The 144,179-nt window shown below is 35.9% G+C and overlaps 1 protein-coding gene and 1 non-coding gene across 3 annotated transcripts; one reads left to right on the top strand and one right to left on the bottom strand.

Moving 5' to 3' along the window:
* Positions 1–64,452: 64,452 nt before the first annotated feature.
* LOC107077698 (uncharacterized) lies at positions 64,453–75,987 on the bottom strand. Its single transcript, XR_011181603.1, has 4 exons — positions 75,787–75,987; positions 68,771–72,557; positions 66,800–66,883; positions 64,453–65,105 (listed from the first exon to the last, which is right to left on the bottom strand). It is a non-coding gene; the product is annotated as an uncharacterized protein (transcript).
* A 3,025-nt stretch (positions 75,988–79,012) lies between these two features.
* On the top strand, positions 79,013–138,495 carry vsnl1a (visinin-like 1a). 2 transcript variants are annotated; one of them, XM_015349354.2, is made up of 4 exons: positions 79,013–79,430; positions 97,936–98,102; positions 132,759–132,974; positions 136,445–138,495. In XM_015349354.2, exons 2-4 carry the CDS (start codon positions 97,941–97,943, stop codon positions 136,640–136,642), a joined length of 576 nt encoding a protein of 191 aa, XP_015204840.1. In that variant the 5' UTR covers positions 79,013–79,430; positions 97,936–97,940; the 3' UTR covers positions 136,643–138,495. The 2 variants fall into 2 exon arrangements, with proteins under 2 accessions (XP_015204840.1, XP_006626011.1); XM_006625948.3 differs by having other exon boundaries at positions 79,018–79,417.
* Positions 138,496–144,179: the final 5,684 nt, after the last annotated feature.

The raw sequence follows: 144,179 nt of genomic DNA, 5'->3' as shown, positions 1-144,179 counted from the left end.
GTGGGTTGTATTCTGTTGGTGGATGACAAAATGTATTTCTCTTGGCCTCTTAGGCATTAAATGTTTGTGAACCATTCAGAATTATCTGTATTCCTCCAGAAATGTCTCTTAAAATGTGGTCTGATCATTATCTCTGTCATAATAATAGATAAACAGATTAAACAAATAAACAATTAATAAGCAATTAATGCAGGAATATCAATGATTCCAAAGGGTTCTTGCAGTCTATCACAGGACAGAAGACAAAGATGACGAGTTGGCTTCTTTTGGTATTAAACCTTCTAGAATGATTCTGAAATGGCCAAACTAGACTTGCAGCACCTCAAGTTGGTCATCTGTAGGAACTACAATATACCACACAACATTGTTTTTTGTTGCCATCATAACAAAGGCACAGATGGATTGGGGCAGATCATCCATATTTGCGATTATATATAACATACAAGTACATTTAAAAGTGCTGGATGAGCAAGGTAGTTTACATGATTGGTCACTATAGTGATAGTTCTCAATGCAGCCTACACTAATTCTGAAATGAGGGATAATTGGTCTCCTCTGTCTCCTTTGTCTGCATGTTTAATTTTTTTAAAAGTTTTTCTAAACTAATTGCTTTATTAAAAGAGTGGCAGGGCGGCATTATCGTGATCATGGTATAACAAGAACAGCATATAATTTTACTTTCTTTTTAGAGGAATAAGAGTAAAAAGTAAAACGTCATATACCTAGAATCACATGAATTCAAAAATGTAATTTGCACAAATATAATCTTAATTGAAAAGCTATTAACTTAAAACACATCCTCATATCATAGGTCCTATGTTTTACTTACAACAGCTAAGAACAAAAAACGTTTTTCCTGAAGATATGTGAATTGAAATGTATTTAATCAGATAAAAATGATAAAACATATTTTAAATCAATGCTTATGTAACAGCAGAGGAAAATAAAGTACTCAAAAGAGAATGAAATTCATAGTCTGAGAAACTGTTGTCAGAAACTGGTGGGTGGAAATTATTAACATTCTAACATTCTAGCGTTAGATAATTTGTTTTTATAATTTTATGTTATACAGTACCCTAGTGTTAAAAAATACATTTCCTATTACCAAAGGTTTAATGAAAGGTAATTAGGAAACACCTTAACAAGAACATGATGCCATTATGATGATTCAGATAAGAGAACAATGTCCTAAAATAAGATTCGGCCCTTTCAATGTTTTTCTGATTTCATTTTTAAGTTAGTGACATAAAATACAAAAGAAACTCGTGTCAGTAATAAAAAAACATGTTTGTTTTTTTGGGAGTATTTTCTGAAACACATGCAGCAAGATAATCTTATAAATAAAGATACTACTACTCTTCAAAAGCATAAAGAGGGATTTGTTTACTTTTCACAGTTACATATCATCAAAAGGTAGGGTCCTGCATTTGCATTTTTGCATTGACTAACAAATCACAAAAACTATTTTCCTAAGCATTTGCCTTAGAGAAATGACAACAGTGATGATGTAAACAAAAACACAGAAATACTCTTCAATTTATTACTGATCATTTGATATCCCATACAAAAGTTATTATGATCCAGTACTTAGCTAATGAAATGGAAGTTCAAAGTCAGTGCTAGACTGAAAATGCACTCAAGCCAGACAAATGTGATCTTTAGCCATCACAATACAAATTACAATTATTAATCTGGCTGTCATTAAAATCATTTGAGATTAAATTAAGGAATATATTTGTTTAGATTAGAAAGGTAAAATGGGCAGAATTTAATGGAAGTAAAATGAATTGGCAGAGCACGTCTACAGAAGGTGCCACAATTTCATAATTAAAACTTTTATTCAAAGCACAAATTCTTTAGTCTCGCAAAAGAGTAAAGCTCTTTGAGAAGAACAGAGAAGAAACTGACATCAACAGACAGAATGCCAAAATATTTTTTCTTAGTGCCAGAAAATGATTGGATCAGAAGACATGCACATACAGTAAACAATACCTTAAACAACAGCAAAAATGGAAACAAAACTGGGTTTGACATGAAGCACATAAAGTGATGTATACAAAATAGAGTTAATAGAGAGAAGCTCCTTCCCAGTTAAAAGACAAATCAAGCAAAAACAAAATTTGCTACACCTTCACACAAAGCATCAAAGCAGAAAGACCTAATTGCTCTGAAACAAAAAAAACTAAAGTATCATTTCATTTTAACATATCTCTATAGAACGTTTTATATGTTACTGAAAATTGTTTTTTAAATTATTTTATAAATATCTTCATTCTAAAACTTGATTAAAATATATTTTACTTTCTTCTAATTATGATTGCTTCATGCTTTCATTTTTTAAAAAATCTTTCATTTTGCAATAGAGGGTCATTACAAATGGAAAATTATACAGTAACCGTTTTTATATTCAGCTTAATAGGTACATACAGTATATGCAGTATATATATATAGTATATTCTTAAGAATTAATATCTCATAATTCGAAATGAAAAGAAGATACATTTTATAGCATAATTTACAACACAGAGTCATACAGAAACATGTATCTTCTTCAAATACTGTATGTCTTTCAAAATGAACCAAGCAAATGGAAACTACTTTTTTATCTCCATTTACATTTAAAATTCCAATTCGACAAACTTTGTGCAATTCAATACCTTAAATGTGTTTCTGAAGTTTATGGAAATATTTTTTTGAAGAATTCTACAGACTGTGAGGTTTTTTTTCAACCTGTTGTGTTTTAGTATGGCCAAAGTCCAGTTGGAGTTACTGTATGTATGATGAGCATTTACAAAACAAAACCCAGAAAGCTTCCTTTTAGTAGACCTTTATTGAACCCCTACTGTTTCTTTTCTCTTGCTGACATAATTCCATGGTCTACAGATATGTATATCAATATAAATACCCTATGAAGACACCCCCTGTTTCCTACCGCCAGAACCCTTTTTTTGCCTTAACACTGTTTAGAGCCATTTTCTTCCCATAGCTTCAGATAATTCTGTCACAGGCTGAGGGAATGAGGGCTTGAGGCAGCATATATATATTTTAGCAGAGTCACAACCATGCCCTTTATTGTTTTATAGAAAAATAAACTTTTTCCAGTCAAACAAAATCTTCCACATTTCTAGTCTCTCAGGCTGTTTTCAGAACACTGTTCTTGTTTTATCTCGTTTGTCAGAGGTTCAGTCAGTCACTCTTCCTCTGCCTCTCTTCTTCTCCCTAGAGCACTGGTGCGTGGCGTCTCGGGACTCTCCTGGCTACCTCACACACCTGACAAGAGGGAGCACACATTAAATAGAGAGGAGCCAAGCTGTCAGGAATTATGATCTAGGGACAGACAGCTGGCTCCTGTCAGGTGGTAAATAAGGCTGGCTGCCTGTCACAGATTCACAGATCCAATTCATATCTTCCAAGGATCCAGATGCCAGATGTGAACATTACTAGTTTAATGTCAGATTTAGGCAACATAGTGCTTCAACACATTTTTAGGATCAAAAAACTGTGCTGATTTTATAAAAAATGTAGTCCAGTTCACTGTAATAAATGGTCAGATTGTAGAGGCTTACTGATGAGTATTTGAGGCTGGTCACTTTGAGTGTTTTAACACTTTTCTATAAATCTTCTATCAAGAGTGTCTGAATGTACAATTTTACCTTTTGATTTGGTAAGATCACAACTGTATAATGTACAAAGGTAGGGAAATACGAAAAAAGTAACAAAATCTTTGAGGTTGGTCAGATCAGATCAACCTAAAAGAAACTCTACAAGCAAAGGATTAAATGATTAAATGAAGGTTAACAGCATTGTGGTATGCCTTGAACATTCCCACTGTGAATTTGCATAACTCTCATCTGGGAGATGCTTTTGTGCCCCAAGATATAACGGTAATATATGTAGAAAATAATTTTTCCCTACTGCAATTTCACTTTTGAATAACATAAACTTAATAATTGTACCTTTTATTTACTGAAATGTTGTTTGTCCTGACTTCTTTGTGTGTCATTGTTTTTATGCTGTATTGCTGTGTTGGACTCTGCATAAAACAAATTTTCCCCGGTGATAATAATAATTATTTGAATTGAATTAAACTATATTGTGATCAGCCGTCTTTTGTTTCAAAATATTAGATTTGTTCTCTGAAGAAACAATGCAGCTAGCTAACTTGTAGGATCAAGCATGTTTAAATACATCTGAACACCCTTAACAGTATTAAATTATGACTGAAATTTAACATTTTGTTAAATACTGTAGTATTTCGACAATAATACATTGAAACAGTGAGCTTCAATGTCAACCCTTTAATCCCCTTCATGAGACCTGGGGAATAAGTAAAGAGTAAGAAACAGTCAGCACTGATAAGGTTAAGAATGGAAGGACACCTTGTGAAGGCCTGTGAAAATTGCTCTATCCTGTAGACCCAGGAAGTGAATCTCTAGCAACAAAAGTCCTCAACAGCAGGACAGGTGCAAGAAAGATTACCTGAAATAATCAGGCTGTTCTTGCAGACTTTGTCTCCACTTGAGAGAGGTGCAAACTGGAGCGCAATGGTTTGTGCACAATAAAATATGTTATGCATAGGCACGTTCCAACTTCAGCACACTCTCTAAATGTTTTCATGACCAGCTAGGTATAGGTAGAAGTATCCAGACATCAAATTGTGATATCTTTGTGCTCATAGTCTTGTTCAATTAGGCAACTGTAACAAAAGGCACAGCAAGCACTTGGCCTGAAGGAAACATGCATTTCAGTATCTGAATTAGTATTTCTTGGGTCCTTTTTGCTCACTCTTTTTAGGGATGGGGGCTAGAAGTGTAAATACCTGACTGAAAAGTCCAGAGAGCTTATCTTTCTGTGGTCTAAAAGTAAGAATTTTGGGGTCTGGAAAATAACAGAATCCCAAATAATGATCGAATACTGCACTGCATTTGAGGAATGAGAACACCAGAAATATTGACATCACCCCCAGAGTGAAACCTGACAAGCTGGAGAAAATGTTGCTAGATATTTTTTCTGGAAGGTAAAATCCAAAGAATGGCACAAATATGGAGCTGGATTTACCATAAAGAATTAAATCATCAACCACCTTCATTAGTTCTCTCTCAAATTTGCTGGAAACCAATACATTTACATGATTGTGCTTCCTCCTATTCTAGGAAAAGTCCTAATGTCTGAAATAGAGAAGATACCATTCTTTATAATGGAACCATTGGCAAGAAAGGAGTTGGATAATTCAACAATGAAGGCAATCTTTCCTTACCAAACATACAGAGCATCACCAACATGCTATTTTAACAGAATAACCATCAAAAAGAATCCAGACAGTCTAAACACTGGCACCTGAATGATTTGCCATTAATGCCATATGCCATTTTTGTTCCATGCCAAAAATCATTGTTTGTTAAATTATGTTGGTCAAAGTGGCTCTTTGACATCACCCACAGAAGAAGCAATGTCCACGGAAGATTAAAGTTGAAGAACTGAGGGACCCAAACAAATGAAGTGTTGCCCAAAATACATTTGGGGAAAGCCCTCAGGTTTGAATGAAGAACAGAAGAAAAACATTCATACCTATTTTGAAGACCTCTAGACAAACTTGGATCTTTTAAGTAATATCTGTATGGTTTGATAAAAATAACTTGTTGATTAATTTGCTGCTTGATCAGAAATATAAGGTACAACAACCCAAACTCTATCCAAGCAAGGATAGCCCAAAATCAAATCAAAGTAGGAAGATCAAATGTGAACTTGTAAGTTGAGTAACAGCCGGAGAACAGATAAAATAAAATAAAAAACTGCAGTTTACAAAAATTCGCAAAACTTAATGAGGTCGTGGAAGCTATCACACAATAAACAAAGCAACAGAAAGTGCTGGAATTCCCACTGTCATTTTTACGAAGTGGACAGGAATTAACAGGAATTTAAGACAGTATGCCAAATGATTTCAATGAAGCCAGGTGAAAATTTTTAGGAAAAGAGAAAGGTCCAGCTGTAGGAATTACTGTACATACACTTCTTCCTACCCTGCATCTGTCTGTTTATTGTAAAAAAATAAGAATGATTGAATAATTGAACTGAAATACTTCAATGTGGAAAGGACTCTGAGGATACTAGAAACATTAATCTACGGTGTCACACTGGTATCATAGTGGGAGTTATTTTGCCAGTAATCCTATGAGTCAGTGCAATAAATCACATATTTATTAGAAGACAGAGATGTTCCTTTGTACTACCTGTGAAAATCATCCCACAGACAATACACATCTTAACTATTTTCTTCTTCACCAATAAAAATCTAGGAGATGTGTGTTTTCATTAAACTTTATCAAATGGTTATCAATATCAATGGCTGTGCAATTATCAAATTTATATAACATAACAAAGAGCTTTAAATTGATTTCCCTCAACTCAAGGGGAAAACAGATCTACAAAATGGCGTTCCAATATGATCACTTTAGGAACATAGTTTGGGTAATTGACTACATAGTCTAATTGTACAGTGTGCATTTTTATTTTTGTTTTGAATTTATTACAGGATTCTTTTTGCCCAGTATTTTTACTTTTGTTATACAGCAGATGTTTATGGGTCCTATGGATAGAATTTGAAATGTTGGCACATAATAGAAGAACAAAAACTAGAACTAGGTTCTCTAGACTTATTAATGCAATGTGTATATATCATTTCATGAAGCAATTTAGCTTAATGAAGGTCTACAAGGGATTTGCATTTTGTGTAATCGTTTAAAAACTGAACATCTTGTACTCTACCCTCACACCTGAAGAAGGCTCCACGGCCGAAACGTTGTGTTCTCTTTCTTCTTTTTTTCAGTATGGAATTAACCTATTACTTGTTCCCTTGCAGCCTACGCAAGCTGATGCAGCTACCCACCTGAACTACTATCTTGTACTGTATATGTGCAGTAAATCAAGTCAGATTAAACAAGAGCTGCAATATTTGTGCTTCAAATGAGAACGAAGCTGAAGAAAGGAAATTTATTGTGATTATAATCTTATATGCCATATCAAATTTATGTAAACCTCAAGTCATTTGTTAAATAAGTCACTTTTTAAAATTAGTTTTAATCTTAAAATTATGTCATGTCATTTACCAAGTCGCTTTATACCATACGGTGTCGCGGGAAGCCAGAGCCTACCTGGCAAGCAACGAGTCCAAGTCAGGGTACACCCTGGACAGAGCACCAGTCCTTCACAGGCCAAGTGATAGCCAATCATACATGGGGACAATTTGGAGGCCCCAGTAAAGGCCGAGGGGGAACTTTGGCCTAGACACTGGGAAAACTCCTTACTCTTATTGAGAAATGCCTCATTCAAAAGACAGTGCCCACTACACTAAAGTATCCCTGTCACTATACTGTTGCATTAGGACCTACACAGACACAGGGTGATCGCCCCCTGCTGGCCCCCCTAACACCTCTTTCAGCAGCAGTTTTCCCAGGAGGTCTCCTATCCAGGTACTGACCAGGCTCAATCCTGATTAGCTTCAGTGGGTAGCCAGTTGAGAGCTGCAGGGTGATATGGCTGCTGGCATCTTAAAATTATTTTCATCTTATATCAGACATGGGTTTCACAGTGGTGAAGCTATAAATACTGCAGTCTCACAGCTCTTCGGTTCTGGGTTTGATTCCAGATCGGAGCACATTGTTTGGAGTTTGCTAGGTATCACTGTGTTAATATAGAAAGATATGCTAACAGGATTTAATTGTCCCTTTCTCTGTAACCCTATGATTTACATCCCTTCCAAAACAAGAGCAGTCATGTTACTGTAAGCCTCACCAGGAGCATCTGATCATGGACGGATTAGGCATCTTAGGTTTGTATTCTTCTTTTTCATAATAAAACAAATATGTATTTTTAATCCATAAAAGACCAATGTATGATATCAAAGCAGTCCATGCATGACTCTGTAGATTATATAATACTGTATTTCAGATTCCGTATTATAAACAAAAAGGTAACAGGTAAACAAATAGACAGGCAATTAAACTCTTTTATTCTTTTCACTTTGGCCTTTCCAGTGAAGAATTTTCATTCATGTTTTATAAACCATGGGTTAGACTGCAGAATCAGACTGAAAACAAACGTTAACTGCTCTTGCAATCAAGAGCGCTTAAGTGATTCTCATGATTTGTTTTGCTGCAATGCAGTATTTATTCCCTCTGTTCCTTCATCCGGTGAGCGTGGGTGTGTGTATGAGAGAGAGAGTAGATGTGTGTGTTTCCCTATAGAGGAGGTGGTAATATGACTGCAGCAGATATCCACTATGTGCCCTCTTTTAACCCTATATGTGCAACTGGATAGAATTCTTAATCATCCTTTACTATATACAGTAAATATTCTTGTACACATAAAAATATTATACGCTGATATAATTCTCCAAATTCTTTCACTGTCTGTGCAGCTTCTCAACTTAAACAGTTTTCAGTCATAACTTTATTATTAATAATAACTTTATTATTATATTAAAAATATGAATGCACAATATTGTGGGCTGTTCTTTTGAAAACCCGATTGAAGTCTCTGAGTCTTTATTTCCAGGAATTTTGTGCACCTAAACTGATTTATGTTTGCAATAGTAACAGGGGCGAATACTTAAGCAACCAATATATTTGACCTTTTTCTCTCTGCAATTTGTGCTGACTTTTAACTTCTTTGCTGACATATAACTAATGTAATTTTAATGTAATTTAACTTATCACTTATCATTCAAAATGGGACATCATTGGAGGTGGTGAATGATTTTCAACACACCAGGAAACATCTCATCTGGCCTGCTGTGACTAAGGTTATATAATACTGGAAAGGGATGAATAATTTTCTAAGGCACGGTACACCTTCTATATAGTCCCCAGATTTCTACACCAGGTTATGCAAGACTTGACATTTCCAAATACGTAAAAACTTTCTGTGGGTCCCAAGGCAAAATCTTCTAGATAAAGAGAGATTATGTAGCAAGTAGTCTGGCAAGTTCCTTCCATAGATTAAAAACATGGAGTAAACATACAGTAATATGGTCTCCACCAGGGCTTGGTTTTACACTTTGGTCCCACTTTATTCTCTCTTTTTACCTCATGAACTGTTATCTGCTTCTACACACTCTCTCTTACTCTCAATCTCCCTCTTTCATACCTGTTAACCCTTAAAGAACAATAAACTTTGGTGAGGCTGCAATTCTATTGTCCTGTTCCTCCTTCCTCACTTGCAAACATGGCTAGGGCAAATAAGAGAGAATTGCCACATGAATAGTAAGTTTCTATTTGTGTTCACAGAATGCCCAAGAAAGGGTCTTTTCCCACTTATACAAGTTCTGGGTTACGTAAAGACTTGCAGAAGCAAACCCTGAGTTGCTGTATGCCTAGCTGGGAATTTTTTTTCTTTCCAACTATCTTCAGTAGTTCAGCCAAAAATAGTTCTGCATTTTAAATAATTATGTAATCACAGGTATCTGTAGTTTATCTTTTTCTGTGAGCAAAAAAAACAAATTCTTAATTAAAATTCTACTGAACAAGTTAAAAGGGGTCAGGTGGAGAAGTACACAATTCTTCAGTATACAATGTTTTTGCATTGGGCATTGGAACACAAATCTTTCACATCTTTGGAATGAATTTTGAAAGTCAACTAAATTTTATTTTGTTGCAATTGTTAGAAAATCAAATTACAGTATAGTCACAATAAAAATGGATTTATTCCGAAAATACAAATGCGTAACAATAATTAAGAAATAAGGTGACAGTTCATAAACAGTAAACTGACGATTTAATTGCATTAGAGAACATGAACAAAGGATGCTTCTATTGTAGGTATGAATTTAATATTCTGTTCTGCTGTAACAAAATGAAAACATAAACCATACACAGATGCAAGTTTATATTGTATATCTCCCACTAATGATCCAGATGAGTATTTTAAAGGAATAAAGAACCACCTTTGCATATCAGGCATTAGAAAGGAATGAAACTCTGCATAGTCACTCAATGGAAAATAGCATTCTCTCCAGGCTTGATTATTCCAAATAATCTGGTCTGTTATGCTCTGCCTACACTGTCTCTCTGGAACACATACAGGGTACAGGGAGGAAGACGATGCCTGAGGCTTTTATTACATTTTCCCTTGTCTGTAAGTCCTGTCCTGTTTTCAGTGATGCAAATCTTCTCTCCCAAATCCTTTTCATCCTACAAGCCCCTCTGGATGAAGCTTATATATACTGTACCATTCTTAACCAGAGCTCAGGGACTGAATTGAGGAGTGGGAGAATCCTGGAGATTAAGAGGGGCACACGGCCCTAACTAGTGATGTCAAATTACTGAACTGACTATATGCATTTGGCCAGGTATAACAGTGCAGTGTTGTAACGCTGCTCTGTAGAGGTGAAAAGGATCCGATGCAGATGCAGGAGTCGCAGGGAGGTAAGTAAGTGTACTGAGCAAATCAAGGAGCTGAGTCGTAGTCCGAAGGCGAAGGTAGGTCGAGATCCGGTAAAGGCACTGGTGGCGAACAATCCAAAATGTGAGACAGAATCGTGGTCGAAAAGAGGGCTGCAGGGTCAAATCCAAAACAGGCAAAGATAGCAAACAATCCAAGGGGCGAGACGAGATCCGAAGTCCGAAGGCAAAAGGTGTAGGCAGAATTCCAGGAAGGCAAAAGGGGGTAAGAACGCTAGGCAGAGCAACAAGTAGCGAACTCAATACCGAGCAATGGGAATCGGGTAAGAATGGTATAAATAACCCGGCGTGCCGCACGGTAGAGAATTACAGGTGTGTTAACTCGTGTGGCGGCACTTGTTAATAGTAATCCGCTGCTGGTGCTGATTAGCTCGCTTACGTGTTGATCTCTGCTTGTTCCATTGCTTCCCTCTGTCTCATGTCCAGTTAAACTTGTTGTACAATTGCACAATTCCATGTTTCTTCTGAACTATGTGATAACTAACGGGGAGTTTGGTAATTAAATAATGGTCTTTGTCAACTGCTCTACTATTATTGCCCAGAAGGCTTGGAGATATTGATTGAAAAAACAGGGAAGGAGACAATAAAAAATGGAACACACAAAATCTGACAAAAAATGCCCATTATAGTCCCCAAGTTACTGACCTACCCCCACAATTTGTCACATGATAACACTAACATATATTTGAGATGCACTTAAAGATTACAGAGTACAACAGAATTTTTTTGAAAACAAAATGCCTTTCAGTTGTTCTAAAATGTCATGTTTTTTCCACAAACATTTCATTTTTACATTTCTCCAACAGTAACAGATCTTTACCACATTTATAATAAACCCTTTCACACACAGGCTAGACCCTACAATATGTTCTTACTATTTGCAGTGTATTCACAAGTTAAATTGTTTTACTTTTCTCTCATTCAACTCTTAGGATTCCTTCCAACAGTTAAACATTGTGAGATGATGGCCAGTACTAAATCTCTGAATTGATGTTACTTTGACATGTTATGAATTAAAGGCCTTTGTGTCAATACAGCCAGTATTTTCTTAATGCTAAGTGAGGCCATTAGTCAATAGCCAGCCTAAACACATTATGCTTGAAGAACAGAACAAATTTACCCCAAGAGTAAATCAAAATCTAAAAAACAAAAGTATCCCAAAAGGTTCAACAAATCAATTAGGAAAAACAACAGATTCCTGTAAAAAAAGTACTATAAAATTAATTACAAGAAAATGCAAAAAAAATATCTTAGAAAGCTGGAAATGAATGCAGTGGAAGCCAAAATAAATGAAAAAAATGTTTAACATTACAAAAGAAAAAGAACATTTAAGGATACAGTAAAATGTATCTGGGACAATAATAGAAAATGTCTTGACAATGAAAGTAAAGGAGCTGATGATGTACAATACTTCTCTGTTCAATAAGGAACAAGTCAAAATTATGTGAAAAAGACAATCTGTATTACATAGTACTGGCATAGAAGTTTTAGATACTAGTACCGCTCAAGATTAATAAATCCCCAAGACCTGATGGTATCATATCATCCCCCACTACTAATCTAATCAATTAACTAATTATATGCCACGTGAGAGTATTTACAAGATCAGATCAGTTTGGAGGCCATGTAACAGGTCAGCTGTATTTACTGCCCCTTGTTTAGCTGGCCTGCTGCAATGGTATATATAGATTTTCAGAAAACTTTTCATAAAGTTCATTGTAAAAGATGGATTCTCAAATTGCATGCAGCAGGCTTTCAATTCAAATGTGGTTGGATTGAAAATTAGTTATGGGATATAAAACAAGGCACACGTAATAGCTTAATTTTCAAACTTGGGTGATGTAACAAGTGGAGTTCTACATGGATCTGTACTGGGACCAATACCCATCCTAATTTATACCATTGAATTAGATTCTGCTATAGCTAAAAAAACAAATTCAGGACTGGGCAGTCACCAGGCATTAGTAACATGGCTGACTTTTAAACAATGACAGTAAGTGTAGACACGTTTAGGGTGGGATATACAGTATAGACAAAATAATTAATTAAAAATCAAGAGATGTTATGCACATAACGGTGGAGCATGCCTGACCCTCGGCTGAGTGGCCATCTGGAGCACCTGAGTGATCTGGGATTGTTACCCCATTCTCACTGTTCAGGTCCACCCTGCACACCTCCTGATTGAGGAATCACTCTATCGGCATGTTTGCAATCATTCGCTGGGGGTAGGTGTATTGCACCTGCTCGCTCCCCCCTTCCCTTGCTTGGGGTTCAGGGAGCTGCCCCAGCACTGGGATAGCTAGTTCACGGTCTTTGAACTCGCTATCACCCATCAGGCCCCTGTCAATGTGGGCGGGGATTCTTACACTCCCCTTTGCCTTGTTCTGCACTAACAGGCGAGTGGCTTGACCATCCAGCTCCAGTCTGGGTGAACCACTGCTGGTCAGACTCAGACTGACAAACTGAGCTGGTGGCTGGAAGAAAACCTGCTCGGCTTTCATTCTCTGTCCCTTCATGGAGTCTGGGTGTGTTGGAAACCCTGCCGTCGAGGCAGGAACAATCAGGTTAATCTCACTCACTACCTGGTAGTTGTGAGAAATAATGTTATCTGACTGCAGGTTCCCTGGGTCACAGCAGAGGGAATCGGCATCTGGGATCAGGTGTGTCCACAGCGCAGTTGTCCCAGTGTCCAGCTGGGCCTCCTGTCTAACCTGTGAATGTTGCACCAGGGGAACCTGGTGGTGGCCCTGTGACAGCTGCTCAAGCTGATCCTCACTAGTAGAGGACCTCTCAGGGCTAAGGGTTAGGGCTACATCACCAACCTGCTCTCCTGCCATCTGGATCCCTTCCACCACTGCAGGGTGGTGGTCTTGACCCCTCTTGGGTGTCAGGGTGCACAGGGAAAGCTCCTTTTCATCACCAGGTGGGGAGATCTCCTCTTTAGGGATGTAAAAGGGGTGTGCTTTACCTGGTGGATCAGGCGGCTGCTTGGAGCACCGCTCCTGTGGCAGGGAGGCTGTTGGGATCTTGGCCGGGACACGACTTCCCTGTATATCCGGGGAACAAGAGAATATTTTTATTTCTTGTCCAGAGGGAACAGAAGGAATCTCCTCTATGGCCTTCTGTGTTCGGTGGGCACTGTGTGAGCACAGTATGCCTCTTGGCCCCCCTTTTCTTCTGAACAGAAGGCTTAGGGGCCTTGACCTGATCCCACAATTTACCTTGCTGGTGATCCACCAAAGGTTCCACTCTGAGTCGCATTCCCTTTTCTTTTCCTACCCGTTTGAGCTTGCCGCATGACATCAAACACCTTTCAACCTCAGTGTCAATCAGTGTCTCACGAGGCTTGCTGCTAATGTTAACCTCGGGTGGATCCTTTGGTTACTCGCTGGCAACCTCCGTTCTCGACTCTTAGAACAAAGGAAAGTCCTGTACTCGGACACACTGGCTGTTACGGGGTGGGCCGGGCTGAGTCTGAGGATGTTCAGGAGGTGCTCTCAGTCTGAATGTCCAGCTTGTGCGCTGCGAGAATGTCCTGCTCCTGGGAACTGCTCTACAGGCGCTCTGTGTTGCCTGTTTTACCTGGAGGAAATGCAGGTCGTTCATTGGTTGAAAGTTTCATGGGCATCAGAGACCCCCGTGGGGTTAACCTGCCCTACCAGTTCCTGATTGGCTGATGATGAGTAACCATGCCCTCTGACCTTAGGGTTGTAAACCAACTTTCCCTTGGAATCCCAGACTTTAAAGGGCCAGAGATTCCATTTGTTAGGGCGGTTGATGTGTCTTAGGTTTGGGAGTTGCTCTTTATCAGGACACTCTATCAGCTAGAAAAACACCTTAATTGTGAACCAAATGGAATGGTCTCTCTGTATCAAGCACCACTGAGATGAAGGAGAAAGGGACTGGCAAGGGAGCAGAAAACTTAATTCCTGTGCTTTAATAAGCCTCACCGCTACAACTGTATAATATACTAGTAAGACCTCATTTAGAAGGGTGTGTACATTTTTGGTCACCACTGGAATCAGTTAAGAGAAAAGAAACTTAATGTATTTCTGAGCTCTGTCTTGCACTGATAGACTACTGTAGGATAATTTAACATTTAACATATTTAGCTTTGAATAGAGAATATTAGAAGAGAACACAATTCAAACAATCAAGATCCTCAATGGCATTGACAAAGTCAAATTTATGGAGCTGGTTTCTGCAGTAAAACATAAATCAGAGGTGTCAAGCAGAAACTATGTGGAAGCGTACAGTATTTACTCTAGGACTGAAAACTGGAGGCATTTCTTTACACAGAAGGCTGTAGGAGTATGGATTTAACAACCAGACCATGCTATACCATGAAACTAATACACTGGCTTCCTTCAGAAAAACAACAGGTTGGGCCACTGACTGAAATTAACAGGGTGACACATTGGGCACTTGTACACTGTACATTTATTCTAAACCCTGAAAATGATTAAGAACCACACTAAAATTGCATTGGTTTTCCAAATTCATTCACATTTTTTTACTCATAGTCCTCCACAAAATACTGAACTACATTTTTGACCATTTTAATTTAGCTGTCTGCAAAAAGCTTTTGCAGCTATTCTTCTAAACCCTGCATCAGCTCTCTGAGGCATATCAAGAATCTTCACAGGTTCAGGTCAGCAGCACATCGCTTTCTTTTTCCAGTGCTAAGCTGCTCTCACTTGTCTCCACTCTTAGATTTCTTCATGCACTGCGTGTGTGCTGCGGCATTTTGGCAAGTGAGGCGGAAGAGAATTGTCACTCCGTACTGTACCCAAAGAAGGCTTCTGGTATCAGAGCTGGAGAAATGAAGGGGGATGGGTGGCAGCACATTTATGGTCTCTATTTGTAGAAACAAAAAGAGTACAGCAAGACAGGAAAAAGTGTTTTTGGTGTTCGTCTAATTACAAGATAGCATATGTTTAAAGATAAGGCTTCCAGTTTTTTTTTTGTATAATTCTGATATTGTTCACATTTTTTATTTTATTTTTTTCATTATATAAACAATAGCTCCTTTTTATTGTGTCTTATTTTGTGAAATTACAAAATGATGCATGTATGTTTTTCAGACTTCATATTTTATTCACAACCTGAATGCTCAAACTGAAGGCCTCTAAAGCTAAGATAAGTCACAGTTAATGTCAGCAAAAACTTGAAATACTGTATGTCGATTGCAAATGTACTGTATTCAGACCTCTGAACTCAGTAATTGGCAGAATTAGTTTTGGTAGCAAATACAGCCACCATTTCTTTTTGGGTAAACATGTAACACATGTGGCAAGAATATATTTGCTTTTTTAGAGAATGAAATAAAAGACCAATGTACATAAATTTCCTTGCGTAGGAAAAAAACAAAGATAGCCTTTGCTTTGAAACCAAAACTAAAATCCCTCTATACAGTACACATCACTCAATACAAAAAAGAGATTTCAGCATTTACAGTTAGTAAACAGTAATAAAAATTCAGCATGTAGTCATTGACCTGAATAGCTGGATTAGGTCATAGTGTTTAATGTCAGTGAAGACGGGATTCTGACTTTTTACTTGTGCTTGTTTAGGGTTTGGTTAGAATTTTATACTGTACTCTATATTCCATCTCTGGGAGTCCTTGAAATAATACTGACCGACACAAGCATGGCAATTCTGTTTTATTTCTGGTTTAAATGACTCCACTGTGCATGGCTAGTGACCATGCAAATGCATTGCTTTTAAGTATGAGCCCTCTAATTTTCTTATCATTCCCTGCCAGGAATGTAAAAAAGAGATTCTAAGCAAAATCTTACATCATTTAAAACCAAATGAATCAGCTTCCCCAGACTCAATGGGTCAATAATACCCATTATCCCACAAGTTAAAAAACAACATGCTCTGCAATGCATGGAACTTAGGCCTTGCAATATATTCTGTTCTATTTAATGACTAACAACTCCCACAGGAGAAGTGCTTAAACTTACGTACAGTAGGTACTGCAAGCAGCCCATTCATATTTTTCTTTAATCTGTAAAGTTTTGATATTTTATTGAATGCCATTACTCCCAATTGGTTAAAGAAGGGCTCTGCACCTCTGGTTTATTTATAGCAATCCCGCTTTTCACAGTAAAAAGAAACAGAGTTCTGAATAGGATTTCTGCTATCACTTGACGCCTGATCATTCCAGGGGAATTACAGATACCAATTAAACAGAACTATTTTATTCATGGGTAATTTATTATACAGAAAAGGGAATACTTTATTTTTATACTGGCTAGGGAAAAAATCTTTAGTTTTACTTATTACAATTTGTTTTGTTTTTCCAACAGTGTAGTTCAGCTGCCAGATTTGTTTTTGTTAACCTTCCATTCCGTTCATTTTAGTTTGGCACAATAGCTGATCTGCTGTATATTGTCTGGGGTGGGGGCTGGCTGTAAGATTGTTATAGTACATTCCACAGATCTAATGAGTAATTGAAATTCCCCTCTGTATACACTTCAACACACGATGCTAATTTAAACACTCATCTTTCATCTTCCACTCTAAGCTGCCAATCTGTATGTGGAGGCATTGCTGTCAATAACATTAAAGTGATTACAAAACAAAAAGCTCCTTCCAATATATTTGAGACAGACACCAGAAACTATATATTGATATAAAAAATATATGTATGTTCAGTGAGGTAAAAAAGTAAGTAGATTTTATGGATTAATATTTTAGACATATTTGACCTTTAACTAGTCCTCATCAAGTCCTGAAAGGAGGTTAAACCATTGATATGAAAGGTATTGAATGTTGTCTGATTTTTTAAAATAAATATTAACAAAGTATACTTTTTGTGTGTTATTTTTCAAATGAGGTTAGTTTTATCTGTTATTAGGACTTGGCAAGTACTAAGTGAAGGTCAAATATGTTAAACAACAAAATCTTAAGGGGGTGTTTTGACCACACAGTCTGTGCTCCATTGAAATCACAATTACATTTACAAATAATTCATATTTAGAATTTTTAAAACTCCTGAATATTTAAAACTTTTTTTGGGGGGAATCATTTTTCTTACTCTAGCTTATCTAAATGTGTTAGTAAATAAGACATAAAATGTAACGGAAGCAGTTTGTTAGCTCATTACAGCAGCATTGCATATTTACTGATGTCTTTCACAACAATTTAAATTCTAACTTGAAGCAAGACTTCAGAAAAAAAAACATTTCTAAATGATTGTAAGATTTTGAGATTATAAATAATGGCAAGACTGTCAAGACTGGCAAGTGGCTCCTTTAAGTTTTAGTGGAAATACAGTAAGTGCTGTAGATACAGTAGGTCTTCTTCAGAATGTTGAATTCTGAAATTGAAACTGAACTCTAAAATCACCTCTAAGTTAGAAATCTGTCTCCAATACTTTGTCCAACACACAAATACTTTCCTTATGCTAAGTTATATTAGAATAAATCATATTACTCCATATTCATCATCTTAATATTCAAATATAAAACCCCAGAAATTATCTTCTTTCATCCCATCCTGATGGGGTTTTACGACACTGTTCCCAGTTACAATTCAATTTATTGTAGTGATTGCTTTTTTTTATCAAACAAAGTAGTGCAACAAAACAGATGAACAATAACTAAATTCCTACAAAGTATATGATTAAATATATATGCTCATATAATTCTGGAATAATTTCTTCTTTCCCTTCAATACCTTTTCATTTTCTTTAGTAATAAAGAACAGCAGAGTGACATGAGAGTATTTTTTTTCAAATCATCATCGTTACAAGCAAAAAGAATATGTATACAGTACCACATAGTAACCATGCTAAGTGTTTAATTAAATCATCAGGAAAATAAAATAGCATTTTTTAATTGAAAAGAAAAATAAATAACTCTCTTAAAGCAAAGGAAGTATGAAGTTCATTTACAACAAATAACAAGATTCCTGTCTTTTTCTTTAGTTGTATTCACCCCATGGTCAGGGACTAGAACATTTCCATTATAATATTGTAAAATAGGTTTGTGCTACATTAACCCATCATGTGCATTTGGCTTCAACTGTACTTTATTCAGAGCTTTCATACAATGGTTAAATCAGGTGTGCAGGAGACCAATATATACCAATAGTTTACAGTTTTATGTGCTGCATTTATGTTTCACACAATGTAAACAATATTGCATCAATGGGAATTCATTTTCTAATCTTCTATACATGGTTTGATTGATTGACAAATCATGGTTCCTGGAATTTATAGATGTCCCTCTTCCTGAACTTAAATTAAACCTTTCAGTTTGCTTCAAAAGTGATAATAAGCTTATCCACTTTCTAATTCTTTATGCATCTATAAAACACAAGTTATGAAGAAAAAAACAAACTGAGAGAAGCTGGTCCTTTCCTTGGAGAGGAAACACATTTCACCAAGCAATCAAATAAATTTCAAGCAAGCTAATACACTTTGCAGGAAGCTTCCCAGTTGTTTTGTCCATACAGGTATAAATAACATTGGATTAAACAGCACACTTTCCCTTCTGAACAAAATATAACGAACTGGCAAGAATCCAAACAACATGACTAATTCAGTCATTTTCTGTGGAATCCTACCATGCAGAGGTGAATAACATATGGATGAGGACATGGTGTGCAGAACACAAGGCTTCAACTTTCGTGGCCTCTGGAAACTTTACCACAGCAACAGCCAGCTATAAGGCTATGATAGATTACATCTAAATAAGATGGACACCAGGCGTCTTGGTGCAACAATGTAGAAATCCCAAAATATTGAAACTAGAGTGGAAGAGTGGAGAAACCAAAGAACATACAAAAGAAAGTCATTGAGGGAGCAAAGACCAAGAGACATCCAAAGGGAAAAACAAAATAATTGAAAAGGTAATTAGGATTCTAGCTTTAAAAAACAAGATATGATAGAAGATGCCACATTAGCGGGTAAATATGCTATAATTGGAATCACAGAAACCTGGCAAACCTAAAACGATGGAGAGGAATGTAAAACTAGCAGATACACAATGTTCCAGAGAAACATCAATGATAGAACATGGGGACGTGTATTCAGATTCAGGAACTTAAGCTAGATGACTCAAGGGTCTCTGGATCTATTAATCAAACTATTAACTATCAATCAACATACAGTACTGTATTCCAAAGGTATACCACTAGGGGTTTGCCTACTAATAGAGATGTTGATTCAACACTATACAATGACATTAAAAATGTATGTGCAAAAGAAGACATGTGGGGTTTTTATGACAGACTTCAACATTTCCAGCATAGAAAGATCTATGCAATTATCAGCAGCAGAAACTGATATGGCAGACATGGTTAATGATGGCTTTCTGACCTGTTTGTTAAAGCACTAAGAAAAATAAGAAAAGTCTTGTATAAATCTTACTGAGGATAGAATTAGACAAACAAAGGTTAGGGATCCATTAGGGATGTAATCATAATATTTTGTGCTTTGAAGTATATTTTGAAACTGTACAGGGAAAGACCAAAGCAAAACCTTACAATTTCCAGAGAATGAAACATAGTTAAGAGAATTATAATTGGAAAAGGTAGATATAGAATATGTGGAGAATGGATGTGAATGGTTTAAACACATTCTGCATGAAGCAAAGAACAAATGTATCCTAGCAGTGAATTAATCAAACGCCAATTAACTGCATTCAAAGATGTTCAATACAGCAAAAATACAGTAAAAGATAAAAGAAAACATTTTGTAAAATTATTTTAAAATAACATGATTTAGGTAATGAAAAAATAGTATGAATAATTAAAAGATATTCTAAAGACCAAGGAAAAAATGTAAAGGAAAATTTAAATGGAGGTTAAAACAAATAATAAAAAAGTCCTACAGAAGATACTACAACAACAAATTACAAAAATTCAACTTACAAATAAATGGATGATATTCTTGTTTTCTGGGTCTCAGACTATTGCAAGAACATCTGTAAAAAATAAACCAACTGATTGTTAGAAAAATTGAGATTAATTAACTTTTTCAATTGAATTCAGGTCGCATCATTTCAATTAAAGGCTGCTGATACTTTTGAGGTCTAATGATCCTCTTAAACTAAAGTACACCTCTTAAAAGTAGGAGTAGGACATGTAACTATACTTCGCAACACAAGGAAAGCTACAATCAAAATCCTAGAAACATCAGAAAGTGGCAGTTAAATAAGAAGAAAAGTACAAAAAACAGTACAGTAATAAACAATATGATTTAATTTTTAACATTTGCCAATCTTATTTTATATAGTAAACCTTACCAAAATAATTGTCAAAATATTGTTTCAAAATCTTGACATGTGATTTGTTTGATCATCACAGTCTAGAAAAAAACAGATTGATACCTAAACAAATGTGCAACTCAACATGCAATGAATAGTAAAGACATATTATCTTAATTAATGCAGTTTAAATGGGTAGTTATTTAAATAAAATGTTTCAAATAGTTTTAGATTTACCACCTAAACATGATTTCTTATTGTAATCAATGTTATTGTTCTCTGTTGGAATCCCATTTTTATTTTATATCGATGAACTCCAGTAAAAATCAATAATGATTTTTGGGCATGTAATGTATGTGACTTTAAACTGCTTGATTAGGGACAACAACAATGGTCCATATTTATTCACAAGAAAGTCAGTGATCTCCAGGAATTGTAAAGTTTTACTTCTCTAGAGCTTTGATTTTGAATTATAATAATTGGACAGTGATGTGAGTACAATAAAATCAGAAGACATGGATTGTCTGTATTCAAGTGTTTATGGATTTAAAGTACAGGTAGTGGAGAAAAAACAGAAACACCAATCAAAAGCTGCTTAATAGGTCATTGGGCCTCTATTAGGGTGGGTTATTCAAGTATGGCATGTATGAACCATGGCCTAGAGTCTCACAGCATCTGAAATTCTGCAGAACGGATGCAGCACCATTCCACAAGAAAGTTAATCAACTCAATGATTAATCAACTCAGAAACCAGTGTCTCAGGCATCAATAAAGAATATCCCATAAATCCTCGATTGGGTTCAGATCTAACACCCTTCTTCCCTTATTCCCTTACTGTTTGCACACCACCTCTCTTTAAATCCATTCCAACATAGTTCCCCCCAAAAATAAAAGCAAAGCATCTAGATCTTAGGTGGTGCTACTCTACCATGAATGCAAGGTCACAGTGAAATACAATATTATTGATACTTTTTTTTGCTACATTTCCATACACATCCATACAATTTATACTACCCAATCAATCCAATGTCATGATCTTGATAAAAAAATCAATCCCTCTGCGTTTCTTCCAAAATTATTTGGGAGGGGAGATGCCAAATTCCTCTATACCGAAAGCCAAATCAATTCAAACCTTCCCCATACAGTATGCTTTTCTAGGTAAAATCTGTAAGTGCACAATCAAAGGAAATAACCACAGAGTGTCAGGAAAGATGCAAACATTCAGTAAATGTTTGACCTGGAAATAGCATCATTTAAATGTTATCAGGAGTTATTCTACTTTTGCATTTTAATATTTTAATTAAAATGTGTCTAGATACATGTCTGGATACATAAATGCATTTTTACCATTTATTTGTGAAATCTTTAAAAACATACAGTTGGAAGCACAGTACTTTGCATGTACAGGATATGAAAAAAATGGAAGGCATTAGCAAAGAGTGATGTGTAGACCTTTTATATGACAAATGTGAATGTTTAAATTGAGAGTTTGTACCGTCAGACTGATTGTTTGCATAGTACATTAGAGTGACAAATGTCCAGTAAATCTTCTTGCATTGCAAAAAATAGTTTATTTGAAGGCTATATTTGAAAGAAGATTTTGCACTACCAAAAACTGCTGGTCACTCTTTTGTCTGCTTGTGGTACATTACAGTATTTGAACCACCCAACAACATATTGGTGGCATTTTTTTTTAATTTCTTACTGTGTTACACCTGAATTGCCTTTAAACAGCACATAATAATTTCACATTGCAACAACAGTTACTGTGGAAAATATCTACATTCAACCATTAGAATGAAGAAAAGTATTCATTAAAGAACATCTTGTAGAAAAAAAAACAATAAAGCAAGAAGCTATAATATGTGAAAATCATTGCTTCCTTCTGCCCTTCTTGCTATAGAGTCTGCATAATATCAGTGCAATTTTCCATCTGTTTTGTGCATATATTGTAGATTGTTTTTGATCACACTCATTAATATACAAAGTACCAAGCACTCACTTTAAGATGCTGTAGAGATGGAGTGCTTTCATGCTTGAAAGATGCACCTGAATGGAATAGTAATCACTGTACTAGCAGACACTTCTGTCATGTCCCTATAGCACATTCAAATATTGATGCTAGCTTCATAGCCAAGCTTGTCTTTTTTGCATCTTTATACTGAAATGCTGATTAATTCATAGGAAGAGCTGTGCATTGACGTAGCACAAAAAAGTGAGATTTTTTAAATGAATGAATCTCTTTTACCTCACTCTATCAATTCATCAGCTCCTGCTAGAATGTTTTGATGACTATTACCAAATTACATAATGTTACATAATGTTGATCTTGAATATCTTTCAGTATGTAATTCCCCGGAGATGAATGCCCTTTAAACTTTTAAGAAATATAGAAATGCTTTGAAGTTGGTCCTTGATGTTATATTCTATTTTAAAAATGCATCCATTTGTATTTACCTTTATTTTTCACAGAATTTACATTTTAAATAAAATTACTATATATTTTAAATAATATAGTGGCAGAGCTAGACGGGTGCCTACATAATGGCATAAAATGTAAAATGATGGGATATTTCTTTGGAAGTATAGCTTGATAATACATTTAGTTAATACAGTAGATTAAATTTTAAATGTGGAGCAAGGTTTTGAACTTTCTAAGTAGAAAATTCTAAGCTGAGCTCAAAGCTGTTGTGTGATCCTGGTGTTGAGCATTGAGTAAATTGAAGAAATAATACATTATGGTATAAATGTATATAATGTATCTTTGGATAAAAGCATCACCCAAATGTATTAATGCTCATTGGTCCAAAACTAGGGGCAGCACAGTGGTGCAGTAGTTAGTATTGCTGCCTTGCAGTGCTGGTGCTAGGGCTGCTATTTCTTCCCACTTTCTAAAGACATACAGTACTGGTAGGTTGATTGGCTTCTTAGAAAATTGTCCCTGGTGTGAGTGTGAGTCCCTCACATGAAGGCAAAGAACAAGGTCAACGGGAAGCCTCAGTGACCCCCCTATTTTTAAAACGTTTCCAAAAGAAAATGTGAAAGATCCCTACTCGGCCATATTATCTGTACACACAAAAGGGGATTTTACTTTAATTAATGTGTGCATGTTTGTGTCTGTATGTGCTATGTGATGGCCTGGTATATCTCGGCTTGCCCCCATTACTTGCCAGGATAGGCTCCAGCTCCCCTGCAACCCTGTATTAGACAAAGAGGTTAGAAAATGGATTAATGGTCAAAAACTCTTGCTTATCTATTTCTTGAATAAGACAAGTACAAAACTTAGAAACTTGTAAGGTGTTCTTATTATCATTAATTTGTTTTTTGTTTCATAAATCACATTTTTTTGTGTACAGAAGTGATTCTTAATTAAAGGCATTCAAGATCTAGCTGCAGTTCAGAAAATGGTTTAATTAATATTAATTACTTTTATTTTTATTTACATTCTTCCTTCCATCCATCCTGTGATGAACTGGCACTCTTCTCAGAAGATTTTACATAAAATACTTTAAAACTGCGATATTACCTTGCAGTGTGGTTTGGTGTCACACTTATTCAAGCTGTAGCCTGGATGTTTTTTCAGATCTCACATGCGCCTGGCTGTGGTTTCCTTTAAGTTAGCTGTCTGAACCATGTCACGATGGAAAGAGAATACATTTGAAAATCTCATAACATACCCAGAGTGTTCAACATGTCTGGTGTCATGCTTGTATGTTATTCGCTACACCCTCCTGTACATTGTGCTTTACAGGTGTAGTTATGTACAACACCTGATTTTTTTTTACAGTGGGATCACATTCCACCAAATGGAACACAGTTATTTATTTTTCATGAGGGAATAGGGGATTGAGAACTCTGTATCACAGTCAGGGGGAAAGAAAGGATTGCCTGGGCTGGGTGCAGTTCATGTCCTACCGTTGCCCGACACATCCACCACATTGGCACAGGGACTCAGCCTTCCAGCAGCCCCATACATATGAGGTCGGGTCGCCGTTTAATTAGACCAACTGCCTACCAACCAGGTAGTCAAACCTCCTGTCAATCATATAATTAAGCAGGCTATTTAATGCTGCACCCTCCACCCTCCAAGTTGCCAATAAGAGCAACACTTATGTGTTAAGTTGTTTCACAACTCAGAAGTCCAGGAATGTGGGTTCCAAAGTCAGGGTCAAGAGGTGAGTGAAAGTCCAAAGCCAGAAGACAATTTTAGTATCAAGCATCAGAAACACAACCCAAAAGCCGAGGTCAGAAAACAGGCCAAAATCCAGAAGTTAGGCAAGGAGTCCGGGAAGGATTCAGCAAAGGCTAGATCAAGAGCTCAGAGAGTTGACAACAATACTGAGCACAGTTTCAACAAAGAGCAAGGTTTAAATAGGTTTGGGGAGGGGAGGCGTGGTGATGTAGGGACAGTGGGCAAGCAGGGATTGGCTACTGCCATCTGCTTGATCTATGCCTCTGCTGCACAGATAAAGTAGGCACTAGAGGTTGGGGTGCCCTCTGGTGGTGGGATGCTGGGACTGTAACACTGTCATTCTGTATTAAGTGTTCTGATTGAATCCTAAATAAAATGTTTATTTTTAATTAATGTTTAATTTGGAAGTGTGTTCAGCATTTTTATGATTTTCTGTTTTCTGTTATATGCAGTATTTAATTTTAGTTTTTACCATATACTGTATAGGGTTTTCCCTTTTGCAACAACAAATTATGGGTTCAAAACATTAGGGCTGAAAAGACTCAGGATTAAAAAAGATTATGGTGTGTGTAAATCAATATTGAATTAATTTAATTTAATTTAAATATTAAATGAACAGCAACATTTTTTAAAGAAATTGTTTGATACCATTGTGACCAAAATACTTATTTTTGGTAATTGTGTTAAAACTAAGCTAAAACATTTAATTCAGTAATATGGAATGTAATAACAACAAATTCAGATACATCAGGATTATTGTCAAATAATCCACAACTGTTGAAATAATGAATGAAATATTTAGTGATAGAATTAAATATTTACCATTTTATCTGATGTAACAATATTTTCAGAATTAATTGAAACTAGTAAATGACAATTTAAGGATTTATGTTTCATAAATCTATATGACTTTAAAAAATATCTTAGGATTGGTCAAAAGGACAGAGAATTAATGGTTTTAAAAGCTCATAAGTACACTCATACCAAAAAAATATCAGGCACTTCAAATCAAAAGAAAATGTATTTTCTGTAGTGGTAATACATGGTGGGTCTGATGAACATGAGACTTTCATGACCTTCCATGACCAGAGCAATCTCTATATCTTAATCCTCTTAAAAATAGTGGAACCAGTGGAATGTGCAGTTCAATTCCATACACCATAACCTTCATCAAAAAATCAACCAAAGCTTGCAACAGTACAATAAAAGGATATGATTGGGCTGCACATACTTCAAAAAACTTGTAGTTGCCCTTGGCTTCACATTTATGGCCAAAGATAAATTTTCAACAAAAATAATTCAATCAGATCTCCATTGAGATAGTATAAATAAATTGAAAATTTGGAAATATTACTTGCTGTATGTAAGTGTTGCATGGTGGTCCAGTGGATAGCATTCCTGCCTTGTAATTTGTGCAGTTTGTATGTTTGTATGTGTTCGCATGGGTTTCCTCCCACAGCCTAAACACATACTGGTGGGTTAATTGGCTTTTGAGAAAATTGTCTCTGGCCGAAGTGAGTGGGTGCTAGTTTTTGTCTCTGTGTGCAATGCAATGTATGGGCATCCCATCCAGGGTGTGTACCTTACTTTGCGCCCATTGCTTGGTAAGGCTCCTGCAACCCAGAATTGGATGAAGTGGTTTCCCAAAGAAGACTTCTTGAGAAAAGGGACCTGAGACAGCCATATTTTTTATTCATATATTATTGTAAACCATTTAAAGTATCCATGGTTCTGAAATCCAACTCATTAATTTCCCTTCTAACGCTCTGCTGTCTTTTGGCTGAGTATCAATTAATCTTTAACAGTCTAATTTAAGTAGGTAATTTGTAAAGATAAAAAATGTTTCATTATTTAAATAGAATGAATATTAAAAGCGTTCATCATTCAAAACCAAGCATTGGTTGGCCAGATTTATTAGTGTTAGTCTTTCCCATAATTATTTTTTCCTTAAATGAAAAAAGGAAAGGCTGTGATTTAGATCACTGACAAGGCTTAAATCCATTGAATTATTGCTGTGGTTGAAAGTAATGACATATTTTCCCAATAAAGCAAAAATAAACAGCTTAAATGCAAATTAAATATTCTGATGTCTATGAACAAGTTAATATTTCCTCCTATAAATGATACCCCAAGACATTAAAGATTAATCTTTCACAAAAACACATGTACAGCACTGGCTCATATATTTTTCACTCACGCCGAAAATTGCCCAGACAGACAGAAAAACGTTTAGAAAAAATTAATCTCACTACTGAAGTTATGCTATTCTCCCGTAGCTGACTGAATATGAATTCAATATAATGAATATTGATTATAATTGAAGTGTTACTAGAGTTATTCCATGATGGAATTCAAAGTTGAACACATGGTGTGAAACTATCCCAAGTGTTTCACAAAGATTAACAACTGTAAAATTCAATATACAAACTATTTTTGTTATATATGGGTACACTTTTAAAGTTGTATTAGTGTTTAGAAGGCTGGCTATAGTTACTGCTTTTTTAGTAAATTACAGTTTGTACTGTATCTTATACCACCTTTCCCAAGAAAAAAGGTAATGTTCAGTTAAAGCTACTGTACTATCAAATAAGAGAGTTAAATCATGATGGGAATGCTACATGGCAAAACCTGCTTGACAAAATGTTCTGTGGAGACAAACAGAAATACTTGTCATAAAGTCTACAAAAATAGTAAAAGAAATGTAAATGTTGACCTTCACAAGAATATGCTTCTGCTGTTTTTAAACAGTAAATTACATTTATTTCATATTACAGAACAAACATCAGAATCCGATGAAATGCATACTATGTATCTGAGCTGCTGTACTATAAACAATTTTGCTCAGCCAACCATTCTTCAAAATACCTGTCTCTCATTACTCATATGCACATCTGGTCTCTCATCATTTATAAAAAACAATTCAATCACTCTAAAAAAAAACATTCAAAAACAATTTCCAAAGGAACAATGTTTTTCAAACATTAAAACTTCTGTAACTTGAGTGCAATGCAGCTAAGTGTCATATAAGCACAGTTGAGGATCTCTCAAAAAATGAGAGAATAATTCATTTTTTCACACTGACCTAAAGCAGTCTGTAACGAACAGTTCTTTCCGGACCCTATGCGGACGACACAATCCGAAGAAGTGGGGAAACACTAGGAAAACGTCATGCAGGAATACGGGGCTGAAAACAGGGGGGCGTGTCCAAAGTGCGCTGGTGCATGGGGGAGGTGTGGCCGAGGCGAACAATCCAAAAGAGTAATCCATAGAGGGTATCCAAAAACACAAGAGAAAGTCCATAGCCAGGAGATCCATCCAAACAGGGAATTAAAACCATGAACCGGGTCAGAACCGGCGGACAGGGAACGGGACCAGGCGCTTCCAGGTCCCGGACTCGCACGGTGCGGAAACCAAATGCAGAGCCAGGATGAGCGTCAGCGCCTGGCTTTTAAGGTGGGCTGGGAAAAGGGATCAGGTGCACAGAATTAAGTCTAAAGTGAAAGGGCTGGAGCACCCTTAAGGAGGGGGGGGCTATAATTGTGACACAGTCCATAGTTTTAATTAATTCATTCACATCTGGCATGCAGTGTTAATCTATAGTCCATACATTTAGAAAATTCATGCTGTATTAATCTAGTAGATATTTTAGTCCCTTAATTCTTGACATATTATTTTGTAAAACAAATATACCATTAGATAATTACAGGACCATTTCAGTATGGCAGTACACATGCTAAAATATATATATATATTTGATAAATGAATGATCTGTTGCTGATGTTGCAGTTAAAGGATGCTACTGTACTTCCTCTACACTGCTGCCTATCCTCATCTGAAATATAGAAATATAAATTAGAAAATAATAGGCATTCAACTATGCAAAATAATACTCAAAATGTATAAGTAATTCAGAAAACATTTTAACCAATTATTCAGTCCACATGCTTGCAGAAAAGTAAGCTTTTTTAATTTGTAAGCAAGAAGGCAGATTTCTGGAGTATCTTACTAGTAGAAGCTTTAAGTAAATTGTTGATGTTTACAATACACATATACTAAGTATCAAACAAATCTTGATATTCCCTCTTGTAACTGTAACTTTTACAAATTCCCAAAGTAATTATCAGAAAAATGGAAAATATAATATGGAAAAAGGTGCACTGGCACATTATTGAGCAGACGTTACATAGGCAAATTAATTATGCTGGCTAACACTGGTCATCAATGGAGCTGATTACATTGTAATGTATTGTGATAATCACAGGCAAGTAGCATATGTGGCCATGGATGGAAGTAATACAAGTTGTTTATCTGTGATTAAGAACATGGACAAGCATGTATTTATTTAGTGGTCTCTGAGCCCATAAAATACCACACATCATCTCCGCCCCATCTCAGTTCAATGGAACTCAGGTCTGGTGAGTGGAACATCCTTTGGCATAACTATCACAATCTCATCATGAAAGAATGCCTTTATTTCACAATGACATGTTGTTCTGTCAAGCTGCTGTCACATTAGGGTAGACCTTCAGGAAGGGCAGTGAAGTAAATGAGATCCTAGCACCATTTAGTCAATCCCAACTCGAGAAGGTTTGTGAACTAATTTACCATACATTTCCACATGCAAAGACCAGTATGTCATCCTTTGGCTGAGACCTCACTGAAAATCTACAGTAATGCTTCATTCAATGGTTTATTAATAAGCATTACTGCTACACTTTATTAGGAATAACATTCTGTTGCTAATAAAGGAAGATCAATGATGAGGAGCTCATAAGACACACCCATTTTTAACTGATGATTCTTGGAGTTTTCAGCAGTTAAAGTAGCTGAAATCACAATCTAAAGCAACTGAAATCATATGTATAATGTATTGGTAATACATGGTTTCCATGATTAGTTGGTATCAGAAAGTGTTAGAAATTAGTATGTCTGCTAAAGTATAATATTCAAGTCTGTGTTAGACTACTGTTAGGATTTCAGAAGCATTAAGGAGTCAGAGGTTCTGTGACTTCCCCTTATCCCAGTAACTCATATTACCATGAAACTATACACAACAGTTACATGAAACCATAACAATACTCTGCAAATAATTTGTTGATTTACACGATGTACAGTATTGCTATTAAAGTAGATACTGTACATATGGACATTTCATAAGTTTTTGTGCAAGAAAATAGGAATCTGTTACAAACTTTCTACAAAAGTCAGAAATTAACAACAGAATCGTACCCATCCATATGTGATGAGAACGTTCCTTACTCCAGTGTGTGAAGCAAAGACAAGCCCTTTTTGGAAGCACAAAGTAAAGCAGTAGAATTCCTTTCCTGATAATCCATCAATCCATTTTCTAACTGCTTTATCTAATACAGGGTCACAAGGGTGCCAGAGCCTAGCCCAGTGCTGCGTTTTATGTGGGAGCCAGCACAGACACATCTGGTTCTGTAGGAATGGTCAGCTCTTTCCTGTTGTTTTTTCATGATCACCTTTTTTATTTACACTCTATTGTGATGATCAGGAGATAGGCAGGTCTTATTGGGAAAATATCCAAGCCTACTGTCAAAAGCACATTCTCAGTTCCTTAGTCCCTGTTACCTTTAAGGGCATTTCCATTAGAATGAAACACCTTCATCTCCCCCCTACTTAGCAACCACAATGTCTTCTGCACTGCTCACCCAAACAATCAGTACACTATGACCTGTCATCACTGTGAGTGGATGCTACCTTCACACTCTGACATAACTGCAATTCTCAGGGGTTAGGCAGGTCTCACAGAGAATTGAACCACCTGCTTCAAAGGCAGTACATAACCTCATCACCAAAAGGTTTGGACTTGTTGACAAAGAGTTACTTTACTTTAAAGCCAGTGACCAAGGTTTGATTCTCTATCAGATCTGCTTAACCCTAAGTTTTATAATATAACCAGGTTTTCAGTTTTGATGGAACCTGCTTCAGACTTAACAGGTTTTGAATGCTGATGATAGTCAGATAGGTAAGATTAAATTTCAGCAGATGTTATGGAAATTGAATTTCTATGGAAATTCTATTTAATCATTATGTTTAAAGATAACAGTTGATAGTGATAGATCTGTGTTGTGTATTACAAAAGTTGCAATTTAGATTTGTGAATGTGTAGAAAGGAACAAATTATGTAAATGAAGATGATCACCAGACATTAAATTAATTATATTTGAAGATGGCACCATTCAAAGGCAATGTCTTGAGTGTAGCTCTCTTGTTTGTGTTGTTTATTTATGTGTTATGTCTCTTTTTATATGCAAACAATGCGTGTGTGACCATGACATATGATCGACAAACACTCTTGGACTTGGGATTCAGAGCTTCAGATCTAGCTTCAGTGGAATTGAATGTACACGGCTTTGTTTCTCAAGCACAGAGCCAACAGGGACACAAACAGAAAAGGAAGCAGGGTAAGAGAAGCGGCATGTTAGTGCCTAATGGCCCCCACTCCCCAGAATCCTGCTTGCAAGTGTGCCATCGCTGGACAGTAAGATCAATGAACATCTGTGGCTGAAATCCAACATTCCAGATGTCGCTGTAAAACCCACTGGATTCATGCTGTATATAGGGGACCGCACAGCTGATTCTACCGGCAAGGACAAAGGAGATGGAGTGTGTTTAATGATTAACAATCTTTGGTGAAATTATCTACAGATCTTGGTCATCTAATCTGGAATACCTTACTATTAAATATCGCCCTTTCTACCAACCGAGGGAATTTACAGCTGTTATTATGTACATTCACCCACATGTTAATGTTGAATCGGCAAACAGCGAGCTGTACAGCGTCATCAATGAATACGAAAACACGCACCTGGAAGCTGTTTCTATTGTGGCATGGGATTTTAACCACTGTAACCTTAAAAAAGTACTACAAAAGAACTTTCAGCAAGTCTCTGTTCCCACTAGAGGGAATAACACACTGGATTACTGCTATACCACCATTAAAGGAGCATACCGCTCCATTTTATGACCACATTTCGGAAAGTCTGACCATGTCTCCGTGCTCCTTCTTCCTAAAGCTTAAGAAGCTAAAGAATGTGCCACCGGCAGTAAAGACCGTGCAGTGTTGGTCAGACGCTGCTGAACAAGAACTCCCAGATTGTTGAAATGACTGATTGGTGTATATTCAAAGATTTGTCCACTGATATAAATGAGTATACAGAGGTGGTCACATATCAACTACTGTGTGGATAGATGTGTTCCTACCAAGACGATCCGGATATATCCAAATCAGAAGCCTTGGATGAACAAATCAGGTGACAGAAAACTATATAAACAAATCAAGGTACAGGGATAAAAGGACAAATTACAAAAACAGCTTTGGGGTGACTCAAGGCACATGTGGCAAGCTCTTTTTCACGAACTACAAAGGCAACGGCAGCAGTATTTCCTCCACTGAAGCATCTCTACCAGATGAGCAAAACACCTTCTACTCCCATTCTGAGGCTCAGAACACTGAGCCCGCTATCAAGCTTCCCTGTGATCCAGGGTACTTTGTGTTACAGCTCTCTAAACATGAGGTGCGTAGAGCCTTTAAGAGAGTGAAAACCCACAAAGCTGCTGGCCCAGATGGTGTCTCGCCTCGTGTCCTTAAAACCTGTAGAGACCAGCTTTCTCCAGTGCATACAGACATTTTTAACCTCTCTCTGTCCCTGTCAATTTTACCAGAGTGTTTTAAGAAAACCACAATTGTTCCACTGCCCAGGAAGACCAAGGTAACTTACTTGAATGATTACCGCCCAATGGCACTCACTTCAGTGGTAATGAAGTGTCTGGAAAGACTAGTACTGTCCTACATAAATTGCTTTATCCCGGACTCCCTTGACCTACTTCAGTTTGCTTACCGTCCAAATAATGTCAGCTGAATATTTCTAGCACTTCACACAGCCCTAGAACATTTAGACAGACAGGGTACTGGATGCTGTTTATTGATTACAGTTCAGCCTTCAACACACTGGAGTCCCACAAGGCTGCTGTCTCAGTCCTAGGCTGTACTCCTTGTTCACCTACAGCTGTACTGCCACCTACAGCACCAACCACATCATTAAGTTTGCAGATGACACCACTATTATCATGGATGTCGGAAAAGGCGGCTCCTGACGCACAAAAGAAGAGCTGCACTGGGGGGAGGAAAAAACTAATTTAACTGAAAGGAAGCCTCCGGGAGTCCACAGCTGAGAGCTACCCCCTCCTCCGGGGTAAAAAACCTTTATTGAGTAGAGGAAAGGGGGGGCCAGACTGGGCTCCAGAGGGGCGAGACAAAAAAACAGACCAAACACGTAAAAAATCACGCACAACAAAAAAATAAACCCTGATGAACTGATGAAACAGGGAAACAAAACGGAGAACAGAGGGTGTGGGAGCCCGGGACAGCGACAGCAGTGGGCGTGGGAGCACGGGACAAAGTAAGCAGTGGGTGTGGGAGCCCAGGACAGACAAAATATGCAAAAAAAGGAGAACAAACAACATGTAAAAAATGACTCACAACAGATAGGGAGAGGAGGGGCATGGAAGCCCGGAACCAGGAGTAAATAAAAAAAAAATTCCCAAAACCAGGAAACAAAACTTTTTGCAAAAAGACGCTCAGCAAAGACGCCTAGTGTAGGCTCAGCATTCTATCACGGATGTCGGAAAGGACATGCCGTTGAATGATTAGGTGAGCAGCAGAGACCCTATGCTTAGCGGTAAAAGGGGCAATACGGAGGTTAGCCCAGGCTCAGGGGGTTGGATGATGTCCGTATAGAAACCTATGCCTTCAGGCCATGGACATGGGGCGACCTGGTAATAGGCGGGTCTCATGACATCTGTACCCTGAATGCTGAGTAAGAAGAAGAGCAGACACAGGAAGTAAATAGGCTACACAACAAGACACACCGGAAAGACATGAATAATCACAGGGAACTAGGAACAGGACAGAAGATGAGAGCCCTCTAGGTGTACAGAGCATGACAACCATTATTGGGCTGATCAACAACAACGAAGAGTCCACATACAGGAGTGAAGTGGACCATCTTACAAGTAGGTGCCTTGACAACAATCTTGCCCTGAATGTCAACAAGACAAAGGAACTCAGAGGGAAACCCGATCAGCATCAATGGCACAGCAGTTGAAACTGTCAGCTGCTTCAGGTTCCTTGTCCTGCAGATTTCCACCAACCTGGCTTAGACTCACAACACTGAAGTCAGTCTGAATAAGGCCAAGCAGCACTTGCACTTTCTGTGGTGTTTAAAGAAATGCAGTTTGGGGAAGCAGTTCCTCATGAACTTTTACTGCAGCACCATGGAAAATGTCCTCACTAGTGGAATCAATGTATGGTACAGTAGTTCTACCATGCATGACAGAGATATGCTACTAAGGGTTGTGGCAACAGCACAGAGGATTATAGGCTGTGATTTACCATCAATCGGTGAGATCCACACCATCCGCTGTCACAATAAAGCCCATCATTCAGGATCCCAACCATCCCAGCCACAAACCGTTCTCCCCCCTACCCTCTGGCAAGCAGAACAACACTGTTAAAGCAAGAACCTCTAGACTCAAGAACAGCTTCTATCCCACTGCAGTATACATCCTCAACAACGGCTACCTGCAGGGCTTCAGACTCAACACACCAGCACTCTTTACATAGTCTACTCTTTTTTTCTCTCTGTCTCACTACTACATATTTATTTTCCATAATATATTTATTGTTCCTGTTGTCTACATTGTGAGTGGTTGTCTGTTGTACTGTGTATATCCCAAGAAATCAGCGCAATTAAGAATTCCAATTTATGTGTACAAATGACAATAAACTACTTTACTATTTGATTGAAAAATGTAATGGATTAGTTACTACATCAATTTCATTTCATATTGCCTTTTCATATATAGTATAGTTTACCTCTTGTTCCTATAATCCAAATTAAACTCTATTAATAACAGTTATTATAATAGTAAAAACACTAGTATTACGACCCCAAGTGTCTAGGGGTAAAGGGTTGTAACATTTAGGATGGATTTGGATGCAGGTGGATTTCTGGTGAGGGACATAGGAAGCGTGACAACAAGTTTGGTGCAAAAGTGATTTATTTTAAAAGTGAATGTCACGCACGTCCAAAGGGACTAACCGTGGGGAGCAGGAGAACAGAAAAAGACCCAAATGCGTAGCGGCGAGACGGGAAAAGGCCCGGGCTCATTAGTGCAAAGAGTTCAGGAATGCCGTATAGAAACCTATGCCCTCAGGGAGCGGACGTGGGGCGCCCTGGTGCTAGGCGGGTCTCAGGACATCTGAACATCAATGCTGAGCCAGGACAGAGTGCAAGACCCGGAAATATATAGCCCAAGGAAGAGAGGGACAGGAAGGACAGCAGACCGGAAACTAGGGACAGGACAGAGAAGGAGCGCCCTCTGGCTGCAGAGGGCGTGACAAATAAGTGACTGGTACATAAACAGGACACAATAACACACAGAGGGAGAAGGAATTTGAGCGGTGCCAAAGGAAAGAAAATAAACAAAATTGAGCTGGCTAATAAAGTGAGAGAAAACTGACCTATCTACAAAAAACAAAGCCTGAAACACTCAGTCTTCGGTGTCTAACACCGTAGCTTAACCTTCCTGGCTACCCAAAACCATACAAGACAAAAGGCACTCACCCGTCTTAAACTAGTGTTACTAATACAAAGACCAACAACATGCGCAGAATGTACCCGACAACCTAAACTAACCCTTTACACAAAAGTTCACACAAATACACAAATGATGCTACAAATACTAATAAGGGACAACAAGAATAGACACAAGGAATAGGGTGCAAAAGAGCAAAGAGGTTGATATAACACATTTGGCTAAGGTAATGGCGAAATAAAGGATAAACACAAACAAACGAAAGTACAAAAAGGAGACAAACACAAACCAACAAAGCCGAAGCTATACAAAAACACACGCGAAGTGAAAGCTGACTCAACAGACCTAAAGTTGAGCAAAAGGCACCTTCATTCTGAAAACCTCCAAGTTAAATTCTGAAGAAGTTGAGTTCTGATTTGTCAAGAGTTGATTGAAGATGATGTCACAACGGCAAAGATGGTGTAGTGATTAACTAATGGGGGGGTAGCTGAATACAGGAAGTGAGAAAAAAACAAAACATACAGATACACACAGGGACGAAACAACTAGTTTAGTTTTTAAGTAAATTATTGGTGCTAATGACTTTTATGTATTATAACCCCTGATTGTGTTTAGGATATATAGGACTTTTGTACAGTAGTGTTCATAAGATTTAAAGAAAATATATTTTTCCACTGCCTAATTTCATGATTTAAAAGATACCAAGCTAATTCAGTTTGATAAAACAGCAGTTGAAAAGCATTCTTTATCTCCTGTAGGAGAAAGGCCATAAATCTTGTTGCCTTCTATTAACTGGTATAATGGAATTCTTTGAGGAGGAAAAAGAACAGAAAATTATTGCAGTAAGAGAGCTAAGGTTACATTCAAGGACACTGAAAGTAACACTTAACAGAAAAAGATGGCAAATCTAATTCTTATGGGCTCTTAAAAAATTAGTTGGCTACATCGTATTATTAAATCCTGTTTTTTTAAGCAAGGTTAGAACATGTTATTAATTTTAATTTTTTGGCAGACATTTCTGTCTGAAGTGATTTTACACAGCTTGGCATTTTACTGAAGAAATCTGAGTAAAAAAAAGATATAAGAGTACCCCACCCAACATTTCCATTTCAGTCAGCCCTAACTACTACATCATACTGCTGCTGATGCTGATAATTGCCAGGCACTAGCCCAATGTAGTGAATAGGAATTATTTTAAAATATTATTTTCATTAAGGAAACATTATATGCATATAGATATAAATATATATACTATAACATTTAAAATGACTTTATCCTTGTGTGCAACTATGATTAAATGATTGAATAAGACTGAATAAAGCTCAGGTAGACTTGTCAGCAACAGAGCCATATCTTCATTAGTGATGACAGGTACTGTATGAATCATAAAACAAACATCAAACATACATTAACAATGTAGATTATTAAATACTTAAAAACAGACCAACAATAAAGTATAATACAAGCATTCATCAAATCCTTCATAATCTACACAAATTTTATGTGTCACGTCACCCCCCATCCACATTGGTAAATTCCCATTGCCTTCTCCACAGGCACATAAGAGGCCTACTAAGTGTGTGGGTCTTTTTCCTCCTTAGGGCCTTGTAGGAAGAAGTCAGGAGCTAGGCCTGAAAATAGATTCCTTATTCATATACAGTACCTGCTAAAACAACTGCAAAGCAAAATAAAGTGGGGTGTATTGCTGCCTTTCCTCTATACCTGCCTTATGTTACTCATCTAAATGTATTATTCTTACCCTTCCTGTCTCTCCAACTTGTGTGTGCAACCACTGACTGAGAAAACATTGGTAAGTAACTGCAAAAGACCCAAAAAGCAACCATAATGTTTTTTCCATCTAAAGGTTGCTTATAAGAAAGAAGCAACAGGTAAATTAGTGACAATTCACTTTGTCACAAACTATACAGAGTTTCATTCCTGTTCCTTCATGTGATAGAAAGTGCCACACCATGTTGCTAATTGGAGCTGGTTTAAAAAACAACGCTGCTGGATTTCTCATTAGGGACATACCTGTATGTTGGTAACCAGGTTCAGTGGTGTTTCTTTGTGCTGTTCTTTAAGCAAGTAACTCAGGTGAATAGATTGTATTATGTGTAGTGGGTAGAATGATAGACTAAAATAAATGGTATATTTTATGGTAATTGCCTGGTCTCTGGATGCACTGCTGATTCTGGGAGATGAAAAGAACCTGTGGCAAAATAACAAGGGGCCTAGCACCCATTATAATTACTAGATTGTGTAGTCATGCACAAAACAAGATTGTTTTTATTTTTAGGGGTTACCTATTTGTGACACAAGTACAGCATTTCATTTTCTGGGAATTTTTGTCTCACATTAAGGCTCCATTCAATCTTGTTAACCATACAATTTTTATTAGTTATGTATGTCTCAGTGTTTTCTGTCCTTGTACTACCTACAGTATTTAATGAATGGCATGGATTGTAAACTCAAATAGAAAATACTGAAAATCTGTATAGACTCACGTATCTAAGCTGATTATTTTATTATCTCAAGGACCTGTGTATTCACTATTTAAAATATAAATAACATAATGTGTGTATCAAATGAAGTACTGACAGAAAACTGAATGTTGCATATTTGTGTATCAGTATAGAAATGTGTAAAACAGATGTAAAAGGCTTTAACCTCTGAATGTATATGAAATAGTGTATCTAATGTCATACATTTTTCAAAGCAATAAAAAGGACTGTTGCTTTGTGGTGCTTTGGAAACTGTACTGAAGCATACAACTTTTTCCATCTATTAGAGTGAATGTATTTCATTTGATTTATTGTGTTATAAAAAAACAATAGACAAAAACATTTGTCATTGAGAATTTTGTAAATAGCCAAATAAATGTTACGTAGGACTGCCATTTTGCATATATTCAAAACTGTCACAACACTGCAAGTATACTTTACAGTAATACAAGTACAGTATTTCTGGGAGGAGCTGGATTTGGTTCACTTATTATTTTAAAACACACCACAAATGAGTGATAATGTAAATTAGTCAAGAGCATAGCCTTAAGAACAAGTACTGCAAATCGAGGACCTGTATTGTTTATATAGGGATACTAACTGGACTTAATGTTCCTGTTGTCTGTACTCTTGTCGTCTTGTTTTTATCCCATTCATTTTTATTTGATTAGTTTAACTTAACCATCAAAGTTGGGGGACAGAAAAAGGCTGATTCTGCCTGTCCCAATTTATTTCCCTAATTAGGAATCTGATTCTCCTGAGTTAGCTAAAAGGCTGCTTTGCTGGAACAGCTTGTAAATACTGGGGTTGTGGAGATCTTGCATAAAGGAGCCATGATGAGTGACTATTTACAAATTTCTCCAGTACGTTGACAACTGCTTTTCAAGGAAAAAAGGCAAACTGATCCTATCTGCTCCACTTCTCGTTCTGTGCTGCATTTTTACTCGCCTTTTAGCCTAGCAATAGCCAGTAGACCCATGCATTTACAGGAGTGAAAACATCACTGAGAGACAGTCTAACCTGTTTTTCCTCACAGTATTCAAAATCTCTGTAGTTTTCTGTTTGTTTTGTATGCCCATTTTCTGTTTGTTATTTTATCCAAAGTGACTCTTGACCCGTTTGTATTTAATCTTATACTATTTAAATATTTATTTAGTTACCAGATATATTCTTGATTTTTCATGCATTCAAAAATCTTTAGCTTTTGGAAGAAGGGGATTCCTTTTTCTATTTTTGAGGTGTGGTGTGGAAAGCATCTCAAGGCATGACAATTTAACTCACTCCAATTTACAGATTCTACAAGGAAGGACTGGAATCCTTCTGCTCCCTGATTTATTTTGAGGTGACCTTCCTGTTTTTGTTCTTGTTGTTTGAACTGAGGTTTAGGGAGCTGGTGGCATGGTGCCCATGGTAAGGTAATTTGTTTATTACACAACCAAATTTTCTATGAAAAAGAAATTAATAATAAATTAGAAAAAGGATCGCATTTTGCATTACTCAAAAGAATGCAAGCAAAATGATTGTCTATAATATTTCATTTACAATCACTTAATTATAATTTTCACTTTCAGAAATATGAGCTTTTTAATCTCTAAAACAGGTCTTAAGTCTGGGGATAATTAATACCACAGCTTGCAAGCCCTCTGGCATTGTTCCAAGGAAGCATGTATCCAAGTGATTAACACTTTGCCGGGTGGTCTGAGCCTTTTGGTGATGTGCTAGAATGCCAGCCTTTAGCACTTAAGCATATTGCCTTAAGCATCCAGGTGCTGTGTTAGGGAAGACATTATCAATACAGAATGAACAATTTCTACTTTAGGGCAGGTGACCAATTGCAGCTAAAACACTGTATAAGTAAATATTAAGTTAAACTTAATTTACAACATTGAAGAAGTGGGCTCATGCCATCTAAACAGTTTTTTATGCAGTTCTCGTATTCTTGTCACTTTTTTCTATCCTTGTTTTGTACAAATCAGAAATGCATGAATAAAATAATGCTTTAATCGTCAAAATACATTTAAAACAGAAGACAAGATTACAGTGACAAGAAAACACAAATTACTGAAATACAAACAAATGATACAAGACTATCATTGTTTACTCCCTTTACTTTTTAAACTCTGCCTCATCACTTTTTAGGCACTACATAGTATTCTGACAACCTTGCCCCTTTTGTTTCTCACAAAATATTTAATCTTGGACCTGGAGAGTTCATTGGCTTGTCTATTTTAATTTTAATGGCTCCCCACAATTACATCTCATCATTCAACCACCTTCTGCACTTCTGACATATAACATCAGAAGTGTTGACTAAGAATAAACTATTTACTGAAAAGCATCCCTGAATGACTTAAAGGGGTTTGCTGCTAGGGGCCCATACTCTGACTGACCCTGGCAATTTTAGGAATAATCCTCCTATTTATATATACAGTATATAGTTCCCTAGAATGCACATTAGCCAGGTCTTGCCAAATCATCACATACAGCCCATCATAAACATTCAGAAGGTAATTAGTAACCCCATGCTCCATTACCTCCTTACACATATCTAAGGGGGATGGGAGGTATACAATATCTATTCCAAGGAACACGTAAAAGTTAATTCCACACTCCAAAGTAGAAAGAAAAATACATGAGACTTCAATTATTGAGCCTTCCTTAGGTTTATATTCAAGTATACAATATTTCTTCTCCTATTCTGAAACATCATGCTCTAAAATCACTGAAACCGTTTCCATACTTTTCCATTAACAATAGTTGTGCAGGAGTTGCCATAAAAGTGTCTTAAATAGAAAAACGTCTTGAGTCCAGAATTTGCCGGATTGGGGACTATGCTCATGAGTCTCCAAAAAGTTTGATGCTCCTGAGCAAGAATTCACATGGAATAGAGCTGTAACTGAGTAGCTGTCTCTGTGATCTGTTCTTTTTGGTTTATATCACTGAAGGGTAACTTAAGGACCAATTTAGAATGAAAATAAACTCAGGCATTCACAACGTTTTACATTAAGTAGGTAGATAACTCAGGGGAAGTAGTCTTGAGGTGAGATCAGTCTCTCCGACAAGTAAGGTCAGCACTGAAATGAGTACTATATCCTCCATGCTTGCCCATTGACTTAAGGTTTGGTAAAAACTTGAAATAGTGATAGTATTCACTAATAGTTAGAAAACATTATTTGTATAACATGCTTTTTATAGGTTTGAAGCATATTTAGTTTTCTAAAAAATATGTTCAACTGCCACTAGTGAGTTTATTCTTCAAGGAGCCAGTTTTCGATTTGAGAAAGGAGAGAGGAGTTCTCAGGTGGACAGAGTAGCTTGCTGTTTTGACAAAAGAAGAAACTAGATATGCAAAGTGGGTTATGAACTAGATAAGGTTGGGAATCTTATTTCACCAGGGATGGTTCCAGCCACATCCAAGCCCTGGGGTTCTCCATATGTTACTGTATACTCCACTTCATAGTATAGACAATATAAAGATTCAGCTATGGGGTGGTTAACATGTAGGCCCTCCACTGCCAGGCTATATAGTGCTGAGACAAAGTTTGTGAACTCTTTGGAGTTAATTGGATTCCTGCAACAATTGCTCCTAAGATGTGATCTTCATCTAAGTCATACTAGATAAACCCCATCTGATTAAACAAATAACACACAAACAATTGTACTTTGGTGTGTCTATATTGATCACATTGTTTAAACATTCACTGTCTATGTAAACCTTTACATTTAAGTAACTGGTGGAACCTCCTTTCGCAGAAATGACCTCAACCAAACGTTTCCTGTACCCGCTGATCAGTCTTGCAAATCAGTTTGGGGTATTTTGGCCTATTTCTCTTTACAGAACTGTTCATTGATGTTTTTGAAATGTTTTGCATGAACAGCTGGCTGCAGTCATGTCACAGCATTTCAACTGGGTTATGGTTAGGACTCTGACGGCTATTCCAAAATGTGAAATTTCCTCTGTTTAAGCCATCCTGTGTTTAGGATCATTGAGAGGTTGCATGACCCAACTTCTGTTAAGCTTCAGATAATGTCAGGCTATCTGTCCATGCTCTTGTAGAATTTGCTGAAACAATTTGTTCCCTCAATGATTGCAAGCCTTCCAGGCCCTGGAGCACCAATGTAGCTCCAAACCATGATGCTCCCTCCACAGTTCAGAGTCGGGATGAGATTTTTATGTTGGTATACAGTGTTTTTTTTTTCTCCAGACATAACATTTCAAATTTTAAGCAAAAAAGGTCCACTTTAGTCTCTTCTGTCCACAGACTATTGCTCCAGTAGCATTGTGAAAGATCCAGGTGGTCTTTTGCAAAATTGAGAAAGATTGCAATGTGCTTTTTGGAGAGCAGTGATGTCCTCTATGGTATCTTCCAAAGCACACTTGTTCAGTGTTTTTCTTATTGTGGACTCATGAACACAGACATAAGCCAGTGCAAGAAGCACTTACAGATCCTTAGCTGTTACTTTGGGATTTCTTGTCACCTCCTTGAGCATTGTATGACTCGCTCTTGCAGTGATTGTTGTTGGACAACATCTCCTAGGGAGTGCCACAATGATACTAAAGGCCTAAGTCTTTAGAAATGTTTTTGTACATAGACAAGAAGAACTACAATTGTTATTTTTTAATCGGATTGTTTTCTGTTATGACTTAGATGAGGATCAGGTCTCTTTAGGGGCTATAAATGCAAGAATACAGACGATTCCAAAGCATTCACAAACTTTTTCTCACAGCTGTAGGTTAAGAAGGATTTGCCACAGGAGGACGTGCCCTGCAGCAAAGACTCTTGTGTCTTGTTGGATATCTGTACGTTTGAAGTGAGTGGAAGAGTGGAGATTTTGGTATCTGCAAATAGCAGATGACTTTGACAGGGTACATTTTCAGAGGAAAGTTTACACTAAAAATGTTTTTGTTCCAATACTAGTAGTTAAGCAACTGCAAATATTTTAAAAAAACTGACAATTTCAAAAGTATTTTTAAAAAAAACAAAGAAAGTACAATCAGACATAAGTCTGATTTGAGTACAATACTGGCCTATTCTAGGTTTCCTTAATTATTTCATTTAATTCAGCTTCTATATGCAGTCTACAGATCTGCAGTCTTTCTATCTAAAATGGTAATGCAGATTCCTTTATAAATGTGTGGTAGTTAAGCTCTCGAGCAGCTCAGCGAGGGTGCTTGCCTCAAGTGCCTGCTGAGTATACATATGGTGTTACATGTTTTTGTTAAAAATATCATTACAGCAGCTCTTCTTAAAAAGCCCAAAACTATTGGATGATTAAAAAATAAAACCTATGTACTGAAATTTAACCGCAAATGACAGTTTTCAGTAACTGTGCAGATTTACGTACATGACCTGGTGTTCCAACCCTGCCATTAAAGTTAGTTTTAACAATTCTTGCATGAATATCATGAAAAAATAAGTCCGTGGAACTGCTCAGAAATCCTCTTTTAGCAGAATAATAATTCAAGGTAATCTGTTTATTTAAAAAAGAGAGAGATTTTGTTTACTGAGAACAAGACATGAGAGGCAGGTTGGAATATATTTAGAGGGTACAATGTTTTAAATTCCTAGGTAAAGCAGCCTCAAATAATCGAATTGAGTTCCATTTCCAAGACAAAATAATGTAACTCCTTTTAAAACTAGTCATATGAATTTATTAAGTTGGAAGTATATTGAAGAAAATCAATAGAGTATAGCAGTTATTACTTAGAGAAATTTGTGTGCATTTGTTGTAACCTTGGTGAAGACTAGTCTTCTCTTGGGAAATGTAATATTTCAGCATCTGGTTTTCAATATTCCATTGTATTTGTTTTTGTTCTACCTCTCAATTTTACATAATTTTACATCAAATTAAGGAGAACTTAGTTGACATTTTCCACCTTTAAGTCCCGATTCTAAAAGGTATATTGTATTTTAGGTTTTGATTTGGTGTTTCCAATGCACACACAGTATTCAACTATGTTTTTGGATAACAAGGATAACTTGACCGATAAGGGGAAAGGGGTAATCTCTTCCTCACTTTATTGCTCTGTGACATTTCCTTTCTGTTCTTTAGTTGCTATTACATTGTGTAAATTGTAAAACAAAATTAAAACATGTAAAAAACATTTTAAAACCCTGTTGTAAATTTCCAGAGAAATTTCTGTAGAAAATACATTTATAATACAAAAAGAAGGATGATCTTGGATATCAATTGTTTCATACTATAGCTGAATAGAGGGTGCCCTTGAATCTGTTTAGATATTTTTTCCATAAATCTTGAACAGATTCAGCATATTTTTAGGTTACTAGCTTTCTAATCCCCATTTTGAATGTTTCAAAAACAGTTACACATGAATACAGGAGGAGCTGAACAAGGGCATCTTTTTCATTATGACTGTATTATTTGTTGTTTAATATAAGCTCTGTCCATCATCCTTTTGTAACTAAGACACCGGATACATGTTACATAATATTTGGAACACAGTCATTGTGGTAAATGAATTACATGGTAGAGCATCTGTGTGAACAGTAGGGAACATTTTCCAGAGCTTCAAAAACACACAGATACCTTCTGGCTCCATATGAGCCTTTGATGTCTTTTTGCTCCATCTACAATATTATTATCACTTTCATGTTGCAGATGCACTAAATCATTTTTGAACAAATCTGAAACCTTATTTTAAGAAATTAATTAAAGCATGAAAGTGAGCACCTACTGCATAGAATATATAGTATACAGTATTGGTAAAATACAGCAATAACCTAGATGCAACATAAGTGTACACAGATTAAGTTTGGACATTTTTTAACCTCTTCTATTTATAATTTAGTATTATTCTCCATCTATTCTGATGGGATCATCTTTACTGTTATTATCACTTTAGCAGCATACAGGACAGCAGTTTCAATATGCTGTAATATACTTTTGTTCAGCTGTCTTTACAAATGAGAAGAAGAAAGGAGACTGCTTTCAAGAGAATTAATGTACTGTACCAGGAAAAAAATCAAACTAAAAATGGCTATCTTTACAAATGTCTTTAATTTCTGCATTGTAATTGACTGCAGTGAGATTATTAGAGACTACTATACTAATAGTGTACTACTAAATTAGTGGATTATGTAATTATTAGGAGTAAACTGCTTATATATTGAAGTTATGATAGCTGCACAAAAGAATTCCAAACCTTGCACAGTTTTAACATCCTTTTATGTTAAAGCCTGCAGTAATGACACTTTGAAGTATTGATTAACATTTGTAATCTACACAAGCTGCTACACTCATTCAAAGTTAAAAAAAACAATAAAAAAGTAAACCAATATTCCATATTAATTAACAATTAATAAAATCCTTATGATCCTACAGTAGGTACAACAAAATAGCCAAGTTGCTCACTTTCAATAACATATAGGAATCTTTAAACACTCAATTTTAATTGACTAATTGTATATGATTCATTTCTGTTTCAAATGCTAACAGACAATTATAAAAACTATGCAATTTGTTTCTTTCAATAGCTATCACATTTGCACCTTAATTATATAGATCTCATGAAGCGTAAACATATTAAATATCCTTTACTAGAAAACAAATGAAATAGAGTATTAAAAAATGAAAAGCCTTTAAAAAGATTACAGTCATCTAAAATTTGTATCCCTATTTCTGTTAACAATGTTCAGTGGTACATATTATTCTGTGCAGATGATAAACTGTTTTGTGATAATATTAAAATTATATACTGGACTTTTTTACATTTTATTGTGTAACATTATGGCATCACAACATTTAGTTATTGTTTTTTTTTTGCCTTTGATCAACACAAAGCACTTTATGATGTGAAAAAGCAAAAACAAAATTCTAGTTTTGATAGCCGCTTGTCAGTACACAATATCTCCTGATTTTGCTTTTATCTGTGTCACCTAACACTTTAAGAATCTAAAATTAACTAGTCAATTTCTGCTTTACTGTCATGTAATTTGGATAACTTGCCTTCAATTGTGTCAGTGGTCAAAAAGTTCAGATGGCTTGGTTTTGGGAATTAATGTGTCTCCTTGCTTAGTTCTTTTTAGTTCTATGTGTCTTTATTATCCTTTTCTAAGGGTTTGATTGCAAATTAGAGCTTAGAATCAATATAGAAAGAGAAGCAACCACATATTAAATTCTCCATTCTGAAGTATAAAAGATCTTCGGGGGAACTTGCTCTAAAAAACTTTGTTTTATTACTACTCCTTTGCTTTGTAAGTATTGTCTGGTTTAATCTTGACTATCCTGTACTGTACTGTATCTTGTGATTGATCCACAGGGAAAATTAATAAGTAGTTGATAGTATTTTTGTTGTCCTTCACATGCAGTATATTGTTCCAGTTTTGTACCCAGCTGTATTTACAGGTACAAATATAAGTTGTTTTGGATACAAGTGTTAGTCATATAATTAATAATGTCACAAGTATAACAGAATTATGTTGTTGAACATTTTAGCTGCAAGGCTATGAAAAGGCTAAGAATTAAGTGTTCAGATAGATCATTTTCTCTGACCTTGAACTGAAAATAAAATTGCTCAAAATCCTTTTAGTGAGCTTCTTGGAAATGTTGCTGATATGCCTGATAAGCAAGATGTCTTGGTTCTCAAACGCCAAACCAGACCACCATACAGTATACATCTAGTGTATTCCCCACCACTGACACTACTGACATTCCTGACACTACTGGTGTTAAATTGCTGAAATCAATGCCTCTCAGCCTACAGCTCCTAAAAGGAAGCATATTTTGACTCAGACCCCCCACTGAGGTGGTCAGGAGATGGACAGGGTAGGAGAGATCCATTGATGACGAACATGCTTTGTGGGCATACCCACTACACTTGATGACCATAAGCAATGGCCACCCATGGTATGACTTAAAAATCAGCTGTGATGTGCCACTTGACAGTCAGCTAATTGTGCAACCAAAATCTCTGCTGTCTGAGCAGTAATTGCAAACAAGCTGAAAGTAATTGTGTGTCTGAGAGTGTTCTATTAATCAGAATTCTCCCAAAGACTTCCTCAGCAACACGTTTTGTGATTAGGTGCCAATTCAAGAGGCAGCAGTCATATCCCAGTACCATATCAGCCTGCAATTCACAACTGGCAACCCACTGAAGCTAAGCAGGTGTGAGGCTGGTCAGTACCTAGATGGGAGACCTAAGGAAAAACTAAGGTTGTTGCTAGAAGACCTCACCCTGCTGTCTGTCTGAGTCATAATGCCCCAGTATACTGAGGGGGACACTATACTGTAAAAAGGAGCTGTACTTCTGATGAGACGTAATACCGAGGTCCTGACTCAGTTGTCATAAAAAATCCAGAGGTGTTTCTTGAAAAGAGGAGGGTTGCTACCCTGGTGTCCTGGCCAAATTTCCCATTGGCCTTTACCAATCATGACCTCCTAATAATCCCCATCTATGAATTGACTTCATCACTGTGTTCTCCTCCCCTCTAAAAGCTGGTGTGTAGTGAGAGTACTGGCCAACTATGGCTGCTGTCACATCATCCAGGTGGGTTCTGCACATTGGTGGTGGTGTAGGGGAGTCCGCATTACCTGTAATGTGCTTTGAGTGGAACATCCAGAAAAGCACTATATAAGTGTTAGGAATTGTTTGTTTATTATTACTAATAATAATTTCGTTGATCACGAAAATAATACAGTAGGTACTTGCCAATAAATATTCAGTGTAGCAGTTACAAAATACAGGCAAACAAACATCCTACGTTTCTCCCCACCTTACATTCACCTATGGCGAGGGTGCCTTGTCCTGCGATTGTGTGCATGTTACAGTGGAGAACCCGATCTCCTCATAATGGGGAGACCCTTCTTTCTTCCTGCATTAGCAAGACATTGTCGGAACAGCGGCAGCAGAGGAAGACTGCACAGGCTCTGACACAGATTCAGTTGTTCCTCTTCTGTGATTTATTTTAAACCAACTGCCCTTAACCAAGAATTCCCAATTCCAATTAAGCTTTATTTTTTAAGTATATTTTTAAAAATTAGATCAGAAAAATTCAATCTGTGTTTGTGTTTTGAATGTTTATGAATGTTGATGTTTGTTATGAGACTTGAACTTTGAATTATGAGGTTGACTTCACTAACTCTAGTATTATATTCAATATGTTTGAACCCTGTATTATTAGCACCTCTGTGAAAGTCAGTCAAATTAAGTCAAGGTTGAGCAAAATCAGCTGTTGGTCCTTACAATTCTGATACCTGACAGATGGGTTTCTCCTTATTTAAATTTGTGTTCCCTTGTAGTGGGTTTGTGTGCGATAGCCATGGAGGAGTAGATTACAGCAAACCAGGGAGCTGTGGGGAGCCCCTGTGAAAACAAACAGAACTGAAGCAGAAGGTCCAGTCCACCAAACCTGAGATCTGCGGGACTAAGAGCAGAAGAACAACTTTTTGAAGTTGTTTCAAGGGCTGCTACAAGACATCCAGGGAAGCTGCTGAGCAGCTTGTTCTTAAAGTCATTTTGTTCTGTGTTCACGTTGTGAACAAATGGTATTATTTTTCATACTGTACAGCATAAAAGGCACTACGACACTGTTACTATGCCTACAGGCAGCTCTCAACCCACCCAACACTGTAGCAAGCTCTTATAACCCATGAGTGTTTGATCAATCATTTGTGTGTATTATGGCAGATCAATTCATACTGCATATAGCAGCTACCCACCTGAACTCATACTGTATATACTGTACTCCTGTATAGGTTTTTTGGCACATTTCATTATTGAATTAATCAAATAGTCTATAGAACACTTTGAATCTGTGTGTACGTTGCTGTTTGTTCTGATTAATGTATTTCTAGTCGCCATAAGTTACTTTCTGAATTTACTGTCCTAGTTTCTAACTGTTTAAACTGAATCACTTAATTTAAAACAATTTGTATGGACAAGAGTCTAATATAAACTATTATGAAAGTGATGGGAAAAATTAAAATGTGGAAGAATTCAGCAACTGATGATCTCACGAAGAGCAGTACATTTGAAACTTGGCCTGGCCTGGGGATCCACCTCTGGAACTGGCTCTCTTGTCTTTCTAATTATGTAAGTAATGATGGCAGCAACAGAATGAATTCTGAAGTTTACAGAAATATTTGGTCTGCCTATGTAGAGGAAAGTGCTTCCATATTTATTGGGTGAAGCTTCACCATGCAGCATGGCAATAATCCAAAACATGTCATCAATGTCAATGTCATCATTATACGTGCAGATGAATGATTATGCACAGAGTTTGGTAAACTCAATGGGGTATGCAGATATTGCCTCGGTGCTACCTCCAAAGATTAAAGTGAATGTGTCCTAATAATTATGGTTACCTGACATCACTGGGTTGAGCACAAAATATTTATTTTTTTGTTTTGTTTTTGATGTTGAAGTAAAACAAAATGCATATCTGACCAAATAATTGACTGTACAACATAGTCCCTATACTGTTGGAAGGTGTTATATATGTACTGTATATCACGTATATATAATATGTGTAATAGGGCTCATTTGAGTCTGTTACATGTGATATCTCATTTTTATCTTTGCTACAAAATCAAAGAGCTAAGAAAGTCATTGCAATACATTTTAGGACTCCGAAGAGGTACTTCCCTACAAAATGGGTTGTGTGCTTGTGGAATGAACTGCTTGGTATGTGTACTGAGTAACTGGGTTTTTTTAAAGTTAGATGGGGTTCCTGGATCATTAATCTACTATCGTTTAGATTAGAAGGACCATCTATCGTTTAGATAGGTTGAACAGGCTCCACTCACCTATAACAATTTCTAATGTTCTAATGTTCTGGAATCTTAATAGAGTATTGACTTCTGTGTATTTCAGACTCAGCTGTGTATGGTACTGTCCTGACTTCAGTTTTAATATAGTTTCCTGATTATTAGAAACACTGGATCCATTTTCTCTCTTAATTTCTCTCTTTATATCGCCAACAGCTTAAGGCTATGGAGAAGTGGTAAATTGGTCCAGGGAAACCTTAATTGGATCTGTTGAACAATTCTCCCAGGTAAAGAATTATGGAACCTTTTGTGTTTTGTGCCTCACAGCACTGGGGCCCTAGATTCAATTGGGGGTGTTATCTGTATGGAGTTTGCTTGTTCTCCCTATGTTTGTGGGTTTTCTCCAGGTGCTCTGTTCTCCTCTCACAGTTCAAAGATACAGTATGTTGTTAGGTTAAATAGCTAGGGAAAACTGGCCCTGGTGTAAGTATTCACATGTTTATGCCTGTGTGTATCCTGTCATGGGCTGGCATCCTGTCCAGGGTGTATCTTGCCTTGTGCCCATTGCCTGCCAGGTTAGGCTCTGACTGTCTCATGACCGTTTACTGGATAAAGTGGCTATAAGATGGCTGGTTGGATGTTGGAATGTGAACCCCTCATATACTGTATAGGAAGCATGTATGGCAACTCTGGGGTAAGCCTTGTGTAATTCTCAAAGCCAAACTTTGTGTTATGTTTGTAAAACATACTACTAGCTACAACAAAGTAATTCGTTTTTGTTTTGTGTTGTTACAACATCAATAACATTTCAGAAATGCTAGTAATTTCTGATCTTTGTATCAATATGTAATACCTCTAAGGGTTTATTTTTATTCTTAGGACACTGGAGAGAAAGAGAGCAATCCTAAATATAAAAGGAGACAAAAAATATTTGTTGCTTTATTAGTTTCATTTACATTTATTTCATTCATTTATTGAAACTGAAGCATTCAGAGTTGTCTAGTTACATTTATAGAGAAAAAAGAAAATATTAAAATACACAATTATAAACAAATCAAACACAAAACACAAAGAATGACAGGAATGTGCTACAGAGATGACACATAGACTTCAAATGTACTCACTTCTTTTTTTGGTATTGTTATAACAGAAAGAATAAGGTTCTGGATCCCAAGATGAAGTTAAACAGATGACTTTATTGCACGCAAGGAACAATAAAGCTGAAGTATTGTTTCCCCCAAGAAACAACAAAACCGAAGTATTGTTCAATGTGCCAGTACAAACTTTTAGTTTATATAGTATTTTCTTTCTGCTTCTGACATCACTCGGTCTGATGGTAAAGAGGGGGGTCATGGTATTTGGCCAGTTAAGAGACCCTGGCCAAATGGTCAGTTTAAGATTACATCCCCAGGGGGTTCCTAGCTTGCATCTGGAATCCTTATCAGTTAACCCCCTTTCCTGCCATAAATTCCAGCTTGTTGTTTAGAAGTTTAAACCTCATACAGAAAAAAACAGTTTTCACATCTTTTTCAGTATTTAACTTAAACAGCACATTTATATACAACACTACACTGCTCTAATTTTTCAGTTATTTAGAATTCTAATTTTCCTCCTTTCCTGGACAATATTAACACTGGGTGGCCATAAGTACAACAAGGAAAATTCAGTGCTTGCCTTAAACAATTTAAGGAAATTTAAATAATTAACACCAATTAACTATAATTAACATCACCTGTGCATGAAAAAATCTTAACGAGATCCAACACCTTTCATAATTAATTAAATCCAAAACAAAGATACAATATTTAAGTGAAATCCACATTTCAATCTGTTAATAAAATTAAAATATGATAAAATATCCCATTACTAATGTTGTCAGTATAACAAATTCACTGTCTCAGTGTAGATTGGATATTTAAGGTGCACTGAAAGGACAAAGCACTTGACAACTGCAATTATCATACAGCATGACACCACCTGGTCTCTTAATGACTTAATTTAATCAATTATTATCCAAATTACAACTGTTTCCATGTCTTTATTCGTTGAGGAGTTTAAGTTCCCTATTAAACCTGCTGGGCTGTGGTTCTCCATGATTAGTGCACTAGTGTGCAGTTTGTTTGCGTGAAGAGAAGAAATTAATGCACCACTCTAGAAATGACTGATTTGAAATGGTATAAGTACAACCTCTTCCCTTAATTTAATTCTTAAAATGTTAAAGATGGGTTATTAGCTCAATATTCAACAGTATTTTTCAATGTCAGATGCAATGGCTCTGACCTTAAAATCTTGCAGCAATAACAGTGACTTTTATGTAGCTCAATACAGCACAGTTTTTTTCACTTTCTGATTTGCAGTTATCTACAAGTACTAGATTATTTTTCCATTAAATTGTCTGCTATGGATATGTGTAAGTGAACTAGTTGAAGAGATAATAATACATTCTGTATAAAAATACGTTCAGACACTGGTGCATGTTAATGCATCTCAGATGGACTGTTGTCCCACCCAGGGTGTATCCTGCCTCATGTCTGTTGCTTGTTGGGTGAGGCTCCGGCTCCCCCACCACCATCTATTGGGTAAGGCAGTTAGAAAATATGTTAAGGTGTTTTTCCAAACAGGAAATATCTGTTTATCACAGTTTCAACAAAACTGCAGTTTTTTTATTCCATTAGTTGACTTTTTTTTTTGCAAACAACATGCCAGAGGTCTTAAAGTGTATTTTATAGAGAATTTATTGCTTTGATGATTTTAAGTGCCCTGCAGCAAAATGATCAATGAGATGCAGTACATCAAATCTTTCTCCTTTATGGAAAATCTTTGAACTTTTGGTTTTTTATTATGGATGTCAAGGTGGCTCAATCTATGGTATTGATCATTTGAACATATGACATTTAAAAAGACTGATTACAGAAATAGTGAGAGGGTAAATAGACACCAAGAGATTTTTCCTTGCATATTTGCTTGTCCATGTCTCATAGGCCCCTTTTACAAAGTTAGTCATTACTGTAGTTTCTTAGACTGAATCATTAAAGTTCTAGTGTATAATCAGAGCATGAATCATTTCTAAATGCTTTAGGTATTATTACTACCTAGCATTAATAATTACCCTGCTCGCATATTTATGGTAGTCAGACAGGTAGAACTGAGAGAAGATATAAAAAATCGACTTCTTAAAAAACTTATTTTCCGTTTCTCTGAAATTTTGAAATATCATTGCACACACATTAGACACACTCTTTGTTTACGGCATACATATTCTGATCTCCAAAGTCTTTCCATAGTCATACATATTCAAAGAGATGTTTGTTTAGCAAAAATCAATTGGAAAAAATTGTTAGCATAAATCAATTGGAAAATGTCGATAGTATTAAATCACGACCAATATAGATCTAATTATTTTGTTAATACTTCCCCAAACTTTAAAATTGTCTGACCCCTGCGAAGCAGAATTGAGCCAAACATCACTAATCTTGAGTAAAAAAGGTACATTAGCCTTTTAGTAATACTGAAAATAATCTTTTGTGCCCACAAAGTAATTCATAGTTTTACTTTGAATTGACCTTTGATTGGACACATTTGTGCGAAAAAGGATATGTAATAATAATTACAGTAATGTTTGTATTGACGATCACTTGTTTTTAACAACATGGTTTAACAACAAAGTGTTTTCAAAATATTAATTATTTAAAAATTGAAAAATGAGATACTGCACAATTCAATGGTAAACAGAGTATTAAACGTATGTTTAGGAACTTAGACAATGTTCTGTTTAAAAATAAATTGTAAAAGGGTAAATGTGCAATTTCCCAAGACAGTGATTTGAAGACCCAGTTGTGAACTCGTTTTTTGGATATGTAAACAAGGCAATTCATTAACAGTGCAAGGCTACTATTAGTTTTAATTACAAACTTTAAAACATTGGAATGAGAGCCAACTTGAAGGGGAAGTGGAGTGCACTCACAGTACACTACTGCACATTGCATCAAATAGCTATGAACGGAATTATACAAGCAGATGCTGGTTAAACCTTTCAGAATTCTCCAAGGCAGTACAGAATACATAATCAACCCTTGAGGTCTCTTAAAATTCGATATGTCAGTTTGTCACCGTGTGCATCAATATGGGTATGATTATATAGTTGTAACTAGAGGCAAAATATTCTGGGGCATCTGAAAGACTGAATTGCAATATGTTGTCGACTCCAATGTATGTTCTGTGATTGTTTTCATAAATTTAATTCTCATATTTTTATGTAAAGCACTTTCAATGTATTCTTATGTGAGTTTTAATATTGCCTTCTACACAATGTCTGAGCATCATTTTTAGCTCAACTGTTATGCTTACTGTCAAGTCAATATCTGCTGCATTTCTCTCTTCTCCCTCTTTTGCAGTTTTTATGACGGTTATTCTTTACCTTTTTTCAGTGTTCATTTTTTTAAAGTCATTGAACCTCATAAACAGCCTTTGTTCCAGAATGTACACTTCTCTATACCGCTAGGGGCAAGTTTGATATAAAACATTTTGTTCCTGTCATAGAGGTCCGTTTATGACAGACAGAGTGGCAGTCACCTATTGGCATAAATGGGTATCCCAGGCTTAAGTCTGATCCATGGCTCTGAATCCTAAGTAGGCAGTGGTAGTACTAAGCCTCAGGCAGAAAATGTTGGCATTCTCAAATAATTTGGATTTGTTTTTCTCCATCTATTGTCTGTATATTCACCTGGCCTGTTTTATGGAAGTCATTAAAACCTGGGTGCTTGTTACACAACATTTAGAATGCTGACAATACACGAGACAAATATAAAATATCAATGATTTTTGTCTCATTTAAAATGACACACCAATGTAAATGTCTAGGTACACCCTATGTATTTATTACAGATGTGCATACTTTGTTAAAAAATGTATATGCAAGCTTAGAGATGTACTACATTTAAACAGTTTACATTACTTTACATTAAACTACATTATCATGGAAACAGAGGATAAAGGTAGGAGAAGAACTGTGAGAGACGCACACAATGATACCAGTCTTTGTCAAAGGGGGTATTTCTAGTGTTGTAACAGTAATGTCAAAGTAAAAAACTTAACATTAAGACACACTTGTGCTGAGTTATCAAATTACAAAATGCCTTTTCCACATCTTTCATTGCCTATATTCCAGCACATCCCTAGCAGTGGTTTAGTGTACAATAAATGTTCCTGCAGCTGAACTATAACTGCATCACTTCACTTCACAGTACTCACTGTGGTTACTTTATTTAAAATGTGTATAATCCAAATAAACATCCCTTTCTATTAAGAATTTACAAAATAGCACTTTTACATGAACATCAACAGCATTATGAACACTAGCTCAGCTCTGTTAACCTTTTGGAATTGGTCTTGAATAAGCACCAATTGAAGAATATAGACAATATAGTGAAAACATATTGTAACTAACAAAAGTAATTTTAAATCAGGAACAATAAAGAAAATCATACAGCCCACCTGTAACAAACTTGAAAAATATCGGTGAAGAAAACAACACAAGAGGTTTGTGAAACATATTTAAGCAATGTATATTAAACTCAAGTGTAAACATTTTTTGTAATATAATATTTTAAACCTAAAGAACTACAATAACTGAAAATATATATGGGAGATAAGTCACATGTTTTTGAGAACAAACCAATTTCTATAAGGTAACAAAAGGCTTATGAAGAAATCCGTTGACGATGTAGGGTGGTGGATGTAGTTGAGAAGATGCGAGAGGCGAGGTTACGGTGGTATGGAAATATGAGGAGGGACGTTGAGAAAGTAACAAAGAGGGTAATGGAATTTGAGGTGGAAGGTAACAGGGGAAGAGGCAGGCCTAGAAAGAGATATATTGTGTGAGAAAAGATATGGAGGTATGTGAAGTGAGTGAGGAAGATGTGCTCGACAGAGACAAGTGGAGAAGAGCAACCAAAGCAGCTGACCCCAGGACAGTCTGGGACTAAGGCTGTGAAAAAGAAGAAGAACAACAACAAAAGGCTTATCTACAATGTCATTTTTAAAGATATTGTTTGAAGTCAAGCTAAAACGTGTATTTCTATAATTTATATAAATGCTTGCATCCTATCCATTCATCCAGTTAGTAGTATTTTACTTCTTTCAACCAAAGCAATTAGATAGATTTTTCTTGAAAAGGTGACCTTGCCTATTATCTTTTAGGACATGCAAGTCACTGACTTTGCATGTTACCATACCAACAGTTCCCTAGAGATCAATATTTTAAATGGAAATGAATTATTTCCTCTGATTGTATGAGTGCACCCCTCCTCCCTCAGTGTCTGTAACATGCCCATTCTTTTAGAGGATTTCTTGGTATTTTATAGTGACAAATACAATTTCTTTATCAGCCTAGCACAGAACCGTCTTCAAAACCTCAAAGCCTGCTCTTTCTCCATTTTGATCTTTTTGTTGAATGACAAGCTTTAGCGTGCTTTTCATGAAGTGGAACATCCCGTCACATTGCGTAAAGCATGAAAAACCAATTGACCATTTGATGACTACCAGGGTGTGCTAACCGCTTTTCATTTAAACTTATTGGAACCTCATAAGCAAAGAATATGGAACTTCATAAGAAAAGAATGTCTTTAATGAGAAATATTTTGGCTAATGAGAGAATTCTGGTGTTTGTGTCTCTTGCTTGTTTTGCTATACAGATGCTCTTGCTGCATGAAGTAACTTTAACTTTTTTTATTTCAATGTGAAAGATACGCATAAGACAACACCTGGATTCCAATTGGAAAAGATTGATATTATATGTAGGTTTTGGAAAAATAATTTCATTAGAAAGTGAGAGAACTGCCTGATGGTATTAAGAAGGAAACCCATATTTGGAATGTCCAAATTGTACTCTCTCTGTATGTACCAAATTAAGATGGTCTGGGAACTTAGGAAAACCCAGAATCTTATCTGATTGAATAGATGACACATCGTATTTGATATTGAGCACACATAAAAATCAACACTTGCTATACTGACTTCTGATTTACTGCTATAGCTTGTAAGTTTCCAAAGTCTTTGAGAAATTAAGTTTAATGAAGGCTACCATTGAGGATGGAGGATTGGTTTTGTATTTAATTGCTGAATTAAGAGTTAAACACTTCATTTGGAAATGGGTTAATTTCCAATTCCTAAGCTATTTATGTATATGTAAATAATACTGTAGCAATGTGAGGGTTTTTAATTTACAATAACAAGTAGAGACTTGAACGGTAAATTGCAAAAGTGCCTTGAGGACTGTTAGTAATTAATCAGACAAATTAAAATAGTCTCACAGATTCTAAATATAAAATCTATTGATAAAACATGAAAAGATGCATAACAAATTCTGTTGTACAAAAACGTGATCATTCACTTAAGGATTACAAAGATAAGAGTTAATAACATTAGAGTTAAATATATAGACTAGAACATAAATGGTCTACTTGTAGGTTTTATCACTCTCATATACTGTACAGTACTGTAGTTAGATCCTTGCTAGCAGCTTGCAGTACTCCTTACATGAGAATATGTCAGGAAACCTCCCATGGTTGTTTTTGTATTTGTTTTAGAAAATAATCTATTAAAAAGGAACAAGTAATAGGTTTATTCCATGCTGAAAAAAAGAAGAAAGAGAACAAACTCATTCAAAACTTTTTCCAAACTCATACATCAGAAAGACCACCGAAACTAAAATTATTCTGCAGCTAGGATCACACATTCTCCCTTCCCTTAACGACAGACTACTGTTCTTTTAAATTTTCTCCATTCATTTGAAGTTTCATTTCACAGCTCTCTGCACCTATTCTGACTTCACACCTCTTGATTGGCCTCTCTTTCTGTCCCCTGCTCCCACCTCTCACTCCTCCTCCCTCCCAACCTTTGTTCTCCCGCTACTTTACCTTTGCCTACTGCCCTGTCTCTCTCACACCTGAAGACGGCTCCACGGCCGAAACGTTGTGTTCTCTTTCTTCTTTTTTTCAGCACGGAATAAACCTATTACTGTTCCCTTGCAGCCTATGCATGCTGACGGAGCTACCCACCTGAACTATTAAAAAGGAATCCTGTGTGAGTTCCTCCTGCTCGCTCTGGTGAGCATCAACGGTGAAGTTGCCAATACAGTAGGGACTTGCTAGGCATCAATACAGCCAGGTCGCACACGGACTGCTATGTAGATACCACCATGTTGCTCGGTGTGTTTGATAGGAGTTGTGGTCCTTAAGCCAACACTAAGTCTGTGAGCAATTGTAACCAATTTATTTACTGCATACCCGGCTCCACTTAAGACATGGTTACACCTTCATCTGCAGCATTTCAACATACATACATACATTATTATTTTTTTTAAACAAATATTACATTTTCATGAGCATTCAGCTACATGTACAACAAAGTAATGTATATAATTTAATGTCAGCCCACATATTAGGGTTATTGGTACAAATAATATGGTATTCAAATAATGGTCTTCAAATATTCAGAATCAAGTCCACCTTCAGTTTCTGCTTGGTAGAACAACAGCTTAATCCTTAGTACCATAATAATAACAGGATTACCTGATCTTCAGCTTTGTTCTGCAGGTTTGGTTGTTGCAATTGACTTTGCAGCAGGGGAGGATCCCAAGGCAGTGCTGTACCACTTAGTACTCAACCTAATACAGAGCTCCATACTATATCAGCAAGTTTGTTGCAACTGGACCTATTAATTTATTTAATTGGATGAAATAAAAATTGGTTTGTGAGTTTTCTCCTGTTTCAGAGAACATCTTGGGTAGAATACTGTTTATGTACTGACTCAATCTCTCTCAGCATATGTTTCTTACAGTTGGTTAGAGTCATGTATAGATTATTTTGCCAGACTCAATGAAAAGCTGAGCACAAGAGAAATTAGCAAATTTTATGGCTGTGCAATAAATTTTAAAATCACAGTTAGAAATTTGGCATAACATCATCAGGTTTAGTGTTCTTCCCCATCCAGCAAGTCCCTCATCTTTGGATGATTGACATGTGACCTGCAGCAAGTATTTCAGTCCAGATAGGTCCCTCTTGACAATTCGGAGGTCCCAATGTTGTGCATTTGAATAATGGACATGTCAAAATGGATCCAGTTTTTGGTGCAGTGGTTTCTTTTATAAGTCAGGACATTCTGCTATCAGATGGCCTCTTTTCAGGTACATTCCTAAAAGCTGGAATCAGTGGAGCTAAGCTTTCAAAGTTGTTAGTGCAAGACCACAGAAAGATTAAAAAAAATATTTTGTAACAAAATAAGCCTTGCTGCCACACAGATTAATAAATGAGTTATATGAAAGCTGCAGCTGCAAGGAAAGATGTGATATGAACACAAATTAGAAAAAGAAGGGATGTTATTTGAGAAAACTGTTCCATAGACTTTGCACCGTATATGTAATTTTGATTGATTAACTTTTCCAAATTACCAGCATTTAAATTGCATTTTGCCAGACATAATTTGCAACAAAAACACAATTATTTTGTTTCTGCTTAAGACTCATATCTTCCTAGTGGCTTTAAATGTTGAATTAAGGTCTGTTGAATGTTTTAACTTCAACTTTGGTGTGCAATGACAGGACTCTTGTTGAAAATGTATTACACCTAAAGCACCATTGCCAAATATGCATATTCAATTACAAGTGCAATGTTAATAAACAAATTTTGATTTATAAATTACATTGAAAAATATTCAAAAAACAATCATTCCAATCATTTCCCTGTTAAGAATTCAAATCTAAGGTTTCCAGCAAATGAGTTCATAATTTTTAAATTCCTTAAACCTTAAAAATGCATGCATTATGGCATTATGCTTTATGTTGTAGAGATCTTATTATGTGTATGTCTTTAGCTAAGCGTTTGCTGAAGATTCAACCTTCAGTAGCACATTTTCTAAATATTTTGTTTAAAATTGTCTTTGTCTTTTTATTTATTGGTAACTTACCCCTGGTATGACATTTTAATTCATCTCCAGTTGTCATACTTTTGTTTTATAAATTAAGCATTATGCTAGCAGTACTTTAATTGTACTACTCTCCATATGGAAATTAGCCCACTTGAAAGCAGAATTAGGGGCTGATTACAAACAAAGGAAGATAGAGAATGGTTCTCTATGTTAAGCAAATATGCTAAATACACCACATTACAATTTCAATACAAAATATTGTTCTATAGCTTTTCATACAACTTTCCTAGTTTAGGACTTCATGATCACATAGTAAAGTAAATTACATTTTACTTTACTTTAAACTCTTCTTTATAAACACATTCAAACTTACAATATATTTGATAGTATGATTATTCATCATTATTACAATTAAACTTATTTCCCAATAAATTGTTCTTCTGTATTAAAGATAATACAGATTAAAATATTTAATAAAATAATTAATAAAATAATGCAAATAGATATTTTATATACATGTATATTTTAAAAATATTATTTTAAAGATATGTATAAAATAATATATATATAATATTTTATAAATATATATTTATATGTAAAATATTTTATATACATAATACTGTATAATGCATATAGTACTACATTAAAAATAAAGATGCTAATAGTAATATATTGATATATTCATATGCTTAAATGTTGAGCTGTTCTGAAGCCTTTACTATTTCATCATTATGATCAGTCTGTTTTCTGATTGTTTTAATAGCATTTCTGTACAGCACTGTACATTCTGTACATTCCTATGCACAGCACAGAAACCCAGGATTGTAAGGGAAAAGCCCAGGGGAACCCAATACGTTTCATGATGAGGATAAGATACTTGCTTCAAAAAGACTTGGGAACAGCCAGAATACAATCCTGTCACAAGGATACAGGACTCATCTTGCACTAAGACAGAAGATTTTATCATAGGAACCACTCAGGAATATGCATATTTCCTTGTCTGCATTAAAAAGTGGCATAAAGGCTGTTTTTTTATTGTTTAAACCCTTCTTGCATGTGTATTTTATTCTTACAAATAATAAACTTTACATACTTAATCAAGAGAATTGTACTTTACTACTGAATATTTTCTGTATGTGTTTTCAAAACACTAGCTACAAATGAGCTCAATCACCCTTTCCTTTTGTTACTGCTCTTAAAAGAGGAAGTCAAAGAAAAGGTAACATCTTCTAGACAACAGCTATACCTGTGTAAGAAGACTTAGTCAATTGTCATGTAGTTCTTCTTTGTTGAAAATGTTCATTAGTGATGAACAGATGCTAGGTGAGTGTGCTCTCTTTTTACCCCAGGCAGGCACAGGATCTTCTGGCTTTTCATTCTTGATCCTAAATGACTTAATTGAAAAAAAATATTAACTTAATGCATCTAAATCACTGCTGATTCCAAGACTCAAATTGAACAAGAATTTAAGGACACCTGCCAATTTTAAACTTACAAATACAGTTTGTCTCTCAATCCTTCCTTACAGTATCTATTTTTATCCTGTGTTTGCCAAATAAAGAGCTGCCATGAAAATCTGGAAATGTGTTTTTCAGTTCTGTGGAAACGGTGTGAGGTTTGAAGATTTAGTTTCATCTAGGCCAAAGTCTAAAATAACTGAGGAATTTAAGTTAGCTGTAAACAGTTCTGAGATACCATTGGCACCCATGGTCTAGATACTTGAAAGTTTTTCATAAAACTCCCTTTTGTCTTCCTATCTTCCTTCCTATCAACTTGTAAAGTACACAAATGTGCAACTAGTCAAAATATACTATTAGTACAGTATGTGTTATGTCTGAGCTGGGACAGGTAAAGCAGATAGATATATCACACCCGAAGAAGGCTCCACAGCCGAAACATTGTTTTCCTTTCTTCTCTTTTCAGCATAGAATAAACCTTTAACTCCTTTGCAACCTACGAATGCTGATTCAGCTACCTACTTGAACTACATATATACATTTAATTTAACGGTAAACTGAATACATTTGACCATCATGAGTCACAGAGGACAATAAGCTCATCATTATTTTTGGCTTCTTATTCAAGTCATGACCCTTTCCACATCTTGTATTACATGCTGTTTAAAGAATAGCTCTGAAAGTGAACCTCCTGGATTATACTGCATCAGATCTAATCAATAACTGCTTAATTTCTTTAAAGCTGAAGGTGGAAGGAATATCAAGCTGGTAAATCCAATCTAGATTAAATCCAATCTAAATCTCTATTTTCCAGAACTTAATGGTCTGCAGGAGTCGAGTCAAGTCTTAATTGAAATAACATTACAATTAATATGATGTGTGTCACACAAAATTCGACCACATAATGCAATACTGAAGACTAACATTAAAAATAATGCTCAGTATGAAGCCAAAGAAGAAACAACAATCGTGACACTTGCTTCTTCAGTTACAGTTGCTTCTTGTTGCTTCTATTCACTTAATGTTTAATTAGTGTGTTTGTACATCTTTCACACAGGTCTCGCCTATTCCTACCTCCAACTAAAAGATTCAATATATGTAGTCAAAAAGTCCAGACTGGACCTTCAACTCAATTTTTATTTTCCAAGGTCCAACTTAAACTGGCAGCTAAAATAACCTCTGGTAGGATACACATAATAACACATTTTATTAAGTTTGCATTAACATGGAAGTGCAGTTAAAATCTCAAAGGAGGCATTTTGTTTGCATAAACATTCATACGTATCTGGAATACGCTGCCCAGTTACTGTATGTTGTCAAAGCCAATATCTAGCTTCTTTCAAGAAAAATGTAGATAAGACCTTATTTTCGATTAGTTACTGTACCTGCAACCACATGAGCTACAGTAGATGACATGAATGTATTCTCTTGTTTGTAACTTTCTACAGTATATTCTCATAACTAATGGTGTAAATATTAAAAATGAGAAATTAAAGATAGTATTGAAATACTCTAAAGTATATATTTAAAAAGAAAGTGTTGACTCCTTACTGTTAAACATATGCCCTTACTTTAATCAAGCAAGAACAATCATGTTCTTCGATTTCTTTCACATAAATTTTCCTTCACAAAGCATGTCCCTAGATCCCCATCTACATCTTGGCCAAAATCTTTCTAATTAGGCTAAAACTGAAACGCTGCATACATTCTGGTTTCCACACTATGAAAACAATGTAGAGGCCTAGAGAAATGTGACTCATTCCAAGGCTTAAGGGCATGAGTTACAAAGACATTTAAAGCAACATTTTCAGTCTCATTACATGCAGCCTAAAAACGGTTTTGGGTAAATTGTTTTACAATTTAAAGAGAATACATATTCTCTTTCTACTAGTCTAAATAAATTTACCATGTGGGACATGGGGACTTAACTAGCTAACCACTTCATCCAATTCAGGTTTGCAGGGCAGCCAGAGCATTTCCTAGCAAGCAGTGGGTGCAAGGCAGGTGATTAATAGTAATAATAATAATGCTTGCTTACACTTCTATAGGACTTTTCTGGACACTCCACTCAAGGCGAGGAGACAGAGTGATAAAGCCAATTTATAGATGGGGATTATTAAGAGGCTATGATTGGTACTGTAAAGGCCAATGGGAAATTTGTAACACACTTACTCTTTTCAAGAAACATCCTGGGATGTTTAATAACCCACTATCATCTCTTCCAGCAAGAACCTTAGCTTTTCCCAGGACGTCTTCCATCCAGGTACTGACCAGGCTCACACCTGCTTGGCTTCAGTGGGCTGCTAGCTGTTAGTTGTAGGGTGACATGGCAGCTGGCTGTATGGGGATGGACAGGATGCCAGTTCATCGCAGGGAAGATACTGATCAATTAATTAACCAGTATGTCTTTGGACTGTGGGAGGAAACATAAGCACTTGGCACAAACGTATGTGAACACAGAGAGAACATACAAACTCCACGCAGATTGTATCCCAGAATTTAACCTAGGGCCCCAGCAATGTAAGGCCGCAATGATAACCCCACCACCACCATGCTGCCTATAGAAATAGAATTAAACAACACAAATGTATATAAAAATATTATGTAAATATATTCCTCCAGTTTCTTTCAATATAAATCTGCATAATCTGTAGGATATACTGTATATATATATATGGAAATTACGATATTTGTAGCTACAATTAAAAATAATTTACAGTGAAGTTGTGCTTTTGAGTTTAACTTGGAATTAAAATAAAAAATATATTTTGTATTTAATAGTAGTGCTTTCAAAGCCAAAGGCAAACGAAAACTGGTGATCTTAAGCCATAAATGTTTAATTTCAATTTGTCAAACCATGTTTCTCACTCTTAATCTAATTTGAATTTCACACCAAAGTCAAATAGATACCCTGTTTCGGCACTATTATTTTAAAAGCCTTAAATAAGACATCAGTTACAACAGTTGAGCATACTTTAAATTATTTTATTGTAAAGATTTAACAATCCTACAAGTAGTGAACAAAAATTGTAACCAGTGCAATACGTTTATTCAAAGCTTGTAAAATAATACTGAAAACTTCAATTTTGAAACACAGGCAAATACAAATAAACAATGAAACAATTATGTAAAATGTATTAACTATTTCACACCAAAAGAGATTAGTAAAGAAAAAAATAAGTATATATTAAATATCACTTATAGTTTAAAAACTATCCTTTAATAACTCATTTGAAAATAAACTACTAAAAACAAGTTCCTAAGTATGTTTTCTTTAAGCTATTATAAAACATTAATTTCAGATTTACTTTAAAATATATATAAAACATATTTGTTTTGAATTGTTGTATATTAAGCAATATAATTTGTTAAATTCTACATACACTAACAACACACACATTTAATTTATTAAATCAGAAATACTAAAATGATTAGCACCAAACAATTGAAAGTATACCACAGCTACTGAGTTTAATGTAATTACAGCAAAGTTTGAGTTTCTATTTATCTACTTTTTATTACTTCCTCCGATTCAGGGTAGTGGGGATTTTATGCAAAGCAAATTTACTTCTCCTTATCATTGTTGTTAAAAAATATTGCCATTAAAATAACTTTCATTTGAAAACTGTTAACCAGAAACATTGTCATGCTTAGCAGATGTCTCTAATAAACATCACTCAGCTGGGTACCAGAAGGCTTTTATATACTTGTTTTCCATACCTAAAACAAACATAATACTTTTAATATTTTATAAGTAACTTATAAAATAGCAGTTACTATAGTAGTTTCCAGAAAAGATAAGATTTTGAATTATTCACTTTAGTTATTTTTATTTAACTATATCCACTTTATAAAATGTATTTCACAGCATTCTTCCTTGTTGTCTCATCTTAAATATGGATGAAGTGGTTTCGTTTTAGCTCTTTTAGACAGACCAATTCTAATTGGACGAGAGCATGTCTTCAGAGGTTCTAGTCTCACAGTCTTAGGTTCCTGTTGCAGTCCTAAAAACAGACAAAAATAAAGTTTCGTTAAGAAAGCTTGGCTATATTATTGGTTGAATTACATTATACAAATAAGTTGAAAAAGAAGTTCTTGTCGAATACAGGTGTAAATGACTAAAATATACAGTAGCTCAGATTAAAGATAAAAAGTGATTTGTTTTAAGAATTTAAGTCTTGCATGTCTACTATTTACATATAAATATTTCTTAAACAGATTATGTGGAACCAGACACACTAAAACAACTTTGGTAAGAGTACACTTGAAATTTCAGCAATCTTATTACAACTTATTAATACTGAACTGTTTTATATTATAACCTACACCATTATTATTATTATTATTATTATTATTATTATGACTATTATTTTTATTATAAAAATGTTTAGGCAAATAAATCAGATGTTTTTGTAATTCAGGGATGACAAATATGACATAAACTTAGGTTCAAGCTTATTTCAATAAAATATGCAAGTTAACAGTTCTGCAAAGACAATTTCAGCAATTTTACACTCACAAATCTAAAAATTTTAAATTTTAAATTCCTTTCAAGAAAAGACTGTGGAAATGGGGATATTATAAAATAAATTATGCCAGCTTCTTCTACTTTCATGAAAATAGGAAATTAAGCAGCACCACTGAAGAGACAGCCATGACAAAATACATGGTGCTCATGATTTCTGTAGGGAATAAAATCCAAAAGCCCTTTCAGAAAAATCTGCAAATCTGTCTTCTGATTAAGTGGTTGGCTTGACTGAAATTTTACTTACAACTGCAAACATACAGTATGTTTGAGTATATAGTTTGTTTTACTTCAAAATAATTATCCTGAAGTGGCTACAAGCATACTGTACTTCACAAAGCATACACTGTACATCCACAGCTGCAAACACCTGATTGAGCATAAAGCTAAAGTGAGTGTTACAGGCATCATTTCTTAAATGCAAGGTTTTCATTTTTTTCTAAAGAAATTATGGAATACTGCAGTGAAGATGGTTGTTCCTCTGTTCTGGCAGGCTAGAAATCTTTCCTTATCATGTTTCTGTGCCAGTATGTTTATTAATGTTTCAAGTGCCAAAGAAAGTCACAACAGATTGCTAAATAGTTCAAAGGAGTCTTCATTCAGCCAAATCTTCTTTATACAGCAACAGAGACTCTGCTGCTCTAGAACACCCCAACTACCAATTACCACTCTGATTCACTTTAAACCCCAAAATCTAAATTATCCCTACGTAAGAATGTGGTGCTTAGCTTTCTATCCCTTCTGAAGCAAGGCCACTTTATGTGTGCTGGATGCTGTGATTGTGTGATTCTGTCCCATCATTTCTCCTTTCTACCTGAAGCATGTTCAGATTTCTAACTTGACTTCACCTGAGTCACAGCAGCATGTGCTGCCTGTCCCAGGACCTTTCCATCATCCAGACATTTTTTTTCTAAAATCTGAGAAAAAAAGTCTAGGGATAAGTTGTTTTTTCTTTACAAAAATAATTCTGCTTCTTCAGAAAAATAATTCCATCCTGAAAAAAGAGCTCTCATAGTCTCCAAACATGCCAGGCCTCACTCTTACTTAGGTGGCTTTTGAGGCATATGCACATGAAACTCACTTATAGGACAAAACAGGTAATGAAAGCACTGAAATGTATAAAACAAACGTGTCTGTTATTTGCAACTGTTAAACCTACTCACAATTACTTACCCCTTTTATCTTCATGCAGGCAGGAAGGAAACATAAAAGCTGAAGACCACAATTTATAGTTTTTGTCTTTTGTTTCTCCTTGTTCTACAAAATATGAATACAAAATCACTGAAAAATGAACAAGCAAATCTTACTACAGTCATGAGACAAAATCTTGGTAATCACAATTCCTTACTATTAATCTCATAAAATAAACAATGATGTAGACAGAGCTAGTTACAAATAAAGGAGGATCACTGCAATATCATGAATGCTTTCTCTCTGTGTGTTCACACAATTAGAAAGTGTCTTCTAACTTACATAGAATTAAGTTTTTTTTAAATCTTCAAGTGAGTGCAGATCTCAAGATCGCACTGTATTCAGTTTATTAAGATGAAGTCTCCTGAAATCACTCTTCAGGTATGGTGAAGATGTATATTTTAATGAGCTGAAAATTGTCATACAGAATGTCACATATAAAAAACTTTCCCTTTTGAATCATCATTTTGCTTGATTTCTCACAATGCAATAATATAAAGCCTTTAATAAAACAGAAACAAAATATGTAGATTAATCTAAGTAACTCTTAAACAAGTTTTTTAATAGCAATCTTTGCAAATTAATTAAATTGAATATCTGAAAATAATTAGGAAATCATGGGCTTGCAGTGTTTCACATATATTCTTAAATAATATGCCATTAACCTATTGCATATACTGATGTTGGACAGATTGTCTGACTACAGTCCATTTCAGATTGATCTATTTCCTTAAAATGCAATTTATTGATCATGTAATTTTAAAGTTTTTAATTTAATTTAGTTTATACCCCAATAGTGTTTGTTTTGTCTAAAACAAAATAATGTACTTGCAGAGTACTGCCAATTTAATACATTAGTGTTAAATAGATTAATTCAGAAGTGCTGAGGAAAGCTGAGAGATTACATTAATTTAGGCAAAAGAGGTTAAAAAGGATTACAGCAACATACTGTAATTTATTAAATTTCCATTAAGAAAACAATAGAATTTCAAAGGCAGTGAAATGTATTTTTTGCTACCACACATTTAATATTTCTCTCATAAACTACAATAGGGTCTCAACATTCTCAAGGGTTCGGTGCAGAGAACAGTCACGAATATCCAATCCTGCATATAACCAAATCTGCCCCATGATGTAGTGCAGTATATATAATGTAAAGTTAAACAGCAAAAGTAAATTACTATTGTATTGGCCTAAGGTCAAGTAAAATGACATTGATCAACTAAACAGACAACATTACGGATACTTGGAAGTGGTTTCTTGGAATGGTGAAGAGAGGGCCTTTTATTAGCTGGATTCCTTTCACTATCCCAGTCTGTTGCATGCCTAATTTGAAAACTGTGCTTAATAACCTTTGGCTTGGTTTCATCGTGCTCTGTTCTTCTTTTATCCAAGACCCCATCGGCCAGACTTAATAGCAAATAAGGGAATTCAGGAATGTAATATTTGCAGATCTCAAGATTGCACTGTATTCAGTTTATTAAGATGTAGTCTCCTGTAGACTAATATTTTTTTTATTAATACAATATACATTTAATCATCAAAAGTCTTTTAAGCTATAATAAAATGAGAACATACAAACTCCATCCCAAATAGATAGCACCCAAGGTCTTTGTCAAAATCACCAGGATCTGGTATTCGAAAGACTATAAAAATCTTATGACAGCAAATATATTAAAAATGTACTCATAACATGGACAGTCCACTTTTTATCTTTCAATCAATCATTCACCCTTAAAAAACATTGCAGCCATTTTCTTGCCCTACCTGCTGCCCCATTTCTGCATTCACACTTACACTTTTTTGTGATTTCATTGCTACACTTCAGCATTGGCACCTCCCATGCAGAGGTGAAGTGTAGCAGCTCCATACTGGAACTGATGAGATTCTCCAACCAGACTATGCACAATTGTATATGGCTCATACATACTCAATACATACTGTAGTACTAACCTCTGTGTTTCAAGACTGAATAGAGAGACTCCTCTCTCTCAGCATATAGGGAGCTGCATGGCAAAGGGACTTCCTGTTCACAGCTCATTCTTGTACTTGTAGCTTGAGAATTTCCACCACCGGTTTTAATTGTCATGAAGTCTTGATTCTGATTTGTGTTTTCATCGTGGCTCATCTGACTATAATGGTCAGCATACTGATTCTTTCTTCCAAGCTCTTCACTTTTAAAAGGGTATTTTTCACACATACATGGGCTAGACATTTCCTCATTGCCAGATGTGCCTATTTTGAAAAATAATTTCAGTTCCTCTATAACTAAATCAAATTGTTTTTTCATTTCAAATACTGTCTGGTCATGTGAGACCGGAAGAAATAATCCTTGTGCTTGGACTACTACAGAATTGATCTTACTTTCTGGTGAAGAGCAAATATGAGAACATTCTGTATTCAAATCACAAATGTCCAATGGGTTTTGAATTTTTTCATCTTCCTTGGGTGCATGTATGTTGCATTTAACATTTGGTGTGTTTGCATTTTGCATAATTTGACTAGATTGAATATCTTCATTGCAGCACTTCTGTTCACTTTGTGTTAATAAAATACAGGGCTGTTCTTTGTATTCTTTTTCTAAATACAGCTCACTGTTGTAACTCAAAATCAGATTAGACTCATTTAATATTTGCCCTGGTTTTATTTCTTCTAAAAACCCAGCTCTGTCAGAATTTAGTTGTGGATTTAAGATTAAATGTTTTGCAGTCCAGTGACTTGGAAAATCTTTGATGAATGCAAGTTTTTCTAATTCTTCAGTACCAAGAGGCAGGGCCACTTTTTCAAAGGTATCATAGGCAAAAGGCACACAAAAAGAAGAACAATCTCCAGGGCTTTGAGATGTACGTATAGCTGTGTCCCAGTTGTTTTCTTCTGAGATGCTCTTTTTAATGCTTGAACATGGAGAAAGGGGTACAAGAGCATCATTAGATGTTTCAATATCTGAAACTATTTGAGCTTCTTCATCCTCTTCAGGTTGCATTGTTAACATGCAGTTAAATTCAGCTTCTATTGTATCTTCTGCACTGTTATAATGAGCACTCATAGGTATATTGTCTTTTACTTTATTTTGGAACACAACTTCTGAAGTAAAACGGTCCTTTTGCATCTTGTCCTCACTCAGTCTGTCACTCACAATTCCTGTGTCTTCTGAACCATTCAAGGTTTTCACTGCATCCAAATTTAAATTGCAGCCATACAAGATATTCAGATCACTGGATTTCTGTTCCATTACTTCCAAACAAACATTGAAATTAATAGAGTCTGTGACATCCATTACCTGAAACCACTCTGGTGAGGCTTTTGATGAAAGGTCTGAGGTACAAGTAGTGTTCTGAGGCTGGTCAAGGATACGAGACAAACTTGTAAGGGATGCTCCCTTTCCATCCTCAATAAAGTGAATTCTCGCCTGATACTGGCACATTGTCAGCATGGAACAAGATTGATCATACTCCCAACTCAAAGGGGTTGCTGTGTTTAATTTCACTACAGCTCTCTCTAATGGAAACTGCTCCATTTTCCTTGTCTCTGACAACAGCTGAGTTGTTGAGTTCAGCTTTGTATGTGGCTTGCTCATTAATTCAACAAACTTGTTCATAAAAAGACATGCAGGGTATTTCTGCAATGCCTCTTCATTCTGAACATCAAAAGGCTCTTCTATGACGGTATGTTTCTTTTGAAAATAACATTCCTGATCATTGAGAATCTCAGTTTTTCTAAAGCAAACAGCTGCTTCTGATTTCTTTAAACCAAGTATGCTACAGGTTTGGTCTTTGCTTTTAGGGACTATACAAAATGAACTTACAAATTCAGTTGTTTGTCTGTTTATTTGATTCTTTACTTGTAGTGCACTTGGATCAAAAATAGTTGTACCACTATGTATCTCTTCTTCATGAGTTTCAATGCAATTTGTACCTGATAAATTAAATGACTGGCCTTCAGAAGAGTTCAGCTCTTTGCAGTTACTCAGAAAAGAATGCGTAACATCTATCTGAAGCGCTTCGGTGTCATTTCCAGAGAGATTCTTATTATTTCTGGTGTCATTTCCTTCACTTATGTAAAGTGCATTAGATAACTCTCCCACTGTGACAGCTTTATGCTGACTCGTTCTTACAGCTTTGTGTAAACTAGTGGAACTTGTTGTTCTTTCTGTGTCAATGTCTAAAAATCCTGCATGGCCTTCACAATTTGCTTCCTTTCGAGGATTATTAGACTGACCTTCTCCCATTACTAAATCACAACCTGAAGAAATGCTTCTGACTTTTTCCATTCTCTCCATTTCACAGAATACACGAGTTTCAATTACTTTTGCCACATCAATTATATCAGCAGGCTCCAGCAAATTGCTTCCTAAACCTCCTGTTATGTTTACACTGTATTCATCTGATGTTTCAGCTTTAGGAATTGCACCTGTCAATAATGTTCCACTAACAGTAGAATGTTTTATTTCCACATTGCCCCATGCTTCATTACTTGCTAAATTCTTGCTTAAAGTGACATCATTACTTAAAAACAATTCATATGCATATTTTGCTGCTTCCGTTTCAGTATTCTCATTAGTATTGTTCCAACAGCCTTCAGCTGGAGCTTTTGTTTTCCTGTAACAGGCACTTGCTTTTTCATGCTCACTGGTATTCGATTGGGTAATATTTTCCAACACTCTCATTTCTTTTTGAGATAATTTATTTTTTTCAGTCTCTAAACACATTGTAAGGGGATTGATCTTATCAACAAAAGGAAGTGACTGAACATTTATGAAATCGGCGGGGGAATCACACCCATGGATATCATTTTCAATGCTGTTATGTGGATACAATTCATACTTTTCCTCTTCACATTCATCAGCAGCCAAATTATCCTTCTGAATTTCAGAATTCTTCCTGCCTAATCCAGGTATGAACTCATGTTGGTCCTTTGCATTAACACAATTTACCATCATAACATTACTGCTGTGGGTATTATGTGTTTTGTGTTTACATAAAATGTTGCCTTCTAACTCTTTTGCACCTGTAGGCACATCAGTCACAACACCACACTTGAATGATGATGCACTTTCTTGTTCACAACTCAAATCCTTTTTAAATTCTCCTTTCAAGCAAGCCTCTGGTTTTATCTCATCCATTAAACATACTGATGAGTCTGTGGCATGGTTTCCTTGAAGAGACAGGTAAGACATGCTTTTTTCACTCACAGGATCTTCTGTAAGCTCCTTATTCCCTGTAAGCAATCCAGTATCTGAATCTTTGGGTTTTAGATTCTGATTATTCAATAGCATGTTTCCATCAAATGTTTTGGCACTCCCTGGAGACTGTATACGGCATATCAGGTTCTGGCTAAACATATCACTGCTAAACTCATTCTGTTTGTTTCCTAATTTTACATGTTTTACTGGATTCAAGAAAGGCTCGGAATCCTTCAATATTGTTACTTCATGGAGAGGTTGTTTAGTAGCTTTGGCAATAGCTCTATTTTGTTCATCTTTTTCAAAAGTACTATGCTGTGCTAGGCACCCCTTGTTATTTTGAGGTTGTGACTCCAAATGAATCCACAAATATTGTTTGGGGCCGCTACTTACACAGCATTCCTCAGTTTCAAAGATTTCATTAGCTGTTTCACTGGAAGCACTATCTGTCTTTGTTCGTTTTGAAGATGGGTAAATAACATCTTTGTCACAAGAATACAAAGTAGTATTTTGGGCTGAATTAGAAACTTCCATCACTTATTTTGAAGGCCAAAATACCTATAAGCAAAAAGAAAACAAATGACAACAGTATTATTATTTTTTAGAATACTAATGTAAACATTAAGCAATTTAAAGTTAAATGTCTTCAGTTTTAGTAGCTGAAATAAAGATTGCAATGTACAAATATGGGGCAAGCCCACATGACTAGTCTTTTTTTTTTTTACAGATGTAATGTAATAGACATCAAAAAGCAAGATCATGACTATATTTGACCTAGATCTAGGTTATGGACTAGATTTTGCAATGAAATGTGGCAGTTTATACAAAAATCACAATTTTTCGGAGTGAACTCCAAACAATGAAAGATTATAATCAGAGATAGGTGTACACAACCCACCATTTTATAGTTTTATATCTACCCTTGCCCTATTGTCCAGTAGATAATAAATAAAGTACAAAGGTGGTCTTCACTGAACTACAAAGCACAATCAAGTGTAGAAATTCCACGCATTTTTTCATAAAGGATGAAACCATTTAAGAGTACAAGCGTACTTCATTTTATTACTAAATGAAAAACACACTACTTTCTGTCACAGAAAGTTAATTTGTGCAATCCAGTGAATCTGGGGTCACTAGATAAAATGATTGTTAAGGTACTGACACAGCTGCAAGTGGTAGCTACACTAGCTAGATAACAGCCTAGTTTGACCTGAACACTCAGACTGGAAAACTCCCTAAAGATCTAGAAATGGTCATCAGTTAATGTGACAACATACAGTAGTTTATTTAGGGACAGACTATAATCACAAGAGAAGTTGAATAGAAAAAGGAAAATCTGGGCAAGAGATGCTAAAGAAAAGACTGCAAGTTACAGCAAATCACCCAGCCTTATTACTGAATTCCCCCGTGATGAACTGAGATCTGTGAGATAGAGTATTGAAGACTCCTACAACATTTATGGAGTCTTTTATATTTATTCTTCTGAATTCACCAAATAGTTTGTCACTTCATGTGATTGATTTAATTTTGTTAGGGATCAAAGGTTGTCTCTTTTTTAGGGCAGGCTTACCTATAGAGAATTACAGTATAAAGTGTAAGAAAGCAGTCCTATTTACCCTGATGAAGATTTGTGTATACTTCATAGTGCATTAGTACAGTATAAGAATAGCAATGTAGAGAAAGAGACTGGGAGGGTTCACTATGGGACTGTGAGAATATCCTGTTGTAAAAAACCTTTTTTATTCTTGTGCTTTGTGTTTCTATGTTAGCATTAAATGAATATTTGTCATTCCTCAAAATGTTTCACAGAAGATTAGAGAAGCCACTTCACCTCACTTGATATTTACCTGTCAAGTAAGCTGTGTTATTATTTATCTTGTAGAATTCTGTCTATACTTAATTTGGTATCAGGACAGAGAATTATTTCAAAGTTTGATTATAATAATAACACCCCCTAATACTTATGTTGTAACTGTTGACTTTATTTGGGGTGTTCTTTGACAGACACTTGGAGAGAATACCACTGATAGTGTGGGGGAGTGTTGTGTTATTCTTTTTTGAGACAAAATAATAAATGTTAGTCACCAGTGTATTTCTATATTTGTTTCAATTACACAAAATAAAGGTTTTCCCTTCATAAACTTAACCTGAATGAGAATTTGAACACTCAAGGAAAAGGCAAACTGAGAACTGAACTGTTACAATGAAAATACTGATATTATACACAGGTAAAGAAAAATAAAATGATGACTGAATTAAAAACAATTGTTTATCCTGTCTGTCAGTATCTCTGTTTGTTTATGTGCATTTGGTTTATACGTGTTCAGCATGAAAATACCATATTACACTATTATTGCCCAACAGACAGATAAGTCATACATAATGTGCGATAATGTTGATTATGTAATAGTAATTAAAATCCCAAAATACATGTTGAGAATAACTTACTTGTGCAGAAGGGAATTTTCTGATTTCTGAGTGGAATTAGAAAGCCACAAGCTAGTTTAACACATTTTCAATATTTATAGATCTACAGAAAACTCAACTATACACACAGTAATACATAAAATAGAAATAAAGAGCAAATTTAATAGATTTTAAAATAATTTAAAATAAAAATAATCTCCAACAAGCAACACACTGATATAATGAATTCAACATGCAAATAATCTTTTCCAAAACTCCTTGACAGACCAAGAGCACAATAGTCAGCAAATATTATAGGTTAATGTTTATATTCTGTATATATATATAAAAAATATTTCTAAGCAGATTCAGTTTATGCTAGTTTAATTGTTAGGTTGCTGACATACAGCATCGATATTTTACTCCAGTCTGTTTTCTTGCACCAACATGCTTCTATTTTTAGTTACAAAGTCCCAACCCCCAAAAAACATGTTAAACTGAAAATCTAGGCAAATAAAAAAACTAAGCAGGTAACTAATGTGGTTATCCATGCTTTATAGAGATTGGAATAAAAGGCAATTTTGCGCAGGACCTTAACTGGCAAAACAGAAGCCAGCTGATCTTTTTAGAAGCACTTTGCACTGCTGAAAAAAACACATTAATAAAGAAAGAAACAAGAAGCGGAGGTGGGAGGCTGAGCCAAGGGGTTGCAGTAATTATTACTTTTAGTCATAATTTGCTCCTGTATTGTATTTTTAGTACCACAGACAAGAAAACATAATGTTAATTACTTTAAAAAAAAACACTAATCACCGCTGCGAGGTTTTGGTTATTTCTCCTACAGCTGATTGTAATGAAATGCTACCAAAAGCGGTAGGCGTACACTGGAAAAACATAAAGAAGGACAATATAATTACAACTATTCATGTAAACAGGTTTCCTATATTTGAATTCGTTGCAATTCCTCAAACGTTCCTCTATTTTTATGTATTTTAAAATGCCTCCATCAAATTCTACTCCACAGCAGATTACACTATTAAAGGCAAGTTGAAGACCAAGGAAGTTTTTTTTTTGCTCAGCATCTAACACCCGAAACAGCGTCTTCTGAACCCACGCTGTTAACGTCACGTCCACCGCGTTCATTTCCGGAACATAGTCGTTTAACCTTTAGTATTGACCGTTTTGGAGCTGGCAATCAGCTAACATCCATGAAAATTATTCAAAATGTTCAACATTACAACATTAATATAAGTGCGGGTCCAAAACACCAAAAATATTAGTAATTAGCTGTAAGAGACGTTACGTAGAAAACTGCGGCGCATGTACAGTACAGTATTAATTCAGAGAGGTGTTTTTTTCGTGGTACATTTTTTATATTTACCATTGACTCCTAGGATGTAGGGTGGTTAGTGAAATACGCGCTGTGAGCTCAGTCACTTATCGTCGCCCTCAGCGGTGGGTCTCCACTGCGGCTCGAGCACTGTCTTCCGTCCGCGAGGAAGCGTCTCTAGAAAGAGGCGGGCAGGCAGGGTACGTGACCCTATTGTGAAACGTGAAATACATGTAGTTGTTCTCGATGAATTAATTTTGTTGATCTGATTGAACACGCTGAAAATACAATTCAGAAACTGACCTCTGTAACCATTTATTTTTAGCCAATGTGCTAGACGCACTATTTTGAAACCGTTGTATGTTGGGGCCATCCATATTATGGACATAGATAAGACTTTATTGATCCCGTAGAGAAATTGATGTCACAGCAGTCCAGCCCAAGACAAGCAAAATCAGACATCAGAATAGACAAGGTTATACAAAGTAAATATAAAATAAATACATAGGTGTGTGCAAACAATGCTGATCATAGTCACTGTAAAAACAATAAAATATGTGCAAAATATGCATAGGTTTATAATCTTATACATCTTACAATTTACAATCTTATACATCTTACAACTTAAAATGAATGTTGCAAAACGCACCTTACACGATGGGCGATTATAAATTTATATTAACTTACATGTATTCTTGTTACAGAATATTTACCAAAGCCGTGATTATTTTTTCCTTATATGAAAATACCATAATTTTAAAATCCAAAAATAATCTATTTGGTAGGAGTGGAAGTGAAGCTTCCTGCCAAACTGACAGCCAATACTTCAGAGCTAAAATAAAATAAATCAATCTTTCTCCGTATTAAAGTAATAAGTACAAATTAAAATCTGTGATAATTAGGCTTGTTATTCCATTATTAGAAAGCTGCATGTCCTGCTTAGGTTTGTGGCATCCCAGAGCCAATCCTAATAACATACAGTAGGGCACAAGACAAGACTGAGAGAACAGAACTCTTCTTACCCTAGATGGCGTGCCAGTCCATCACAGGGTCAAAGAGAAAATTTAGACTTGCCATCCATCTTCTAGCAATTTCATCTGATTCAGGGTCACAGGGAAGCCTACTGTATCTCGGAAAGCAGTGTTTCAGAGAGGGATACACACGAGATGAGTCGCAGGGCCGATGCAGATACACATACTCACACCAGGGCCACTTTACCTACCAGAATGTCTTTGAACTGTGAGAGGAAAACGGAGCAACCGGTCGAAACCCACACAAACACGGGGAGAACATACAAACTCTACACAGATTAAATGCCAGTTCTGTGAACCAGCAGTGCTAACAACTGTGTCACCATGCTACTTGACCACTAAGCTCATCCTACATTTATCAGCATATCTTTGGAAGGTGGGAGAATAGTGCAGCAGCCAGAGAAAACCCATGTGAACATATGGGAGAATGTGCAAATTCCACAGAGGCTGGAAATGAACCCAAGACCCAAAAAGTAGTGCTACCTGCCAAACCACCTACTTACTTTTTTAAATTAGTAAATAAAAATAAAACATAGGTACTCAAAACCATTAACTCATAACATTTCACTAAGTCTTTATAGAAATTTAGTGAGTTCTTAAGAATTCCAACTCCCTGATCACCCCTGCCCTAATTCACCAACACCAATAACGTCCTGAACTCCAGTATGAAAAACTGTCTTAGAATGTTGTTTTTTACATTGCCTCCTTCCAATTCTGATCTTGCAATCCACAGGTTTACACACCACTGAAAAACTTTTTGCAGATACCAAACTGTCTCCTGTAAGGCACAGACTCCTTATGCTGTCATAGCTTCAGCAGCTTTTGCCAAGAGACTTTCCAAGTATGTCATGAGCCTCATAATATCACCTGTTATGTAAGAATTAATTATATTTAGGGTTCTAATAATATATTTGAAAAAAAAATCAATTATAAATATTAAAAATCATCCATCCTTCCATTTTCTCACTGCTTGATTGAATTCAGGGTTGCAGGGGAGCCAGAGCCTATCCAAACAAGCAACAGGAGCAAGGCAGGGTACACCCTGGACAGGACACCAGTCCATTGCAGGTTATTAAAATGAATAAGACAGAAAGAACAGTTTGGTATTTGGTAAATATACTCAACATGACCGAACATGACTATAATTAAGAGGTTCTCTATAGGTTAATCAAGAAATTATCTGCTCAAAACCTGTTAGAAAGTCGAATGTATTCATGCTAGCGACTACTGCAATAAAGATTACTGCATTTCAGTTTGGAAAGTTCTGTAATTAGCAGCTGCAACGTACTGCAGGTGATGCAGTATAGATCTAAGAATCCAATTACAGATATATTTAAATATACCTAATTGAAAATAATAGTAATTTTGGCTGTAGTATAGTCTAATATCTGGTAAATGACCTAAAAAGCTGATGCTGAACAATATTTAAAGCATAGTTAAGAAGCTTATTCATGTTTAACAGACAGCATATTAACCAAATTTATGTTATCGAAACAAACACAATCTGTATGTTTTGTATTTTTCAAATTGTTCAAGGATCAAGGATGCAGGGAGTGTGTGAATCTAAGTTTCACATTGTGAAGTCGTGCTTCATGTGTGGTTTTCTTCATCATACTGTATACTAACAGTTGCAGGTATCAGTATAAATTTTCAGCATTCACAGTGACATTGTAGGCTACAGAAAGGGGACTTTTAGAGGTCAAAAGAAAAACTGTAGAACCCAGTTAAGGTGATAAGAGTTAAGGAAATAAAACCCTGTAATGTATACCTAATATATAAATAGAACATGAACATTTAAATATAAAACTAAGTGAATAGAATATATGGAGCCCAAAAAGGGGTTGTAATATATTATAGATGATGATATATTTAAAGCAAAGAGAGACAATTATAATAGAATAAATAAGGCAGAACATAAAGTTTTCACAAGTCAACATATTTTGGGCGATGATCTATAGGATGTGGAAAAATAAACGCATTGGATAATCTAGATAATAGTGTGGAGAATGTATTGTGACGATATTCTATTGTATGTGCCTGTGTTTTTGTACTCCTGCCATACAATAATATTCAACAGCATAAAAGCTTTGCGCATCGTATTTGTGAGTGATCATTTAGCTTTCAAAGAAATGAGATTCTTTAGTGCTTTCGATATACTGGACGATTGCCCAGTGGCAGTATTTCCTGCAGTGGGTTTCCCCCAAGCATGTTACCATCGCTGCCCCATACCCTGCGCCATGCATTGTAAACCACTGATACGTCTGATGTAATGTTTTTTTTAAGCAAGGTGCAGAGAATAAGGCGTAATTCTATAGCCTGCGCAAACTCAAATGTACACGACAACGAGTAACAGCATTTCTCTGCAAAAAGACAACCAACTAGATGAAATAAATTCGTGATGCACGAAGTCTGACGCCGCGCTTCTATTGTACCGCTAGCGTCACTCAGCTCCAATATCTGAGTGGGATCGGTCCCTGCTGCATCTCTGTTGGAACAGCATCTGCATTTCTTTCCTGATTTCGGCTTTTACGTTTCGCAAACCGCAAGACAGGGATCATCAGATCGGGGCATACTTGAAGCACAACGCTTTTGACACCTGAGAATCGTTTACAGATCAGACCTCCATTAGCTTCGCTTTCTTGCTTGTGAAGGTAAGATGTTGCTGTACGTATTTTTTTTTGCTGTAAAAATATACATTGATGTGTATATATGCGGCATGTCTTTTTATTTCGGTAGGTGCTTTTTTTAACTTACACATATTCCAGGGAGTGTGTTAATTTAGTTTATTTCCTATTTTATATAGAAAGGGACAATTAGAACCCGACGATGTGTAGATATGTACTGTACTGCTAGTATACTGGGGGTTAATATGAGGGATAGGAAAGCAAACGCACAACTGGTATTAGGCTATGGAATGTCTTGCATGCATGGGTGGCTGATTGTAGTCTGTTGTCTTGATGACAGTCTGTTTCCAAGTATTCACTGGACACATATGTAACAAATTACTAAAAATATCGGTCCAAGTGGTATTTACCGCAGTACACAACATTAAAATTATTTTATAAAAACAGTGTGTTATGCGGTTACCACTGTAACAAAGACAATCGTTATGCAATATGTATCTCGAAAACATTCGGTTTTTAATAAAAATAACAACATATCGTTAGGTTTTTAACATTGTACAGTAACAGTTATTGCAATTTTGTTATTTTGTATATAGACAGTGAGAACGTTCATATAAATAAATTAAAGAGATGTTTAATTTCATTGTGTGATGCATGTGTAATAACTTACTCTTTGAAAATATAGTTTCATTTATTTTGTTGTGAAAGCTGCAAGCAGAAGTTGCCTGCCATCTATTGCTGAGTCTCTTGTCTACCGACTGAAACAAAACGGCAAGCAAAGGCTTGTGTAATTACACGCCAGGAAAGATCATTATAAAGGAGCTTGTTAAGGAAGAATGTGGATGTAAATCTTTTACGCATGCGAAAGTGTCTAACACAGCTAGCTCTAATGTAACGTGAGTGTATATTATACAACACCTAATCAGAGCTGACATTATACAGTATACCTGTGGATATAGGAAGTTTTGCGCGGTACTCTTCCACTATTCCGTGGGATAAACATATATTTTAGTCAAACAGGCAAATGACGTCCTACCCGCCACCCCCAAAAAATTGTACAAATAAATGTAGCTATTCCCTGAACACGGTATTGCACTATTTGTGGGTACTGTCATGCTGTCACATACTGTACTGTAGGTACGTATGCACATACAGGTGAGGGGGCTGCTCAAGAAAGGCTAATGGCAAAGATGCTTTAAGTGAAATTCTTAGGATACATAACCACACAAGTAAGGGTCAGTTTCGATAACAAAGACACCACGTGTTTAATTATTGAATTGTTTTGTGCACAGATAATCGGTACCATGAAGCACATTTCCCTTTGTATTTTACTGCTAGCAGCCTGACGAATGCACCAAAAGTCATTTTTCTACAGATCCACCGTGGTTGTGCCAAAGAATGCGCCCCATCCCCCACGCACACAGACCCCCACCCTCATTTTCAGATTTTAATTACCCGAACCTATAATTTCACTTTGCTACTGTCTTCTCTCTCAAGGTCGTTCCCTGCAGGAAAAATATGAAAAAGGACATTCGGTTACATAACGCGCCAATAATCAGTGGCGCCTTCTTCATGTTTTAAAATATACTGGATTCTATCAAATGTATACAACTTCTTTGCTAAATAGACGAGCATGATAAAGTAGTGGAAGATGTTTGTTAATTTCTCCGGGATTCTGAATTTCTGTCTATTTACACATTTAGTTTCATGTATTAAATTATTTTGAGAGATGATGACAAAGGCTGTTTGTCCCAGGAGTTGTGACAGCCATGAAATCAGCCCACAGGAATAAGGGATTTGAGAGCTTAAAAAAGGTGGTAAAATATTCTTATAAGGAAATGGAGGGAATAAAAAGTTGAATTGCAGACAAAATATGAGATGTTCCAAGTCTGCAGACTGACGCTTGTGTTGTAAGGTTCCTTTAGGTTGTAGTTTGAGGAGGTGAAGTTTTAGAATGTTAGTAAATCTTAAATTCTGGAATTACAGATGCATTGTCACTAAAAATAAGAGGATTTAAGTATACGTGTTTAACATCTGTATATTTTCAGTATTAGAATTATGTAATTGAATTCTAGCAACACAGAGAAAAGCACACAAATTATCTGGCAGTACAGTCAAGAAAAAAGACAGGCTTCAAATCTGATTCTACATGTTACAGTTAATCTAGGAAGAAAAATGGAGCAGTATACGATTAAGCTTTAAATATATATATAATGCAGTAGCAGTGTATGCTGTATATTTACCAAAATATGTTAAACACACTATAAACATTTTTGGAGATAAGCTTCTAATCTGGTCCTATGCATGAGAAACCATGTGTGGGCAGTCTATGCACTCATATCTGAATTAGAGCTCATTTTGCAACATCCCATAATGTCATATTTAGATGGAGAAAAAATGTCATTATATTATGATTTTGCATTGAATAGGGTTTCTGTTACATGGATTCAGAATATCACCTCAAAGGAATAAATTAGAACTGGATAGATATCACTTGTAATACTGTTTGTAGCTCTGGTAAAAATGTGAGAAATACAAAAGACCAAACTTGGAAAATATAAGCATTTTAAAAAAAAATATGACATAAGTTGCTGGCTTTTGCCATCTCTTATACTATTACAAAGTAACAGGAAATTAGTAATAACTGGTACCTTTTATTTCAACTAATACTAGAATAATGATACGTCTTAAAGCCTCTGGTAGAGTTTATCAAAGCTCTAAAACATTTACAGTATGTATACTGAAGCATTAAGCAAGAATGGAAAGAAAATATAATTTAAACTTATGGGAAAGACAACGGCGGTGTGCTGTTTTCAGTCTCAAAATGGTATATGTTGCCACTATCTAGAGAAGCTATAGTATGTGAAAATTAAAAAGGGAAATACATTTTCATTGGATTACAAATATGCCAGAAGCTTGTTCAATGCCTTTTTCTACATTGACTCATCATTGTCTTGAGGAGTGTGTTTACCGAGATTGCACCAGAAGCCATACACTGCTCAACAGTACAGCAGTTGTGCTCCCACCTGGGATTTGATCCTCCAGCCTTCCAGTTCTGGTTTTAACTTGAGTCTTGATTATTCTTGATTGGAAACTCTTGATTAACCTCTATTAATCTGGGACATTAGTGTATTGTAATGCCAAGGTATAGTTTTCTATTATCCGTGCTGCACCATTTGATGTGGTTAAGTAGAATGGCAATTCAGCTCTAAGATGGACTGTTGGTTAAGGGTAAAATTAAAAGTCAAAAGTTGTTCCTTTCTGTTTGATTTTACTTTTGATGTGATTGCGTCTGTGGCTGGGTAGTGAATTCCCATGAAACTCATCAAATGAATTTGCTGCACAGATTGAAGCACGTTATCGAGGAATTTCATACTTACACCTGGTGGACAAATAAATATACAAAGTAGTTCATTCATCTTTTTCATCATTAAATTAGTGGTTATATTACTTTTCTTTTCGAATGTTTTCAATTTTTGAACAAAATACCGAAGTGGATATTCAGTATGTAATGCGTGTGCCAAGCAGTCTCTTTAATGTTTTAACTCACTGAAGTAAAAGGTTTTAATTACTATCTTTAAACTGTATCCTAAGAAGAAAACACAAATTAAAGGAAGTGGATACCTTTTGCAATGTTTTGGCTGTGCCTAGTACATTTTGAGAGTAAACCTTTGTACTATTTAAGCTTAGTTCATCACTTGATAAATACATTACATAGAATTCAACTAATTAAACAGTATTTTTTTTCCAACTACTGTAGATAAAGTAATTTTGTCAAAAGAATTCTGCTCAAGGGAGGCATGGTAGCATAGTGATTAGCATTCTTGTAGTGCTGGGGACCTGTTTTTAATTCTGGACCTGGGTTCTATTTGCATAGAGTTTGTATGTTCTCCCTGTGTTGGTGGGGACTTCCATCCACAGTCCAAAAACATACTAGGACAGTATGTTAAATGGCTTCTGGAAAAATTGGCCCAAGTTATGAGTGTTTGTGTGTCCTTCCTGTTACGGATCGGTGTCATATCTAGGGTGTATCCTGCCTTTCCCCCATTGCTTGCTGGGATAGGCGCTCTCTCCCACAACCATGTATTTGATAAAGAGAATAAAAAAATGGATGGACAATTTCATTTTAGTTAAATTACCAGGTGTCTAAGTTGTGTATTTTCTTATGTGGTGTGCATAACTTTAGAGAACATTTTACCTGAATATTTTCTTTTTATCATTTGGTTTAATCTAGTTTAGCTTAGCAGTCATTTTGCTGTGACAACCAAAGCAACTTAGTGGGAAATAAATGTAAAGAATATGCTATTTATATGTATTTTGTTTTGAGTAAAAATGCATTTTTATGTAATGATAGAGGTAGTTTAAAAACAAACTGTGTGCTTACTTCTAATTAGTATTTTGTTATTTGAATTTTAAAATTCAATAGGTTCTTGTAACTCCATTAAGGAGCTATTCAAAAGATGAATAAAGAAAAAAAACTTTAATTCAATTATGAAAATGAAAAGTGAGAGTTTGTGTTGACCTCAATTGTGGCACAATTATGTTACAATTAATATTCCATTACCACAACAACCACAGGGGACAAGCCATTCAAAGCCTTGAAATTGAACAGTAATGTTTTAAATTATTTATAAAATCAGAAATCATAAAATCAGAAGTGTAGTTCACAAAAAGACACAAAAAAAACAAAATAATAAAGGTAGTGTACATGAAGAGGTGGGTCTTGAGCAGGGTTCTTCCAGCTCTTCTGTCATTATTGGAAATGATCTTCAGCACCTGGGTTAATTAAGCAATTCAGGATCATTTCTGTGTGTTTTGGAAGTTGCAATGTGAATTGAAATGCCAAAAGTGACTTCGTTTTCCTAGTTATCTGATTCAAACATGGTTGGCAAGGTGGTGCAGTGCTTAGCATTGCTGCCTCACAGCACTGGAGCCCTGTGTTCAATTTCAGACTTGAGGTGTTATCTGTGTGGAGTTTGTATGTTCTCCCCATGTTCGTGTGTGTTTACTTCAGGTACTCTGGTTTCCTCTCACAATCCACAATAACATACTGGTCTGTTAATTGGCTTCTGGGAAAATTGGCCCTGGTGTGCATGCCTGTGTGTTTGTGTGTCTCCCCTTCGATGGACTAGTGTCCTATCCCTCCTATGTTGCTTGCCAGGATAGGCTCAAGCTCCCCTGCGACCCTGAATTGGAAGAAGCAGTTAGAAAATGGATGGGTGGTTCTAGCGTATCACTGCAGTACCTGGGAGAGTTATGAACAGCACTAGAGCTATGATGATGCATGGAAAGAAAAACAAAGGGACTGGGAAAAGATGAACAGAGAGGATGACGGAGATGTGTGGAGAACCGAGTTATTTAGAATAAGAGAAGATGGAGGAAAAAGGAGTGCAAAGCAAGAAGAAGGATTTTAACTTAGGTAAGACCAGATATCCATACTCATTACTATTACACCTAACACTATTTAGCTAGATGAAGTGTATGTAATGTGGCTAGTATATTGAAACATATTGTTAACACAAATTAGTTATTTTGCAAACCATTTACCCTTTTAGAACATGGTATTATGGCAGGTTCAAAATTGTATAGAAAATGTGTTATAGTCAATAATATATCCCCTCGTGTCCCCTCAATATGTCCCCTCATGTCCTTCTCTCTTAATTATCTCCTGAATATTAAGTTCTGATGATGCTTGTCAGACTGTAATCACAGTGCAGAAATGCCTTGGATCAGTGAAAGAGAGAATAATCGAAAAAGCACTCAGGGCCACATCCATCTACTGTCACTATACTACTGCAGTACTGGCAACTGACAGGAGTAGACCCAGTCAACTACACCGTACAACCAAACAACAGGATCATCAGATTCCATGGGCCTGCTCCTGGCTATCATCAACTGTAAGGAAGCAACTGGCATCATGGAAGTTCCATAACCCAGATCACTGGCATGTTTGTGTCTGTGCACAAACATGGACAGCAGTCCTTTGGATATTTGAAAACTGTGAGGTTTTCTAATGAATGCTGGTTTTGTATCTCATTGGACAGTGGTATTGCATGTGCATGTTCAAGATTGTTTTGGTCTTAGTCGCTTAGCGGTGTGAGATGCTAACAAACACAATCTTTTAACTATTGTTCTACATGTTGAATGTGCAGCACAGCACTATGTTGACCACAGTTGACCACACAAGAGATACAGAAGAGCGAATGTCTGTGCTTTGTTTTTTAACATTATTATAGTTATCCGCTGAGATCAATAGTACAGCAAAATTTTAGCCTCAATTTGAAATCAATGTCACAGATGGCACTGTATACAAAAAATCAAGATCCTGTGGGACAAATTAGATGGGTGCATACTGGATATCAGCATCAACTTCTTCAAATGTTGCTGTTGTGGGAGCTGCTGTTTACAGTACATGGAGGAATATCACTGTGGTTGTACATAATGTCTCTTCCAGTCTATGCTATGCCTTTTACATGCTTGTGATCAAGTAACTGTGTTTAGGGGAGTATGATGTGAATGCAAGATGTGATTCATACTAAACATGACTTCTGAACTTTCTTGACCAAACATGTTTTGATGAAATAATGCCACACTCCACAACTTGTTTTTGAGATGCATACTGTTTATGCATGTTTTTGCACTCCATATGTAACATACAGTAGTTAGATTTGTCTAAAAGTAATATAATCATTTATTAATTTAACTGTTTCTTCACATTTCATTTTCTTTTGTCTTCATATGATTTCATGCAGTTGCTCCAGAAACAACTCCCATTTTCAGAAGGATATTGTTATTGCTAACCTAGGCAGTTTAAGTATTTAAGGTATTTCTCACAATATTCTTTTTTTGTTCATTAGTGAGTAATTGGTGTTGTTGGTACTAGACCTAGCTTTTGCATTTAGCCCAACATGTTCCAATTTTCTTTTGTCTAACCACAAAAAAAAATGGGCACATTGTTGAATGTTTTGTTGCAAACTTCATGTGTGATATGATTTTTTTTTTTGTCCCTGCCACTCTTCCATGCAGGCCAGGTTAGGTTAGTACTGTACTTTATCCTGTTTCAACCATTCAGCTCTGAAGGTTTTTAAAAGTCTCTGTTGGCCTTACAGTGGTGTTCTTATTCTTCCCTGGCTGCTTAATTCAGAGGTACAGCATGATCTAGGTACCTGTAGTGTCTGGTAGTATGATGCACCTTCTACTTATTAATAATGAGCTTCACTGTGCTGGATGAGATATTCAGTGTTTTTTTTTCCCTTTTCTTGGTCTGTGCCTTTCTACAACTTTATCCATGACTATTCTTAAAGCTCCTTAGTCTCCATGGCTGAATCTTAGCTTGAAATTCACTACCTGACTGACAGTCTGACAGAGCCACATGCATGTATTCTGAAATCACCTATTATTGGACACAGAGAGAGGCCGCTAAACTAATTCTGTGACTTATTAAGGCAGTTATGTGCACTTAAATTGCACTTAACACCCCAGCAAAGTTGTTGGGTACTTACACAATAATGGCATTTCCATTCTTCTTTAATAACAATTAATACTTTTTATTTGTTGTTTTAAATGTGTGGATTAGATGTGTATATATCAAATCTTAATGGCTTAATCTAAATCTTACATTTAAATAAGTCTTTATGTTTACCATTTTAGCAATACTTTTATTCAACCATTTAAACATGTGTAGGTGTTAAAGGATAAAGAACCAATGTTTAGTCTTAAGCAAGTACCTTTTAGAATTGTTAATAGAGCACCTAATATGAAATGTTAATTGAACGTGGAGTTGCCATCTCTAAATTCACTGAAGACATTTCCTGTAAAACTTACTGCAGTTATGTCTTGCTCTTTTATCTAAATATAGAAGTGCAACCATAGAAGATTTTAGTTAGTGAAATGAATACAACTTTAGGTTTCTCAGTGCCTAAGGCTTTAAACACAGAATACGAGATCCATCTATAAATTTTAACTATAGTCAATGACAAACATGATGGATCATCCCTATATTCCATATACCAGATTTTAACAGGCATATATAATGCTATGAAATTGTTTGATAAAAGTAGGAAAATATTTAGTTCAATAAGAAATAGCCCATAAATAAGCACAGGAATAAAAAATAGGTAAAAGGGTATGTATAGAAATCATTTTTCAAAAAAAGAGAACCAGAAGGAATGCCATAACACATAAAACCTATTTGTTATTTGCAAGAAATATTTAGAAATGTGTTTTATTCTAATGTCAAAAATGTAATAACATTGTTAATCCATTGAGTGCAGGCAGGGAAAACTGGTTCTGTCTTACAAGGATCTGATTCCTGGCCAGCAGGATGGAAAAGGCCAATTTGTCAAACTGACATATTGGGACTTTGTACTCAGGGATTTTAAGTGGCAATGCAAAAGACAGAATAACCATTGTAGACATTGCATCTGACTAAGTGTGTGTTCAGATATGGATATATTTCATACAATGTTCTTCATTAACCTGACTAATGAAGTTATATCTTCAGTTATATAGTTTATATCTCTTGTAAACAGATATAAATTGATACGATACAAATAGTGCTTTGTTAAAAAGTAATATTTGCTGATAGTATTTTATAGTGTTAAATCCCCGGTGCACTTCCATGGAAAACAACACCAAATCTCATTGAATGCAAAGCCTTTTTTGAAAATGAACAGTTGACAAAAAACAACAACATGAAAATGACAATACTAATTTTGCTGATGGCACTGTATATTAATGTACTGTATATTTCTGTGCAAATACTTTTATATTACTGTACTCTTTATAAAAAGTGATCTTCTCCTCAAAAAACACATTTGGTTTTATAGTTTTATTCTTAAATAGTGTATTAGCCTAACAAGCTATTGAACAGATTTTAGGAAAAATAGAAAAAAGGGTATATGTTTGACTAGAATGGTAATGAATGTACAAACTTTATTCTGCGTTCATCTCTAAGTATTAAACTATTAATATTTTTAAAACCTTTAGTATCATTACTTGCAATTGTTTGTTTCTGTCTTTGTCATTACTCATTTAATTGCAAAGCAAAGATAACACAAATCAGGGATTAATTTTAGAATGTAAAAGCCAGGAGCTATTTCTGTATATGAAGACATACTGTATATAACATACATTATGAAGACAAGCTGTAATTTATGCTTAGGAATAGCATTTCACTTTAACAGCACTATTTATTATATTGTTAAATAGGAGGCATGTGATTTCAGACAGATGGAATGTGTGCATGATTGTTTGTACTTAGCTCTAGCTTCAAATACTACAGTATATTTAAGATAATGAGCTTCAAAAAACTTTGTGTAAAATATGTGTAAATATTCACCTCATTAGAAAATTACATTTTTTGCATACTGAATGTGTTGCAGGTAAACTACAGCTTTAAATAAAAACAAACTCCAAACTAATTCCAGCTACACCATCTAGTACCACAGAGGACAAGGTCCTCTCAGTTGTAAAATCTGCAGATTCCTGAAGTACAAAGTTCTTTAATGGGACGAACAGTCATGGTGACAATAACAAACAGGGGACACAGCATTCAAACACTCAAGGTTGATTTTAAGCTATGAAAGTGCTTACAGAGAATTTCAAAAATGAAAAAAGATGTGAACAGTCTAGTGTTTCTTCACTAACAAAAATATTTATAGATCACTGAAATTAGAAATAATTCAACATATGTAGACACAAGTCCACCAAAAACAAACACTGATGAAGCCATGATATAGACAAAGAATAAAACAAAATAGCCCAACTTTAAAACAGAAGACATACTTACTCACTTTATATAAAAGCATTCTGCAGAGCAGAGAGCGAGACTAACATTAACATGAGCTTCATACAATACTCCCCAAATCAGTCAGCATAAATATCTATTTCTCTTGGTCTCTCAGTACTACTTGACTGTCTGTCTAACAAAAGTAGGTCTGTCTGTACAAAAAATCTTTCTGCTATTTTTGTGTCTGCCTCTCTCTTTTTAAGGTCCTCTCTCTACCCTAACACAGTCAGCACAGTGGGCAGCAATCTTTGCACCACACCACACAGTCAGGGGTGACGTGCAAGGTGTGTACTGGTGCTGTGGTGTGAGGGTGGGGAGTGAGGGGATAGATTTTGAACTAAGGGACAGAAAGAAAACAAAAGAAAAGGGAAAAAAACAACACTACAAAATTTGGTAACATACATATGGTCACAGCCCTGTGCATATCTTAGTCACACGTGCCACTGAGGGTTTTTTCCAGGTTCTCTGGTTTTCTCCAAAAGATTAGCAGTCCAGGTTAATTAATGTGTAAGAATTGTCCCAGCATGCTTGCGTGTATGCCTATTGATGGACAGGCATCTGCTCCAGAGTGTAGCCAAGCTTTGCCCTGTGCTGCCGAGATGAGATCTGGATTGGAATAAGATGCTTTCTAGTTATAGATGTTAATTAAACAAATATCACCAGTCTATGAGTTAAACCTGTAAATCCTTTCAAGAATCATGCTAGAACACTGAAACATTAAAGGAATACTTTCTACAATCTGTTTCTTATTGAGATTATCTCATTATTCCAGTGTCTTTTGATTTACAATCTAATTAAAATGCTAATGTGCAATTAATTTTCAGTTGATTATAATTCACAACAAATTGATTTATTGCATTATCTGATCATTTTTGTATACAAAAAATATATGTATATTTCATAGGCCAAATTGAATATATTGACTGCAGCCTATCTATAAAAAATCAATTCTGTCACCAGTATCAACAGAAAAGATGAACAGATGCTTAAATGGATAGACATGAAAATGACAGTTTTGTACTTGATGATTCTAACCAGGAATATTATCCTTTTTATGTTATCCACTTCCAGCAATGTTGTTCACCCATTAATTAAAAATATTGTTTATTAAAATATAGTTAATTTATCAATTCTTGCATTTTGTTCATTCTCTTCTTTTGACGTCATATTGTGTGACATTATACCATGATGTATACACATTTTATTCCATTTAATAGATTCAAAAATGGTTTGGGGGTAAATCTGTGCCAACTTTTCTCATTCTACTTTTTGCCCATTCCTTTGAACAGAGTTGCTCAAGCTTTCTTTAGATACTTTGACCTTGTGCTTTTGATCATTGTCCTGCTGAACAATGATTTTTTGTCACGGTTTCAGGTCTGAAATTGTTTTTTCCTGTAAGATTTACCAGTGCTTTGCTCCATCTCAGTTTCCCATTCCCTGCTGCTCAGAAGCAGAACTATAATGTAATGGTGCCATCACTATACTTGACAGTAGGGATTGTGTTGACTTGGTGATGCACTATGTTGAGTTTTCATCATATGTAACACTTTGTACTTTGTTTTTAGACCAGAAGGTTGTTTTTGGGTAGCAGCCATATCACTCACAACTGGCAACCCACTGAAGCTAAGCAGGTGTGAGCCTGGTCAGTACCTGGATGGGAGACCTCCTGGGGAAAAAAAACTAAGGTTGCTGCTGGAAGAGGTGTTAGTGGGGCCAGCAGGGGGCGCTCACCCTGCGGTTCATGTGGGTCCTAATGCCCCAGTATAGTGACGGGGACACTATACTGTAAAACAGGCGCCGTCCTTCGGATGAGACGTAAAACTGAGGTCCTGATTCTCTGTGGTCATTAAAAATCCCAGGGTGTTTCTCGAAAAAAGTAGGGGTGTAACCCCAGTATCCCGGTGTCCTGGCCAAATTTCCCATCGGCCCTTACCAATGATGGCCTCTTAGTAATCCCCATCTACGAATTGGCTTCGTTACTCTGCTCTCTTCCCCACTGATAGCTGATGTGTGGTGAGCGTTCTGGCGCACTATGGCTGCCGTCGCATCATCCAGGTGGATGCTGCACATTGGTGGTGGTGGAGGGGAGTCCCCATTTCCTGTAAAGCGCTTTGAGTGGAGTGTCCAGAAAAGCGCTATATACTGTAAGTGTAAGCAATTATTATTATTATTAGAAGGTTTCATGCTGGCATCCGTAACCAGTTTGCTCTTTGTCTGGCTGCTGAGTTTAAAGGCACAGGGTGATCTAGGCAGAGTCTGGGTGTCTTTCACACTTTTTAATATTAAATTTCACCATGCTCAAAGAGATATTAAGGGTCCTTGAAATGTTTTTAAACTCTCACCCAAATATGTGCCTTTATACACTATAGATGATCCTCCTAACCTGGTAGTGTGGCATGAAGGACCTATAAACATTAACCCCCTTTAAAGCAGGGTCTCTGCACCCGACTTGCTGTAACCATTAGTGTCACGCAGCATTCTTTCAGGACCCTATGCAGACAACACAATCCGGGGGGGAGTGAAGAAAACACAGGGAAAAAAGCATGCAAGGCTGGAAGGAAAACAGGGGGCATATCCATGGTGCGCTGGTGTTCAGGGGAGGTGTGGCCGAGGCAAACAGTCCAAGGGAGTCCGAGGCAAATCCAGGAGTGTAGCAAATGTCCAAGACCAGGTAATCCATCCTAACAGACAAACAGAGTTAAAAGCCGGAGCGGGATCCGGTGGAGGGTTGGGGGAATAAAAGGGGGTAATGGGACCAGATGCTCCCTGATCCCGGACTCAGTAGGTCAGGATGCCGTGATGAAGCTTATGCCGTCGAGTCACTCCTTGACTTGCGGGTAGGCGGGCTTCCGGGCATCCGGGCGTCCATGTTTTAAAGCTGAGCCCCGATAGGCAGGAACGTCTGGCTTATATAGCACGGGGGGCTGGAACCGGAGGCAGGTGCGGGAGATAAAACAAGGAGAGCTGGAGCGTCCTTAAGAGGAGGAGTTTACAATCATGACAATTAGTAGTCTTTCTAGGGAATAATGCAAACCCAGTTGAGCATGGCTATCTTCTTGCTTTTTCCTGGTTTAACCATAACCCTTAACAAGTTTACCTTATGACTAGCCAATTAGACATTTCTGTATCTGCATGCTGAACCTCTTAATAGAGAGAACAGTGCTGCTTACTCTTGCCACCTCATGTGAATGCCTGTACTCTTTTTTTCTCTGACTAGTCTCTCAGCTGCACACACACAGAGCATATCACCATGGCAGAAGGATAGTTACTTCTTTACATACACCTTATCCCTGAAAGTTATTTGGTCTTCATGGTTGAATCTTTGCTTCAGATGCATTGACTGAGGGGCCTTACAGAGAAAGGTGGTGTATTTATTCTGAAATAATGTGAACCACTATTATTCTGAGCAGATTAGTTGTATGGTTTGTTAAGGGATATTTTTACCTAATTCAATTTAGGTTTGCCACAGCAAAGCAATTTATGAGTTTTCCATTTTTTTCTTTTTTTTCCATCTATTTGCTTCTTTCTCTTTGGTTTCTGCTGTATTTGATTGTTTATATAAAAATATTAATTATTTAAAAGTGTCAAGACTGTAAGCTTTAAAGCAACAGAATGAAAAACTGTAACAGTCTGAACACTTTTGAAGGCTCAGTAGTTCTTCTTGACCGCAGCCCTGTATTCCCTGATATGTTTAAGTATTTATTTTGGAATTCAAATGATAATAAAGAGATTTTAATGGAATGTATTTCTGCACTATGAAACATTATTCTTCAAATGTGGTGGAAATTGTAACTTCTGTAACTATTTTCTCTTATTTTAGAATTAATCTTTTTTTCAGTTCATCAGTTTCAGGCATCTAGGTTCGACAGAGATCTGATAAGACAGTTTAGAATTTAAAGAGAAGTAATTATTGCATTTCTCATTATCCCCCAAAAGGGATCCTCTTCATAACCAGCAAGACAAAACCCCTCTATTCCTGTCATATATTTTGCTTCTCTTTATATTTTAATTGTCAGCCATAATAACACTGATTTTTTGGACAGATGTTACTGTACATGTATTTATGAATGGTAATTTACAAATAAGCAATTTTCATTTTTGAACACCTGATTGTCTAAGGAGCAGACTCGCATTTAATGTGGAATAAGATGAGAATGAACAGCGATAGCAGACTTCACGATGCAGGTGGAAATATAGCATTTTGACCATGCCACTCTGCTTTTAGTTGTAGAATGAGTTTATATATAACATTTTAAAGCTTTTTTTATTGCTCACCGAACACAAATGAGGCAGTCCAAACACCTTCAGGGCACAGAAATAGTACAGAATTGTGAGACTGCTGGGAGAGCGTTATTATCAGTTATCAGCTGAGAACTGTGAAATATGGCTGAAAGTTTACACTAGGGATTCAAGTATGATGAACATCCACACACAGGCAGACACTGCCACATTATAATGCATTAACCCTTACCTGTATGTTAGTTTCTTTCAGGGCTGTGGAATTTGAAGAACATTCTTTTTCCTGTATCCTATAGTCAAATGATTCATTAGTTGCGAAACATTTGTTAGAAACTTTTTTAATATGCACAGCACTTCATCCCATCTCCATCAGTTAAAGTCCCTTCAGGTTTCCAACCAAAAAATCCCTCAGATAAATTGTGACAGTCGTGATAGAAAGCGCCATGCAATAAGTATATGACTACATCAGCACCAAGCCTCTAACATCCAGCCACACAGACACAGAACTTTTGACAGCTGGGCCTGAGCAGTGAAACGTTCTGTGTTAATAATATCATGATAGTCTAGGATTTCATGATGCCAGAGGAGGAAAGGCAGAAGCTCCCAGTGTGCTTCTGCCTTTGTCTAAGCTGTGGTGAGACAAGCTGGCCAGCTCCACTTCTGCTGCTGGAAGAGGTCGAGTGTACAGTAGACTCATCATCTAGCAAACATACTAGATAAGTGGAAGGAATAATCTTGTTAGGACTAGCAGTGAAACGGTTTCAAAAGTTAACCACATCTGGACACAATAACAAATATATATGAAAAGAATGCTCACAACACCCCTGTCCCGAGACAATCAATATTCATTTTTAATAGGAGGAGGTGATAAAAATGAATGAAGTTTCATAATATGCTTTTACAATTTATATATCATAATTTCTTTTTTGCTTGTAATACTAAGGAAAATTTTATTTTTTCCTAATTGAACCCAGTGACTTTTTATTTGAGAACTTCATTCAAATCCCAAAAATAAAAGAAATATATATCAGAAATAAGAAGAGTGACAAATGTGAGGAGGCCTTACAACTCATTAACAGTGTTTTGTTTAATAGCAGTTAATTGGTTCTCATCTTGCTGTTTCTTTTAGGAATTTAGGGTATTAGCTTCAGAAACATGGCTGGTAGCTTGTTCTGTACTCCTACAGAGCCTCCTGTTCTTGGTTTTAAATACACTTGTACTGTATATAGTTTCCACTTGTGTCATCTGGTTTGTATTTCACTGTACATTATGAAGAAGTCCTCTGGGTTGACAATGTCGAAGCTTTGAGGATTTTGAATGCAGTATTTGTATAAGGTCCCATCCTAACCTTCTCTATTCAAAACTAAAAAGGTTGAGTTACTTCAGTATATAGGGTATTCCCTTTATCCCAAGAATGAGCCTGGTTGCTGGTTTGAATCCAGAGGAGCAATATTGTTTTTTCTATAACATGGTGACTGAAATGAAACGGTATAGGAAAAGAGTAAAAAATATCAGAAAGGAAATTATTCTGATCATATTTAATTGAATATAGCAAATCAATTTCCTGTTATTTTTAGCTGATCATTTTATGAACATGATGTTCGCAAGATCAATTCTTCATGCTTAACGCACGTGTTAAAGATTTCTGCATATTTAATTTTCAATTGTAACAGTACAAATATACTACCTATACAGTATATATAAAATGTATACATTTAAATAATGTAATCATGCACAGGAAATAAAACAATCCAGAAAAAAAAAAGATTTAATATTTGTACAAGTCTGTCTGTCTGTTTCTGGTATTTTAATGAACATGGTTATGTCATATTTTTTAGCAGAATAATGACTCAGCTCCATCTTTGCCTTATCATTACAATCACCTTTTTGAATGTGTGCAGACATCTTAGGTCCCGCTGAGCTTCATGATTTTTCAGAATGGGGTCAAACATGATGAATTGAATGGTTTCATCTCTTCTGTTGAGGTTTTAAAAATGTATGGTCAAACTATTACATGAAAATTCAGTCTGATGATAGTTGTTCTGTCTGGATGAATCTTGAGCAAGTGAGTCCTATGTATTTAAAGGAATCGACAAAACGTAACTCAACTTAATGCACATTAAGAGTAGAGCTTAATCACTGCAGTATTTGTAGTTGATAAAGATGTAAAATTATTTTCTTACTAACAGACTATTTTTCCATCATACATGGTTTAACGTCAAATCATCGCTAATTTTGTCATAGTACCAAACAGCAAGAAACTCTATCCATGTGTGATGGCCTGAAATGGTTATGAAATTTTCAAAGTGAGGCAATTCGGTCATTCCTACTGTTTAAGTTGTATGCATTATCTGTTAATATAATTTAACTTAAAGGCTTTTTGTGAGAGCATAATTTGAGTGCTTTGTTTTCATTTTCATTTGCTGAAGTCTAGATTAAGAGCAAATGCAGACTCTTAATCTTTAGCTTCAAGGTTCTGATATTTTTGGCAACATCAAATAACCCTTTTAGGTGACAGAACAAATCATCTCTGTGTGTAGATGATGAGAATGATGATTTATTCCTTCAAAACTGTAGCAGTGCAGTCATGAGCATTAATGGTAAATGAAGACATGACTTATAATACATTTCCTGTCTCTTCTGCTTAAAATGACTTCTTGTGATAGTCTTGTTGCAATCTTAGAGGATCCATCTGTAGAAAACAGTGTTATATTGTAAAATATTTCAGTAGAATTTAAGAACATTAAATAGGTCCATAAATAACAAAGAACATATGCAATTTCTAAATTCTAGACAAGAAACGTCAAAATGTATTTTATTGTATTTATTGTATGCTTGTTTATATAATAATACTATATAAGCAGAATCAATTTGCAGTAAACATTGGGGTCTGCTCTGGTTATTTATTTATTTGTTCTCTAAGGTGACGAATCAGGTATTTATATTTACTGTTGTAAAGGTTTTTTTGCCCTCTTCTTCTGGACATTATACAAAGCTATATTTAACCTCGCTTCAGGATACTTTTAGAGGTAACTTTTAACTGTTTAGTGTCCAGCAATTTGATCTACTTTTTAAAAGAACTGATTTTTTAAAATTCTAAAATGTAATACATTTGTGTTCCTTTAGAAAACGGCAAATACAGTTAAGATCAAAATGAGGTGGAGTTTTTAAACAACCAACTTTTAAAAGAATTATAACTAATATTACATTTTTAGAAATAATTGATTCATACAGTACAAAATGAATTGCATGGATTCAAGTATTTTTTCTTTTTTTTCTTTACTTATTTTACTTATGTGGCCTTGGTTTCAGTTAAAATGTCCCAACTACTGTTTCTGTAACCTTTTAAAATATATAATTTGTAATTTATGTAATCATAAAAATATGAACCCTATTAAAAACACTTAGGCACTTCCTCAACTCCTAATCTGAAGCAGTGATGCATCTGTGTTTTGAATATCGGGCCTGTTATTTGTCATATGTTTAGTATTTCTGTCTTCTCTTTTTTTTTTAAATATAGGATTTGATCAGAGATCAAGATTTAGATTTACATGGTATTTTGTAAAAAAAAAAAGAAAAATATATTTATTTAAATATATTTAATATATATACATGTATAAATTAAAAAATAAAGGATTAACAATATATTTCTACAATGCCAGTAAATATACAATACAGTGATGATAAAATGTTTGTGAACCCCAGTATAATTATGAAAGTTACAATCCCATACTATGGTACCCTTGTTTAATCAAAACTATCCATCCATCCATTGTCTAACAGCTTCATCTGATTCATGGCCACAGTGGAGCCAGACCCTATCTATCTTGGCAGTGAACAGCCTCAAGGAGGGGTACATTCTGGACAGGATACCAGTCCATCACAGGGCACACAAACACACACTCAGACTAGGGCCATGTTTTCCCAGACGACAATAAACCTACCAGTATGTCTTTGGACTGTTAGGTGGAAACTGCAGTAAACTGGTGCCTTGTGCAGAGTGTATCCCACCCTGGATAAGATCCAGGGCACCATGACCCCCAATTGGATAAGCAGTTATTAAACGTGATGTGACTTGATAACCTGATTGAAGGTATAACACAAACACATAAGGCATATCTGGAAAACATAATTAACAAAATTATCCATAAGTAAATATTCATGTGTGAATACGTTTGTGAACCTTTAGATTTAGTAATCTGGAGGAATCTCCTTGAGCAAGTATCAAAGATCATGAAGAGGTTTTAGAATCTCATCAGATCTCTGGCCCCAGAGAGATCATGGTGATAAAAGATATATTAAAAACATATCAGTCTGGCCTTAACCTTTTCTCAGTTAACTGGTAGCTGAACACACTAGGATGCAGTGCATGTCATGCGTGTTTAAACTCTGAGAAAATGCATATGATTCACTAGGTTTAACATTGGCATTTTAAACAACACTTCTTGACATTTAGCAGAGAAATTTATATAGAAGCTGAACACAATTAAACAGATGTCATTGTGTTATTTTTCAGAAACAATGGGGAAACAGAACAGCAAACTGGCCCCTGAAGTTATGGAGGATCTGGTGAAGAGCACAGAGTTTAATGAACATGAACTTAAACAGTGGTACAAAGGATTTCTGAAGGACTGTCCCAGTGGCAGGCTCAACCTGGATGAGTTCCAGCAGTTGTATGTCAAGGTATGTCTGCAGCTGTGTTTAGCTTGATATTTAATGGCACCAAAGATGTGATGATTTCACTATGTCTTTGACTCTGTTCAGGTTTAAAAAAATATTAAATTTTGAGTTAATTGCATCTATTTTATGTCCAATTAAGAATTATTCCCTGCAACCTACAACCTGTATTTTAGATAAATGCATCCAGCCAAGCTTAGAAAATAATGTGCAAACTCCTTTCATTAGATGGACCAGACCTAGACATACTGTAATTTGAATTTAGAAACCTTGTACTTTGTGACATTTTTTAATAGAATGATAATAATAAAAGGAACCAATCAATTATCAATCTGATTAAAAATACTACTACAAATATATGCATTTAACTTTTAGGTTATTTAAAAAATAACTAAAAATGAGTCTGAGCCTGTACATAGTAAATAGAAAGTGTGGTAAAAAGTTACAGAAAGCTTTCAAAGCTTGTACATTCTGATCGGCTTAATGTGCATTACCACTGAAACAGCCAGCTGGGCTCTCCACATATAAAAAACTTATTTTTCATAGCATCAAAATTAGAAATTACTTCACTAACATCAATTGCAACATTTCTCAAAGATAATTTGCAGATTGCCATGCTTTTGTATTCACATCTTTTCATTACTCCATATCTTGAAGTACCTAGCATTGGGGTAAATTATAGATCTTGAGCTTGAAGATGAACTTGGAGTTTGTGTGAGAGCAACTCTATAAATATGTTTTTTTCATTGACTTTACTTCATGCATTACACATTAGGTCTGGGAAAGATACATACATGTATCCTTATAAATGCATTCATATCCCACCAATCCAAGAGCTCTTCAAGGCATATTCATGATGCATGTCAGCTTAAAACAAATCTGTATACTCCTAAAAAACTTGTCTTGGTCTATATAAAGATTATTGTGCAGTTTCATTATCCTCTGCCCAGTGTTTGCTATTGGTGAAGCACAGCCTGCATCAATGATGACTTTAATGCAATGTAAAAAGTGCTAGATTGCTTGCTAGGCATAAAGGAATAGTTGCTTTTGCTACGTCCGGTTGTTAAATGTCTGGCTATAACACAATGGCAAATTCCAGAAATCTTACCGTTTAGCTACTATGATTCACAAATGTATGCAGTTTTCTATGTTAATTGGAGATTTTTTTTCTGAAATCAGACAGAAATTTCATGTTATCTCTCCAAAGGAGTAGCCAGGCAAGGAGGAAACTGGTTAGGGATCACACCATGAACCTCGTATTGACTTTGAAAGAGTTAAAAGGTTCATTGGCTGAGGTGGCAGAAAATGTGCAAGAGTCAACAATATCCCATTTGATCCATTAGGGGAGCTTGTATGGAACTGAAATAAAATCTCAAATCCTCCATTGGGTTTTCATCCAGGCATCCAAATGATACTGCAAACATGCGACAAAAGGGTTTGTAGTCTTTCAAGACAAAACTGGAAGTTTATGCAAAATGCACATTTAAATGCAAAGTGTTACACCTGATGCGCACCCCAATGTAATGCATCATTCAGTGAACACCACACCTACTGCAAAGCATGGTGATGGCGGCTTTATGTTAGAGTTCTGCTTCTCATCAGCAGGACCTGGGAAGCTTGTCAAGACTAATTAGAATGTAGATGGAGCAAAGGACTGGAAAATCGTAGGTGAAAACCTGCTTCATATCTTAAATTGGACAGAAATCCTAATGCAATCTGCATATTTCAGTTTTTCCTATCATTAACTGTAACTAATATAACCTTTTGAAGTCTTCAGTTTAAGGTTGTCAGGTTTTGAATAAAATATTCAATTTAAATTTTATAATTTCATAAACCTGGACACTATGAGAAAGGTCTGAATACTTGTGTAAGGCACTGTACAGTATACAGTATGTATAATAGAAGTATATAATATAAGAATTGTGTGATACCACAATTATATCACTGTGGTATGATAAAATGGCTGAAATATAAGCATCCTTACAAATCTGTACCTACAGGTAAGTGAAGAGCTGGTATAATCTGATTTTCAAGATAAAATATAACCACAGCAGTTGTATCATTGTGATTTATTATAACTAAGAGTTTGATCAATATTCAGTCATCTTGAAAATGACTTTTGTAACATCCATCCACCCATTATCAGCTCACATGTAATAAACATAGTGTGAATCATTACATTATTCGATGCCAAGCTTTTTGAAGATGGTTGGATATTTTCTGTAAATTGCAAAACCATGATTGGTTCTGTTGGAAGAACAGTTGTCTTGGTAAGGTACTATAATATGCTGACAGAGGTATGCTACAATTCTAGCAGTTGTGCCAGAGTAGATGTTATTGTAGCTTGTCATAATAGCAAGGAGAATTAATCCTCCCTTCACTGAATACTGTCCTTTTCACTGAGTAACAAGATCTCTTGAGATTTGGGCATCCTTCTTCAAAAGGATAACCACCTACTTTGACTTAATTTTTTTTTAATGGATTGAGACACGTGAGGGGGAATATGTGAAAATCATCAAGTGGCTGCAAAAGCATTAGTGATTAATAGTCACTAATAAGCAAATATTTTTTTCCAAAATAAACAAGTCATACATTGAATATTAAAAAAGAAAGCAGGTTAATTTCTGTAACTCTACAAACTTTAAAAGTGCAAATGTTTTTTTCCCTTGAAAATGATTTACATATTGTTATTATTTCGTTAGATTAATCACCAATGCCATGTGTTGAATGTAGTGTGATTTGTTTAATTAGAAGCAAGTGTTTCACAAGAGTATATTATATGGTAAAAACAACATCAGAATATCCAATAACTACTTTATATGTGAAATAAACGTTCTAGCTTTTAAGTTGCTTTTTAGGTAAGTCCTGATGCTGCTCACATTCAGTTCACTACATATAAAGTGTTACATTGTAGAACAACATACAAACCATTCATTTGCCCCATTAATTAAAAAACATATACTTGTGCAACCTCCAAGATTTAATGGTGGTCTGGTTTGACAAAATCTTCAGCTCTATTTTAGGCATCCATACTTTGTGTTAGAAGTACACCTGATTATGGGGTGAGCCGCCATCCTGCTGAGGGTAGGAACGAATCTTAGAAAGGAGAGTTTCTCCAGGTTAATGGTTAGATGATCTTGTTGCAGGACAGCACGAAGGTGCAGTGGTTAGCATTGCTGCCTCGCAGCGCTGGACATGGATAGATGGATGGATCTTGTTGCATATTGTTAGTGGCAATAAAAAACAAAAACAAATGAAAAAGATGAGAATTGAATTGCTATACTATAAGTCCAAACATAGGCAGCACATTTGAGAACACATTTAGACTGCAACAGTCAGAACTACATCATCTCTAGTATGGTAAAATCTTTATTGCTGTTTAAATCCCAAATTCTTAATATGGTTATTATTATCCAAACAGCTGATGGATGTGACATAACAAAAATTCTGTTTTAAACTCACGCCATTTTCAGACCCCCTATTTATGCAGCTTTGAAATCAATGGATGAACTGGGGCCCTGTCCAGGGTGTATCCTGCTTTGTGCCTATCATTTGCTGGGATAGGCTCCAGCTCCCCTGCAACCCTGAAATGGTTAGAAAATGGATGCATGGATATTCATGTGAAGTAGAGCATAATGGGAAAAGTATAATCTTTTTTTTCTCCTTAGACATGTGTACACAAAATCATCTATCATCAGCAAACAAAACATGATTTTTGTAAATAAAAATAAATCTGTAAGCCACTGCTAAGATTAGTAACTATCACAATGTGAGAATGGGTTTCATATCCCAGACTTGCAATAGAGGCAAAGTGTTATGTTGCTAAGCAACAATAAATCCTAGAACTGTATTAAAACAATGTCTCTAGGAAGAGTAAGAATGACATCTCATTTGTTTAAGAAATGGTACCACAGAGATGAATGGTGATAGTATAGACATAGATGTGCCATTAAAAGGCAGAGGATGAAGGGGTGAATGGTCTGATAGGTGCAATTTTTTGTCATAAAAAGTTCTTCTCTGTCGCATGGTCATATGAGAAATCTACAGTATTTTGTTTAACAGCTACTTTGCTTCCCCTGATGAGATAAACTTATAATTATAACACTGCAATTACAACCCAGGGTTTGAAGTATGGAGAAGAAAACTAAGTAATCCCATAATTATTTATGCTCAATAATAATCATAACATAAATAGAGTGACAAAGATCTTGTCAAATAATAATTTAATTAAAATTATGTTTTGGGATTATACAATGTTTGTGAGATTCATTCCTGATTGATTCCTGTACTGCTTGTATGAAGACTGAGTATAGAGTGTTCAGGATAAAAAAATAAATAAAGAGAAAAAGTACTTCTGTGTTCAAATGTTCAAATATAACCTCTAATGTGTGTGTTTGAATACATTCACATAATTCAAATCAAATAATAAAAAAGTAAAGGTAAATAATAACACATAACAAAAAATCTATGTATCTGGATTTTCCTAAGGTGAACTGCAATACAATGCCTTCATTTTGTCTTTTATATATAAAATTATATTTCCAAGTGACGTTTCTGGCATAAGGAGACATTTCTGTAAACAAATTTTGAGACTTTTCCAGAAGTGGTCCAAAAATAATGAAATGCACTGTTCAGGTAAAATGCACAGAAACAAATGTCTGGAGTATCAAAAATACAAAGAGCAGCAACCACTAACAGAGACGTTATTTGAAAATAACTCCTGTAGAAAGACTAGTTTTACAAACAAAAGCAACTTAATAAGGCATTTAGTGTCAAGTTACTGTATACAATGTATATCACATTTTTTGCCTTTGCATTCTCAGAGAGGTTAAGAAAAACAGACTTTATATTGCCTGTCAATAATAAGAGGCAAACTGTGCTTCTGGTTGCTCTTTTGTAACACACCGTATAAGTACCATATAAGTATAAGCACCACCTCTACAAATACTCACGAAGGGAAGGAGCATATCTTTGTTTCATGATGACTTATAGACAAGTATATCCACTACAGTGTTGCAAGGGAGGTAGATCCTACCCTAGCAAGCAATGGACGGAAGGCAGGATACATTCTGGATAGGATACCAGTCCATTGCGGGGCACACACACTCTGGGCCAATTTTCCCAAAAGCCAATTAATATACAAATACTGTATGCCTTTGAACTTTGGGAGCAAATCAGAGCACCTAGAAGAAAGCCACACTAACACAAGGAGAACATGCAAACTCCACACACATAGCACCATAGGACCTAAGGCCCCAGTGCTGCGAGGCAGCAATGCTAACCACTGAGCCATCATACCACACAGAGACAAGTACATGAGGGATAAAAGTGCTTCAGTTGTAAAGAATATTACAAATATACACAGTGTATATAGATACTTTTTACTATAGAGATATTTCTCGATAAAATGCACAGGCACATAAATACAGTTACAAACAAGAGGATAATTTTTCAGTTCTCTGCCTGATCTGCTGTGTTTTGTGGCAGTTGTTAACAGGAGCTGGTTGATACTCTCTTTTAGTGTGTATTTAGGACCCTATGCAGACAGTATAATCCAGAAATGATTGGAGTAGGACATTGGGGGAAACACGACAGGAACAGGACAGGATGACAGACGGGGGGGCGTGATGGCAGGGATCTGGTGCTCTGGGGGCATGGCGCAGGTGAACAAGTCCAACACAGTCCAAAAAGGGAAAACGGGGCTCAGTCCATAATCCAAAACCAGGAGGTCCATCCAAGACAAGGGCGATGAAAATTCCCGGGTAAAGGGAACTCGAACAGGAACCCAGGGGTTAAAAGGGATAACGAGGCCAGGCGCTCCGAGCCCCGGACCCAGATGGGTCATACCTGGACCATATGTTCTATCACAAAAGCCGCTGGTAGGCGGGCTTCCGGGCGTCCGTCTGCCAGTGCAGAGCCCTGAGCTTCCCAAGCACCAAGCTTAAATAATAATGGTGAATCCAGGGACAAGTGTACGTGATAATGAAACTAAAACACAAAAGGGTCGGAGCGCCCTCTAGAGGAGGGATGACGATCGTGACAGTTGGTACACAATGGCTGCCACACATCACCCAGGTAGAAGATGAATTGGATCTTTCACTATATGTGTAAAGCTCTATGTGATTCTTTAGCAATTAATTATTATAAAGCACTGTAGACCAATATATTTTTAGGGCCAATATTTCAAACCTTTTAAACCCAGTTCAGGGAATTGCATTGCTGTGACTTAAGGCAGCAAATTATAAGTTTTAAGAGTTTTAAAAATGTCTGTGGAGCATTCTTGGTGCCCATGAGAACTCCTGAAGGAAATATTACTGAAGGATTTTTAGCCCACACACCTGGGGAATTACCAAAGAGAAAGCTCACCTGCCCAGGAGTCATCAGCTCAATGTATTTGGAGTTCATGTTGCTTTTGTGATAGAACGTATTTCCATCCAATATAATTGACCACAAACCTTGCACCTCTGGTTATTTTCTTTTCTCTTTAGTCCAAAGCTGACTTTGAAGAACCTCAAAACTCTTAATGAAATTTGGTTTCAAATGTGTTAGCTCTGTTGGATGCTACAAAGTTGCACTGAATCCAGATGCATCTGATTGAATTCTGATGTTATTATAAGATATATCTCATTTTGAACAGTCACAGTGCTGTTAATATCTTCCCAGAATGTACTTAATTGTAATTAAGTTTGCACATTCGACAAAACCCAAACACTGTATAACAGTTCTTGTTTGTGTATGTTCTGGTGATATAATCCTCTAGGATCCTGGATTAAGTATGATTCAGTGCTTTACCATTTCTAATGCACTGTCTCGAGTAAAAGTTTCTACACATGATAAAAGGTGTATAATAAAGAATGTGATGAGAAATGACTTAATTCCAAAAACAAATCTAGGGGAACACATCACAGAAACAATTGTTGTGTAAATTAATTCATTGGTCAAGATATAAAGAATCCCTACTGAAAAATGTGTCATGCCTCTATAAGCTTCAAACAGAGTTTGTACAGGACATGGTTTCAATGAGGTTTATAAATATCACCAGCCCCATCACATTCCACTTTCCCCACACTATCACCTTCTGTTTAGGCTGTGATGAAGTGAGGTGATATTGTGTGGGATTAAATTGCATATTTTGCAAGTTCAGACAGTTTTAAAATAGAAAATTGAAATATGGAATTTGTTCTGGCCAGGGAAGATAATAGAAATCTGTCTCATGCATATACATTTGAGCAAATCGCATATTGCCTTCAATATATTCATCTAACTCATTGACTCATAACAGAAATGGCCAGCAAGTGAAAATGAGGCATTGTTTTAGTTAGTTCAGGTGAGTAGATGCGTCAGCATGCGTAGTCTGCAAAGGAACAAGTAATAGGTTTATTCCATACTGAAAATAGTTTTTCAGCTGTGAAGCCTTCTTCAGGTGTTCTTCATTATTTTAGTTAGCCGATTGTTAACCAAATAGAGACAGCAAATATATGTACACTTGGATAAAAATATTTATTTTTGCAACATAGAATAGGACATTTTTTAGATATGGTTTGACAACTTGCAAGAAAAAAGACATGAAAGATATATCTGCATTTATTGTGATAAAATACAACAGACTGACTTGGCTGTGTAGCACTGCCACCTCACAGCTCTTGTGTCCTGGTTTTAATTCTGAGCTGGGGTGCCTTTTGAATGGTGCTGGCATGTTAACTCTTTGTACTCTCATCTTGCACTATGTACTGTATATCTAAGACAAAGTTTGATTTAAAAAAAAGGTATGACAGCTTAAAGTGAACCATGTGCTTTGGCTGGTGCACATGTGCAGAAGCATATTATAATTTTAAAAATGACTTGGAAAACTGAACAATATGTGCACCATGCATGTGTATATCATTCCTTCGTAACAGAAAAGAGAAAAGTCATTTTGTTGTTCTGCAGGTCTTTTGTGCTTCCCCAGTCACTGCACCAGCACACTACAGAGTCAATCCAACAACAAATTCAACCCCAACGTAATACTGTATTGCAAGAAGTCTGCATGATAAGTTAAATAAATTAATCATTTGGTACTTTGAGAGTAGTGTAAAATTAAAATATTTTTAAAAATATTAAGGGTAGTGCACTGTTCCGTTTGAAACAATTATAAAAAGAACAGTAACAATGATGAGAGTCATAATACTATAGTTTTTTATTTAGTGTCTTTCAAGTAAAAGCAATTCAGTATTTTCCATTTTAAATAGAGGTAAGTTACATTAAACAACACTTCTACAAAGGGAATCGTGATGCATAGAAAAGCCACGTAACCAAGGCATCAACTCTTCAACCTCCACTCAGAACAATTGCAGAGAGTGACATTGCCCCTTGTCAAGGGGAACACCATTCTGTAGCCATGGAGCAATACAACTAAAAGAGTCTCTCCCTGAAGGTAACATGTTTGACATCTAGAACTGCAAAGAGACTGCAGTGGAACACTGATAATATGGGCAGGGGAATAGGAACATCTAGCCTTTGACTTTAGCTAAGGCTTACTAAGCTTGAAATGCCCTCCCCGAATGAAGGAAAGACTCATCTGTCTCTAGGAAAAAATAAGAGGAGAATGGGCATTACATACAGTATTTAAGCAACGGCAAGCAACAGAATGTTCAGTCTTTTTAATTTCTGCATGCCCTTAGTGTATGGCAAGGCATAAATACAAAGCCAAAGTCAATTCAACATCCCACTTAATATTTGCAATTTGATGTCTTCTCTTCTTGAGTTGTTTTGTTGCACTCATTCTGTAACATGACCTAAAATCCAGACCTACCCTAAAAATGTATGTTTTATTTAAAAATATCTGTACCACTTAGTTGACTGTAAAATACATGTACAGTATTGGTTCTACTTCTTTAAATTTGTCTTTTGAATATAGTAAGTGCTGAAGTTACTTGAAAATGTGTGTGGTGTACATACAGTATTTTATAAGGAACAGGTAAAGATTTATTATATGCTGAAAGGAAAAGAAAAAGACAATGTTTCGTCTGTGGAGTCTACTTCAGGTGTCACCTATCACCTACCTACTTGAACGTCATATTTTATAGTTGATCGAAACTTCAAATTTGAACATTGTTGTGGTGTAATGGAGTTATGCAAGACCAATCTGATTATGAAAATTATTTCCAAATGGGCAAATATTCAGAACAGGAACATTTCTAAAAGCAATTTGCAGTAGAAAATTCCTTTTATCTACAAAAGAAAAAAAACTATTGAAACTCACTTGAGTGATAATAATCATACAATCCACTGAGGTATAAGAGAGGAAATTCAATGTTAAACAAGAATGGAATGCATGTTTTGTTGCCGCTAAAGCTTATAATTGGTTGCTTTCTTTTTCTGTAGAATATGTGAGACAGAAAGAGAAAGATGTAGTGGAGATTGTGTGAAACTGATTAAAAGTCATGCCTTAGAAGTACTGTACATAAGAAAAAACACTTTGGTGAAGCAAATTGCAGAGCTCCTTGACTGTTCAAGTGTGCACAGATATTAGTGCCCCAATATCCCAAGTTAATTTAAGAACTTTTTTGTTAAATGATTCCAGTATGTTTGACTACAAAAGAACAAACCAATGTCATACAAAATTGTCTTTCTGAATGAAATAAATAGCTGTACTACAATCACTAGGAGCCCAAATAATTCTTATCTAGCAGTAGTTGATTATTTAACTCTCTTGGGAAAACTGCAATTAAGTGTTTTTTGAGAGTCCTTCTAGAAGACTGGCTAGTTTCACTAAGAAATATAATAAAACATAGACCTGTAGTCCATTTACCATCCCTGAGGAAATAAATTGCACTTTTTGGATAGGCATCCATATCAGTCTTTGTTTCCCAGTTCAGTTCACATGTGTATCTTAAATAGGGTGGCAATGTTGCACAGTGGTTAACATTGCTGTTTTACACTGTTGGGGGGCCTGGGTTCAGTTCCTGGGGCGATATCTGCATGGAGTTTTTGTATGTTCTCCCAGTGTTCAAGTGGCTTTCCTCTAGGTGCTTCAGTTTCCACTTGCAGACCAAAGATATACTAGGTGTCTATTTGGCTTCTGAACAATTTAGAAATGCTTACAGTCATACTGTATATTGAATAAACTTTGATTTTTTAATGAGAAGCGAGTATTTCACAAGAGCATACTAAATGGTAAAAACAGTATCAGAATATCCCAAAAAGTATTTGAAAGAACTGATAACATAAACTTTACTTTTAAGTACTGTAGCTTTTTAAGCAAGCCCTGATGCTGCTTACATTCAGTTCACTACATACTGTATAAAGTCTTACATTATAGAAGTCATTTTAATGGAGGTCTGGTTTGACCAAATCTTAAACTCTGTTTTCATGCTTTTGGTTTAGTGTACATCTGATTGTGGGGTGAGCTTCCATTTTGCTGGAGGTAGGAAGAATGGGAGTTGGGATCTCGGGGTCTCTGCTGGTTAATGGTTATATGATCCTATTGCAAGATGGCACAGTGGTGCAGCGGTTAGTATTGCAACCTAGCAGTAGTGGGGCCCTGGGTTCAATTCTGGACCTGGGGTGTATCTGTGTGGAGTTTGTGTATTTGCATGGGTTTCTTCCTGAGGCTCTGGTTTCCTCCCACAATTAAAATACATACTGGTATGTTATTTGGCTTCTGGAAAAATTGGGCTTGGGATGATAACATATAGTAATACTGTTAGACAATCCCAGGTTTCTGTAGCTAGGCTTTAGATTCTTCCTGCATCTTGCGTTTGTGTTTGTATGTGCCCTGTGATAGACTGGCATCCTGTCCAGGGTGTATCCTGCCTGTTGCTTGCCTGGTTAGTGTCACGGATATCAGAAGGGCAAGCTGTGGAATGGCCAGGAGAGCAAAGACCCTATGCGTAACGGCAAAAGGGGCAACACAGAGGTTAGCCCAGGCTCAGGGGGTCAGACGATGTCGGTATAGAGACCTAAGCCCTCAGGCCACAGATGTGGAGTGATCTGGTGCTAGGCTAGTCTGATGACATCTGTACCCTCAATGCTGAGCCAGGAGCAGAGCAGACACAGGAAGTGAATAGGCTACACAACAAGACACACTGGAAAGACATGAAAAATCACAGGGAACTAGGAACAGGACAGAAGAAGAGCGCCCTCTGGGTGTACAGGGTGTGACAGTTAGGCTTTGGCTCCCCTGTCACACTGTATTGGATAAAGCAGTTAGAAAATAGATATATCTTAAATATTATACCAGATTTCAAATTCCTTAGCAAAGGTATATTTCCAATAGCACTTGGTTATTTTAACAACATCATAACAAAATATCATTAACTTGTAGACAGTTATTGTTAATAAAAATACAGAGAAACATAGTTTACTATGTTATTTACTGTATATACCAGCACTGCCTTTATTATCAAATACACCATAAAGACCACACACAGACCATGCGTGTTAAGGTGATGGCCTTTGAAGCGTGCCCTTTCCTTGGGCTGAGGCTGTTGAAGATGCCTTGATCATCTTTATGATTATCCTGCAGAAAACACAAGCCCTTTTGTGTACCATTCAATATCACTTCAAGGCTTCCTGCTGCTGTACCAAGGAGCTGTGATCTCTTGCTGACTCAGAAAGGTCATGAAGGAACAGGTTCCTGAAAGCTGGCAAATTAGATTCTGTTGAAGACCTGACAGAAAAAAATACACCTTGGTTTTACATTGTATTTTCCTAATGAAGTTCATTTGCCAATGTTTCCAGAATCACATTTGCTAAACGAGGGAGCAGCATTTATAAAGGGAGAATGACTGCACTTTAGATGTTTCTCTGTAATTGTAATTTGTAATTCACCTGCGGGCCAGCTACCTGCTGTAGACATGTCATTCTTTTTACAGTCAAGTAATGTAACTTATACAAGATGTAAGTTTAAAAAAGGAAAAACCACCTCTTAACTAAAATAATTTTTGTACTGTATGCGAATGCTGGTATCGTTAAAGAAAAGCAAAGTCCTTGTCTTTGTAGTGAGCGTTCTGTCAGTTTTCAGAGCAATAAACAGATTCTGTTTAAATAACAGAAACTGTATAATTAGTTATAGATGTAACTGTAACGCATACAGCCACCATTTGTTGTGAGAGCCGGCTTACCAGCGCAGTGACATCACCACCCTTCCCTGTGAATAGCAGGGACCGCAGCTGCTGGGCTGAGAGGAGATTTCCCTTTAGCTCAAGTGTCTGGGTCCCTGTTGAGAGACGCTGGAGGCCCAGGTTCGAGTACCCGACAGTGGGGGGCTGACCTGAGGCGGCCGCGGCAAGGGTGCATACCCATGGGAACCCCGGACCGTTACATAACTTTATTTCAGTCATCTTTGAGAAGATACAGTACACCCCTTTAAAAAAAAAGGTGAGCAAAATTTGCTTATAAGCTAAGATTTCAACTTAGATTTCAATATAGCAATACTGTAAGACAATCCCAGGATTCTGTAGCTGGCCTTTAGATTCTTCTTGTATCTTGTGCTCTCGCCAGTCCTCTTCAAGACATTGAATAAACAGTGAAACATGAACCAGAGGACACAAGTGAAATATATAAATTAGTGTATTATGGGAGGGTAGAACAAGTTGCCTATGAGCATGGTTGGAGTACAATCCTGACTTCTGTCTAACGAAAAAGGTTGACAAAATTTCCTGATCAGCTCCAGATCTACAGTAGCTTTTAGCAACAACACGAAGTGGATGGGCTGATAGTCCTCCTGTTATTTCAAACCTTTCTTGTATTCTAATGTAAAAATGCCATTCTTGAGGGAATGGGGCATGTAGTGAAAGTTAATGTTTAAAAAAAGATCAAATTTATATGTTTCAAGAATCAAATATATATTTTTAATATGCAGCAGAATATAGTGACTAATAATCTTATGAGGAACAATAATGTGTCAGAATATAGTGACTCATAAACTTATGAAGAAAAACTAATGTATTGAGGTACAATATTATGACATATACTGAAATTCTGCCATTTATGGTCTTATTAGGTATTATGGTGATGGCAATGATAATGTTAGAAATTATTTGTGAAAAGTCTGCTTTGTGCAGTTTTAAAACAAAGTACTAGTCACGTACTGTATCTAGGGAAATCGGAGTTAAAGCAGTAATACGGACCTTAACTAAAAATAATAATAAAATAGGAATTAAAAAAGGAATAAGAACTGCCTGACACAACTGCATTAACATGGAAACAAACCCAGAAATTTTGTTATGTAAAGCACTTTAAAAAAGGTCAGACAAAATCAATGTTTAAAAATAACATTTTGTGCAGAGGCAATATATTTATCTTTTTATTATTGTTTTATGTATCATCATAAAATTAATTATATATAGATAAAATTTGTTATATTAATATTGAGAGCAGCAGACTCTACAGACAGGTCCAGTCGATTTTGTCAGACCATGAGATGCTGAGTCAGATTCTAGCTACTGTAGCTGTAGAAATGTTTGCATCAGACAGGAGGACCCCTGGACTAGAGTATCGCCATCTGCTGGAAGATATTGTATCAATGCACCTTCTGATTTTTAAAATCTTAAAAATATTTTTGTGTTTTAATCATAATAATGGAACATTAACCAGTAACAACATTAAAATGTTTCATGTTATGATAAGAATGCAAAATTATAAAGGTATGAATGATTATTGTTTTAAATATTTGTTTAAAAAGATATATGATAACAACAATTGCTGTATTTTTGGAAATAATTCAGAGGGTGCAAATTATACTATATAAGTGCAAAGTTGTGAACAGTGAAGGGAACACTAAATTATTTTTATAACAAACATCTTCTTAAACTTTATAATGCAATTAATTATAAGGAAGAATCAGTTAATATAATATTTTCGACAATGTATTTATACATGTACGTGAAATTTCCCCTTAATATGTTTGTGTTAACATTTTTTGGTTTCAAACATTTTTATTTCAGACATTAAATAGATTTTAAACTGGATAATAACACACATAGGAATGATGATATTAAATAACTTCCCACATTATACAAATTGGTGAAATACTACATATTTAAATAAACCATTTCTGGAAGCTTGAACATAAAATCTCGAATAACATGAGTAGGTAATTAATTGATGGAGAATGTTAAAAGAGCATTTCATGAAATGGCATTCTTGTATGATTTGTAAGGAACAGTAAAATGAAGAATTCAGTGTTATCTTCTTACAATGAAGCACAATCTTATTTGTTTGATACATTTGTTGCTAAAAGGAATACAAAGGTGATTCCATATCTGATCCACATCAGGCCAGAGCTTGTCTTTGTTTCCATGGCGTTAAGCGGATGAAAGAACACATGACTGCCCCTCTGGACAGGACATCACTCTGTTGCAGTAATTGCCCCCTGAAAATTCTGCTCCCCATTAATGCAGCATTTAAATCAGGCAGTAAATCAGAACTAAAGTTAGCCAGGATCAATCTAAAGAATGGTATTAAACATGCAAAAAACAAACTCAAACAGGGATAAGAGGAACATTTCATCACTAATGGCCCACGGCACATGTAGCATGGTATTCAAGCACTCACAGACTACAACACAGAACATCTGTGTATCTACCCATGATGCCTCCCTGCCTAACGAGCTCAACACCTGTTATGCTCGGTTTGAAGTCAGTACCAAAGAACCAGTCAATAGAGCTGCACCCTCTGCAGCTGACCAGGTGCTCTCACTGTCTGCAGATTAGGTGAGGAGATCTCTGCTAAATGTGAACACACGCAAGGCTGCAGGACCTGACAGCATACCCAGTCACGTCCTCAGAGCCTGCGCCAATCAAGTGGCAAGTGTATTCACAGACATTTTCAACATGTCATTGGCCCAAGCTGTAGTCCCCACCTGCTTCAAGACAACCACCATCATCCCAATACCGAAGAAAACCACAGTGACATGCCTTAATGACTACCGACCGGTGGAATTAACCCCTTTTATAATGAAGTGCTTCGAGAGACTGGCCATGGGGCACATTAAGGACACCATTCCAGACACACTGGACCCATACCAATTTGCCTACCGGCCCAACAAATCCATAGATGATGCAATCTCCATTGCTATACACACTGCCCTATCCCATCTGGATAAAAAGAACACATACAGTATGCAAGTCTATTATTCACCGACTTCAGCTCAGCTTTGAACACCATCATTCCAGAGAAACTAATCAAGACACCACCCTCTGCAACTGGATTCTGGACTTCCTGACAGACAGACTCCAGGTTGTCAGGCTTGGAAACCACACCTCCACACACTAACTCTGAACACTGGGGTCCCCCAGGGTTGTGTGCTTAGTCCAATGCTTTACTCCCTCTACACCCACAACTGTAAGGCTAAACACAACACCAACTCCATCATCAAGTTTGCTGATGACACCACAGTAGTTGGTCTGAACAGAGACAATGATGAGAGGGCCTACAGGGAGGAGGTCAATCTCCTTACAACGTAGTGTGAAGACAACAACCTCACCCTCAACATCGGCAAAACCAAGGAGCTGATTTCAGAAAACTGCAAAACGGTCTTGCACCTATCCACATGAATGGGACTGAAGTGGAAAGGGTCAGTAACTTCAAATTCCTTGGCACCCATATCACAGAGGACCTCAAATGGTCTCTCAATGCCACTTGTCTGATTAAGAAAGCGCAACAGCGCCTGTATTTCCTAAGATGGTTGAAGAAGGTTAAGATATCTTCTCAGATTTTCACTAACTTTTACAGATGCACTACAGAAAGCATACTGACAGGTTGCATCACAGTGTGGTATGGCAGCTGCAGTATTGCTGACTGCAAAGCCCTACAGCGGGTGGTGAAAACTGCCCAGTCCATCACTGGGGTTGCTCTCCCATCCATCCAGGACTTTTATGACAGATGGTGCTTGAGGAAAGCTCTAAGCATCATCAAACATCCCACACGCCCAGGTACAGACTGTATGACCCTCTACCATCGGAAAATGGTACTGGAGCATTCGGCCCTGGACTTCTAGATTCAGAGACAGTTTTTACCCCCACACTATCAAAGTATTAAACTCCCAGCCTCTCTCACCTATGATCTGAACCCTTACAGTGCACCTCTCTTCATCAAAACTCAACTACTTGTACCTCACATGTCAAGACGTTCACTCAACATAATTTTGTATCCTTTATTTCATTCTGTTGACATATGAGTTTGCACAACTGATGTTGTTTTGCACAGTACCTGTTACCTGATGTTGTTTTGCACATTGCCTCTGTCTTTCTTTTTTTATACAATTGTATTGTTGTTTTTTGTACTACTTACAGTCTGAGAGCTAGATAAATAGCATTTCGTTGTACAATATACCTGTATATGAGTATAATAACAATAACTTGACAAGGCTATAATCACAGTGCCTGCAGCAGGGATTTGAACCCACAATTTATGAGACCAGAGACTTACCCACTATGCTATGCTCCCCCAAAAAGGGATGATTAAAAGCATTCATTGTGTATGATGATATGGGAGTGTAAAAAGATCAAATGTATTTGAACTTTTTGTATAGGTGGCTAAAAACACAAACAGAAATGGAATACGTTTAGTGGTTGACTTATTTATTATATAGTACAGTGACCTTATAGCTGCAGGCATAAAACAATATCAAAGGAAAGTGATAAATTTAGAACACGTGCCCACTGTCCATATACTGTAGCATATGAAATGATGAATATAAATGACAAAATCTGAATGTATTATTATTTTATTATATTATTTTTAACTCATCTCAAATGACAAATTATGTAGTGCTGATCATACATTATATAATCCTCAGAAAGCTAAAAACCCCTGTTTCTTTTAAAAAATCGTATCCATTTATTGTTCTTTATGTGTCTATTAGCTGCAGCTATCAGCCCCAGTATGTCACATGTCTGCTTAATTTTTAGGCTTTATAATTGCACCGACAGTAACAATCAATAGCACCATTACAAGTGTTCAGTTTGTGCAGGATGTTATGAAATCAAAAGATTATACTGTATATAAAAAAAATTTAAATAGTTTTATCCGTAACATTGACTACATATTACATGCATTCAGTGGCAATAATGTAGTCAATATCCCTACAGAGTCATAACCTGAGAGTATGAGAAGATTGCATTATTTCTGTTGTATATATTTTTTTTTCCTCCTTCATTAGTAGTGAGAAGTTTGCACTTGTTTATGAAGACGATGACTCAAACATAAGATCTGGCTTCAACTTCAAAATCTGTCCAGTTGTGTTTGACGTCTATTTTAAAGAGGAAAAAGTACAGATACTGATGGATTTATTATAATCATCCAAGATAAACAGATACATATTTAATGTGAAGGAAATACTGGAAAGATTTAATGTGTACTTTTTTTTTTGCAAGCATGGAATTGCGGGATAAAAGTCAAATATTTATATTACAGAAGGTCTTTGGGCTTCTGAGAATGAGGTATTAAATTCTCATACTTTTATATATCAATTCCAAGCATGATAAGTAAACAGAAAGTCTACATTTCCTATAACATCTCTTTTAAGATTCTGCTTTACACATAATGAATGTATTATACATTTCATTGTGGGGAAAAAAACAGCAGTTTAAATGGGATAAAAGAAATTCTAGAAGACTAAGATGCAAACATGAAAAAGAAAACAATTACCTTTGTCTATCAAGAAGAAAGTCCTTGATTATTGTGTTCTCCCTTTCCTCACAAACAGAGGTAAACCTTAATGCTGACTGCAAGAATATTTAAAAAACTACAGGCAATGTGGAAATGTATTACAACAGCATGGACCAGACATAGAAATTAGTATTTAAAAGAGCAAATGAGTAAACATCAATAACCTAAATAAATGTGTAGACATTTCAAGCCAGAAAAATAGATAAGTGTGGAGTAAAAAAAATTCCAAACCGGATCCCAAAAGAAGAGATTAGATCAACAGGCGGAACTCATGGAAGGTGGGAGGAAGTTTGCAGGAGCAACACAGGTGTAAAAAATTATGTTATAAGAACCATAAAACACAGGGGTTGTAAATCATACTCTATAAATGCTTAATATTCTATAAATGCTTAATAAAAAGTTATCAGTGTTGTAATTTATATTTAATAAGCAAAGGGAACACCCACAGCCCACAGTGATATTGATTGACTATGACATGAGATATATCATGAAAAGATGTAGAGGTCAGTGATGCCTATTAACAGGTGTAACCATTTTGTGCTCTGATACATGCCTGTAGTCTACAAGGCATTGACTGACAAAGATTTCCAATGATGCAGTAAGTTCTGCAACAGCTGCAGTGAGTGTGATCAATCCTGTGATTGGGGATGTTGTTAACACAACCTGTCCCACAAGTGTTCAGTTAGGTTCATATCAGGCAATCACAGAGGTCAATTCAGAACTTGAACGTTCTGTACATAAATAAATGCCTGTGTAATTTTGGCTGTGAGGGGGAAAATAAAAATGCACATTTTCATGTTGAAAAATGTCCTCCAGCTTCACGTGCTGGGAGGTTTAGTCAGAATATGTTATCCTTATAATTTTGGAACACACCATCACTCTGACTTGACTGAACAAATATTATTTAGCAATACATTTCTGAATTCACCCTGCTTTTTATGACCAAGAATACTTCCATTTGCAGGTCAGTGTTACTGTGAAAGCTGATGTTGGTGAGGAAATCTGTGTATGATAAATATTTCAGATTCAGAAACTATAGCTTACTAGACATCTCTGATCTGTTGGATTATTGGCATGTTTTGAGTTCATTTTAAAGCATTTTCTGTACAGTAGCTCTGGTTAATTGCAACCAATTGTAAAGGTGCTGTCTTTCCATTCTGGCAAGTGGGACACCAAGACGAGGAGGGTCACCAACACTCCACATCATTCTAGGGCATGTTGCAGCCGTACTTGCTGTGGGCCATACCTCCACCCTTAGCTTAAGTTGCTGCAGGACATTTAAACCCTGTTCAGGTTCTCCTCAGTGATTTAACCTCTAAACTTCCAACCGGTGTTTCCCAGCAAATTCCTTTCTGTTCCTGTTTTCCCGTATCCCTACATGCCCGGACTGTTTCTAGAGATGCTCCAGACTGCTGAGTTGGCAGTGTGTCCAGGGCCCTTCACCGATTCAGTCGCTCAGTGGGCTTGCCGCTCAGCCCGATTCCTGGCACACTTCAGGCTTCCCGCCCTGACGACATTCGCCTTGTCTGGCCACAGTGTTGGTCCCCTGAGCCGTGCAGGGCATTCTGAAAAAAAAGCACAGGTGGTTCACTCCTTTCTCACCTAAAAGACTGTGCTGATTTCAATCTACTGCTTAGCCCAGTCCTTGGTGCGCCTACCCAGTCTGCCTTAATGACGCAGTTCAGTCTCTGGATGAGATCCCACCTGAAGAGCTTGCACTTTGCTAAGCCTGCTATCTTTCACACTTCTGGATTGACTGCCCCAGTGACGTGCTCCCTGACCAGTACAGCTTCAGATGCAGACCCTCCTTCCCAGTCTACACTCCTGCACCTGTTATCCCTTCATTACATCTCCAGCTCATCTGCCTATATCTCGGCCAGCCTGTCTGTCTGCTTGATATCCTGGGCATCCTCTCTCCTATGAGCCCCGCTGCTGGGAACAAAGCAGTCCCAGACTGTTAGTGCTGTAGTGTACCAGCCTGCCTACTGCCAGGGTATAACCCCTGGACTCTGCTTCTACCTGCTTCTACCTTTTCTGCTTGAATTTTTCCTGTGTGAAGCGGAGTCCACGCTGCAGTGTATCGGCCACTCCCCTTGAACTGAAACACTCTTATACTTGGGTCCATAACAGCTCCTGGCTGGCCCCCACCTTCCAGGCAGGTGGTGCAGTGTAACATATACTGTATGGTATAGCAGATTATCCAGTATTTGCTGGATGGACATTAAAACCATCCTACATGCCTGGCTTTTTTTCTGTAGCATCACTTGTGGGATCTTGTTGATGTTGTTGCCAGATGACTGGCAGACCTCCTGGGAAAATCTAAGGTTGCCGGGAAAATCTAAGAGGTATAAGTGGGGCCAGCAGGGGGCCAGCAGGGGGTGCTCACCCCATGTGGGTCCTAATGCCCCAGTATAGTGATGGGGACACTATGCTGTAAACAGGCGCCGTCCTTCGGATGAGACGTAAAACCGAGGTCCTGACTCTCTGAGGTCATTAAAAATCCCAGAGCGTTTCTTGTAAAGAGTAGGGGTGTAACCCTGGCATCCTGGCCAAATTTCCCATCGGTCCTTACCAGTCATTGCCTCCTAATAATCCCCATCTGTGAATTGGCTTCATTACTCTGCTCTCCTCCCCACTGATAGCTGATGTGTGGGGAGGATTCTGGCGCACTATGGCTGCTGTCGCATCATCCAGGTGGGTGCTGCACATTGGTGGTGGTGGAGGGGAGTCCCCATTACCTGTAAAGTGCTTTGAGTGGAGTGTCCAGAAAAGCGCTATATAAATGTAAGCAATTATTATTATAATTATTATTATAGACCTACATAATCCATTGTTGTTATAGGGCTGGGATATGTACAGGACATGTGCAGTAAGTCATTCTAACACTGAATGATATTTCATTAAATAGTACAGTATTGTGCATGTTGCATGGCTGTCACTGATTTGCGAACAACACTGACAAAATCCTTTAACTCAACATTCACTAATTATTTATTATTTCAGATTTATATAAAAGTGGCCCCAGGATTTATTGAGTGATTTCCCTAAAAACCAAGATCATTGTGTTTTTCCTGCTTCACAGTATACATTACTCTGCTACTTGAAATGATGACAGGTCATGCCAAAAAAGTTCTAATGAACTGAATAATCCTGTACTAATGGTTTACATAATCATGCAGTCATACAGTATAATGTAATAATATTTTCTTCTATTTATCTGTTTATTTTTGTGCACGAAGGGTTATGTGATATACCGATGAGTATCTGTTTCATAGATACATAGCTCTGTAATAAAGTACTGTATTCTCAGAATTTATGTAGTGAAATGCTGGACTTCTTGCTTTTATTTGTAATCTGAGCTGCAGGTTCAGTTTTCAGCTTGTTCAGCACAAGTTACTTTTTTAGGTTTTGTTTCACTAAACATGAATTATTTATGCAACAGACAGAAAATGTGTTTTGTTGTTTATGTTCAAGACAGTTTTGTGGCATTGCATTCACTGTCATTATTGCTGTTGTTCAGTTCAAAACATTTTTTTGTCTAGTAGTCATAGAAGGCTGGAAAACTAAATGAAAAATAGAATGTGTTATTGAAGGGTTTGACTTGTGTAGAAAGTATTGAAAAGTATTTAACTTCAGCCAAAGGATTGTTTTTCTTGAAACCTTGTGAGTATTCACCAATTAGCAAAATGTAAAAATAAAACTTGAAAGCAATCTGATTTTTATGATAGTGTGACATTATAGATGATTTTGGAGGATTTTCAAATTTACTGAATACCATTTGTGTTTTAATTAGTTGGTGGCGACACAATATTGTGGAAGTAGAAATGTTTAATTAATTAAGACTGTTGATTCTTTAAATCAGTATGATGTTCATTTTAGAGTTGAATTAACATGTTGTTCACTTCATTCCCAATCCATTCACTTTAGGAAAAGTGTCTCTATTTAGACAATCTAAAATTAACCTTCTTCTGATTATGAAGAAGTGTATGTATTGTATGTTAATGTTCATAGTACTGGAGCAATGTAGTTCTTCTGAAATGTGTGCCGCATTTCAAGGCAATTTATAGAACAAAATACTTAAGAAGCTCATGTTATGGAAGAAAAAGTAGATATGTGAATCCTGATCAAAATGAATTGTTTCAAATCTCTTCCAGACTATTCAGTCAACTCCATTGTGCTTCAGATCAAACATCTACTTCCCTTGAATACCCGATATTGTAGTTCTGCCAGTTTACAACCATCTTTCTGTCTGTTTTAAAATAACGATTTCCAACACATCTGACAGATTAAAATATTCTAAAATTAAAATTCACTATCAATATTGTATGCAAATTTTACTTCCACTTTCCCCTACAAAACACATAAAACCAATTATTTTGCTGCAATTAAAAATATGTTTATGACAAATTTATATTTTACGTGGTTTAAGTAGAGAGTAGAACAAACTTCTAAAAATGGCTAATGAATTTCTGAGACCAAAACATCAGGTGCAGTTCAAATTAAGCATTAGTTGAATTTGCTTGTACTATTTGCTACTAACAGGTAAACCACTGTTGGCTTGCCTGCTACAGCTATAATTTGAATTCTGTCCCTCATGGTAGTTTGGCTCTTTTTTAATTAAAGGAATAATGACCTTTTGTTTCTGTAGTCCAAGAGCTACACAGTAGATCATGTTATCTTGTTTACATTCCTAGAATTGTAATACTAAATGTCGTTTGTATTGAAAAAACAAACAAGATTATTACACAAAGTGTATTTCCTCAAGCGGGTAATGTCATCTGTTTTCTGTTGCAGAATAAACAGCTATGTGTGTTATAAAATTAAAGTCAATGGATAAAATATTTTCCATGATTTAGATTTGTTGTTCTTAATGCTTTTTTTGTCTAGAATTTAGAATTTTACTGAAACAGCAGAAGTGCATTTTGCAAAGAATAAAAAATTAAGCCTTAGCTGTTAAGTATAAAATATTACCAAGTTAATAAAGAAATTAGATTATACAGTAGTTTACTTTAGAACAATTGAGATATATAATGGGTATAAACAGAAACATATCTCTCTAGGCATGTATGTTTCTTAGATAAATAAATTATAAAGATATTTAAGACATTGATTAATGTTTTTGGCATATTTTGGACTAAATGATTGTCCTTGACTGTCAGAGACTTTGATGGTTGCACAAACACTAAGTGAATGGCCTGAAGAATGTCAACCAAATATACACTTCATATCAAGAAGACAATGCTTTCATGCCAATGGTATTTTCTCCTCAGTTGGATGTCAGCAGTAGACTCAAGTTAGCATCAATCAGGTTTTGTTTAGACCACACTGATGGATGCAAGTGAGTGTAGAAAGATGTTAATTGACAGAAAGGAAGGTCCAAGTGTGATGGTCTGGACAGGAGCATCTAGTCATTACTGAACTTATCATGACTGATGGCAACCTGACAGTACAGCCATTCTGGGACTTCACTTGTTGCCTTTCCTATGGACTTGTCCTAATGTGACAACATTCCAGCAGGACATTGTACTGTATGTCCTTGTGCTTCTTATATAAAAATGGCTGTTATCCTACTTATCAGACATGAACCCAATTGAATAGATGTTACTTTAGAATTCAGAGATCTGTGAACAGGCACACACTTGTCCAGATTCTTGATGAATGGGACAGAGTCTAAGACAACAGAATCTGCAACTTGTTGCATTTAGTGCAGATTTACAGCTTGTATCGTTTCCATCAATGGCCACACTTGTTACTAGCCTGTGGCTTTCACAGTATATCGATTTTTCAGCCCTTTTGATAGCAAATATTAATTAGCATAATTTGATTAGCTTTATCATATCTGTTCAATGGTATTTATGTGTATATTCTACTAAAAAGATTTAAATATTTTTCTGATAATTAGCTTTGTGTGTTTGTTGCAGTTGTAACACATAAGTTACTTTTTGTATTTAATTGTTTGCAATGTTACATTTTCACCTGATACCTCTGTTTTTGCAATTACAAAGTATTTGTAAATTTAATTTTATGTTTCTGGCAAAAGTAACGTACATAAAAGGCTTACTAGAATTTCATATAGCATATTGTAATAACATGCAATATGGAATGTGTCTGTATACATGGGAAGTTACAACATTAAATACTGGTACTTGAAAATAAACTATATTTAAATACATCAATTAAAATGGAGTTTTATTTTACTTATAGTTCTGTATTTTGATTTTCACTGATCAAATTTGATTTAGCTTAACACTTTCATGTGTTATTTCTTCTTCTTGTCATATGTTTGTGCTATAATTATATGAAATTGATACATTATGTAAACGTAGAATGAGGTTTATTAATGTGCATTTACAATATGATTTATTATCTCTGTGTATGGCCCAAACCCCTATGATATAAAAATCACAATGGCCATGAAACAACAAGAAAACTTTGTATTTGTTTACTTACCGATTTGTTAAGTGAGCTTGACAGGCAGTTTGTGGAAAAAATAAGGCACTTATTCAGAAGATGTTAACTTTAGGATTAACAGCTTGTTTTGCCCTGTTAAGTACAGACTGGAATATTTGTAGGGCTATGTGAAGAGATGTCAGAAAAAAAAACATTGCATAAGATGAAACGGGTGTGGCAACTGTCCAGCAAAGGCATTATGTTCTAGTTCTATAAACATTGTAGCTGAAGGGCTTGGCATTGTTGTGAGAGTTCTTTCCATTTGAATCCTGTTGTTAATTCACAAAGCTCTGGGTGTGACAGTAACAATATTCATGTACACAGTCACATAAGGAAGTTTCCATGATAACAATACTAACAAGGAAAATTTGTTAGAATTCATATTTGTAAGCTTCCTTTGACAAATATTAAAAGTTAAGGATTGGAGATTGTCAGACATACATAATTTGCTCTGGCAAGCTTTCTTTTTGGTTATAAAATAGTGCATTTTTTTATTTTTTTAAATGTATGTTTCACTATAAGTACTGTAATTGTCATTGTCCACAAAATGAAAAATACTTCTAGTATTTCAATCTAATGGTGACACTAAAGAATGCCATTTTTCCCATTTGACGTGTTACTAAAATGAATCGTTATGTATTTCGATCATGCGTTTTGGCTTCTGTAGCCACTGGCTTTGAACTTTTGAATCATGGAGATGCATGTGAATCAATTTGATTATAGAATGTGATGACAAAAAGAAACGTTACTTTTGATTTCACTTTTGTTTCCTAACCATTGATATTAGGCAGTTACCAGGATATGATATCACATCATTTAATATCTCATCTAGCTCTTATCTTGAAAACTGCTTCAGCTAAATTTCAGTCTGAGAAATCTTTTTAAAAATGAAAGTTCAGAGATCCACATATAACAGAGAAATTATATTAAATGAAAGCTTCACTGGACATGCGGATCACACTTAAAACTTTCCTGGAAATTAAGGAATAAACAAATAATCAAATATGAAATAGTTTACAATTTTTAATTAGCAGGTGGGTGCTACATTACCTTTTGAATACCAAATACTCTTCTCAGTTGGTTATCCTATATCAAGCATTGTGTGCCATTCAATTTGGTAATGCTTTATTTGAATGGTGCTGTATAATGGCTTCATAATCACTTCATAACTTCTTAAGCCATTATGCAGCAAAATCCAAATGAAGTGTTACTTTGTGTTCCACCTAAGTAATGAGTCCACTCCCTTCTTTTATTTAAAGTGCCACTTATCCAAATTAAAACTGAGGAAAATTAACTTTTATTTTTTGCAATAATTATTCAGATTTTATAATTCATATTTTATATATATACAGTAGTTTAAGTGGCATAAATTGCTTTAAGCTATAAAGCCTTGTATGCTCTCACTCTAGCTGACCATTTACAGTTACCTTATATTACTTCCTGTTTCCAGCACTCCTGTGATCAAGGGTTACAGATAGAGCCCAGGGCTCAACTGTGAAAGGTACTGAGTTTGCTAAATTCAGTTGCTATGCTGCTGACTGCATAAATCCTTTTTCCAAGAAAATTGTGGATGTTAGTGAACAGTTTCAAATCACTTCTGAAAATATTTTGATCACAAACTTATTCTGTTTGTGATATCTTCAATATGTATCCCACGAAATAGCAAGTTTAAAGTGCAACAAGACCCAGTCACAGAATAATTTGCAGCTAATTATTCTACCATTTTTTATTTGAGGTGTCTAAATACATCCATCCATTTTCTTACTGCTTTATTCAATACAGGTTCACCGGAGAGCCAGAGCTATCCCAGACAGGAACAGGATGCACCCTGGATCTCTATACCCTTATTGTATTTATGTTTTCATATTATAAAATTATTTATTGATAATATTTGAACTTGTAACTATTACTAAAATATTTATAAATAATATACATCCGTATATGTAAAGGAACAAGTAATAGGTTTATTCCATGCTGAAAAGAGAAGGAAGAAAGACAACACAACATTTCGGCTGTGTAAGCTTACACATTCCTTTCTTCCTTCTCTTTTCAGCATGGAATAAACTTATTACTTGTTCCTTTGCAGCCTATGCATGCTGACGCAGCTACCCACCTGAACTACTTCACCCACATATGTATTTTCTTACCACTTAATGTAATTCAGTGTTGCAGGGAAGATGGTGCCTATCCCAGCTAACAATGTGTGCAAGGCAGGATACACCCTAGATGTGATGCCAATCCATGGCAGAGACGCAGACACATGCATGTACTCACACCAGGGCCAATTTTACCAGAAGCCAATTAACCAAACAGTCTTTGATCTGTGGGAGGAAACTGGACCACCCAGAGGGAACCCATGCAAACACTGGGAGAACATACAAACACCATGCAGAAAGTACCTCAGGAATTAAATCCAGGACCGCAGCACTGCGAGGCAGCAATGCTAACCAATGCACCACGATGCACCCTGTCTAAATACATAAAGTCTCAAATAACTAATGTATAAGACTAAATTAAATACATTAATCTTCATATCTTTTGTCTCTCCAACATTTCAGCTACAGCAGACCATCAAATTTTGGCCGATAGGATTGTTTTCAGCGGCATAAGCAAATTATTATTATTTTTTTAAATTCCATATAAAGAGCCAATCAGTGAAGACAAAGTACAGTTACTTTAGCAAATTTGTTATTTAGTTATATGTTTTTCTACCTGCTGTGCGGTACTACAGAAAATCTGGGAAAATGTCTGGACCGTAAAAAAGAAAGAAATGCTTTTCTGTCATTATGGCACTGACTTTGTTAAATGACTTCCATTAAAACTGTGACTGTAGAAAATGTGCACACAGCAAAAATGTCTCAGTCTCAAGTGAAGGAAGGGGTGAAGTGGCAGCCTGTGCACTGATTGTGAAGGCTTTCATGCTCCACTTAAAAGAAGGTGAATTTAGTTGTGACTGGAGGGTCCTTGGATGTGCTTCATGCATCACTCACCACCTTACAGCCACTGATTAGTTTTTCCCATCTGTACTGAGTACATTCTCAAGCCTGGTCGGATGATTTTTTTTTTATTGTAGATTATTGCAGCAAAGCCCAGTTGTACTATTTACCCATAAATTGCCAGTGTTTAATAAATCGTGTATTGGATTTTGTCTAACTGTTACACAGTGTAGGAGTTTTGTGAATTTACTGGGGCAATTTATTAATTGTAGCAGTAATCACGAGGTGATTCATTATGGTTATTAGAAAATCAATCGATCAGCGATGCACACACACGGATTCAATACACGAGGTACATAAATGAATTCATGTTTACTACAGCAAAGGGTTGGCATAGTTATGCAAACATGACTTTTCTGTTGTTCTTTCATATTCGTTATCTATTTTTCTTACTTTGTCTAGAGTAGGTGGTGTTTATAACAGATGTTAATTGCTGCTTCAGAGTGTCATGACTGCAAGCTTTAAAGTAACAAAAAGTGAAAACTATGCTGATGCTATATGTATTGATAAGAATGCTGTGGCTACAGAAAGATACAGTTTAGCATGTGTCTCATTAAGATATACAAAGTGCAGCTCCTATATTCTGCACCCTGAAATTGCTCAGTATGAGTTTAGTTGTGGCACTGTATAAGACAGCATGAAGTTCTTTACAGTCATGTAAAGATGAAAGATTTTTTTTTTGCAATTTACTAGTTCACAATCTTTCTTGCTCTCCAATGGCACATAAAGAGATCATGTCCATATCTGAGAAGGCGGCATCTTCTTCCAATAAACAAGAGAGTAGAAGTCTAAATAGCACAGGTTGATTAACAAGTACACCCCATGTCTTAAGAGTTGGATATGGATGAACGGATGGATGATCTCTGAAAGAGAAGGAAAGAATAATAACACATGTCTGTGGTGTCAAGGAAAACTAGAGTTTATTATGGAAAAACACCCTAGCCAAACAGGATAAGCTGAGAGCGTTAGAGAAGGGAGAAAATGAGGAACAGTTTAAGATTAAGAGAAGATTAAGGAGCAAGATTTGGTGATAAATGAAGAGAAAGAATATAAGATGAAAGATAGCTGGTGTCACAAGAGTCATTGTGAATATGCCATACTTTTTCTGTCGCTGCTCCATTGTTATGGAATGCCCTTTCTCCATCTCTTCGAGAGACAAACTCTTTGATACTATTCAAATTTAATCTCAAAACTCAGATTTTAATTTAAACTTTTTACTAGGGCCTATGTCTGATTGTCCTACAGTTTATCTGTTATGTTTTTGTTTATTTTTCTTTTATTGGAAAAAAAATAAGTTAGCTATTAAATACTAATATACAGATTCTGTAATCTAAGTATCAATTCAGTATCAAGAGTAATATATGAGAGGGGAGAACAGGTAAGACTTGAAGTGGAAGGAGTGCACTCTTTCCCAGAAAGGGAACAATTTAAGGTTCCAAAGGGGCTCAAAACAGCAAAGCTGGCTGGCTGGCAGTGTAGGAGAGACAAGAAAAACAAAATAAATGAACTCAGTGACATATCAGCACCAATAAATCCATCTCAATCCAATTCTTCGGTACTTAACAGAAAGTTAGACTATTTTACTGAACTGAAAAGTAACATTTTCTGAAAGAAATCCAGTTTTTTTAAAACCAGTCTGCATTTTCTATCCTGTTTGAACTTTGTAGTGTACAGTATTTACCATGTAATGTTAATAAGCATAGTTGATTTCCAAATCTTAAAAAGATTTTCTAGATTGGCAATAGCTCAGTAAAATCCGAGATTTTACCTGATGTACCAAAAATACTATTTACGACACAAACACAAAGGTTAATTTTATGAGTGTACTATCAAATTTCAAAGATTTTAATGGAATGCACAATTGCAGAAGAACTTCAGAATATCTTATTCTTCAATCTTTAAAAGTGATGTTGACCTAGATTTTTTATTTTATGTGAAGTGTTTTATAAGAGCACAGATGTACCCTGAGAAACATTTGGAGCCTAACTCTCAACAGCAGTACTACTTGATTAATTATACTGTACTTCCTTTGCCTCAAATAGATTGGTCTGTATGACCATATGGGGCATATGGCTACTTCCATAAGAAAGTCAGTTTTCATTTGTGTATTTAAAAGCATTTACACACAGGGAGTTCCTATTTGATCACATTTAATGTCTGTTAAGCATGATAATTTGGCCTCTTCAAAAATGAAGAGCTTGTATACTCTCCCTTCACTGCTAATACATCAGTTTGTCACTGGCAGCTGTAGTTTTAAAGGTCCTGTACCCAATTATCAGTTGATTACTCTTCTTTTATGTTCTGAAACCAGCATGCATTCTCCAGTTTCAGTTTTCTTTGGTTTTTGCTACCAGTGCATTTTGAATTCTGAGTACCTGATGCAAGAGTGAGCACGTTTGTCCTGCTGTGCTGGCTCATAAACTGTGACAGCTTCAAGAATATGAATTGAGATGTTGTGTAAATCAAGGGAACACTTTGCTCTTTGGCTGGAACAATCATGTTTTTTTTTCATTTAAGAGTCACCCAGTGTGTTTTTGCGGCTTCACATTTGTTTTCATGTCCCAGTGGAGCAGTGACAAGTAAGACTGTCATTTTGGTACTTCAATCACTACATTTAGACCAACTTCAAACTTTGACTAAAATACAATTTTGCATTGCTATAATAGTGTAACGCAACGGGGGCTCAGGCAGGCGCCCTTGCCGCATAAGGTCGGCCCCATCCCGACTGAGGCTCGAACCCGGGACTCCCGCGTCTCTCTGCAGCGACCCAGCCCCGTGAGCTAAAGAGAGATCTCCCTACAGCCCAGTAGCTGTAGTCCTGCTATCACAGGGAAGGGCGGTGACATCACCTGCTCTGGTACGCTGGCTCTTACACAGTGCCTGTCGGCCTTAAGCGTTACAATAGCATCCCAGGGTTTCTTCATTTTCACATCTTTCCAGCATGTTTCCTGTGCGTCCCCCCACTGTCTCTTCTTAAGGTGATGTCCTGTCTCTGACCTGACTTTACACATTGAATTGCATGTACATTTTGTTCTTTACTTCGTGTCTTCACTCTGGTGTTTCTTCTTGTGCAGTATCTTCCGTGTAATTTCCTCATAATGCACTCCAGTAATTATAAGATGACTGAGCAATGTGCTATCTTATATGCAAGCCTTTTTTCATGACAGACTCCTTGGAATTGTTCATATTGTGATGCTTTGACCCTTTGGATTACTTCAGTAGGCTACAACCTTCTCCTCACAGCTTTAAGATTATCTCAGGGTCCCATGTTAATGGATACAAATATTCATTTTTGAATTAAATCTTTCAGACTCAGGATATGACAGCCAGCAAAACAAACTATTGCTTAATTTCTCTCTTTATTATCTGCATCTTAAAGAGAAAGGAATATTGGAAGATTAAAAAAGGGCTGGAGCACTTTATTCTAAAAGGTGCCATGTTCCCTAGTTCCTAATTGTGTCGTGTTCATGTTACTGGACTCACCTTTCTTCTTACTTTTGTTATACTGTATGTGTTTGTTTTGTAAGGGAGTATACATGAAAAGCTAAGAAAAACTATTAAACCTAAGGAAGGAACTCTTTGCAGTAAACCTGTCAACACTGTTTTTCAGCTAGGATGGTTGTAGTAATCAGTTTTGAAACAGCCTTGTTTTCCAGATGAGAAAACAGTCCATGTGGTTTGTCCATTAATCCTGAATGGAGAAATGAGCACACTGAGCTAAAATAACTTGGCTCTTCTGCTTCACTAAAAAGGGAATTCAAAGTGGAAGTTTACCTGACTTTTAATTGTTTACATTTCTTTCATGATTCATTAGAGATAATAAAACACCCTGTCTTACAGGAAATTATATATTCCCTGTATATAATGGAATTATATATTATGTCCTCATCATGGAGGAAGTTGCAATGGACAATATTTGCATATCAGTTACTGATTGGTTAACTAGTTAATTTCATGTCCTTTTTTTCCTCTGGGAAAAATAGGCAGGGTGCCCACTCCAAGTCAAGAATATTTTATTAAGAAAACTCAAATAAATACCTCCTACATGTACATTGTGAAAAATAATAATTTTGTAAGCTCTTCAAACAACACTTGTTTTTTTATTTCACACATTGATATGTAAAAATCACTTCAATAAAAAAAAAAGAAAAATATGTTTTCATATTTTTTAGGCTGCAGGTCCACAGTCATTGCCCTACACACCCTCTTGACACACCAGCTGTTTTGAAGCATATAATCACTCTAATTAGTTCAGCGTCAAACATCAATTACTTTTTGGCACATAGTTACTTGTCAATGCATCTTTATACTGTTTTTACTAATATAACAAATTAGGGGAAAGTTTTTCACTCTGCAAGTTATACTAGCTGATGTCTTCACTCTTAAGATGGTTTCATACAGTAATCCTAAAGATTGTTCAGAATGCCAGAAGACTTTGATGTGAAGGTAGCTGGTAGAAAAAAACTCCTAGAGCTTCAAGGATAATTAAAATTAAACTTTAATCCTGTTGATCAAAGGTCTGAGTTCTCTTCAGTACAAACTACAAAAGCTGCTGTATTGAAAGCATAGCACCTCATTAATGTGTTTCTTGACTTCTTAGGGATTTTTCAGGCTGTCTGATGTAAAATGCGTTGCAATGTTGAAGCATCAAGCAATGTTCAGAATGTTGCTAGGGTTATTGTGTCACTCTGACACAAGCTAGAGATTAGGAGGCATATGGTCTCTTATTGCACGGCTGATTCTGCATCTGCTGTAGCTTGTCCGAAACTGCCATGTGAGTGCTCCTTCAATAGGAATTCTTATATTCCAAAATGGCATTGACCTTGGAGTCGATGTCGGTTTCAGGGATTTAGGCCTCCTCTGGCTTTGGTGTTGTCAGAGCACTGTTAACATTAATTACTGTGATCCACATCGGTCTGCTCTCCATGCTGTTGCACAGGAATCTTACAATCGTTCTTACCAACTATTTTTTGTATATTAGAAACTCAGTTTCATGTAATGCTTTAAAGCTGTAATCTTTTATTCTGGTCCTGAAGTGTGATTCTGATTTTCTAGGCTTTTTAAAGCCCCACCTCCTGAAGACATGGGAGTTTTTGTTATCCTGGTCTAATTAAGATAATAATGAGCTGATGCAGATCATTAAAACCTGACCTAGAAACGAAGAGAGAAAATTGTTCTCCAGAAACAATATTCACAACACTTGACAGGCTCTTTTTTTGGGGTGGGACTCTTATAACTAGTTATTTGTTTGGTTGATGTTTTTATATGTTTAACATGTTAATTAGGTCTCACTAATTAAAGAGTCAAATAATGTATTAGTTCAGTAAGGATTTATTTTAGCACTTCTGTCATTTCCAAACATAATATCATTGCTCTTCAGACAGTTTAGCACAGAAAATAAAGACTTTTTATATTAAATAAATCAGAATTTAAAATGTTTCAAAATACTTGTTTATATCATCTGTATACTTTAATGCATAGTGGATACAAACGTATAGTATGACAGGTATGAACAATCATTATTATTGAGTTGACAAATGTACCTGAATTATTTCTATATTTCTTAGGTGCTTGTACATACCAGTTTTGAACTAATAAACATTTTAAATGCAAAATTAAATGCTAACACAAGTGACCAAAAATGAAACAAAAGAATGGGAGCTTTAGTTTGAAGGCTGTGTGGTCATTTTTGGCTTGAATTTTCCTAGAATATCCAAAACTAAAGAAAATGCAGCTTGCCACCAATATATGAAACAGCCAGCACTGCAGGCAAGCAGCAGGGTTCAGTATTTGACTTCAGATGGCTGTTAATGAAGTTCGCAGTTTGCCTAAAAGAGGTTGGTATGTTGTATATTTTACACATATAAATGTGTGTGAAATTGGAAGCAGTTTCTGTCTGTAAAAAGCATTGTATTTTGCAAATGGAAAAAAAAGGTCTGCAGTAAAGCCCATGCTAAGAGCCAGAACAAGTTAAAGTCAATGAGATTTACTCTGCAAGGATCATTTCAGCTGCATTCAGTCAGACAAAATACAAATCCGCAATGCAGACCACTCAATAATGGATTTCGCTTGCCGAGGCTGAAGGCTGGAGTAAAGTTTTATGAGCATCAGATGTGTGCCCGGTACCATAAATGCACCTTTTTGCTATGTACAGGTATAACTTTATTTTTGTTATTTTATGGCATGTTGTGTGTAATTTCTTAACATATTGTTTGCTCAACCAATGTTTGAGACACACTTTTCATCTTTTCCATCAATTATCTTTATCGCTATCAATCATGTGTTAAAAATAACTGGCCTGAACTCTCAATTGCTTTACAACTAAAGTCCTGCAACCAATTTACCTTTTGTAGCAGAAATTCAGGAATGGACAGTGGCAGCTCAATGACAGTCTCATCTAATGAGATTGATAACCCTTTCTAGTTGGGGTTTGAACAAAGAAAATAAAAAGTGATTTAAGTTAATGTTGCAAATTACGTCTGCTTCTGGGCAAATTAATATTCTCCTCCTTCTGGTCTTAAATGCATTAAATATTGTCAAACACAATGTCCTACTGGAGCACATGGAGCACAAAATTATTAAACGAAAACTGGCACTTCCCTTCATGGTTAGGTTAATATAGACTGTTTTAAATCTGATGTTGTCCTGCTTATATAGACTGTTCCACAGGGCTTTGTGCTGGGATCTTTACTGTTGGGTATTTACTTCTTGTTTCTTGGTCATATTTTTTACCACAGTGGACTTGGCTATGATAACATAATATTCACTTATGTTAGTTTGCAGGCCAACCTTGATCTCTGTGATTTCTGCCTTTCTATGGTGCCTGTTTAATATTTAGATAGTGACAAAACATTCTTATGTAAAACTGCGCGAAGACTGAGGTTAAGCTCATAGGATTACAACATTGCTTTGCATAGTTAGTGACTTCAGAGTCTGTGACAATTAAAGCCTTGACTCCAGTTGGAAACCTTGATTTTACCTTAACAACTTAACAATACAATAGTTTAACAACTATTAGGACTAAACTAGAGGACCCAATATATGGAAATAATATTCTAGGAAATAGTCAACATAAATTTATAAAAGGTACTTCTTGTCTAACCAACGTGTTAGGGTTCTTTGAACAAGCAACAGCAGTATTAGATTCACATAGGACATATGATATAAAGTATATATTTCATGAATATAGTAGAACCATTAATCTGAGATCTGCTCATTCAGGCCTTCTTACTCTACTGAAAACCATGCTTCACATAATGGCTGACAGATTTCTCTTCTGCAGTAAAAGGACCTTTAGCCTCATAGGCTAAAATCAATGGAGAGGCTCCAACTGTCAACATTTTTTAAACTCACTTAAAACTTTATTTTCTGTCAAAAGTTTAGCATTTAATGTAGTTTTACTACTGTTTCATTGGGTTCTGTGAAAAGCTTCTATAAACAAAATGGATTTCTATGATAAGGATGATGAATGTCATTGTTCTATTTTTAAATGAAATAATTAAAATTTAAACAAATTTAAATTTGTTAATTAAAGTTGTAATATTACTCTTGATTTTTTCAGTTTTTCCCATATGGCGATGCCTCAAAGTTTGCCCAGCATGCCTTTAGGACCTTTGATAAGAACGGTGATGGGACCATCGACTTCAGAGAGTTCATCTGTGCACTGTCTATCACATCACGGGGAAGCTTTGAGCAGAAGTTGAACTGGGCGTTCAACATGTATGATTTGGATGGTGATGGCAAAATCACACGAGTGGAGATGTTGGAGATTATAGAGGTAAGAAACTGAGAAAAAAATGGTAGTTAATTTGAAGGAATAAGACTTTAGCTCTTCCTGTTGTGTTTACATGACACTGAAGTTGCAGAGTGCATTGTTATGTTATAGATGATTGTTACTAATCAAATGATGCTACATCCCAGGTTTAAGTTACCATTTTACAGCATGTTGAAAAAGGTTGTGTGTTAAAGAAATAAAATACAGGTGTTTACATTATATGCTCATTTGTTACACCTGGTAAACATCACACTTTCATTAGAAAACAATGCCACATTGGGGTATTAATCAACCTGTGTCCCATAATTCTTTTATGGGTTTGTATATACCCATATATGGTTGCCTCACTAGGTCTGTGTATTAGAGGATTACCAGCGAAATCTAGCAAAATTGAAATATGGTCTCATGGATTCAAGGTGGAATCTGCCTGATTTATTGTGTGAATTAAAATGACAGAACCCTTAATGTGATTATTTATAATGGTGTATAGTTAGGACCAAATATTTTCCATCATCCTATTGCTGTAGTAGATGTAGGTCAAAGCTTTAGACATCTATTTTGGAAGCATATTACATTTTTATATAACAAGCACCTTAATAGTTTTGCAGCAAGCAATTTTTAGTGTGTAGTACTGTATGAGACCACAGTAACATTTCTCCATTTTGTCATTTTGAATAAATGTGCAGTGCGAGGGAAGAACGATTTTTAAAAACAAATTGTGATAATCATGTCAGAAATAGGATGCCTGTGTGCTAGAAAGAAATTGATATGTTGAAGACATGCCTTTTTTTAAACATGAGTTGATATGTGCAACTTATGACTGCAAAAGCCCTTTCACAAGACTGGAGATGTTGGTAGATGCCTAGGGCAAAATGTACAGCTATGCTTAAACCTTGATATATATTAATTCCATGATTCATCAACATCAGAGTATATTTAGGAATGGTATAGTGAGTACTAAGCACCTTTTGCTCTTTATCAGTGGGATGTCTTAATTTAACAATTATAACCAGGTTTGCAAACAAGCCTTAATACTGTTTATTATATAGCTTATGGAAAGCCAAGCCTACAAGCACATGATAGAGTAGTTGTTACAATCATGTGAAAAAGAAAATACACCCTCTTTCAATTCTATCAATTTATATATCAGGACATAACAAAAAATCATCTGGTCCTTACCAGATCCTAAAATTAGGTAAATCTAATCTCAGGTGACAAACAACACATAACAGATTCCACTATGTCATTATTTATTTAACAGAAAATAAGCCAACATTCAGACGCCATGTGTGAAAAACGAAGTACACCCCATGATTCAGTAGCTTGTAGAACCACCATTAGCAGCAATAACTTGAACTAATCGCTTTCTGTATGAGTTTATCAGTCTCTCACATTATTTTGGAGGAATTTCGGCCCACTCTTCTTTACAGCATTGCTTCAGTTCATTGATGTTTGAGGGCTTTCATTTATGCACAGCTCTGTCAAGGTCCCGCCACAGCATCTCAATGGGACTGAGGTCTGGACTTTAGCTTAGCCATTCCAACACCTTTATTCTTTTCTTTTTTTGCCATTCAGTTGTAGATATGCTGGTGTGCTTGGGATCATTGTCCTGTTGCATGACCCAATTTCGGCCAAGCTTTAGCTGTCAGACAAATGGCCTCCCATTTGTCTCTAGAATAGTTTTGTATAAAAGAAGAGTTAATGGTCGACTCGATGACTGCAAGGTGCCCAGGTCCTGTGGCTACAAAACAAGCCCAAATCATCACCCCTCCACCATCGTGCTTGACGGTTGGTATGAGGTGTTTGTGGTGATACACTGTGTTTGGTTTTCGCCAAACATGGCGTTGTGCATAATGACCAAACATCTCCACTTTGGTCTCATCTGTCCAAAGTACATTGTTCCAGAAATCTTGTGGTTTGTCCAGATGCAACTTTGCAAACCTAAGCAGTGCTGTCCTGTTCTTTTTGGAGAGAAGGAGCTTTCTCCTGTCTAACCTTCCATGAAGGCCATACTTGTTCAGTCTTTTTCTGATCGTACTGTCATGAACTTTAACCAAGGCCTGTAGATCCCTAGATGTAGGTCTTGGGTTCTTTGCGATTTCTCTGAGAATTATACGTTCTGACCTTGGGATGTATTTGCTGGGACACCCACTCCTGAGAAGATTGGCAGCTGTCTTGAATGTTCTCCATTTATAAATAATCCTTCTTACTGTAGAATGATGGGTTTTAAATTGTTTGGAAATTGCCTTATAACCCTTCTCAGACTGATGAGCAGCAACAATTGCTTCTCTGAGTTCAATGCTGATGTCTTTTCTCCTTGGCATGGTGTTAACACACACCTGAATGCTCCAGACCACCAAACTGCCAAACGTTCTGCTTTTATAGAGGTGGTCACACTTCCTGATGATCAACTAATCAAGTGCATTTGGTTAGCAGCACCTGGCTTACCTTACCCTTATACCAGTAAAGGTATACTTAATTTCTCCCACATGGTTTCTGCATTTTGGATTACCTTTTGTTGAATAAATAATGACACAGTGAAATATATTATCTGTTGACAGTCATCTGAGGCTAGATTTGTCCAATTATAGAAGTTAGTGTGGACCAGACGATTGTTATTAATGCCCTGATATGTAAAACAATTGAATTGAAAGAGGGTGTACTTACTTTTTTTAACCTGACTGTAGGTCTCTGTTCTTCCTGATAGTGGCATAAGGCTACAGGAAAAAATCATCATGGATAACTGTGCTCATCGGCTTGTGATTCACAATGGCAGAATACTTGTACACTGCTTAAGATTAATAAGATTTCTAAAATATTTCTGAGAACAAATATTGCATCAGACATTAGCATTGATTTACAAAAAAGCTTTCTAATGGAAAGGGGAAATTATTCTGTATTTGTAACGTTCGATAAACTTTTGCAATTCAGGTTTTTTCCTTTTATAATTAAAGTTGCACATTTCCACCAATGACAATCAGGGATGGGATATTCTTTTCCACAGTTTCTTATATTCGATTTTAAGACAAACATTCTGTCCACGAGACAGAACATATCAGGTTTTATGACCAGAGCTGAAATCAGAAGGTTCAAACACTGGTCATAGAGGACATTTATGACTCTTGTGTCACTTACACAGTTTAAGCCATTATTTGGTAAATCAGAGTTTTTGACAATTCCTATATATTTCTCTTGAAAACACTTAAAGAGTTCTATTTGAATATATAATTAGTTTGATTAAGGCTCTGATTATGAATTTAAGAGCTCAGGCACAATAAAAGAAAAACACATTTCTCAAGCAGCAGCAGGAAAGTATAATAACCCTGAACCAAAATGATAATACCAGAGAGAAATTTACAGATTTGTCTTGGGTGTGGGGGGGAGTAATGCACTGCTCAGAACCACTGCATTTTCCAAATCTGTGATAACATGGAAATGATATCTGATGTGTTCTCTTTTTTTATTCAAAAAAGGCTATTTACAAAATGGTAGGCACCGTCATTATGATGAAAATGAATGAGGATGGGCTCACACCTGAACAGCGAGTAGACAAGATTTTCAGCAAGATGGATAAGAACAACGATGATCAGATCACACTGGATGAGTTCAAAGAAGCTGCAAAGAGTGATCCATCCATTGTATTACTCCTTCAATGTGACATTCAGAAATGAGGTGGCGTCAAAGCATTATGGACTGCACAAAAGTTAAATGTTCCATTCAGTTTGCAGCTATTTCCACCGAAAAAAAAATGCTTGGACTACCTTTCAATGGACTCGCTTCTTGTGTTTGAAACACTTGTGTGCATGAGAATGTCATTTGCTAAAACAATTTTAAATATATATACAGTATATATAATATATGAAATATAAAAATATATTATTTAAAAACTAAACTGCCAAATGTGAAGTGTGCAATTTCCATACAGTCTCATCCCACTGGAGCTTGTGCATCAGTAATGTGATGCGTTGAATTAAGCTACTATTTATTGTACATGTTTACTGATGCTAGCTGTGTGTTTCATATATCAGATTAATAAAACCAAATTCCCATGGTAATGTAACTGTTCCTAATAACTTATGTATCCATCTATAAATCAGAAACTGGACGGACAAAGAGATGGATTCTAGTATTCATCAGGCTGCTTCTCTCACATGTGCTTGTACTGTTGGTGAATATAAATGTAGTTTATGTGCATGCCTTTAGGTTCTGCCTTAAAATCTGTCCTCATTTGCATCCTATGAATCAAAACAAGTCAAAGCCTTATGGAATAAATGCAGTAAAAAGCACATAGGAACAAATATCCTATTGCCATAGGTCCTTCAATAACGTACAGTATTGTGTATGGGATGTATATTTGTGATTCGTTGAGCCATTATTTGAGTAACTGTGGGAGCATGTTTCCTTATAAGTAATAGTATCTGTGTTGCTGAAATTCTTGTAGCACCTATCTATTTAGATCTGCTTACTTGCAAGCCTTGAAGACCTTGAAGAGGAATAAATAATCACTATTTGACTATATTTAACATTGTAACTCCAGCAGTCTGTGGCCAAGCATACTTTTAAAAAATACCCAAAAAGTGCATCATAATTTGTATTGAATTCCCAGCTAAATGTGACGCCCTCCAAGACAAGCAATTAAAAAAGCATCAACAAAAAAGAATATTTTTAGTGAAAAGCTTGGCATTGCATTTTTTTTTAAAGAAAGTCATTCCACCTGCCTACGAATAGGGAGCATACTGACATAAAATCCCTTGGGGCTGAGCAATGCAACATTCTATAAGGTGCAAAATGTTTTCTCTCTCTCTGTCTCTTTCAGTTTCAAATGAGTGTAAAGTACAACAAGCAAAACAACTTTACAAATGCAGTTCTTTAGTCAGCTACCATGAGAAGAAACCCTTTTAGTCTTGTGTTTGGTATACCAGTGTACTGCATTGTTATTAACTTTTTGTAGGACTTTTTTATTCCCCTGTTCCTCCCTTCAACATGCAAACTGTATATAATCCCAATGTTTTTAATGTTGCAGTATTCTGCATACAGGACAAGACCGAGGCTGTGCAACTGAGAATATAAACTGCAAATAATTGTAAAGAAGAATTGTTAATGAAGCTGCAATAATAAAGTTATTACCACACTCCTATAATTAAGAAACTACATTTCTGTAATGAAACAGCATTAAGCTTTTTTCATGTGGCAAGATGTATACTGATGAGAATAATCATTGAGACATTTGTTAGTCTTTGTTTCAGGATACTGCATAATTAAGACAAACAAAATCATTAGCTTCCTTGCTTTGAAGAGAAATGAATCCCTATTGGTTTAACTCAAACTTTACAATAATATATTTGCCCAGTAAGTGTTTGTATTGAATATTAAAGTGTATTATCATCAAATACCAAATTCAAACAAGCAAGAACTATTTAAAATGTAAAGATTTTTGTAGCATGTGTTGTGCCCCTAAATGACATGGCTGCACTATTCATTGTGTTGTGGTTTAAAATAAAACATCTATGGGCTGTTTTCTGAAGCTCTGATTTTTTATTGAAGTGCAAGAACATCTTGACATACAGAATAAAATAAAAGTGTGAAGGATATGTAAGAGATCCTCATAATTGAAAAACTTTTCAAATTGAAAACCTATTTTAAGTCATAAAATCCCTAATGTTAGAGAATGTACACTGCATGTTCCCTGCAATATAGAATATGCCTTATCTCATAATTAAAATTACATTTATATAGTTTGTAGCATATCATAGGATGCATGTAATAGTACAAAAAAGTCCTAAAATAACAATCATGTTTTTTTTAAATGTAGCACTAAAGAGAAACAAATAAAAATAAGCGACTGTTACATTGCCTAAGAAACCACAAAGACATTTCAGTTTTTTATTTTAAAAGCTATACACCACTTTAGACATAGTTTGAAAGTGGTTATGGATTATTTTAGGTCCCATGTCTTCACAAAACTATGGACTAAAATTGGTATGTATAGCCATGACAATTTACTTTCCTGTGTTATCAAGGCATAATCCTACCGATGGATTTTCCCTTTATGTTCGTTTTGCATCTTATACAAATGCAGGTTGTTCCAGGAACATATCTGAGGCTTTCCAGATAAAGCTACTGTATATCTTCCCACATGTATTCGATTATACTATTAAAAGTCTGAGACCTAACTCAGTATTTCCCTCTCAGCCACCAGGTGAAACATGATTATAATTTGAATACAACTGGATTGATTGAAGGTGAAAAACAAGACAAAATTTCATATTCTATTCCAAGTAGTCAGGTCCTTTAAGTCAACAGTAAAAAATATTTGTATTGCTGTATATTGCTGTATATACAGTTTATATCAGTAACACAATGCAGACAACAAAATGTCTATAGAAAATTGCCCAAGGTGGAAAATACAAAATAAGAAACAACCATTCAAAGTCAATTACCAAAAACAATTACAAAAATCAAATGTCCAATATATTTATAACATAAAAGTAAATTTTCTAAGCATCCCTTCATTAAGTTACTTGACCTAAGACTCACAGCATACTGTACCAAATAGTTTGCAAGTGCTACATTTTTCTGAAATCAAAGAAAGTTGAACTACTGTATATGGCATTCAACACTCTCTAAGACGGAAAGCTATTCTGGAAAATGACTGTGGAACTAGCAATCTACTGCTATGCACTTGTGTGTGCGTGCACACGCACATGTTGTGGAGGTGCAGGTTTCTGAGATGCAGCCTGTAGTATCCTGGCACTTCCACTTCATCACATTCAGTCTATGTCAAGTGTTGCCATTCCCAGAATGGGACGGAGCCTCAGGCATTTGATTCACAAAGCACTAAAGAAGCAACGAGAACCAAACAGAGTGAGAGATTCCTGTTAGGTCTTAATTCATGACATGTAGAAAGTCACTGTTAAGAGAGCTGAGGCAGTCCCTATCAAAGCTCATTATTACCAGGGTGGGGGGAATGACAAAGAAGGAGAGAATTCAGGCCCTGTTTCAACATTGGCATTAGTGACATATCTGAATATCTAGTTCAATATCTGAATAAGCAGCTAAAATATGCTGTCAGATTTTAAATATCTCATGCATCTTTCTTTGTTCCTTGAAGCAAAAAGGATATTGGTTGAAATAGTGGACATAAGGTCAGCAAATTATGAGGCCTTTCATTTTATTTCTTTGCTGATTTTAAATTAACTTTCAAATGTGTAGCAGACATGAGTTAGTTAGTTCAGAGAATTATAACCACAGATAATGGCACTAAATATTTAAAATTTAATTTCACTTAATAAAGATTAAATAAAAAGCCACCCTAAAATGACGTACTGGCACTGCGTTTGACCAGCCTCTGATGAATTAACAGATTTTCAGCTTGACATAGAGCAGTTGCATGGTAATGGAATTAAATTTCCTATAGAAAAACAATCTTCCTCAACTCTAAAACAGAATAATCACACTATTATGTTTTAATTCGGGGGTTAGATGCTGTGGAAAGAAAACCTTTAAAATCTGAAATTTTAAAAACTTTAAAAACTTTTTGTTGTTTCATATTACATATACATAACATATTGCACAACAAATGAACTAAAAACTACTATTACTTGTTGCCTAAATATAAATTTAATTTCTATGAACTTTTGAAAGGGTTTCACAATTATTACCTATCAAATGGTAATCGAATTAATGGATTCTATTATATAATTTTGTATTTTATCTAAAATACCCAATTTCAAATGTGTATTCTGTACAGGTAGAAATTAGTACTAATGCAATTCAAAGAGGTAAGACACTACAAATCTTACAACAATCTTGATATTTACTTATTGGTTTATTAATATATTAACAAATTTAAAATGCAACTTGTAAAATGTCACTCAGTTTTAAAACTTCTTTTTCTACATTGTTTTAGCACAAAATACACTTGAACACTGTTTCCCATGAGGTAAATATTAAAAAATTTAAGAATTGTAATATATATATATTTCTATATGCACAATATATAGTTTTGTATTTTGTTAAGAATGTTATTATTAAACACTTTTTTAACCTGAAAGGACATCATATTTGAAATGCATGGCATTTTACTGTATTTTCATGCTCCATACCATACAGTATATACAGTCTTAAGCCTTTTAAAACAATTATGAAAAGCCAATATCTTAATCCATATCATTCTGCTCTTGCAGCTTTGCCAGTCAAATGCAGACCTGTGGAACAATTAAAATAATACTGTGATTATGACTCTGACTCAGATTATGCAAATAGACAAGTAATTGACAAGTTCTTGCTTTCAGCTATTTTCCAAACCTTAACCAAGCCTGACCTCTAAATGTGATGCAATACCTATCCCTCCCTACGCAGTTCCAGACCTTTCCACACCTCAAAACAACAATATACAGTATGTTACTTCTCGAAAAAGAAATGTTTGAAACATCTTCTGATTTATTTATGCCATTAGTGTAGTTTAATCATGGCAGTCTAAAGTTACCTGCAGTGAATTTGACAATGCAAACAGACTATGATGCGGGATAAACAAGCAAAAGATGTGGTGTGTGTTTAGTGGCGGTACAGTACATCACAACCCCCAAGCCCAAAATACAATGGCACAGGGAGGAGACATAGCAGATTAGAGAAGGAGATCACAGACTAATCTGTATTTGAAGTACACATATAGAACCTTATACCAAAACCTTATGTCATGTTTAAGATAAACATATGCTTTATGTTTATAATTACTTTTTTGGTGCACGTCACAATCGTCAGGGAATACTGTGAAAACTCTATACAATTTAAAAAATGTTATTTATTGTTTTTTATGCAATAGGTCACTTAATTCTATATGAACCTTAACAATAAAACAGGTTACACTACTCACATTAAGGAAAATTGTCATTAAAGAAAACATTTGCATCTCCTTACAGAGTTAAAAATAATGTCCTCAGGCATGCAATGAACAATGCTATGAGAGAGAGACACTGGCTGAGGTGAAGTTTAAACATTTTTCAATTATTTCTAATCTCCCTCTTTACAGTTTGATCCATGTTTATCAGAATCTCGAGTTGCTGTCCAGATATAGAATAAAAGTGTTGTATTCTTTTGTATATGAGTGTGTAGACTTCACTTTAAGTATAACTACTTACTCCAGTTCACTGACTTTAAAGTAGACTGGTCACGTGACTTAAAGAACTCAAGATAATTCTACCCCACTGCCTCTGATCATTTCGCTTCGCTTGACTCATGAGGCATCATGAAATATAGTTCATTTTTCCCCATCACTGCAGTGCATGTCAGAGCTCAGAAACAAGGTCAAATTCTGTCAGCCAATGGCTACAAATAACACAGTGGGCCAAAACATCTACAGCAAGCTGCAGGCAAAGTGAAGGAAAAAAGAACCAACCATAATTAATATTAAGAGTGAAATCCTGAACCTGCAGAAAAAAACATAAGGACCAAGCAGTGGGATGACCTTAGTGAGGTTTACCTATTTTTAATTAAAACAAAAATCCATCTTTTTCAGGAACTGAAATCAGGCTGGTGTTGCCAAGTTCATAATTGTATACATTGAATTATATGGTGCTGGCTACTGCTGTGTAAATTATTTAAATAGTGATATCTAGACTTATTTCACACTATTTAACAAACTAGGTGTGGCCAAAAGAATAGTGAGCTACCACAGATTCACAAAGCTGCTTTTGTGAATTGTGCACTGCCTCACTAATATACCATTAAAGGCCTTTTTTGTACATGCTAATTTCAAATTTAGTTTCAGTGGACCACTTATTATGTCTTCCCTAGTTGCATAATCTCCCACACTAAACATACTTGACAATTTAGATTTGATGTTTTTTTTCTCTTCAATCAAAATTTCATTTGCTTCTTATCATTATTTATGCTTCCTGCTTCCACTCAGCTCACAGATTTCATTTCTTCTGGATGGTTCACTTCACCAGTTGTACACACAGGGAGCTTTTTAACCGTCAGGTGTCTAAAGGAGACAGAGTTTTAACGGCAGAGCACACCGATAAACATTAAGAACATCAAAAAATGCTATTGCAATTTATTCAAGTACTCTTGACAAAGAGTAAAGAAACAATGTAATGTTTTGTAGCCATTAATGGAATAATGAACATATTTAGCTCTGATGCAAACATCTGGAGAAGAAGAAAGAGGAGGTCCTGAACAGACCAACAATGAAAAAATAATGGACTTTTTTTTTGAGGACTTCTGACAATGTGGTCACCTGCGGACGAAATAATCAGAGGTCTGCAACCACCCGAGGAAGCACAGAGAGTGACCCCAAAATCTTAGGATATAAAAAGGGATATAAGAATATAATGGAAAAAAATCTCCTGGGTAAGCTTAAGTTTACCAGGCAACCGATTTCCTGGATAAAGTAGGTGAATATACGTGTACCGTCCCTTAATATAGTCTCCATGTGGGAGTTTACAGAAAGAAATGAAACAAATTCCTCTCTCATATATGGCATATTCACAAACAGAACTTGATCTTCAGTTCTGCCTGGGTTTTCATCTCATCAAACATATTGAAGTAACAGCATGCAGTTCAACAGCTAACTTGGACAATATTCGCTCTCTGACTTGACACTTTAACACATTAAAAATATGCTTTTTGGGATATATAGTACAATGCATTTATTCTTATTATAATGGGAATGATGAGTCATATGCATTACAATAACAAATCTGTATATTTTTAAATTACTTAAGAACATTTAATATATAATTTCATTATATATATTTAAACCTAATTGATAATAGAATTGATATCTGTTGACTGAAGACTGAATAGAGTTATTAAAAACAAGACTTACAATGAATTTCTGGCATTTGTATTCTCTACAAGGACTGTATGTTGCAAGAACAAAGTAGCTTAGCAAATTGTTCAATATCACGGCCTGTCTGCTTCTTACTTCATTGCTCAAATGCATATATTGTTCATAACCAACAAATGAATATGCCCAAAATATTGTTTGAGAAACAGAATATACCATGCAGTCTGGGGAGTGATAAAAATAAGCTGACAAAGACCCTGTCTTTCTATCAGCTTAAGCATTATGTCAATTGAAACTCTCCAGTTCTGCATATCTTATAGTGTGCAAGCAAAAGAAAAGTAAACTCCTGTTGTGAAAATAATGAATGTAAATGTTAATAGCATTTGTTAATAGTTAATAAATGTTAATCATAAATG

This window comes from Lepisosteus oculatus, chromosome 2 (genome assembly GCF_040954835.1).
Source record: "Lepisosteus oculatus isolate fLepOcu1 chromosome 2, fLepOcu1.hap2, whole genome shotgun sequence".
Taxonomy (NCBI): Eukaryota; Metazoa; Chordata; class Actinopteri; order Semionotiformes; family Lepisosteidae; genus Lepisosteus; species Lepisosteus oculatus.
The sequence above is the reverse complement of the archived record's forward strand: the minus strand, read 5'-3'. Positions and strand labels throughout refer to the sequence as shown.

Bases quoted from the DNA above. Each gene is read 5' to 3' on its own strand.
- vsnl1a (XM_015349354.2), top strand. From the start codon at position 97,941: ATGGGGAAACAGAACAGCAAACTGGCCCCTGAAGTTATGGAGGATCTG. The intron at 98,103-132,758 runs GTATGTCTGCAG...TGATTTTTTCAG, and splicing joins TCCAGCAGTTGTATGTCAAG to TTTTTCCCATATGGCGATGC. The intron at 132,975-136,444 runs GTAAGAAACTGA...TATTCAAAAAAG, and splicing joins AGATGTTGGAGATTATAGAG to GCTATTTACAAAATGGTAGG.